This window comes from Phoenix dactylifera, chromosome 16 (assembly GCF_051530095.1).
Source record: "Phoenix dactylifera cultivar Ajwa chromosome 16, Ajwa_hap1_PhDact_Kaust_v1.1, whole genome shotgun sequence".
In the NCBI taxonomy this organism is placed as follows: Eukaryota; Viridiplantae; Streptophyta; class Magnoliopsida; order Arecales; family Arecaceae; genus Phoenix; species Phoenix dactylifera.
Window position 1 is genome coordinate 22,392,962 of NC_143205.1, and position 136,871 is coordinate 22,529,832.

The 136,871-nt window shown below is 39.4% G+C and overlaps 12 protein-coding genes and 1 long non-coding RNA gene across 22 annotated transcripts; 8 read left to right on the plus strand and 5 right to left on the minus strand.

Moving 5' to 3' along the window:
• The first annotated feature begins 7,310 nt into the window (after positions 1 to 7,310).
• LOC149751173 (uncharacterized) lies at positions 7,311 to 10,571 on the plus strand. The gene is made up of 2 exons (XR_016398805.1): positions 7,311 to 8,142; positions 8,399 to 10,571. It is a non-coding gene; the product is annotated as an uncharacterized LOC149751173 (long non-coding RNA).
• Positions 10,572 to 15,925: 5,354 nt separating this feature from the next.
• LOC103714877 (SNF1-related protein kinase regulatory subunit beta-3-like) lies at positions 15,926 to 23,915 on the plus strand. The gene is made up of 3 exons (XM_088712950.2): positions 15,926 to 16,065; positions 23,191 to 23,270; positions 23,353 to 23,915. Exons 2-3 carry the CDS (start codon positions 23,244 to 23,246, stop codon positions 23,662 to 23,664), a joined length of 339 nt encoding a protein of 112 aa, XP_088569076.1. The 5' UTR covers positions 15,926 to 16,065; positions 23,191 to 23,243; the 3' UTR covers positions 23,665 to 23,915.
• Positions 23,916 to 25,251: 1,336 nt separating this feature from the next.
• Positions 25,252 to 32,509, minus strand: LOC103714878 (cell division cycle protein 48 homolog). Its single transcript, XM_089927998.1, has 9 exons — positions 32,279 to 32,509; positions 32,007 to 32,172; positions 31,018 to 31,246; positions 27,689 to 28,455; positions 27,382 to 27,603; positions 27,199 to 27,270; positions 26,811 to 27,092; positions 26,352 to 26,711; positions 25,252 to 25,827 (listed from the first exon to the last, which is right to left on the minus strand). Exons 1-9 carry the CDS (start codon positions 32,419 to 32,421, stop codon positions 25,528 to 25,530), a joined length of 2,541 nt encoding a protein of 846 aa, XP_089784124.1. The 5' UTR covers positions 32,422 to 32,509; the 3' UTR covers positions 25,252 to 25,527.
• Positions 32,510 to 34,253: 1,744 nt separating this feature from the next.
• LOC103714879 (dolichol kinase EVAN-like) lies at positions 34,254 to 49,089 on the plus strand. 5 transcript variants are annotated; one of them, XM_088712766.2, is made up of 16 exons: positions 34,254 to 34,590; positions 35,166 to 35,278; positions 36,727 to 36,933; positions 37,069 to 37,173; positions 39,615 to 39,685; positions 39,797 to 39,874; positions 39,950 to 40,179; positions 41,473 to 41,662; positions 41,743 to 41,808; positions 45,057 to 45,145; positions 45,238 to 45,352; positions 46,516 to 46,567; positions 46,674 to 46,774; positions 47,359 to 48,088; positions 48,707 to 48,816; positions 48,914 to 49,089. In XM_088712766.2, exons 1-14 carry the CDS (start codon positions 34,403 to 34,405, stop codon positions 47,470 to 47,472), a joined length of 1,719 nt encoding a protein of 572 aa, XP_088568892.2. In that variant the 5' UTR covers positions 34,254 to 34,402; the 3' UTR covers positions 47,473 to 48,088; positions 48,707 to 48,816; positions 48,914 to 49,089. The 5 variants fall into 5 exon arrangements, with proteins under 5 accessions (XP_088568892.2, XP_088568893.2, XP_008800541.3 ...); XM_088712767.2 differs by lacking the exon at positions 47,359 to 48,088 and having other exon boundaries at positions 46,472 to 46,567; XM_008802319.6 differs by having other exon boundaries at positions 47,359 to 48,816.
• A 277-nt stretch (positions 49,090 to 49,366) lies between these two features.
• LOC103714880 (U-box domain-containing protein 12-like) lies at positions 49,367 to 55,694 on the plus strand. Its single transcript, XM_088712765.2, has 4 exons — positions 49,367 to 50,735; positions 52,620 to 52,736; positions 53,863 to 54,276; positions 54,360 to 55,694. The coding sequence occupies exons 1-4, from the start codon at positions 50,424 to 50,426 to the stop codon at positions 55,419 to 55,421; spliced, it is 1,905 nt and encodes a 634-aa protein (XP_088568891.1). The 5' UTR covers positions 49,367 to 50,423; the 3' UTR covers positions 55,422 to 55,694.
• Positions 55,695 to 59,520: 3,826 nt separating this feature from the next.
• On the minus strand, positions 59,521 to 66,027 carry LOC103714881 (ABC transporter F family member 1-like). 2 transcript variants are annotated; one of them, XM_008802323.5, is made up of 6 exons: positions 65,763 to 66,027; positions 65,440 to 65,662; positions 63,575 to 63,648; positions 63,270 to 63,480; positions 62,426 to 62,660; positions 59,521 to 60,842 (listed from the first exon to the last, which is right to left on the minus strand). In XM_008802323.5, the coding sequence occupies exons 2-6, from the start codon at positions 65,656 to 65,658 to the stop codon at positions 59,785 to 59,787; spliced, it is 1,797 nt and encodes a 598-aa protein (XP_008800545.1). In that variant the 5' UTR covers positions 65,659 to 65,662; positions 65,763 to 66,027; the 3' UTR covers positions 59,521 to 59,784. The 2 variants fall into 2 exon arrangements, with proteins under 2 accessions (XP_008800545.1, XP_008800546.1); XM_008802324.4 differs by having other exon boundaries at positions 65,440 to 65,665; positions 65,763 to 65,919.
• Positions 66,028 to 67,441: 1,414 nt separating this feature from the next.
• LOC103714882 (uncharacterized) lies at positions 67,442 to 68,618 on the plus strand. Its single transcript, XM_008802325.5, has one exon. It carries the CDS (start codon positions 67,619 to 67,621, stop codon positions 68,003 to 68,005), a length of 387 nt encoding a protein of 128 aa, XP_008800547.1. The 5' UTR covers positions 67,442 to 67,618; the 3' UTR covers positions 68,006 to 68,618.
• Positions 68,619 to 72,698: 4,080 nt separating this feature from the next.
• LOC103714883 (heavy metal-associated isoprenylated plant protein 3) lies at positions 72,699 to 74,102 on the minus strand. Its single transcript, XM_039114934.2, has 5 exons — positions 73,986 to 74,102; positions 73,778 to 73,913; positions 73,458 to 73,681; positions 73,259 to 73,346; positions 72,699 to 73,156 (listed from the first exon to the last, which is right to left on the minus strand). Exons 1-5 carry the CDS (start codon positions 73,992 to 73,994, stop codon positions 72,801 to 72,803), a joined length of 813 nt encoding a protein of 270 aa, XP_038970862.2. The 5' UTR covers positions 73,995 to 74,102; the 3' UTR covers positions 72,699 to 72,800.
• A 1,342-nt stretch (positions 74,103 to 75,444) lies between these two features.
• Positions 75,445 to 89,722, plus strand: LOC103714884 (histidine--tRNA ligase, chloroplastic/mitochondrial-like). 5 transcript variants are annotated; one of them, XM_088712208.2, is made up of 13 exons: positions 75,445 to 75,700; positions 75,790 to 75,935; positions 76,027 to 76,122; positions 76,417 to 76,710; positions 76,935 to 77,064; positions 79,574 to 79,666; positions 81,646 to 81,720; positions 83,397 to 83,514; positions 86,089 to 86,231; positions 86,776 to 86,904; positions 87,228 to 87,388; positions 87,472 to 87,542; positions 89,006 to 89,722. In XM_088712208.2, exons 2-13 carry the CDS (start codon positions 75,799 to 75,801, stop codon positions 89,011 to 89,013), a joined length of 1,455 nt encoding a protein of 484 aa, XP_088568334.1. In that variant the 5' UTR covers positions 75,445 to 75,700; positions 75,790 to 75,798; the 3' UTR covers positions 89,014 to 89,722. The 5 variants fall into 5 exon arrangements, with proteins under 5 accessions (XP_088568334.1, XP_089783871.1, XP_038970863.1 ...); XM_089927745.1 differs by lacking the exon at positions 89,006 to 89,722 and adding an exon at positions 87,895 to 88,992; XM_039114935.3 differs by lacking the exon at positions 89,006 to 89,722 and having other exon boundaries at positions 87,472 to 87,798.
• A 509-nt stretch (positions 89,723 to 90,231) lies between these two features.
• Positions 90,232 to 94,402, minus strand: LOC103714886 (glucomannan 4-beta-mannosyltransferase 1-like). Its single transcript, XM_008802330.5, has 9 exons — positions 93,977 to 94,402; positions 92,811 to 92,909; positions 92,454 to 92,706; positions 92,145 to 92,255; positions 91,916 to 92,052; positions 91,700 to 91,813; positions 91,359 to 91,558; positions 90,856 to 91,053; positions 90,232 to 90,708 (listed from the first exon to the last, which is right to left on the minus strand). Exons 1-9 carry the CDS (start codon positions 94,295 to 94,297, stop codon positions 90,549 to 90,551), a joined length of 1,593 nt encoding a protein of 530 aa, XP_008800552.1. The 5' UTR covers positions 94,298 to 94,402; the 3' UTR covers positions 90,232 to 90,548.
• Positions 94,403 to 95,993: 1,591 nt separating this feature from the next.
• Positions 95,994 to 102,125, plus strand: LOC103714887 (uncharacterized). The gene is made up of 4 exons (XM_008802331.6): positions 95,994 to 96,273; positions 96,443 to 96,557; positions 96,737 to 96,799; positions 101,520 to 102,125. Exons 1-4 carry the CDS (start codon positions 96,189 to 96,191, stop codon positions 101,620 to 101,622), a joined length of 366 nt encoding a protein of 121 aa, XP_008800553.2. The 5' UTR covers positions 95,994 to 96,188; the 3' UTR covers positions 101,623 to 102,125.
• A 7,958-nt stretch (positions 102,126 to 110,083) lies between these two features.
• Positions 110,084 to 116,346, minus strand: LOC103714888 (ABC transporter B family member 1-like). Its single transcript, XM_008802333.6, has 10 exons — positions 115,641 to 116,346; positions 115,486 to 115,540; positions 115,219 to 115,394; positions 114,907 to 115,107; positions 114,567 to 114,826; positions 114,158 to 114,474; positions 113,661 to 113,884; positions 112,617 to 112,990; positions 111,823 to 112,528; positions 110,084 to 111,711 (listed from the first exon to the last, which is right to left on the minus strand). Exons 1-10 carry the CDS (start codon positions 116,250 to 116,252, stop codon positions 110,428 to 110,430), a joined length of 4,209 nt encoding a protein of 1,402 aa, XP_008800555.4. The 5' UTR covers positions 116,253 to 116,346; the 3' UTR covers positions 110,084 to 110,427.
• A 17,709-nt stretch (positions 116,347 to 134,055) lies between these two features.
• On the plus strand, positions 134,056 to 135,974 carry LOC103714889 (uncharacterized). Its single transcript, XM_008802334.6, has 3 exons — positions 134,056 to 134,444; positions 134,572 to 134,701; positions 135,043 to 135,974. Exons 1-3 carry the CDS (start codon positions 134,156 to 134,158, stop codon positions 135,674 to 135,676), a joined length of 1,053 nt encoding a protein of 350 aa, XP_008800556.4. The 5' UTR covers positions 134,056 to 134,155; the 3' UTR covers positions 135,677 to 135,974.
• Positions 135,975 to 136,871: the final 897 nt, after the last annotated feature.

Sequence of the window (136,871 nt, forward strand, 5' to 3'; positions counted from 1 at the left end):
TTTTTTTATTAACTCCTTTAATTTTGCTGCTAACTCTACAATTATTGAAGTAACTTCATTGCCCGAGAAAGAATCCATTTGGCTCTTTTCATTGATAAGCGCAAATTCATTTTCAATATATGCCCACTAAAATGCTTTGTGAAAGTTCCATATGTAATTTTGTACCGAAAGAGTCCTATAGATAATTTTAACTTTGCACCCATAACCACATGCACATTAACATAATTTAACACACTTATAGTGGGAACGATGCAAATTTATCATCAAGAATAACCGTAATGATAATTAAATAAGACTTAGCTAGAAAGGTGTGGAAATCACTCGAATGGCTTCAAAATCAAAATGAGAAAAAATAGTTTCTTGAGTATGAGTGTGAATTATCTTTTGCCAATTAATGAAAAATAGGTGAAGGATGAAAGTTGCATGTTTATAATATCCTCAATAATTTATGAATAGTTAATTTGGACACCAAGCTACTCTATCCTTATATAAGATATGAGGGGTGGGATTGTTGCTTTCTAGTAGATGAGTTTATTAACTTTTATAGATGAAATGAAAGAGGAGATGAATGGGCAAGAAAACTGGCCAATTTTATGCAATCCTAATTTTTATGTGGATGAGAAAACCACCTTTTTCAATGGTTTCTAATTACAAAAACATTAGGATTGATGCGGCCTAAGTTTTATCGACCTTCTAGCTTCTCTTTTATTCATGTCTATAAGGCAACAACAACTAGCCACTATAATCTTGTAATCTATCATAAGTTTTTCATGGAATCAAGGCATTCAAACAAGTGTATGCTTTTGTGTTGTATCAATGGATATCCTTCTTACAAAAATCTCATGTGACAAATAATAGAATTATATCAATAGTATTATTATATTATTCATATATGCATCTTATACTACTGCTATGCCAAAAGAGAAATCAAATGGAATAGGAAAGAAAAGATATATGAAGAGTCTATGAATAAGTAACTTTTCAAGAACCTGAACTTCCAAGTGTAAGAAATAATATCCCAACCTTCTCTTCTCCCTTTAGTTAAATGAATGATTAGAACTATTTTCGCATAACACAGATTCCGTTGCGAAGCATGAGTTTGCCTCTTAGTGTCTTTTATGGCTAGTTGTTCAGTCATTATTATCGAATGATTAGACGAGAGAAAAAATGTGGGCTCCATTCACCCATAATATCACTATTCTTTTGTTTCATCTCTAGGACTATATCTTAGCAACTCCCCAACCAATCTCTATTTTATCTCTAAATCTATGATATTGTTGTTCCCTAGTATATATAGATTCTTCTTGGTTTTAATCTTTCCTCTCTATGGGAAAGAGAGAGAGAGAGAGAGAAAGCTTCAATACTAAAAAAAAGAGGCAATTTAATAGTCAAATTATATAAATTCTATTATGATAAAACTAAAATTATTTTTTAAAGTAAAAAAATAAATCAAAATGATCATTATTGGCATCCTTGCTTCCTTTAACCTGCATCCTATGCAGGCTCTAGTCTTAAGCTAAATGAGAAGGAAAAGCCACCCTTCTACTTTGAAGGCAACTAAATTTTAAAATGAATTAATAGCAACTAACTGATCATTCTATTGTTTTGTTAAACTAATAATCCGGCGCACACAATAGATTGTTTAAAGTTACATGGATCTGAGTGGCTAGTAACATTGAACATCACTCTAGATTCATCTCTTTAACACTTGTTTCTTGGAAGCAAGCACACAGAAAATGCACTTCACTAGGCTCCAAAATAATCAATGTGAGTACTTTGAGATCCAAACAAACAACCTATGGTTCTGTCAATCCCTACTTAGCATAACTTTATGCGCATAATCACATGCTAGGGCTCGAAGATAAGACATGTGCATGTGACCTTTTGTATCAAGAATTAAGAATATGTATCATGGCAGGCTCACTTCCATGTGTATGGACAAGTGTGCACATGCATACAATGCGTGCAAGGACATACATTGCGTGCAAGGACAAAATAGATTACTAAATCAACGATTACTTTGGAGCTCATCTTTTCACTATTACCACAGTTTTCACTCCTTAAATCTGCATTATATCAGAAAAATCCCTTATAAATCACTGCATACTCGAGTTTTCCAAAAAAAAGAGGAGGAACAGTGACTGCCTGCAAGATTTTAGAACTATAATATAATAATATTTATATTTTTATTTAAAAAAAACGTCAGCATAAATTTGTTAGAATAATTTAGGAATCATGTAATAATCTGCGTCACTTGTAATATTGGCGTGGTAATTGGGAGAGAGGTTAATGGTTTTCCGGGTGGGTTCACAAAAACAAGGGGCGGGCGGGCAGGGACAAAGGATCCGTACAAACTCTTGTATATAAATCTCGAATCTCTGGTCAATAATTAAAGCTATTCCGATTCTATTAGATTAAGGTTGGATCACACTAACAATAAAACTATTAAAAAAATATATATGAGCCGGCCGGGCACCACGGATCTCCAAAGTTTTTTTTTTTTTTTTGCCCCTTGAAAGCAGGGGAACCTAGATCTTGAGAACGGTGCCCATTATGGACGCCAGTGCATCGAAACTAATTAACGGTACTAGGTTGTTGGCCATGATAACGGCACGGTCTTGTACATGATAAAAAAAAGATCACGGCGTGGTCCTGATCGAAATAATGATGAGGCCACCCGGCGCCCCACTCGACCAAAAGATTCACGCGTAGCTTGTTTAAGCCGAGCAATTCGTCGAGTGGGTGGCGACATCCCACGATACACTCCTCACCGCCTGTACCATCCTGTCTCAGTACCAGCATTCGGCGCTGTTAGTGGAACAAACATTTGTTTAGCCCTACATATATATATATATATATATATATATTTATATCACTATGATGGGGATGACACCTAAAATCGTGTACTCTTTGTAGTTCGTTATATGTTTAGTGGTTGGTATTGCAGCGTACGCTCATCTGAGAATCTAATAGAGCAGCAATAATAACCTAGGAAGAATGAGTGGTGCATGTTGTTCTAAAAGATTAGATGACAATCTAATCCATTGATTAAGATAAAGTACGGAGGATGAAAGAAGGGTGGTTCTTTCACGTCGTCTATCTATCGCATGATAGCTTTTTTTCTTTTTTTTTTTTTTTTTTTAATCTCAAGATGATGATCGTGCAATCTGATGATAGATTCTTTTACTGTCTTTCTACACCTATTTTATTATAAATAAAAAATATGGTAAAAAATGAAAGAATCTCCAAATGCTAAACGACAAAAGAAACGGTTTGATTGTCAGCTCATATAAAGCAAATATGGATCGGATATTGATGATATTCAAATTTGCATCAATTCAGATATATTCAGCTGATCAGTATGGATACAGATGAGAAATTGAGTATTGTGAAAGAAAGAATAACCTATATTGTATAGATCTCAAGACGACGATTGCACAATCCAATGATAGATTCTCCTACTGTCCTTCTACACCTATTTTATTATAAATAAAAAATATTGTAAGAAATGAAAGAATCTTAAAATACTAAACGACAAAAGAAATGGTTTGATCGTTAGCTCATATGGAGCAAATATGGATCGGATATTGATGATATCCAAATTTGCATCAATTCAGATATATTCAGCTAACCAGTATGGATGCAGATGAGAAATTGAGTATTGTGCAAGAAAGAATCACCGATACTGCTTAGATCTCAAGGCAACGATTGTGCAATCCAATGATATATTCTCCTACCGTCTTTCTACACCTATTTTATTATAAATAAAAAATATTGCAAAAAATGAGAGAATCTCAAAATGCTAAACGACAAGAGAAATGGTTCGATCGTCAGCTCATATGGAACAAATATGGATCGGATATTAATGATATCCAGATTTGCATCAATTCAGATATATTCGGCTAACCAGTATGGATCCAGATGAGAAATTGAGTATTGTGCAAGAAAAAATCACCTATATAGGAATCGGTCTACGCATGTGTACACCTTTCTATTCTCAAAAATGCGTCGGTGCAACTGGAGTTCAATTAAACATCAATTTGGACTTCTGATATCCACCAGGCCAAGGCAGCCGAGATATGTGGTTGATGGTGGACTACGTCAACCAAGCCTTCTACAAGTTTGGGAACTTCTCTGGAATTTTTAAGTGTCCGACTCAAAATTATGCATCAGCATAATGAATTCTCCAATATTTTTAAGTTTCTAACTATAAAATATTGCCTAAGGTTGTGCTTACCCCAAGTTCGTTGCCTCATTGTGCTTCTGGGTAGCAGAAGAGCCTAGAACAGAGATCTTTAATTTTATTTCCCTTTGCCTACTTGTTAACCTCCATCCGATAAATTTTGTGAATTCACCTTCTCAACCTACTCAAAGCGTCCTCCATATTTGTCACACCCATGAAAATGAGCATGAAATTTACACGACTCTTACCATGATTTGATGGATTAACCGTCCTTCTGCCCATTATATAAAGCTTATGGTTGAAATGATGTTCATGGACTCAGCATTACAAACATTGATCAACAAAAAAATCCTCCTTGTTTGCCAATGAACAAAAGGTAACGACAATGCGTCGCATCTACTAGGAGGACAGGTTCTCTGCTAGAAGCTTTGACGTTCAAGAATTGGACCCGGTTAATTCCACCAAATGGATCTCTGTCCTTTTATTTTAGTGGACTCGCCAACACACACACACACACACACACACACACACAGAGAGAGAGAGAGAGAGAGAGAGAGAGAGAGAAATCTTCTACAGAAAATATGAGCAACTAAGTGAAGCTATAATATAGATTGATTGATAACAAAGCGACAAGCTTTTAGGATTGATCTGTCATAAGATTGAACGTCATCATAATGGACAATTAATGCAAAGAACTGCTAGGATTGGTTTGTTATAAGATTGAGCGTTATCATAATGGACCGCCACCATGTGGTTTTTCTAGTTAATTACTTTTTGGCATGGGAATTTGTGCCTTAGTGGAAAGCTATAAGTAGCATCTCATGATTTTTGAAATTTCTCACTTGTTTATCTACATCGGATGGACAGGCTCATGGTCCAAACCTAGACCTCTGTTTTTACTTTTTATGGATAGTATTAAGGTAAGCAAGACTTGAATGCCAACCTTGTACTATCATTGTTTGATTAAATTTCCTTGTACTATCTTTACATTGTTATCTCATTTCAAGGTAGGTGATTAGATCTTATTACTGCATCACCACCTTTTTTAGGTTTTCAGGTTATTGCTCATGTACTACAGATTTCGCTTCTGAATATTGTTTAGAGGAGAAATATTAACCCCAAGCAACTTAGCTATATGTAGGGTGCAAATGGGTTAGGTCGGATCATGAGTAACCCTGACTCAATTCGATTTTTTATTCGGGTCCTAATTCTCCAGACCTGATCCAATAGAAGATTTGGTCGGGTCGGATCCATGTGTAACCGGATCCAACCCCAAAAAATTAAATCTGAGTTGGGTCCGATTTAAGTCAACCCATCTATGGCTTCAGAACTTGTGTTTGCATTCCCGCAAAGCTGCAACCCGTAGGCCCAAATAATTTTACAGATTCAGATCGGACAGGTAGGGTCATAGAATTGAAAACTCAAAATTTTCCAAATTTCAAATTGGTCGGGTCGGGTCTAAATTCAGTAAACCCAGACCCGATCCGAAAAATGGAACAAGCTCAATTTTAGAACCCGACTGGCCCTACAAGTCCTCCAAAATGCGTCAGGTAGGGTCATGGGTCAACCCGACCCATTTGCAGCCTTAGCTACATGTCATATTGTATGTGTTTATTCGGGAGTTGTTAGCTGTGAGAGAAGGTGCAAGCATGCGAGAGAAATACTGGCTTTTCATGTGGACTGAAATCTTGCATTCTACTTGCTAATCATCCTGCAATGGATCTGCTATTTGGTATTTGATCAAGCAAAATTGTTGCTCTTCTGAGATACCCAAAACCATACATGAATCTGGTTGTTTTTAATTAGGACATCCAAATAACGTCTACTTTATAAATCACCAATCCCATGCATATTACATAGTCTTGCAGGTGCTGTGCAGTCACAGAGTGGAGTGTGGGTTTCAAGAGACCGATATCCTTTAAATCGAGTAATGGAGGCCAATCCAACTCAAGCTAGACTATGATAACAAATTACTAATGAGATAGAATAATTTGAATTGTAACTGAAGTGTTACAAATCATTGAGGAAAAGTGCACCAATCCAACTTAATAAAATAAATGTATTGAACCCCATTTGATCTATTAGGTGGCATATATGCTTTGGTTATGGATTCCATATATGAATGTACGAAGTACATCGACTCCTGTTGGTGTGGCTGGTGAGTCTCATAATGTTTGCCAACACATCAGCTGATAAAGCAATGTCCTATTTGAAGGATATAATCATTAGGTTCCTCCATTATAGTTGAGTTGTCTAACTTCGCAGTTAACAGAAAATAAAGACAGTAACATGATCTCACCCAATAAAACGAGAGCTTCATGCCCGACTGAATTTCCCTGTAGGAAATTTCTTATCTATCTATAGAAATCAAAAATTATAGCAAGAGGAGGCTACAAGTAAAGAACAAGTTCGAATTTCGAAGTATAGTTTGACAAATATTTGCTTGGCAGTTCATGGCGGTAGCTCAAGATTTGAGCAAACAATAACGAGTATATCTTTGGGACAAGCAGGCATATTACTTAATGTTCATGGTATTGTTAAGTGCCTGAATTGATTTTTTTTTTTTAATCCATCACAGATGTGTCAGATATGATGTCAAAGAATCAATTCTGCACTCTATGCTTGTTCAGCTTCATGTCAATAAGGACAACTTTCCCTATAATTAGTTTGGCTAGCAAATGTCATGGGTACTTTGTTATCCCAAGTCTCAAGCTAATCAAGCATTATCATCTTCCAAGGAGCTTAAAAAAATGGCAAGTTGGTCCTTTGGTCCTTGGAAGTACAAGATCACAACCGAAGCTGAGATAGTCGGGTTGGTCTCATTTTGATCGAGGCAAAAAAAAAAAACTATGGTTGGAGGATTTTCCTTCTTTTATTCCAAATTAATTGTTGAAAAATTATATATTCTTCCATTCTATGATTTAATAAAATTGTTGTAGAAGAGAATTAGTTGTTTTTTGAGGGGAAAGAAGAAGCTATAGCTATAATTTTCTTTCTAAGCAATATGGGTGTTGCTTATAAGGAAGCATAAAGCGTGGAACTGTCCATAGATATGGGTTGAAATATCACAAGCCATAACTCTAGATCAATTTATTTATATATACCCCTTCCGGGTTCCCCTCCTCTCGCTATCCTCCTCTCTCTATCAGTCTCTCTCTTTCTCTCCAGCCACTCGGGTTCCTTACTCCGCCCATCCTTGGAGAGCCATGACTCTCTAGGTGGAAACGCATCAGATCTTGGGGAGGAAGTTGGGTTTCAGCCGGTTCTCGGCCAGAATCCGGCAGCCTTCTTCTCATATTCCTTCTTATTCCTTTGCTATCCTTCTTCTCTTATTTCGTGTTGTTCCTTTGCGATCCTTCCTATTGTTATCAAAACGTACGTCATCTCAGTCCTTATTCTCTCTAAGAGGGGTGATCAGGAAAGGAAATAGTATCGGAGGATTTGGATCTCCTTTCATCTTTCGATTCCTTTGGTTGCTGAGAGGGGATTTGGGTGGCGGTATCACGCTAGAACTGGGGAGGCGTTGGATTCCTTTAGTGGAGCCCACCTACTGGCTCTTTATCACCCAGGACTTGTGTTCATGGGGCTGGGGAGCTGTGCATGGAATGGATCTCGTTGTTAGCCTTGTCGCTGCTGCTGCTTGTTCTTCTGGATCCAAATCTAGAGAAGCGTCCGTTTTTTTCTTTTTCCTTCCAACTTACCTCGCATCCTTATTCTCACATGGATTTCAATTTTCCTTTTTTACTGTCATTTTGGATCCACCGCTGCTGCATGGGATAAATCGGAACAGTCGGTGTTTGCGGGTGTAGCATCATCAAGATTCACATAGCCCTGGGCGATTGCGAGTTGGCAACATGGTCCCAAATGAGAATCTTGATGATGCTGCATCAGCAATAAGCGACTATACTCTGGAATATGCTACTGCCTTTGGGCTGCCATTTTTTACCCTCTCCATTGAGGTTAGATCTCTTTATATTCATCTCCTTATATATATATATTGAGAGACGTTCCTTATAATGGTTTTTCTCCTTTATCCTTCAAGTATGTTTGAGAATAACGTTATTCACGGAATAGTAATCCATTGAGGTTGGATTTCTCTATATTCATCTTCTTACATATGTTTTAAGAGTCGTTCCTAATTGTTAAACTCCTTTATCCTTCAAGAATATTTGAGGATGACCTTATTCACGGAATACTAATTATGTGTATTTGAAGCTTGATATGCTATGCTGCAAGCAAATCTGATGGTTGATCCCATGAGCTCATACTTGTCATATACTTCTCATTCTTCTGGTAGAGATTCAAAGGATCGACTTGCTTATGGAAACAACGATGATTTTATCATTTTGGTTCGCAGGTGAATTAATTAACGTGGATAGACGTTATGGCCCTTGCCTATAATCTTATATGTTGATGTTTCAATTTGTGCAAGTGTTTATTTGGTTGCAAGGTTTTCATTCTTGAGGTCAATGGCTTGCCCCTTGTTCTTGTTTCTGGGAGATCAAAGAGTATCATCAAGGGATTGTGGTTCCAGCAAGGTCAGGCTCCTGCAAGCATCCATTGAAGGTAATATTGCTCCATATCACCACAGGGAAGTTTCAACTTTTTGAAAGCTTGAATTTTTGAAGTTATACGAAAAGAAACAAGAAGGTGACACACCGCTTGTGCAATACTTGTTAATAATAGCATTCAGCTGCAGGGAAATTTTTGATTCTCTTTGACGAATGATCCTCTTTCACGATGATTGAATTGATTAATTTTATGAATAGATTATTGGGATCTTTGGCTTTCGTACAAGATCCCAATGAATCAAAGGAAGACAATAAGAGGAGAATTTTTTTTGGAAAAAAAAAGGCAATAAAAGGAGAAATAGGTTCCTCTCCTTTTTCCTACATGCATTTCTTTTGGATAAAAAGGGGACGAGGGGTAAGCGACTGGGGCCTTTTATTCAGAGAACAAGAACCTGCAGCATATTTCATTTAGCCCTATTTTCTTCTTCCTCTTCCTCCTCTCTCTCCCTCCCTCCTTCCCTCCCTCTTTCCCCCTCCCTATCCCTCTGGTGAATGTTTTAATTTTAGTGGCTAATCATGATTTTATGGCCATTCTTGCTTTGCTTGCTTTGTAGATCAAAGATACTACACTTTCCTGCTTGCTTTGTAGATCAAAGATGCTACACTTTCTTGCTTGCTTTGCAGATCAAAGATACTACACTTTCTTGCTTGCTTTGCAGATCAAAGATACTATATTTATTGTGATGAAAATACCACAAGATAAATCATTAGACAATCGTACTCCTGAGCATTCATTCTTCAATGGTTGAGCCTCCAGTTGTAAGTTTATCTGTTATCCACTTTATTTTCTTAATGAAGAGTGCTCCCATCCTTTGCATCAAAAGAGTAAGTTCGTTCATCCATGGGCTTTGGAGTCTGTCTATGAATCTACGGACTAGTAAAAGGTATTATGGGTTTTGTTGGATGAATTGTTTTGAGATCCCTTCTGAAACTTTTCTTGTAGCAATGCAAAGCTGGAAAAGATTTTTCTTGAGAAAAGCATAGCTAAAGAAAAGATTTGCTTTAAGATTATATCGCAGATTTTTATTAACTGAAATGAGAGATAACATAATCTGTAATCTGAAACACGAGCCTCGGAAAAATAGAAAAGGCTTTCAAGAATTTAGCGTGATCAAATAACAACAACAAAAAAGTACTTCTATCTGTTATATGTGTACCAATATAAACTATCTGTATGTTCAAGAATGCTGTAGAATGGAATGTCACAAATTAATGATGCTTCTATCTATTGTATGTGTGTGGATAATCACAGATAGGTTTTAAGTATATATATATATATCAATTGTTTCTGCTAATTCTTTTCTAGATGTACTATTTATCTACTGTAATTATTTTATTTTTTTTTGAAATAGAGTCAGATAACGTCTGGGTAAGTTCATTTGAGCATTCTGAAAGAACTTATCAATGGAAGAAAGGACTATGAGACATGGAAATGCCCTTAGATGAAAGGAACCCAGAAATTATCGAACAGAAAAGGAGGTTTAGCCATTAACACTCATGCCCATCACTCATGCAAGTGGACCTAGCACGAGGTACATTTTACTAGTAATTGTATGTAAGGTGGTCCGAGCCCTAAGGACATCTTGCAGAGAAGTGTCTGAAAAGTGAATTCCACCCTTCTCTCTCCCTATGTACTATGGCAAGAATGTATACATGGAAAGAGCATATACTCTATGTTATACTTCGCCCCTTCAGCATATTTTGTGTACAAAGTGCCATACTTTAAGATACCATATATACCATGTATTTAGAAACAGCAGTTACTCGAGCATCGTTAATTACTTTAGCATACACGTATACAAATAACTGTTCTTGTATGTATCCTCTCTCTCTCTCTCTCTTTCTCAGATGGGCACCAGACTGCACGTAGTTTGGTCTTCATGTAAGTCGACAGGTGCCTACTTTTTTCCATTACCGGTACAATGGTACATGAACTGAAGAATCTCAGAGGAAACTTTAGCACTTCATAAAATTAAGCCACTGCAAAGTGGCTTTCTTTAAGAACGACATCCGGTCCATATGATGCAAATTGACATTTGCTGTCGCTCTAGCATTTTGCTTTTCAGTCATTAAAAGATATCTTACCTGCCTGCAATTTCACTCCTTTGTTACCTTTGATATTCTTTCTATTTCACACTGAAGTTCTCAACCGGTTGGTCTCTATAGGTTCACAATATTGGCTTGATGTTGCTGACATGTTTATGTGATGAGCTCTCACTAGAATGCCTCCCTGCTTATTGTACTTGATGTTTAGACAAAATATTTGATGGATATAACTTGTATTTAGTCGATTTAATGCTTTTTCTTTTGTTGGGGTTGGGAGGGGATGGGGAGGGGGGAAATTTGGGGAGATCACATAGCACCAATATTAGCTGTTAGAACATATCCCACAGACTTCCACAGCCATAGAAGAGACCTTAAAGGATAATTAGAAGGTATCGTGTACCATTCTTCATGCCAGGCTGTTATTTGTTTTACTCAAACATAGGCTTGCATTTGGAAGGTCCATGGTGCCATACATGTTTACATCTCTTCAAATTTGTTCCTTCATCACCCTGGCATGAAGTCAGGCCTTGAATCTCTCAACAGCATGACAGTCTGCATTTTGTAGGATGCCATTGTCATACTCCACGATGGACATCTAAATCTCCAATTAGTTCATTCTATTAAGAAATCACCACTTGTCTCAAAAGCTTAAGCTGATAGAATGAGATAAATTTATTTATATATTTTATATTTTCTTACACTCTCTCTCACATGTAGGCCGGATTTTTTTTTTAATGGGTGAGCCCAACATTCAATACTCACAGAGAAACACCCCCGCCTCTCGAGCTTTAGGAGTCAAATAATATTATGGTCCTAAGAAAATGCAGAATATGACGATCTTTTACTGATCTCCTGCCAATCCTGTGCCTCTTTTGCTTGAGACCACCATCTTTAGTGTCTCTCCCTTGTTCTATTTCCCTGTATTGTTTTGCTGAGCTGATTAGTGCAAAGCAGCTATAGAGTTGACTTTTGTTTGCATGCCCTGCATGTGAAAGCGCAGGCTTGTGCGGGCTGCTGGACTGCCAAACCATGTGATATTTTACTAGACGCTGAATAAGAGCAGCTTATAAGGTTGTGCATGTAGCATGTAAGGGTCCCTGAAAGTTATTTTCCACAGACTTTTATCATTGTAACATCATTTCTTTTCAAATCATTGCCAAGTAACCTTGTTTCATTTGATAAAAAAAGGGAAAAAACTGCACATTTAAGTTCATCCAGAATTCATTGGATCAGATCCTAATATGCCTTGGCCAACCAGTCTGTTATTCTAACATCTGTTTGCTCATGGTGGCCAGCAAAAAATATGTTTAAATAAATGTCCATTAGTTTCTCTGAAAAAGTAAATGCTAATACGGCCATTTTTCTTAAGAAATCAGACACTGGATTGAAGCAAAAGGAGCAACAGATTATGTTATTCTGAAAGAAATATGAAGTTGCACCATAAGCTAGAAGTTCAGAGGAACTTGTAAAGAGGTTTGGATTTAGAAATGAGGAAAACCAAAATAAAACTTGATGGAGGACTGTCCATTAATAAAAAATCTAGATGTACTTATATTAGACCTAAATATAGAAACTAGAAAATTTTATTGTTATTTGGCTTCTAAGATTTTAATTGGACTCTGAAATTTTATTTTTATGCGATCGAGCTCTTATTAAAGTTTGGATTGTCTGTAGAAACTCATTGTTATATTATTGAGACAATAACTTGCTTTGTTGAGAATACGGAATATTGAGTTGTGTCCTCCTCCTCCTCCTTCTCTTCTTTCCCCTCCTCTTCTTCTTCTTCTTTTCTCTATCTCTTTCTTCTTCTATCTTGCATCAAAACTTTTAAAAAGTATTGCTTTGTTATTTTAGGATTAAAGTAAGCACGTTGGCTTCTAGTGTTTAAACAACTTCATTAGACTACACTGAAAATGATTATTTTATCTTATGCAGCATACACTGCAACATCTTATGCAAGTACATCAGCCTTGTTTCTTACAGCCTCCCAATCATATCTTTATGGTATATCCCAAGTCATTACATACATTGCTCAGTTTCATCTGCAGCCCTCTATCCGTGCAGGTACTGTCTCACATTACTTCTGCTGCTCCCCGTTCTTTGCTCCCTTCTCACCCACATGCATGACACATTTATTTAATAAAGAAGCTTAAAACACAAGATTTAAGAATAACGGAGTCATTAATATGCAACAATTCAATTGGCTAATACGCAAATATATCAACAAATACATAAAAATACCAAATAGTAGTATGTGCATACTTTTTTGTTATTATCAAGTATTATCATTACAAGGGAAAGAATGACTTATCATATTATTTCGTATAAACCCAGGTAATTAAACCGGCAATAGCAACCATTAGTTCTATTGCCAATGTTGATATTGTGGGTTCTGATCCTGCCGTCAACCTTTCCATGGCATTCGGAAAAGTCCTGCCGTTAGTGCTATTAGAATTTTATGACCTATTCCTTGAGAAATTATTAGGTAGAGTGAACCTAAGATGAAATCACTTTATTTTTCCTTTTTTTTTTAATATGCACAATGGTAACACAATCTAAAGGTTCATGGGGAACCTGTCCATCTAATAATTTTTCCTATTCCTTCCATCAGTATGTCTTTTTTCTTTTTCCTTTTTTTTTTTTTTTGCTTCTCATGAAATAGAAACCGACAATACATCGTATCAAATTACCCTCATACCCCGTGTCCTTTTAAACTGGTCTTCGATTCCCCTTTTATCATTCTAATCACCATCCAATTGGTTTAAACTTTAAAACAACGGCCATTATAACGGTGCTAAGAAAGGAAAAGAAAAGACTTTCTAGGAATTAAAAAAATCTAATCAAATCCAAAAAAATTATTTCTACATTCTGTTAAAAAAACCCATGTAACAGCTAGAAAACTTGATTTTTTTCTAAGTTTTTCAATTTTTAAAGATCTTTTCCAAGAAACCAAACGTATCCTAAGTCTTCTTGTTATATTATTATATATTTACAGAGAAAAATAACAGCTGTTATAAAAGTATTATTTTGTGTTAGAGTAGCCTATTCTAAACAGAAATAATATTTTGAACTTTTGTCCTCCTCCTAATTCTTTTTTTATTCTTATGAACCTTTCCTTCAAAAAGGATGGTATACTCTGAAAATTATTTTTTCCCAAATGCAAAGTGTTTTGGTAGAAAATGTTGTGATGAAATAGCACTTCTATTAAAATTTGAAACCCTCCATCCCATTCTTTTCTCATGACAGTCCAAAAAAATAGCAGATATTTATAATGGTTTTATTAATTTCCATCTTAGAGGCTTAAAGGCAATTATCATTTATCGGTCCAATCTAACTATCAACACTATCTTAGATAGTGGATAGTTTAGAATATATAAAATAAGATATAATATGGTGTCTTAGCCTTAAATGTTAACATTATTCTTTCATTGGTTATGTAAACTTTCAAACATTGGTGTCCCTAAATGGACATTATCACTGCATTGTTAAAAGGTTTTATGACTCACAATCTAGTGTTGAATGCCAAAAAAACGTCATGGTTACATGGAGATGGACCAAAATATCATCTTAGCTAGGCCGCAATGAAAGATTGGAAGGAGAAAAAAAGAAAAAATTGAAACTTTTTGAAGTCTCGGCCTCTATTGCATGAAGCAATATATTGAAATCCTAGCTAATAAAAAAAATACTATATTGATTTTTTATCAAAACAAAAAAATCAACTACCATATAATGCATCCATTTAATTGTTTATTTAAAAATGCTTTGAGCTGTCTGTCATGTGCATTCAAAATCATTATTGATTTGGTAACTCCATAATCAACCAACCCTATATATTCAACAACAAAATCTGTGAATTGCAAAAATCCCCTCTTGCTACGTGGCGAGCAGACTATTTATTACATATAACGAAAGTCTTGTAGCATTACTTTTATTTATTTAACGATGGTTTTGGTTAATTTGATGTATAAACATCTAATTGAAGATTAATTTTTTATGTAGGGGTCGAGCAATCTATACAAGTTATATTTTTCTTATATCACCCAACTTCAAATCTAAAATTCTTACTTTATTAAAAAAGAAAGAAGAAGAAAATCTAACCCCTATTGGTGAGGAAAAAGACAACAAATACAGTACATGGGTGAATTGGGGATTAAGATGGAGAGCTTTTGAAAAATTACAAGGAGCAAATTTAGTACAACAACAGATGACCAAATGGCATATTCGTCTACAATATTATTATCATTAAAAATATATATCATTAGCAAAAAAAATGAGAGCAAATACCTTAACAAATGCTAACATGCGTCTTCTATGAGCGTTTACTTTAAGGATAGAAGATTAACTCAATACTATAGAAGATTAATTTAAAATCTTAATTATTTTCTCATACAAAAGTACGAGGATAATAGTTTGCATAACAAAGGTTGTATTCCGCAAATACTCCTAATCCTCCAAATCATACAAGATTAAATCCAAACCATTTGATATAACCGTTAAAAACATTACCAGCTTGGTAAACAATATTTCAACTATGGCATTGGTTGAGATATCAAGATATATAAATTTATGCCAATCCAAATGACATGGGCCAAAATACCAATTCTGCGGCGTTGTAATATAAACTGATATATTGGTCTAATTCTTAATTGAAATGAAAACTTTAGTAAAGGCCGGTCACCCATCAAATTCGAAACATTAGGTTTGTAGTAATTAGACATTGTTTGACTATAAGAATATAACAGTAATCACAACATTGCTAGTAACAAGAACTAAAATTCCATATTGTTTGATTATGAGCAGTTTTTTTTTTTTTTAGGGGATCAAGCAGAGGTCAGCTTTTTAATTCCAAATTTGATTTATTTACTCTATTTATAATTATGATCCAAATCAGATCATGTCCAATGATTATTAGTGACATATGATGAGGGTATTTTCGTCATCTTACTTTGCGTGCAAAGACACAGCGGCGTGGCTCCCCTGCGTGCTGTCTTCGGCTCCCGAGTCATTCCGGCAGTTCGGACGCCCAAAGCGGAAACAAAACCCCTCGCCTCCAAATCGAATCCATCGCAAATCTCTCTTCTTTCTCTATCTCTCTCCGGCCCCTTCCCTTTTCAGATTCTTACTTCTATTATATGCCCCCTTTCCCTCTTTAGATTCTTATTTCTATTAAATTTAAGGGGAGAAAAGCGGGGCCTTGGGACTGATTTCTCCGCCGGAGTCTCTCAGAGAATTTAACCCAAGGTCATCTCTCCAGTTTCTCGTCTGGTATTTCTCTCATCTCCTCTAATGTTTATTTCTTTTTCCCCTTCTTCCCTTTTTCTCTGGTTTGATTAATTTTTTCTGATCTTTCCGTTTCTTTGTTGTTGTCGGTATTGTTCTTGATTGCATCTAATCGAACAATTTCGCTGATCATTTTTTTTTTTTTGGCTGTCATGTGTTTGCCCCCCTCTGAGAAGAGGTGTTATAGTGAGTTGTTTGTTTGTTTATGTATATATTATGTAAAAATTTTAAAAAAAGATCATACGGAAACGAGGATGAGTTGTCTGGTTGTTGATAGTGGAGGAATCTTCTCCAAAGAATCGGTTTCTTGCTGACAATGTAGGTGGCGATATTGCAAACCGGGCTTCTATTTAATTTTTTCCAATTTAGGGCATCTTTCTTTCTTCCATCCTTCATTGATTGCTACTGTTATTCTTTCCAGTTGAGACTTGAGTCTTGGTTATCCAAAATCTTGTATTTTGATTGTCCCTAGCCCCTCTTTCTACCTTGAAGTCTGTCTTGCTTCTTTTTTGTTTGCGAGTACATTCACGCATCTTTCTTCAGGTGGCTATAGTTTTCTTCACCTTTTTCAACCAATCGGTTCCTCTCCCTTTCTCTCCTTTGCTGCTCAAAATTCCTCTCTTTGTTCAGCGCTGGCCCCCTCTCCGACTGTTCCATTGTTGCTAGAGCTGACTAGCTAGCGCGCAGCACGTGGGAGGTGTGGCTGTAGGAAAGAGAGGCTAGCCGAGGCGAAAAGGCATAAAGTAGTAGGTGTAGATGAACAGTCGAGTGATGGTTAGATCCTTAGGTGCTAGTGGTTTTCTCAAATTGGAACTTTCAAGAAAACAATTTTGCTGTGGTTTCATATAACTGGATGGTTTATCCACATAGGGATTTTGAGTGGTATGACTAACATGACTTGATGAATAGTTTTGTAGTGTCTGGATATTAAGGATCAGAGGCTCTAAAAATTAGTATGCCTCTGTACACTTTTGTGAAAGTTATTTTAACTAACCGCCAATCATAATAGGTCAAACAGCTTGATCCAAAGTCATTCAAAGTCCTAGACCGCTTCATTTCATTGTTAAAAAATAAAAAATAATAATAAATATTAGCAAAAAATCAGTTACCAACTAGAAAGTAGAAACTTTTATAATTGTGAGACTTATTGTCATTAATTGATCTGGGTAATGCTACTTTACATATTTTATGTTTATTTCCATTTACTATCATACTTTGAGAAGATTACTTGTTGAAAGCAAACTTAAACTAAGGCATTTGTAACTTAAACCAAGGTTTTTGTTTTAAATCCCAAGGGATGGGGATTACTTGTTTAAAAAAGTGATCCCTCCCTCTTTCTCCACTTCTTCTTTCCTTCCTCCCTTTCCTTCTTTTACTTTTGTCTTTCCTTTCATCCTCATTTCCTTCCTTTCTTTTTTTTTCTTCCTTTGTTTCTTTCTTTCCTTTTTCTTCTTTTTCTTCTTTCTTTCCTTCCTTCTTTCCTTCCTTTTATTTGTTCTTTTTCTCTTCCATTCTTTTCTTCCTTTTTTTCTTGATCTTTCCTCCCTTTTCTTCTTCTTGCTTCATTTCTTTCTTTGCTATTTCTTCTTCTTTCCTGCATGGACCGGTTCCGGAGTCCCACCCTTCTCTCCCAGGAAAAGGATAGGATAGCCGGATTGCCCCCTATAATGCTGGGATTTAGAACCATGACCCGAATTGCAAATGATAGAATAAATTAATGATAGAGACAACATATCTTGGAAAAATTACCAGGAAGTTCTCTGATTTGGTGGGTGTAAGTTATCATCTTAGTCCTATTCGTTACTAACACATGAACATATCAGGAGGTGAGTAGCATCATAGTGTCCCAATCATTTTTTTAATGTTTAAATTTTCCTCCACCAGTGTTGAGTGCTCACTGCTCAGAGCCTCTTTTGTCTTTTCTTAAAACTGAGTGCATATTTGCTGTTTTTGCCTTTGAAATGTATAAATGCTATTATTGCTATAACTATCAAGCAAGATTTGTTGTACCGGTCTGTACCAGTGTGAACCAACCGTACTGTACCAATACTAAATTGGTATGTGGTATGAGGGGCATATTGATACTCGATACGCTGAGCTGGCCTTCGTATCGGACGTATCGACACTATAATAGGATGGAACCAGTACGGGATCTGGTACTGAGACGGCAAATCTTGCTATCAAGTATAATAGGACAAGTATTGGAATATTCCTTTATTAATTCTGCCTTTAACCTATTATATAAAATGCCATGCCAGACTGAACTACTCTTGAACTGTTTAGCAAAACCAGAAAATCTGGTCCAACAACATAGTTGGGTATTATCGACTGAGAACATTTTTAAACGCACCACAACCGATAGTTTTCCATCTATGTGTATGTATAATAATTCCGGCTGAGAGGTTTATTTGTAAGTTAGAAATGATTTCTTTCTGCCTAACCATTTTATTGCCTATTTTGCTTCTTTAACACTAAAAAAATGGTTCTGGTTTAGAAATGTTTATATGTTTTGAAAATTGGTAAAGTCAATTCAGGATTTTATGTCCTTTGTTGCCCTTGGAAACGGCTGGTTAGGGACCCAAAGCCCCCCTTCCAGCCTTTGTTGAAATGGCAATTTATGGTCGTAATTTAATGACTTAATCATGCTATGAGAAAAAATGATGTTGAGAAGTGTTTTGTCTGAGCATGGATAATTCTGATCATTAGTTCCTTCTGCTTATCTTCTTGAGAGTTGTATAGCGTGATTTCTCCTTGTCACGCTTCTTTATTGACACTTCATAGGATGCCTTTTTTGTTATTATGATCTTTGCTTTCTTATTCCACATTCTTAGAGGACTGGCATTGCTGCTGCATATAATTTGGTGGTAGCTTTTGGAAGAAAGAACTGAAAGAAATTTGCAAAATGAATTTCAAACATAAGTTGTCTTGAGGCTTATTTTGTCCTTTGTTTGGATGTTACCTAGAGACATTTGTTTTTCAGATGGTGAAATAATGGTGGAGCTATTTTAGTGAAGAATTTATGGTTGTTTTTTTTGCCATCATCTTTTCTTATCAATCCTTTGGGAAGGGAGCTTTACTTTAATATTTTACATTCTTCTTTTTGCTATTCTTCATAGAAGAAATTCAAATTTCCACACTACACTTGTAGCGAAGGAATGGAAGCTAGCAATCTTTTTGGATTTCAAGGTGGGATTATCACATTTTTAGACAATGATACTTACCTGGCAGTCAATGGAGGAACATGATATATTCTATTTTACTAAAGATAGAAACATGGAACCCATGCTTGTAAAACATGACAAGTGGTTTCTGTTCCATAATTAGTACCATGGGAATAATGTGTTTTCTTAAACTTGTTGAAGATAAAAGAGTCAACTCATAAACTTTTTTTTTTTAAAGAAAGTCAGGTCATAAACTTATAACAGCAAATCAACACATTAGTATCGAGAAACAAAAAGAAAATCACAGATTACTTTAAGTAAAAGAATGGAAGAAAATAAATTTTCATTTTCAAAATATGCATGGTAATTGGTATATGACCTTAAAGATTCAAATTGTAGGCTTAAATGAAATTTTGGTTACATAAAATAGAATATAACGAATTGTAGGAAAACATTCTTTTTTGCAAAACCCTTTTTAAAATTGGTTCATTAGACTAGGGACATGAGTTTGATGAAAACTTGTGACATCCTTTTTATTTATATGGTTGGCAATTTCAGCCTAAGTTTACTCTCTTGATGCAACCCATCTAGCCCGATTTCTTGGTGCTATGGGTTGGCTATGGGAAACCAAGATTGACTTGCTAGTGAGTCAAGTTGAGTTTAGGTTGATGAGTCATGACTTGGTAGCTGATTGGTCATGATACCAAAATTCTCCTTAAAAATAAATGCACTCCCTAGGTTTGAAAATAAAAATTCTATAGAGGAGTATTTATAACACATCATATAAAGAGCACTTTGTAAATTGCCATATTAGTATATTTGTCAATCTCAAAGCACCTTTTGAAAGGGCCAGAAGACACAAAGCTTCTGTTATTTTCAGAAGCTTATCATCTTTGTTAGAGCAAGATGTGGCCCGACCCCCTCATCTCCTGCTCAAAGCCGGCTTCCACCACCTCCAGCCCCTGAGCCTACTGCTGGTGTCACCATCTTGTTCCCCTTCCTTTCTCTCAACACCATCTCTCCTGTCGATGTCAAAGCGCCAGCTTCCATGGATGTCCATTGTAACAAAGGCAGCATTGATGGAGTTCTAAGCAATGATGTTGACGTTGTAGGCTGTTGCTTACAACATGTGTGAAGTTTTTATTCATAGGTTTGGTTGTTGCTTCAAGAAGAATATAGGTGCAAACTAGAATTATCATGTCTTAATCAACTCTCTCAAACAAACTTGTTACATGAGTTAGGAACCATCCCATCTTTAAATAATGAAAAATCCTTGAACAAATCCTCATCCTCCTATCCATTGCCTACTACCAACGTCCTCGCTGATATTCCCATATTTTATTTTCTTATCATCCTCTTTCCACTCCGCCATTTTTTCTCCTCTCCTCTCCTCTTCTTATCTCCCTCCTTTTGCCCTCTTCCATGTCTTTTCATTTATCACCATTCATCCTCCACCTCTCCCTCTTCTAATCTAAACTGGCTTGAAAACCACTTCAACCATCTTGCGTTCTGATCATCTTGTCCCCCATTTTCGTGCAGATTTTCTCCTATTACCTATGGGCTGCTAAAATAGGTAGTGTTTGGATACCCGTTGTTAAGAAGTGCATGTAGTTGGGATTATTACATGTGGTTTTAGTTGATGCATTTGCAACTACATTTCTCGTGTTTGGTTCAGTGGGTTTGTAGTTGCGAATAAAATCTCAGATTTGTTTGCATGTAAATGAGAACTGTAACGGTATTTGGTTGTACTATTAAAGCAGTATTAATTGTCTTCACCAAGCAGTGTCCTTGTTGAGATTTAAAACCCTTGTAAAGATGCCTCTAAAGCCTTTTCCGGTTGCAGTAGTTTGTCTTAAGGTCAATATAGCCGTAAGACAAAATACTGCAAAAGGGCCCTCAAATGCAGTTTGACTTGCAGATTTTGGTCAACTTACAGCTATTCAAACACTAGAAAAGGGCCACCTCCTGCAACTAGGGGTTCCTTACACCCAGCTGCTGGTACCAATGCACCCTTAGTGAGGAAGATGATAGCAATCGGAAGGGCCAAACCCCTAAAGGGCTAGACTTGATTTAGGAAACAGAACTGAGTTTTCTGGTGGATAGGGATTAACTTCGCATATTTCTTATTGAGGATCAACAAGAGAGAATACCAAAATGCTCCAGGGCCTATCCAAAATGTTGTATGAATTCTCAAGCCTAAAGAAGAAATGATGATTACAAGAGAGGAAAAGAAAGAAACAAAAGATAAAATTTGCATTCCTTATTATATAAAAACCATCAAAGCAGAACACAACCTTGATGGCTTAAAAGATTCATAATTCAAAATAAACTTAATGGAGGAACCATAGACAATAATCCTTCTTATGATAGAATCCAGAATCCATTATCAGAAAAATCTAATCAGTATGAAAACTACTAGAATACATAAAATTCATAAGCTGCAGCCAAAACAATTATATAAAAGGCCTCTAAAGACCTAAAAAATTAATATACCTGGATCTGAACCTATCTACATCATGCAATGTTGCGAAGGCAATTTTCTGATTCTACTTATTCTCTACCGTGCAAGTGAACTGTTGGATAGCATATTGTTGCAGACTTGCAGTACAGTGGATGAAAATTGTTCCTATTCAAATACATGTACGATATATATTTCCTGGAGTTTGTTCCAATGTGCTAGCAACATATTGCCTCTCTTTTTGATGTTTGGTTTTTGCGCATCATGGTCATGTGGCTTGTTGGTTTTTTGGAGAAAAAAAACTGCATGACATGAAATGAAAGTATTATGGAAATGTGGACCCCGTGCAAGGGTACAGATAGTCATTTCCTCATCAAAACTTATCAACCATTACTCCCTGCTTCTCCATCTGCTGATGGTTGCAAGTCTCAATCATTCAGCTAGTATGTTATTTAGGTGATATCTTTCTATTATTAGTGCAACATGGTGTAGATTTTCGTTGCGCCAAAACTTGCTAGAAATGCATGAGCTACTTTCTTGTGCTATAGAATAGCGAAACGTGAACTCTATTTTAAGCAAGGTCTAAAGTCTCAAGATCAGTACCATTACTACTCGTATGCTGGTACAGTACTGTACCTATACATACCAGACCTTACTGACACATAGTATGGTAGTTGATGCTGGAATAACAAAGGTGACATTAACTACCATGTATGGATGTGGTATCGAGGGTGTACAGAGTACTTAAACATCTAATATGGCACGGTAAGGCTGGTACAAACTGATGGTACTTAAAATCCTTGATTTTAAGCAGTAAAATAGTTGTGCCACTAGATTGGTAGGTTAGTTCTTTAACAGGATAATTGCCTTGCGGGGTTTTCACTGAAATCAAGAAGCTACTGATCCCTGTGATTGAATTTCCTTGCCAATATCAACCAAACGACTGCTTACAAATGACTCGGATTTTGGTATCTTGAATTAATTGCATTGTTGAGCATCATATCGCGCAATATAGGATAATGTTGGATGGCATGGCTATCTGCCTAGGGGTATGTAAAGCTTTTTGCTTGTCTATATAAGATTATGATCACTTAAAAGATCGGTCATCAACTAGTGGCTCCCTGGCCTTTGAAAATAAAATGCAATATAGTTGGACGTGAAGGCTTGTACTTGAATCTGCTTGAACACCAATTCTAATGCCTGTGAAATCTGCTCAAACGTTATCCTTGCACAATAGTAGAGGATGAGTTGAATGTTGTTCTACTGACTGCCATAACAAGCAGGGTGAGCAATGTACAGCTATTCTTTAGTAGTGCAGGCGCTAGAAAATAAGAAACCAATTCCTTTGCACCTGAACCACCAATAAAGTTTTCTAAATATAGATTATGAATGCCAAGTTCCTGCACTGCTTTTGCACTTTTTGCATTTGATTGTTTCTTGTGCCATATCATTGGACTGGATAAAAATAAGAGGCTACTTTCTTTTCTTCAGGCTTACTGCAATCCTGGTAGCTTGCTGATTGATAGCCTACTTGTCTTGATATCATGGATCGCACAAATCGAGAAGATCAAGTAAGCAAGTTGATACCAAGGGCCGTGCTTGCAGGTATTACTTAGGCTTATCCATTCTCTGAGAAGAACTTGGTTGATGCAGGATGGAGTTCGTGTCATGGGATTTGAAATTCCAGGTTCGCCTGATTCGAGCTACAACAATCCCATTCCATCAAATGATGATGAAGCTCGGGATCCGCCAATCCTCCCCCCTCACCTGCAGAATACCTTGCTGAGTTTCCCAGCCAGCCAGGATGATTCAATCAGTCTCCCGTTGCCTCAGCATGTGATTCTTAACCACCTCTATATTGAGAACAGAGAGGGTCCAAGATCAGTTGTCGCATTAGGTACCACCCAACGCTTCCGTTCAAAGTATGTGACGGTTGTGCTGTACACACCTGTCCGGAGAAGATGACTGCATACTTACCTATGTTCTGTGCTGGAACGAATATGATCCATGAATGCACTCTTTTGGTTCTGTTGGTCCCAATAGGAAGTCTTATTACCTGATGTCATTCATGCTTATTTGGTCTTAGTTGATTGTGGTGGTGGTTTTCTTGCGGTTGATGGTGCACATGGTAGTATTATTTAGTCATTTATGGGGTCTTCTATATATTTCAAGGCTAGACATATTTGTCTATCATAGTCAATGTTACATGAGTTGGGCAAGACGAATATTACAGCACCTTGTTGAAAGATGGATTTGGTCGAATCCAAAATACAGGTTGCCTGCATATTTCCAAGTCCAAAGGAATTCTAGATTACCGTTAGTATTGTATTAGGATTGCTTCTCAATGGCATAGGAATAACAGATTTTATTGCCTTCTGGCCTCCCGCATGATGGAACAGGATTTCCAGTTCTATTTCTTTCTTATGGAGTTCTGAGTACATTTTCATTAAAGGGTATGTTCCACTTGGTTGGAGATGGTTGTGTGGCTCATAATCAGACAATTTTTGGCGGTTATAAATCTCGATACTATAACCATTTGAAAAATAACTTAGTAACACTTAATTAGTCATAATCAGACTCTGATGCTGCTATTGTTCGCAACGTTATGAGGGCATGCCTTGCATACCATTTTATTCAATCATGGAGGCGAGAATGAGGCCCGCAGAGGTTGGTAGGGGCCACCAAATACTGTTTGGACCGAGCTTTCCTTGTTTGCGATGGTTCATGATGCCCTTTCAGGGTCATGACTCATGAATGAATAGCGATTGCAAGCTTGGAATCATGATCAAAAGAAAGTTCAGCAGCGAGAAACGAGCTGAGTCTTCAAGCGAGTCTTGACATGGGAGGTGGTTTAGTTTTGTGTTGATTACAACTTGAGCCATGTAGAGCAGATGCACCATGGAATTTCACCAATGTAAATAAATCCATGAGAGGGATATAAAAAGGTGTGCATGCTAGTTAAATCAAAATAGGCTGACCTTAACTTTCTGGAATAAACTTGTCCTCCTCCCTCCAACGAGTTCATGAAATGATGCCGTAAAAGCTCTCATCCCGTCCCCAACACACAAATTTTGGGTTGTCACTTCGTCTCTTCGTGGTTACACCTCTATTACATTATGCCATATAAGTGAACTTTAAAAGTTGATTCAGCATTCGATTAACCTGTCAGGCAAGCAGACAGCATGAAAAACCTCTCCGGAAAATACATGGTGGCAAATCCAACCCAGAAGATATTGGAGGAATTTAAAGGGGCAGATAAGCAGCACCCAACAGCCTTCGGTCTCGCATTATGCTGATCTTAGTTCAGACCAAGCAGATCATGCTAAAAGACCGCTTGTGTGTTTCCATTTGCTGTCTACGAGAGTATGGCCGAACAAAATAGCGGATATCTCATCTCGCTGTTTCAGAATTTACGGATTCGCCTCGGCAACAGCACCTGCCACTAACTTATGGGCTACAAGTTTGCCATATAACTTCTAATCTCAGACGGTTGACATCTGTGTGCATTTTACTGCGGGCATTTTAAAGCAGAGAAGTATCAATCAAGTCATAGAACTACAGAAGAATATATAGTGTCATAGATTTGACTTCATACATGCCAAACAACAAAAACAGCTTTGAGAGATCTGAAATTTTGGAGGCCCCAAAGGTTCGGCATCTTAGACCGTAGTATTTCTGAAAACTCTTAGTTCTAAATTGGGCCACGTAAGTCCCGCATACATTACCCTAAAAGCCATCCTAAAATATATTTCTAACAAGTAGCTTCACCATTTATCCAGATGGTAACAACATACATACTAGCACAGTACATGAAGACGTATTCCTGATTTAACCGTATAGGTCATCATCATCGGCTCCAGCACCTGACGAAGCAAACGGATCGGATCCAGTAGTCCCAGCTCCAGTGCCTGACTGAGTTGAGAAGCGGAATTCACTTCCAAAGCCCCTTGATTGCTGCAAAGTTTGTGCAAAAGCCTGGTATTTCCGGATATCGGCATCACTGACGCTCCTCCGGGCAAACTTCATTGACTCTTCAAAGTGAGCAGCTTTGATCTCTGCAACTTCATCAGCATCATCTTCCTCCATAGCCTCTGGATTTTCGCTCCTCCTCCTCTCCCTCTCGATATCCTACAACATTCAAAAAATAAATATGTGAACTCATCGTTGATAGCTTCCAAGTTTTGCACATCAGACAACGGTTCAAACACGATCGACAAACTACACACACACATGACGCCCTTGCATATATGACAAACAAGTCAGTAAACCAAGTTATTAGCCTGAAAATTGAGGAGGTCAGGTAGCGTTATCTTCCTTATGAGAGAAAATTGAATAGTTGGAACAAAAAACTAGGATCAAAACAGGACAATGAGATTGGCAGTGTGTAAACTAATTGCAGGATTATTCATGGGACTTGGCCTAGGAGGATACCAATACCATGTAGGTAGATAATTAACGGGACAAGGCATGCTTTCTAAGTCAATGTAACGTGCCACATCATCAGATCACTTAGTATCAGGTGCATCATGCACAATAACCTAAAAGGAAAAAAGAGAACACAAAAATGCAACTTTAATCAAGCTCAGTAATGTGAAGCAGTCCTCACAAAGCATATGAAAGGTGTTCTAATTACAACCAAGACTGAGACATACCTTCTCAATGTTTTCTCTGATTGCATACTTGCAAGCACGTTGGCAAATCTCTGTAATATCTGCTCCACTAAAGCCTTGTGTGTACTTAGCAAGAGCCCAAAGGTCCACATCTTTTGCAACAGGGGACTTCCTTAGGCAAGCTTTAAATATCTGGTAACGAGAGGCCTCATCCGGCAGGGGAATATAAATTAACTGGTCAAGACGGCCTGGCCTGAGCAATGCTGGATCTATGATGTCAGGCCTGTTGGTTGCCCCTATAATAAAAACAGTTTTCTTGGCTGACATGCCGTCCATCTCTGTCAAGAGCTGATTGAGTACCCTATCAGCAGCACCTCCTGCATCTCCAACACTGCTCCCTCTCTGCAATACCCAAAAAAAAAAAATTATAATTAAAAAGTCAAAAGAGAACAAAAAAGGTCAGACCCCAGTTAATTGATATATATGCATGCCAAAATGAACCTGAGTAGCAATGGAGTCGAGCTCATCAAAGAAGAGGACACATGGAGCAGATTGGCGAGCCTTGTCAAAGATTTCTCGAACATTTGCTTCACTCTCACCAAACCACATAGTCAAAAGTTCAGGACCCTTGACACTGATAAAGTTTGCCTGGCATTCATTAGCAATTGCCTTTGCTAACAAAGTTTTCCCACAACCAGGAGGCCCATAGAACAGGACTCCCTTCGAAGGTGACATTCCAAATTTTTCGAACTTCTCAGGATGCTCAACTGGGTATTGGACAGTCTGTTTAAAAAGGAAAAAAAAGGAAAAATGAAAAAAATGAAACAACATCAATGAGGAACTATAGCAGAATCGCTAGAACCACAAGACGACCATTTTTTCAACATACCTCTTGGAGTTCCCTCTTGACATTCTCAAGACCACCAATATCATCCCAGCTGACATTGGGCACTTCAACAACCTGCTCATAAAAAAAATTAGCTTAATTAGGCAACAGATTGTATTTCAAACATACAGGTAGTACTGACTTATTACAGATACCGCACAAAAAAAAAAAAGGCAAGTCACTTACTGTTTCACGGAGTGCAGAGGGATTACTGGTTCCAAGAGCAGTTTTGAAATGTTCATTTGTAACAGCCATAGAGTTCAGTATCTCAGCATCTATGGTTTCATCTTCTAAGTCAATGATGTCCATTTTCTCCCGTATGCACTGAAGAGCAGCTTCTGTGCAGAGAGCTGCTAGATCAGCCCCAACATACCCATGTGTGTCCTTGGCAATTCTTTCCAAATCAACCTGCATATACAAAATAACATCAAACTCTGCTATAGAAAATAAAGCATGGGGCTCTGAAACATCAAGGAATAATTAATGGTATTACATCTTCAGCAAGCTTCATGTTCTTTGTATGAATGCGAAGAACTTCCAGACGTCCAACTTCATCTGGCACACCAATGTCAATTTCCCTATCAAACCTCCCAAATCTTCTGAGAGCTGGGTCGACACTGTTGGGCCGATTTGTAGCACCTATGACGATTACATGGGAACGAGTTTTCAAGCCATCCATCAATGTCAGGAGTTGAGAAACAATACGTCTCTCAACTTCTCCATGAGTTTTCTCCCTCTTAGGAGCAATGGAGTCAAGTTCATCAATGAAAATAATTGATGGTGCATTTTTTTCAGCTTCTTCAAAAGCCTTCCTGAGATTGCTTTCACTTTCTCCAGCTAGTTTTGACATAATTTCAGGACCATTGATACAGAAGAAAAATGCACCAGTCTCGTTTGCAACTGCTCTGGCTATGAGTGTCTTCCCAGAACCAGGGGGTCCATACAACAAGATACCCTTTGGTGGTTTTACACCAATAGACTTGAACAGTTGAGGGTGTCGTAGTGGAAGCTCAACTAACTCTCGAATCTGAGCCATCTGCTTTCGCACACCACCCACATCATCATATCCTACCTCATTAAGTCTTTCTTCATCCTCTCTTTTCACAGGTTCCCCCTCACAAAAGATCTCTGTGTCCGGAGCAACAACACAGTATTCTGCTGGGTCAGTTTCTATAACCTTAAATTCAACGCTTCGCATTCCACCTCTGACAAGGAAAAGATCCCCTTTCCTTACAGGACGATATGCCTCCAGGAAATATGCTGCAAAATATATGGAAACAAAAGGTCACAATAAAACATCTAGCAAGTACAAAAGGCCCATGAATGCTACCAAAATAACTTCATTAAGAAGGAATATTAACTAGTGAATGCTCACTGCATCCAGCAGGACTGGGAACCCCCAAACAAACATCACATATTTTTATAGTGCTATGCATTACTTTCAGAAAAAAGGAAGATACAGAAGACTGGTTAAAGCCAAAAAAGAAAAGATATGGCAGCAACCAATGCTATGTCCAGATATAAAAAAAAAATGCTAAATGATGCTCATTTATATAAACAAATGCCTTGCAAATCAAAGCCAAACCACGTGCTTCACATTCCAGACAAGAAACTGTTTGGATTCTTAAGAAGTTTCCTTTTCTGATGTGCGTAAAGGAGGAAAACAAAGAAAAGAACTAATCTCGCAAAAGGTTCTATATTCTAGCTAAAACTGCAATTCACCTTTGATCAGACCAGAAAATGAACTCACTCTACTGGTTTCTCACAAGAACTCCCATACCCCTTGATCCCTACAAGTGTACCAATAATGAAAGAAACAAATTCAAAATTAAGCTGGAGAAAGTCATTCGTCGGACAGGCAATGAGCATAATGATTTGTTCCATGAAATATTACATATCGCTGAACCAATATCTGGCTCCTAAAAGACAAGGTGAAAATTTTTAATTCCATTGGAAAGAGTATAGAACAAAGTTAAGTAAAAAGTCATTTAAGAGTATAGAACATAAGGGAAGCCCTAGTCTAAGCTCCTCCAAAAGACATGGCTTTCCATGCACATGCAATCTCAAAAGCATGATCAAGTTTTCCCTTTGCCAAGTATTGCAAACAGCAAATGCAAAACAAAGAATACATCCTGCCACTTCTAATTGTATCTCAATTAGAAGGTCAAAAATTACAAACGCCAATTTAATAGTCATGATGCACCAGGCAATCTCAATGACGAGTTACACTTGATGGTATAGGATCTCAAGATTTCTAATAATAGCATATCCCTGATGGTTATTTATTCAACATCTGAACTCATCTCCTTAATCCTACCTCCGCCAACATATCTCCAAATTCAAGGTAGAATAAATTCTTTCTCCCCTGAACCATTTAATAACAGTTTTCCCTCACTATTTCAACTTCTGGTGCCATTCCTAAACTTGCATTAGCAAAGTCATTAATAACTCAAGTTTCTTTCTGGTTGTTACCCAATATACCTAAACATCTTTATTGCCATCAGTTTAAGCTCGAAGGTTGTCATCACCACTCACTCAGCATTTTGATATACCCAAAAATCTCGACCTCTTGACCTGTATTAAGTTATTAAATTAATAATCATCTTCAAAACTAGTTTCATATGGATATCAAAACTGAATATAACCAGTATGGCTTACATTTGCAAATTATTTAGGTAGCAAGGCGATTTCTCTGCGTGAAAATAAAAATCTAGTTTATTCACAAATTCTTTTAGGTAGCAAGATGATTTTTCCTTTGTGAAAACAAACAATATATGTCTAGCCTAGAAGTTGGTTCCACTAAAATGAAGGCTATCATAAACCGCCAAAGAAGTATCAGAAAATTTACTGGACATGCTAGCTCTCCCACCGACAAATATTACTATAGGCCATTATTCCTCCCTCCCATGTAATCAATGAGCTAGGATAAAGCTTGAGAAATTTAATACAACATGAACTCATATCCTGAGCACCATAATTACAATCAGCAAGTTATAATGGTATGCAGGAAATCATATTTGATGTTCAATGGCTTTCATGTGCTGTGCAGTGGAAAGACTTCTTCTTTTAATAGTATTTCAGCAAGCTTTTTATGCAAGACATCACAATCAACAATAGGGTGCAACATTCCCCTAAAATCACCTTTAACTTAGCTCCCTGTATTGGTGATCGCTAGTGAGGTTGTCCTTTTGGTTGCGATGATTTATTTTGTTCAAAGCGAGGCGAGCGGTGCTATTGTCCCCTTCCTTCTCCTAGCGCTCATTGACATCGTATGCAGGTCATCAGGATCGGGAACATCATATATGAAATGACTTGATCCGTGAAAGCAACCCTTGGCTTACCCAATATTGGCCAGGGAATGGACCAATTCCTTCATTCAATGCATATTGATTGAGAATCTGTGCAGCAGAGCCCTTGATCAAATTAACAGGATCCACCAAATATTTCACAGTAGGAGAGGATGTTCACTCTGAAAGGCATGCATGATAGCATAAAGGGCAACATCATTTGATACAAGCAATAACAAGTAACCAGAGTACCATACAGACTCCACTCTGCAGGAGTAAAAGTCACTGCACCTTCAACATGCTAAAGAATTACTAGATAGATAGCAGTGTTACAAACATTTACAGATCATCATATCACATATATAAGTCAAGAGAAAATTGCAGATCATACATTGATGCAGCAGCATCCTGAATATTAAATAAAAACAACCTCGAGACAAAATCATCAAGCAAGTATTTACCAAAAAAGGAAAAAGAAAAAGAAAAGAGGAAAGAATATGAAATAGATGAATGTGAAAGGGAAAATTAAACTTACGCTTCAAATATGCATCGAACAAGTTTCCTGTAACACCTTCAATGGTATCATCTATGGGAAGTATATGGACACGCTTCCCATACTTCACATCCTGGCACTGATGGACAGAAACAACATCACCGAGCCTCACCCTGAGGTTTGATCTAACAACCTTATTCATCCTTATCTTAGACTCTTCACAAGTATCATCAGCAAGTGCGATACAGATAGTATCTCTCCTTTTCTTGCCCTAAATTATTCAGTTAACAAGCAAAACTTAGACAGTTGCACCACAAAAGCAAAAATCAGATGCAAACACATCGAAAAAAGGAATCACAGCATCTCATACCACAGATACTGCAACTTTTGAATATTGGAAAATTAATCGGCCATAAAGATACAAGAACAAAATCCTAATCCCGGGAGATTATTATTCGATTAACAAGTAAAATTTAGACAGTTGTACCACAAAAGCAAGGATCAGCAACAAATACATCAAAGAAAAGAATCCCAATGTCCCATTCCATCTGTAAGTTTTGACTATAGGAAAATTAATGGACAATAAAGATACAAGAACAAAACTCTAATTCCCAGAAGAAATAAAAAAAAAACACGTGATCTTTCTAAAAAGGTTAAGGTATCTTATAACTCGAAACTCAAGATCCATAAGAAAACCCATCTTCCTTGAACTATCCCAAAAAATGGATTTGATATAACTTATTCATTAATGAAGAAGGCATTACATTTACAGATCAACAGATTCAACTACTGCAAAGGCATCAACAAGAAGGTTAATTTTCTTTTAAAAAAAAATCTCGAAAATCCTTCCAACAGATTCGAACTTCTACCCACAAAAATATTACTCCCGGTAATAATACGCTAAAGCTCAAGCCTTACGTAACTCCCATCACACCAATTCCCGTTACGAAACCCTATCTTTCCAATACCCCAAAAACCCTACCTTAAGGAATTTTAAAAACAATAGTAACCACAAAGGATAGCACCGTTACCTTCAGCAGGATCGTATCGCCACGGAAAAGCTGCAGCTTTTCCATCGTCTCCGGGTGCAACGAGACCACCGAATTGTCGTCATTGACCGCCTCGTCCACGACCAATCGATTCGGCGCCTTTTTCCTCTCGAGAATCGCAGTACTAAAATCCCTCTTCGTGCCCTTGCTGCAATTAATTCCAATAAAATATCCATTAGAACTTATGAATCAAACCCCTAACCTCATATCCATGCCGAAAGGGGAATAAAAATAAAGGAAAACAAAGATCTTACGAATCGGAAGAAGAGGCCTCGCCCAGATTCGCCATTTTTTTTTCCAATTGGAAAGTACAGAAGGTTAATGTGATAAAAGGAAGCGATAAGCCCTCTCGGGTATTTATCGGAGCAGAAGGCCTAAAGGGAATTCTGACTCCCATCCGTAGTCGGGGGGATACGTTTCTTCCAGGGCCGGACTGGAATTGGACTCCTTCTTGCTGCCGAAGAAAGAATCTGGGCCGTTGGATGAGTGCTGCTACTATGGCGGATCCACTCACAGACTATCACTGATGTGGTTTGACGTTGGCAGATCAGAGCCGTTTGTTATGCGATAATGGCCGCAGGATGTTAGCATTACCTCCTTCCAAATTAACAAGTTGATAGACCACCGTGAACTTGTGTTATAACTTGTAAATTATGTTGCTATTCTTCTAATAATTTTCAATGAGTTGATGCAAAAAAGCTTGACCAAGCCATGACTCATTAGCTAGTGTGCATGAGCATGACAACTTGATGATCAACTATTCAATAATATTTTGAAATGTTCGCCACCTCCAAAATCAACCAGTCGTGCTTCTTGGATCATATACATGGCATCGTAGATCCTCTCTGCCTGCTTGATCCATGTCTCTCACCATAAAAGGGTGCTAGATAATGAACCGGCGTTCGTTCTTAATGCTGATATATGGCCTATTATGTACGTGATATTGTCGATTTGTTTCTCTCGCAGTCCCCTTTTATGTATCAAGAAAGGAGAAAGGGTGCCAAATAAAACTTCTCCAATAAGGCATACCTCGACGGCAGTATGGATAATAAGAGAAGATGCAGTGGCGTGGGGTTTGTCATTCGAGATCATGATTTTACATTAATTACGGCGGAAGGCCGGCGAACTTTTAACTTGTTAGTGGTATGTGCCGAGCTCAGAGCAGCCTGAGAGGGCATCTACTATGCGAGGCAGACACTGGGTGCGGACCGTATTATTCTTGAGGACGACTTGGCTACAGTGATTGAGTAGATCCGAAGACGGGGACGCACTGCTGAGGATCAGCCGTTGATCCTTGAGATTTGCAGATTGATGGAGGAGTGCAACTTCCATCAGACTTCACATGTGTTTAGAAAGGCCAATGGGGCGGCCGACTAGGAGGCCTCCTATGCGGCCAACTACTTTGGTGGTTTTGTTTCGGTTTGGAGTGAATTTGTTACATGGCCATTATATAGTGTTCTATTTTTTAATTTTGTTGGCCGTATGTACACCCGCAGTGTGAGCCGCCGTTGCACTTAAAAAAAACACTTTTCCATACATGGCACGAGCCACGATGTGCGCCATGCAGCCCGACACTTGTTTGGTGCAAGGCCTATTGAAGTTCTCACAATCTATGACCGCACCAAACAATAGAATCATCATTCTACATCGATTTTGTTAATTTTGTAATTAATAAGGTTAGAGGGCCAAGTCGGTCAATAAAGTATTTTTATCTCTCCTCCCTTCTCCATACCAAATAGCATCGCTATAGATGCATGAGATGTCGCCAATTTTAATGCATGGGCATGATTAACGTCACGTTCACCCAAGGTAGAGCGCAAAAAAAAAAAAAAAAAAAAAAAAAATCTCAATCCAAAAAAATTCATCTAGAAAGATAGATAAATAGATAGGAAGTGACAAATAAAAAAAATGCTATTTCTAATTAATGCAAGTCTTAACGTTTTTTTGAGAAGCATGAAACTTTGGATAAATATGTACATGTTGCTCACATGACCAAGGATTGTAATTTTCTATGAGCAATGATGGTTTTAACTTTGTATTAATTTGATATTTTTTATGAGCATTTTTTTTTAATAAACGATATTTTGTCTGCTGATTTCTGAAGGTGCCCATAGTAAACCGGATTTTATTTTACCATACACCGACGGTCCGGTCCTGGACTTTGTCACGAACCACCCCAGGTTTGCCCTTAGCGGTTCATAAAAGCTGGGTTCACAACTGGTGGGGTACATTCTAAGGTAAACGTAGCATATTCCTTCTGCTACGTAACGCTAAGGCCGTCGCCAAGGTTCATGTACAGCCGATGACCGTTCCGTTTCTCGAACCTTTTTTTTTTTTTTTCTCCCAATCATCTTGTTTCCTTTCATATTTCTGGCGCCATGACGGGGGTGGCCGAGCTCTGCAATGGCGAGAGGGCCGTCGTCTTCCTCTTCGTCTCCCGCGTTATCTACTCCGCCCCACTCTCCCTCTCCTACGAGGCCGCTGCCCTCTGCCTCCTCGCCGTCGCTGGCCTCGTCATCGAGATATCCGCCGAGAGCTCCACCGTCCTAGACCGCTTCAAGACCAGGTACGCTTCTCTTCCCGATCCCCGCAATTATTTAAACAAATTCTCCCAAGAATTCATACGAGAATCATGAAACCTTTTCTTCTATAAGGATGGCTTCCAAGAAACAAGTCTTGGATCGGTTGCCGCCGATTAATAGGCGAATTCCCCCTCCAGGGTTTCTTTTCGGTTCGATCGTTTTTTTTTCTTAATACGGATAATTTGGTTGGGACATTGATGTTGCCATAAGCAAATTGTTTCTTTTTCCTTAAATCTCCTCCCAAAAACCTCATCCGTTTCCCGTTCCTTTTTTTTCTCCTTTGAATTCTATTGTTAATTAACGATTCTGTAGGGTTACATATCTTTCTCAATTTCCGCACGCAATGACTTATTTATTTTGTTCTAATTTGGGAGCTGCTTTCTTAATTTATTTTCCCGTAAACTATAGTGGATAAATTTCGTAGTTTTTGGCAAGACGGCAGATTTTGGGGCGTATCTTTTTCTTTTTAAGATTTGTGACATCTTGGAGCAATACGTTACTGGAGCGAATTCAAAAACTATATTCTGGAAGCATCTTGTGATTTTTCCCCGATTTTTAGGCCTGGCGCTTCATCTGGGATTCAACTTGGTGCTGTCACACTGCCTACTGTCATGCTATCACGGTTGATACAACTCTCGAGGGCCCTATTGAGGGAAGATGTTGAGCCTGAAGGTAAGAATGCTTGATCTTAATTTGGTAATTAATGGTAGTTGCTTGACTTGCATTACTATTGTCAGAACCTTTGGATTTCCCTTTCTAATTCTGGACCCAACAACATTGTTGCAACTGAGGCCACCTCCCTGTAGACCTGTAGATTTTGCATTTGCTTATCTTTCATGACATGATATTATACTATTGAGGTGTTCTGATATCTTTGTAGAATTGATTGATATCCATAGATCAAACAACTCTGGGTTTATCAATTTAGAAAAAATAAATTATATCAAAAAATATAGTAAGATTTTAAATTTATTCACTTGATTCAGGTAGCCCTTGATTTTGTTTGTGATTAAAGATGGTTTTAGATTTATATTGAAGTTCTCTACTTATATTATAGAATTACAAGAAATAAGAAAAATGTGTCCTGTCACTCAACTTAATTGAAAATTAAATATGATACATCTTTGTAAAACCATAACAAAGAGAATTGGGAATGCAAGCAGCATTTCTAGAAATGCACTCCCCAGGCTCCCCTACACCTTGAGATATTCTTTTAGGGAGTTGAATTTCACGCAACTATTTGTTTTCCATCCATACAAGCCAATTAAAAAGCTTACAGATCATGTCTGCAAGAGCCAATGGTTCTTTAAAAAATTGAGCAGAAAAGTTCCAAAACTTTGCTATCTTCAAGGGCATAGCACAACAACTATTGCAAAATCCTGAATCCTCAAAGCAGACAGTATTTCCTCTAAATCTGTGTTGCAACTGGATGATTTATACCTGTCTCAACAAAGAAGCTCAACTGAAGCTGTTTGATAAGTGCATTAGATCTCCATTTCTAATGTAGTTAGTCTCTGTCATCATGTCAAGTGCTCTCTATTGCTAAACCGGAGAGTTGTCCCAAGGTCAATTGGAGGATAGCTAGATAAGCCTGGACAGGCTTGTCTACACACGCACGAATATATATATAGACACACACATACATACTTACATACATATATGTATTAATGTATATGTATGCATGTATACACACACACACACATATACATACATACATATATGTATGTATGTATGTATGTATGTATATGTATATAAGAAACAATAAGTAAGCAATCTTCATTTGCAGTTTATTGTATGAGGCTAGAAAAGTGACTGGCTGCCTATTTTTGTATAGTCTGTTTTCAAGCCATATTAACTTTCTAGTGTTCTAGATTGATTGCAATCTTGCAGATTTTTGGCCACCATGTCATATGAACATGAAGGCTGTCTGATCTAGGGAATGCACCTCTTTTTCTGAGAAAGAATTAAATTGTTTATTATAGTGGAATGTTTTGTTTCTGTCTCGTACTTCTTTTATATTTCATATCAGATTTTATTATGGAAATTAAATTATTTGTTGCTTCAAATAATTTATCTTATTATTCTTATCTAAATCTAATAATATCTCTTTGCATGGGGAGAGCTTGCGTATATGAGCATGCAATATTGGACTGTGTCTGCTAGCTGCTTTGGTGTGCTAATCTTCTTCTGTTTATTACTGAGGCGTTCTTCCAATGGTGCAAGTTTTTTTCATCTGGGGAGTTCTCAAGCTTCAAAATATAGCTTACTCCACACAGTTCTGTATGTACTTACGTGCTATCTGTCTTTTGCAACAAAATCAGACAATGGTCAGTTCCATAGATTCCTTAGGATTTGCTCTGCTGTAATATGTAATATTAGTGATGTGTTATTGGCTTAACAGTCTAATGTTGGAATAGTCTATCTCATGATATGAAGCTGATTCAATTTTTGATATTTTACAGGCTGGTTTGTCACAAAGAATTTGTTGTGGTTACTCTGCCATGGACTGGTTACCGTGTTTCTTATCCAGCATATTCTTCAAACATTTCCAATGTGTGCTTCTATAGGTTTGTATCTGAAACCTACTTTTTGTTATATGTGTTTTATAACTTAAGCAGATTTGGGTTGGTTCTCTGACATAACATACTTTTGCAATTGCATGATTACCTTTTCTTTTAAATTAAATTTTAATAAACAAAATATGTAGATGCTCTCATTATAGATTCAAGAGAGCCATCGTACTTTCTGTGCAAAGTTTGCAACATCCTTATGGCACTGATTGCATGAACTAATCATAGTTGTCAGAGGCTCAAGTCACACTAAAATGCTCGGTTTTCTTGGAGTCTAGGCGCGATGCAAGGCGCAAAAATATCAATATGCATATAAATTATAATGGATTCGTGATTTTAAACATATTTAACAATGAATTATCAATTTGTAAACACAAATATAAAGAGAAAAAGCATTATACTTAAATTAAGATGATTTCTAATACAAGACATGTCAATCCAACAAAAAAGATTTAGAATCAAGAGGAAGAGGAGGAAGAAAAGAATGGAAACTTACCGCTCCCTTTCTTTCTTTTTCTCTCCACATGCTTTTTTCCCATTTCCTTCCTTTTCAATACATCAGCAAATGGGATGGACTGCTAAATGTTAATTGGGATGCCACATCTTGTATGATTTAATAAGTGTGCCCTAGCATGTGTCTGGCTACTTGCACCTAGGCAAAAAGCATATGTCTATAATGCTTTTTCAGCGCCCAGTTAAAGAGGCCTCACCTTGATAGAAGCAAGGTACTGGGGTCCTGCTTTGCCTGCGCCTTGCGCCTAGGCATACCTTATAAAAAATAAAGAGTAGCTTTATCATTTTACTTATGTTTATATGCATGCATAATTGTCGTATAATGATTAACTATACTCATCTCCATCAAGCCTTTTCCTGGCTATTTAGAATGCTTTTTGTATTTGCTTAATTGCAATCCTAAGAGCTATGTGGCTTATGACGTTCTGAGGTCAGTTGAACTAGTTGAATTCCCTCCATCATGGATTGTTGTACCATCCTATATCGCCTGGTATGGGACATACCATACTGTCCCAGATGGGAACTAGTATGAAACTCAAGTTCGGATCAGTACAGACTCCGTACCATCCTGTATCACCCCGTATCAAGGTGTATACTGATCCATACTGAGGTGTACCGAGATAAAAAGTGAGAAAAATAGTTGGAGAGAGTTATTTCGATACGGAGTGTGTGTCGTACTATACTGAACTGGTGAGGTACCGATACGGTACTTGGTATCAAGATTGCGGACCTTGCTTTCCATAGTGTCGAGAATGGTTAGAATGTATATATATGTGGGTGCATCCATGTGTAACAATATGCTAATGAACTTGATTGGAGTGTGTAAAAAAATGATGAGGATTAGGAATGGATTAGGAACATATCTTTAAAGAGTTTGAACTTCAGATCTTATTAATGCATGTTGAAAGATGTTAATGTTATTAAGATAATTATAAAGGATTCAAGTCCCTTTTTTGGTTGTGCTCATGTAAAGATGTTGAATTATTGTAGAATAACCTGAGAAGACTCTATTTCCTTCTCATATTATGCTTGCTTGCCTTCAAAGGGCATGACAGACAATACTCTTCAACTTTTGTAGCATTTTTTTCCCCTTTTAGACAGCTAAGAGACCACACTTTTAGCTGCCAAAAACTCCACCTTGGAGCAGGGGCACAAGTTAAATGTGTCTATCACAACCTTGTGAATAGGTTTAGTGATGGTACCCTCAGCCAACATATGACTTTTGTGTCTTACATTTTTCAATAAAACAAAATTATTTTTAGCTTCTTGAGAAAAGGACAGCTTGTTCCACCATTTCTGAGGACTTGTTGTAATTATTGTTGATATCATCAAATTCCATCTTCATCTAATTTTTGTTATCTTTCCTCAGAAGGAGGATACAGGTCCACACTGCATGATCTCTTCCATAACTGGGAGAAGTTCCTTTGGGGAATAGAGCATAGTGAAGATTGATTCATGCTTATACATTGAAAGCTGGAGTTAGATATGAAAGCATTGAAGAAACTTATGTGATGTTATCATATAAGATAAGATGACAAAGAATTAACTGAGATGGTACGATTACATGTGACTCGAAAAAATTCCTTCAAGGATTTATTCTTTGACAGGAATAAGAATCACTCCATGTTCTGATCCACAATATAGAGAATCCTGTGTTCATTTCCTTTCCTAGTAAATTTCTGCCAATAATGCATTAAAGATTCACCATGTTCTTTTTGAATAATGCTGGTCTAGTATAGTTTTTGCTTTTCAGTTCAGCACACCATCATTGTAACATTCTTATTTGAGAAATGTAATTCAGAGTCCTTGCTGCAGATCATGGTGTTATTGCTTACTGAAAACATCCTTATCCAGTTTTTCTGAATTGATAGAAGGAACTTCATTTTATTTTATTTTCCAAAGGTTAACCTTTTGTTTCATATCAGGAGAAGCACTTCTGGTGTCAAGTGGTCTGGTTCTTTACTTTGGTGATATATTGGGACATACTGTTTTGAAGGTTGACAGTTTGCTCCTTAAGTCGACTGTTGGTTTTCCCCTTTTCATATTTGGAGAAATTTGTGAAAAAAGTATTAACAAACTAACTCACTTATTATGAATAATTTAACAGATCGACTTTTTGTTATTGTCATCACAATTAAATTTCAAAGAATATGGAAGTCGAAGTGAAATAGCCACAGTTATTCAGGCAAGGCCCTCTAGAACATTTGAATGAGCTGTATCAGTTCTTTAAATGAAATGAAAGATTTTATCTTCCTTGCAGGGACTCTTGCTTGGTTTTCTCCTTTTGCCAGTATTTTACAAAAGTCTTCTTCAAATTTGGGTCTACTTTGCAAATTCAAGTAAGCTTGGAGAGCAAGCTGCTGAAGGATGGAAATATAGAAGTATGGGAAGTTCTGTTGTATTTTATGCTTCTTTGTTAGTTATGTTGACTATTTTAGCTCCAGCATGGATGTACTTCGTTCAGGATTTTCATGTTCATCCTTTGCTTTGGTAAGCATACCTGACATTTGATTTTGTGGTTCAAAATTGAGTGAAAACTTTTAATCTTGTTTTCAGTTGCAAGCACATTGAGTAAATAAAATATGTTATGTCTGTAATATAGCTATAAATGCTTTTTGCTTTGCAACTGAAGGAAGAATAGATGTACTGGATCATATGTGGTTCAAATGCACTTATTATGCCATTCCTTTACAGTTCAAGTCATGCTTAAAGCTGTGGCTTTTCTGCTGGAATTCAACTATACAACTATGAAGTCTTAGATTTAGATTTTTCTGTTGTGTTGATATTTTAAATTTTTTGGATAAATAACTAATATTCATATTTGAAACTTTTCATGAAAGAAAGAGAAAGATTATCTATGTCCAAAGGCTAGAGGGCTTGTGATAGAGCCACGGAAATTGTATTCTTTAAGCAATCAAACTTTTGATAGAAGTTAGTGGTGTTATGCAAAGTGTATGGCTTTATAAACACTTCTTGGGATTATGATCTCTTGTTAGTAGATCACTTCTCTGCCAGTCATATGGAATGTTTGGTGATCAACATCCCCTCATATTAGATATAGTGTTACGAATAAAACGTGGCTAGAATATTATATTCTTAAAATTGATGTCATCCATGAAATGTAACTTCTAAATTTCAAAACATACAAATTATCCTAACCTTTAATAACCTGCATAAAGAGTGGGGTTGCTTCGTCTGATCTGTAAACGTTTTTCCTGAATGCATGAGAGTTGCAGGTGATGTTAGTTCGAAGAAACAATTCTAATTTGGATAGAATAGAAAAAAGTTAATTAAAATTAAGTTAGGCTTTTCTTACTTTAGGTGATCAGTTAATGTGTCTTTCTTATTGCTTTCCAAGATGTGGACCTTATTATAAAATAAGTAGTGGAGAGCAGATCAATTGTAGCATGCAGACACTGAACACTCAAGACTGCATATAAACATCAAATATATAATTCATTTCTGGTTGATACCTGTCTTTCTCAGTATTGCTAGTTTCCAACTAGGCTTCACTACCTGTATGCCGATTTCCACCTCTTGTTTTTTGCATTCTTCAGGCTTTAGCCGATCTATGATGCGCTAGCATGTCTGAGATACCAGTTAAGGTAATTTATTTTTATAGGTATCGCTGACTATAATTTATGTTCTTTATAATAACTTCATTCTTTAATTGGTTGGATGGATAAATGCTTGACTTTTAGTTTAAGACTTATAATGCAATAAATTTTACTTATTCTATCCAAATGATTGGGATGTTTAAGTATATCACGTGACTTTTGGCAGGGTATTTCTTTTTGTGTTCACTGACCCACTGAAACGGCTGGCATTGTGTATATACTGGATATGTGTGATATGTGCATCTATTTTGCGGTTCTACAGTATATCAAAGCACAGCAAGATTGAGAGGATCCTTCTGCGAAAGTACTACCATCTAGTGGCAGTTCTAATGTTTTTGCCTGCTCTTCTGTTTCAGGTGACATACTAAATCTTTTAGCTGATGCCTAAAGTAATCCAAAGGTTCCTCTTAATGATTAATGTATCCATCCTTTGCAGCCATCTTTTCTGGACCTAGCATTCGGTGCAGCTTTGGCAGTTTTCTTGGTATTGGAAATGATTCGTGTAAGTTTACAGTGAGATACTGGAATTACTAATTACTTTTTGAAATATTAAATATGCTAACTTTTTTCCATAATTAGATGTTGAAAAATGAGCAATAAGTCTAGCAACATGTCTAGCCCTGTCCTAAGTGTTTAAACTTGATATTTGGCTCCTTTGCTGCTGATGTCTTATTCTGTTTTGATGACAAATGGCCCACTACCTACTCAAATTCTGTCAAAGGATTTTCAGATTTATAGTCTTCCTTCTTGTATTATAATAGAGTGTTGAAGTGAGTATAGTTTAGAAGTATGGAGTATTGAAGTAGTTGCATTAGTGTTCTGTCGACCAGTCATCTTGACAGATCTAGTACAAATACTTGTTTTGAAAAATCAGTTGCTTTGGATCTTTTTTTTTCCTAATTTTGTTCAACTGTACAGACTAGTAAAATAGTAAATAAAAAAATAATGTAGAAACTCCAACCTGTATATGAATTGAAAAATATAAGCACATGATTTAAGATGTCAATAACCAAAGAACGAAGCGCAAAACCAATCTGCTGGACCAGTTTTATCATTTATGACTACTATATTTTTGTCCCAAAATTGAACCAAATGAAATTCTGATTGAGTCCCACCTCCCAGCATGGTCCAGCTTGCAAACACCTAAAGTCATAATATCTTATTATCGTTTTTATGGTTGAATCATATCCATTTCTAAGCATGAAACTAATACATTTATGTTAGATCAAGTTACTGATGCTTAACTTGTACTCTTCTGACTGCCCATCCTTCCACACATAGTCTATACCAAATAAACACATTTTAGTATTTTTGAGGATAGTGATGGTGTATTCCTTGTTTGACACTGTATGGATATTGTCGAGTTAAACCAGATATTTTTCATGGACGCAAATGAGAGTCTATAGATATACATCATCTTCTAATGATGGATTACTGACAAACAAATACATTTTATTTCTTCGCCTCCTAAATTAACCCCAGACTCAGGTTGTTTATTGTGTTGTCCTTTAAGGGTTTTTTATAGTACCAAAGTACAGTATTAATGTCCTTAGCTACTGAAGATAAAACTAGGAAGTTTAGTTGGGAAACCTAAATGCAGACCGAATTTAATTTATTTTACATGTGTAGAACTTTTAAATCTCTATAAAGGATTGCAAGAAGTCCTAGCATGCATGTATTACACATCAAGTACAGAAATGTAAATTTATGTTGGGCCATTTATGACATCATTGTCCTGCCATATAGTAGGTATGATGAAAAAATGATGCACTCAACTGGAAAGGATGTTAAGAGGTTATGATTATCCTTGGTGGTGAAGGTGGTTTCGAAGCACTTATTGAGCTGACCCATATTTATGTCAAATGACAAATTTGGATACGTGTTATCTTTATTACGTCACTTGCCTTTTAAAAAATTTTATCTTTAGTTTGCCATATTGGAGTTGGTGAAAAAGGGATTGCAGTGGAGAACATGCATACTAGTGAGCAGGGTCTGCTGAACTTTTGAAAACGGTTCGCACCGGTAGGGAAGAAGAAGAGGAAGAAGAGGAAAGACGAGGAAGAAAGAGGAAGAAAGAAGAGGAAGAAGAAGAGAAATAGGAGAAGAAGAAGAGAAGAAGAGTACCGGTTTGCAGTTCGCACCTAGCCTCGGGCCGACCCCCTCCCGAGCACCCTGACAACGGCGACGATGATCACCCCCCTCCTGGTCAGTTCCTTCCTTCCTTGCTCGCAAGAGAAGAGGGGAAAGAGAGGAGAAGAGAGGAGGAGAGCGGAGAAGAAAGGAGAGGAGAGAAGGTTTGGGAAGGAGGAAGAGATGGAAAAGAAAAAGAAAAAAAAAAGGTCCGCGCGCGGTTCCCCCCGCCCGCGCGGGGCAGCCTGCGTGGGCCATTTAATGCCATAGAGTGGCATTTAACTCTGTGGCATTTAATGCGGACACGCGCGCGCGTCGCGCTTTTTTTTTTTTTTGGTCCATGGTTGGCTGGTTCGGTACCGGCTACCAGTACATTGATACAGTCGGTATGACGGACTTTGCTGGTGAGTCTGGTGTCAAGTTGAAAAACCAAGTCTTGAACCTTTGGATGCACTTATATAGAAACACCTCATGTTCAATCAAGAACATCGCCACAGGTGGGGTAATTGGAGGTTTTTAAATAGGGCTGGAAAAGGGACAGGCTAGGTCGGGCCCCTCCCCTACCCAAGTTCGGTCCGAAATTTTTTTGGGGGCTTCGAACTGGGCTTAGGTCCAAAAACTTTTGAAAAATTCTGACCCGAGCTTGACCTGAACTTGATTGGGCCAGCCCGAATTATCTGTTTGGGCTAAAAAAAGGCTGGCCCAAACCCAATTGAAGCTTAATCTTTCAATCTTTTATATTGTAGCTTCATACTGTAGCTTCACGTTAGCAATCATCTAATGATTAGAAATATGTTTACCAAAAAAATAAATTGATAAACACATTAAAAATGACATTCTTATTTTCTAAGCAGTTCATAAACAAGCACCTAAGTTCAGGCTTTGTTTTAGACCTGAGTTCGGGCTTGGGTCCAAGCTTGAGTTTGAGCTCCATTTTAGGTCTTGTTTGGGCTCGGACTTGGGTCGGGCCAATGATATACCCGAGCTTGGCCCGAAAAACATATGGGCTCTATATTTAAGCCCAAACCTGGTCCAAAATCATTCGTACCTAGCCCATAGCCGGACCTGATGTCGGGGCTTAGCGGTTGACATTCAGATGGACAAAAGTTCTTTTGCTTCACTTAATTGTGTTAATCCCTCATTTATTACTCCAGTGTATTTTTGCTACTCAAAGGAATCATCTTTAGTTTTTTGCAATAGTGCTTTAGATTGGAAAAATCATTTTGAAAATGGTAGAGGATCATTCCTTGAAGGAAGTTGAATCAGAAGTGGTTGTTAGAAAAAAGATTTGGTAATTGATTAGATGAGCCCTATGGGGTGGTATGCTCATGCAAGACACCATATTGATAAAACCTAAAGAGTTTTATCATCACAAGTAGTGGTTGTGAATTCATTGGAAAAAAATCTGTGATAAGGTCATATGCTGCAGCAAGATATTTAAAAGTCAATTTAGATGGTGAGCTCCCTTGTTTTTGCGTTCTTAAGTTTGGCAGTGTTAACATATGTATGCCTGTAAACACACTGATCTTTGTAAGCTTGTCTTTTTGAATGCATCACATGATCATTAACTGAACCCAAAATTCATTTGCAAGCCTCATTAAACCTAAACTGAATGGGCAGGTATGGAAAATATGGCCTCTGGGGCACATTGTACATCAGTTCATGAATGCATTTACTGATCATCGTGACTCCGAGATTCTTATCATCAGGCATGAATTTTGCTAGCACTTAATCAAGTTGTTTCTTTGCATTTTTGGTTCACTATTGATGTTTCCTTTGTTTATGTTTTGGTTTGTTTTAGTCATTTTTCCCTCTTACTGGGATGTGCTCTTCCAAAATGGATGTCTTCTGGGTTCAATGATCGACCACTTGCTCCTTTTGCTGGGATTTTGAGCTTAGGAATTGGCGACACCATGGTCAGTCTTATGCTCACCTTTCATTTTGTAGTTCTTTCTATAGTTACCTCTGTCTTTCATTCCTCTGAATTTGATGTTACCATCTGAGGACATGAGATGTTTAACAGTTTATGAAACAACAAAGTATGACAATGATGATTTGCTATTAGTTACTTTCTCTTTTAATTGTGCCTTTTTGTTATGTTTTAGATTGAATTGCTTTGCAGTCTTATTTGAATATGTCATCTTGAACCTTGCCAAAATCTAGAACTTTTTAGTTGATCTGGCTTTTTATTGTTCTATATCATGATGCATGAGAAATCATACTACTGTAACATGCATTACACTGTTAAGAGGGTGGACAATCTAATATAATAAATTCTATATTTATTCTTGGTGTTTATCAAGCAGATAGTGAGATAGGACTACTCAGGCTTCTGCATTTTCTTTTACAAATATATCTACTTTACAGTTTTGTCCTTCCCCATCTAGATCAGATAAAACATGCTATTCATATTGTTAACGTCATATCATGGAAGGAAAATTATTAGCATCTTGATGATTATCAAACCTGTTCAATTTGACCTGATGGATAACGTTGCTCAAAGAGGGAAAAAAAATCTAATTTTGACCTTCATCTTATTTTCCATCTCTTTCATTACTTTCTCCCTGGGATTAGTGAGTAATAATCCCAATCTTGTGTTTTTTATGAAATAGTAAATGGTAGAACTTCCTCTCTTCCTAGTGGTGAATTAACCTGTTGATAGAAAATTGTAGAGTAAAGAAATGAAAATGAATTTCTCTTTCATTTTTTTTTTGATTATCTTGTAACTTTTGAACAACTATGCTAGAAAGAAAAGGAGACACATTGTTAGGATATGGTTTCGAGACTAGTTACTTCTATGTTGCATCATTGTTGCTTTATCTTTGCAAAGGCTTGAGAACCTAACGAACTGCAGTTATGATCCAGCTACACATGATATATTAAAGCAAAAGGCAAAGGATTATTTTCTAATGAGAGTCATTAGAAAGAATTATGGATGTGACTTTGATTTTGCTAATGACTGGTGCTCTTGCATGTTTTTATGTGTGTGTGGGCATGTATGTATAAAGTGTCACCATGTCCTTTCTGCCGTGCAGATTCCTTTCTGACCATACTCATAATAGTGGCTCGTTTCCCACAGGCATCATTGGTTGGCCACAAGTATGGTGTTCTCAGGTGGAGCAAAACTGGGAGTGAGTTTTAATTTTCCTGAGTCTTTGGTTACATTGGCTCATTAAATTTTTGGTTTAAGCCTGTACTAGCTTCAGGCCACTAACATATGCATATGCCCATTCTTAGAGAAAACTATTGAAGGTACTGCAGCTGGCATAACATCAGTCTTAGCAGCTTGCTCGATACTCCTCCCTCTCCTAGCATCCACTGGCTATATACTATCCCAGGTTCGATCTCTTTCCTTGATCCATCAAACTCTATAGCTGAAAAATTATCACGTTGCCTGGTATATACCTTCTCCCATGTAAAAAGACTGTAGTTGTAGTTCTCCTGCTGTGTCATAAAAGACTGAACTCCAGGGTTTCCCTTTATGGAACTGCAGATATTTATTATAACAGTACCACCAGTCACCCATCCATTTACCACGTAGTTCATTGGTCCCGTATGGCACTCGGGAATTGGTATGGTACTGGGGGTATAGCTGGTGGCATTTTGGCTCTGCGTACTGCTGAGCCGCTCACCATTTCCACGTAGGACCAGTGAATTGAGAGGTGACATGGTGGGCGATCTCTATCATTTTTCTCATTAAATTAGTATTAGAAATTACATTTCTTTAAGGGCTGATAAACAGATAGCCCATTGTTGGAATTAAGCCAATCATACATAAAAGACATTCACTGAACCAGTTTTACTTATTCTGTTTGGGCGTTACATTTTTTTTTCTTTTTATTTTTATAATCGATGAATGCTTATACTTCCTGTCTACAAGTTTATAACTTAATGCTAAAGCTTGTCATATTTATTGGTGCAGCAATGGTTATCTTTGCTTCTTGCAGTCACTGTGAGTGGTTTATTAGAGGCCTACACAGCACAGCTTGACAATGCTTTCATTCCCCTTGTATTCTATAGCCTCCTTTGCCTATGACTATGAAGAATACCTTCGAGGTTGCTGCGTATACTACCATCTTATGGTCGCTTGTTTACCCTCCTATCCCAATTTTACAATTTGACGGCCTTGTGCTTTTCTCAAGCACTACTGCACATAGAAGAAGCCTGCGGGCACTTGATAAGCGACAGGATAGTTTACATCGGTCAGTTGTATCGTTACGTTTTTCTCATAGTTATTTATCCTTCACCTTTATTCATTCATTTCAAATGATCATGGTTTCTTGTATCCATAAATCCTCATGTTTTTTCCATGTATACAAAATTCCTCCCAATTAAGCATACAAGGCACCAGTATGTCACAGAATGACCTCCTTTCTTTTTCTTGGTTTTTGTTGAACTCCTATCACTCTGTTCACCTGTGTCAGAGGGATATATGCAAAAAAATGGACAAACCATGACATATTCATAGACCTGAGATATTCATGAAGAAAATGCTTTTCTGAAAGAATCTGCAAACAGAGCTGGATGCTTGGAGGGTTGACCGGTGTTTTGTTCACAAGGGGAGCAAGATGTGTCATGAAATTGATGGCGCTGCTTGAGATGATTCCTTCTTCACCTCCAATACATGACAGGAATTTTAACCTTTATATCTTGTGAGCACTCATTTAAGATTCTTTAATTTGGTGCTGCTTGTTCTTGAGCCGCAGCTACACCCAATATCTGGTAATCTTGTAGTTGGCAAGGACCTTAGCAATAAAAACGAACAAGACATAGAAAGAAACAAATTATGTACCTTCATCCAGTATGCTTAAATGCATACCTAGTTCTTAAATCTTGCATACTATTGATCATGGTAAGACTCGTTATTAGCTGAGCATTGCTTGATTTAAGAGTTTAACATCCTGATAGGGATTGCGAGGTTTCTTTCCCTTTAAGCAGTATGACAACTTCATGAGTCCATGGAAATTTTTGTTCGAACAGAAGGATTTGGGACAAAGATACACTTGTTTTGGGTTTTTCTTGATAAGAACCAAGAAATTCGGTCATATTGAGAAAGAAGCTCCTCCCTCCTATGCAATTGTCCAGTTGTAGAAAAATAATTAAAAATTTACGTAGGGTCTTTGAAGTAATTTAAATGCATAAAGACTGCCTTTTCCTTTGTTTTTTTCCTCCCTCCATGCTTACATAGAAACTTGTTAGTTCTTAAGTAACTATAGTTTGCCTAGGGAGTTGTAGGTAACTTTCTATTTTTTATTTTGACGGTCGAACAGAGACTATGGGCACCCTCTTCTCTCCCAACGTTCCTTTGCGCTCCTCCTCCGCTCTTGCCAAATCCGAAGCGATCTCTAATTGCTACCACTTGGCCTCTTCCTCGGAGTAGGTAATCAGTCAGAACCCTAAACCTTTTGAACTCCGTTCCGTGTTTCAGATGCCCTTCGTCTTATAAACCCTAACTCTAACATTCATATATCTTGCAGCATCTGGAAGCTCTCAAGATGCTCTTCGTATTGTCCTCAAGCTATTGGCTTTTAAATAATTTGGTTCATGTTCTGTTGTATTATTTATCTGGTCACATCATTTGGAAGAAAGTGATCCATTTCTAGTAGAAATTTCTTTCGATTAATTAATATTTCATCATTCTAATTCCATTGCATTGAATATATTTTTGCTACTTCTATAGTTCTGGATGATTAGAAGCGATTTGTGGAGATAATGTAGGTTTAACTAGAATCCTATCCTAAGTTTTGGTCAAGCATGTGAGGTAGAGCTGCTGATACAGCTTCCACAAAGAACCCACATATTTTTGACCTTTGCATACTATAGCAGCTTAGTCTCTTCTTGATAATAGGTCTGCTGAAGGGAAAAAAATCTTAGAAGTTTTTCGAAAAACCTAACTAATGATACATATGGAAAAAGAAAAATAATGACATGAAATTGCATAAATATATTAGTACAACATGGAATTAGGTAATTGGCTATGATTTTTCTAATAATACTTTAAATAATATTTTATTTTGAAAATGAAATAATTGGTAGAGTGATGCATGCAACTCATTCTTTGTTATCTAGATAAACATATCACAAACTTAGGATGCAAGCAAGTGGACAATTAATATATCTAAGGAAATCAAGTTTGAAAAATTAGTCTATTACGAAAAAATAAAAGTGAACATAATTAGCCATGTGGCTAGTCATTTGTTTTTTAATAAAAAGTTAGAAATAATGGTTAGTCATGTCATTCTGCCCGAGTAATGCCAGAGCTGAGATAGGGTTCTAGATGCTCTAAGCTATCGAAGATTCTCTTAAAAAAAAAAAAAAAGAGTGGATGATGTCAATTCTTAGCGTCTAACATCTGCGCCCTTTCAAAGTGCATTTCAACGGCTGACTATTTTTTTCAAAAATTCAGACATTCCCCGTCAACCAAATATAATGGGCAACACAGGCAACCGTAACGACTACGGATCTAAAGTGGGGCCTACTAGAGCTACACCTCGACAAAAAAAGAAAGAAAGAAAGAAAGAAAGAAAAAAAAAGTAGACAGAGGGATATTAATCAACCAAGGTTGCCGGCTGGGCTACCTAGCGAGAAAAGCCGGGCACCTCTCTCCGACAATTCAAAGCAAAGCCTGTTGCTCGGCAGGCGAGGTTTTTTTCCAGCTGCTTTGTTTGACAAGTTGGAAGAGGGAGCGGCAGTTGGGCGTGGTTTCCCCGCGGCAAAGCAGCCGCGTCTTCCCTCCGACTTGCAAACTTTCTAACCTCCCAGCTTCCCCGAAAACGACCTCGATTTCCCCATTCATCCTTCAATAATAATAATAATAATAATAATTTATTTTATCGATTTTTTTTTCTATAAATACGCGCTCAGATTCCTCTCTCCCATTTTCTTGTTCTCTTGCGCGCTGTGTTATTTTATTATTCTCCGCTGTTAGAATTAATCCGTTCGCTCCCGAAGGAATCGAATTCGATCGCTTGAGCTCCGATAGTCGCGATGGGGCCGACGACCGACGAGGAGAAGCCGGAAAACGGGGGCGGCCGCGGCGGGATCGCGGTCGTGGAAGCCGTGTCGACCGCGGTGGCGGAGATAGCGGGGCTGCCGGAGAGCCGGGGCCCGTTGAGGAGGCTCTGCTGCGACCTCGCTCGGCGGGTGAAGCTCCTTGGCCCGCTCTTCGACGAGCTCAGGGACGGCGGTGGCGGCTCCCTCGGAGAGTTCCAGGCCCGAACCATCGCCTCGCTCCACGGCGCTCTGGTGAGGGCCAAGGAGCTCCTTGTCTCCGTCGACGATGGGAGCAAGCTCTATCAGGTACCGCTATTTCTTGTAATTCCATCTCTACTGCGTCTTCGTTTCATGTTGGATATCGAAAAGAGCCACCTTTAGAATCTTTAACCATACACATAGAGAGGGTTGGTTGAATTATGTTTCCTAATTAGGGAGGGAAGGTAATTGAGTCCGGCTGTCTTGAATTATCCAAATTGGAAGCTACCGATGATGACTGCAGTAAAGAAGTATGCTTGATAAGTTTAGAGTGGTGATTTTCTTCACGAAACCCAGTGATTTTGGGGATGATGTTATCCTATCGCTCATGTTTCATCGCTCAGTACCTTTTCTTGTTCTTGTTGTAGCCTTAGGAAGGAACAGATGAAATGCGTTGTTTGTGTTTTTCTTTTTGGTTGTTGATATCATGAAATAATAAGGAATTATGGGACATTTTTATCTTCATCAGTACAATTTCAATGCTTGCAACGTTATACTCATGTCTAATTCAACACTAGTTCTAAAATCATTCATCTAGCATTTCTAATTATGCTATATGTATGTCGCTGCAGTCAATCCAAAGGAAAAGAAAAATAATAATAAAAAAAATCTTCAGTATCCAGCATAATCAATCTTTGTAGAATTCTCTTAAATTGCTGGTGTGCTAACATTCGTGCAAGTTGACGTAACCACATCACCAGTCATTCGCATACTCTTGTTTAGATTTGATTTTTTTTCATAAATTGTGTTATTCTGATATTGTACAACCAGTCAACCAGGATAATAAATGTTTTAAGTTCTGGTGGTAATCTTTTCACCAATAAATTTTGGAAGGCTCCAAAAATTGCTTGTTGACATTTTCAATCTGGGTATGAATCACATCCTAATAGGTTGCACGCAACTGTTGCCTATGCTGGAATGAGAATGATACATGGGCAGCAGTAATTGTTATAGCAAGAAAAAACAAGGGCAAATAATTGATTTCTTTCATCCGTGTGTGACCACTTGAGATGTAACAAGTATATGGTAGGTACGCCCTTCGATCCATCTTTGACTAAACTTATCACTGCGATATTATATCAGGACCAACCTTAGTTAGGTTCAATATACTTTTTTGACTCATTCATCTGCATTCTTTTTTAATTTCCTACAACCACTGTGCTTCTTGTAACAAGAAAGCTAACTTATTATCTTCCACGTGAATCAGAACCCTCCAGTTATAGAGATTTCAAATCACTTAATGCATGATCTATCGTTGGTTTCATATAGATTTCAAACTATATGATGCACAGCCCATTTTTCGTTCCTTCAGTTAGCATATTAATATACGATTGCTTAATGCAAATGCACTTTCTTAATATTCAAAGACAAACAATTGATAAAATAGATTAGAACCATTAAGCCTTGGCATTCTAATTAGGCATTTAATCATGTGGACTGAAGCATATAAACCACATGATTTTGGCATGTCATCCATCCATAAAGTGACAAGTTATCAATTTTGGATTACTGGAAGATGTGTTTTTCTTGGGAAAATTATGTCGCACTCATATGTAATTGTTCTTGAAACTTAAGATGCATCTCACATCCATACAATGTAAGCGTGACCATAATTCTCCTCTATTGTGCTATAATTCTAGGAATACACAGATGTTGTTTTGATTGAATGGACCCTTAGCCCATAGGGTACCTTTATTGGACTGGGTGGCGATAGCAAAACAGCGGCACCGTGTTTCTGTTAACTTGAACTTAGAACGACCATGTCATTATGATGAACAGCAGTCATAATATTACATGAGAGATAACAAAATGCAGCTCCCTGTTTTTGCTAGCCTGAAAGAATGACCATGTCATTAACAGTCATTAACTTTACTTTCATTTCTCTTGTTTGAGAATATCTAAACCAATCATTTTCTCTTTTTTTTGCACCAGGCTCTGCAAAGGGAAACATTTGTATATAGATTTCTAGAGGTGACCGAACATATGGAGAAGGCATTGAGTGAAGTATCCTATGACAAACTTGATATATCTGAAGAAGTTAAAGAACAGGTAAGAGGTAACATCAAAAAAAAAAAAGATCCTTTCAGTATTTCTATCAAAATCTATATTTCATTATTGCTCACCTATTGTTTAAGTTGATGCTTTGTCATGCAAGAATTTGGTCGTGCAACTAAATTTGATTTTAGTTAGTTTATATCGGTATTTATATGCTTGTTTTTAATATAAACAATTATTTGGAATGCTATTCGTCCATTTTTTCCATTGCATGTGCATCCATTGGAATAACTTGCACATTTACTGCTAGAGTTCATGGATCGAACCATATGTGCTACAAAGGAGCATTTTGGAGCACTAATATTCTTATAAAAATGCTTCTACTTTTATTAATCATGTGCATTTTGTATTGACGCTTCCTCTTTCCAAAAAGAAAAAAAAAATTGATTCCTCATTGCCATGTCATGTCCCTCCCCTCTTGTTTCCTGTGTTGCAGTTATGCAGGAAAAAAAATTGCATGGTTAAGTTGGATGAAAAATGAGAAAAAAAATTATATAGGTACTACATGCATCACATGAAATGTTTTGAAGTCAATTGCTTCATTCATGAAGCTGATGACATGAATAGTAGTTACTGTACTTGCACGAGAAGCAGATCATAGATACATAGCTGCACCAAATTTTGCGCTGTTGTACTTGGGGAAGGACACAGACTTCGCACATCCAATTACCGGGCGTCCCTTTTCTTGCCCTTTTGTGGTGGTACAATCTGGGCTTAGATTTAAGCAGCTAAATGCAAAATCCCTTCTCCTTTGATTGTTTTGATTCATTTTGGGTGAAGAGAGATGATGATACAGCCTGGTAGAGTGGCAAGCCATTGTGTCTAAAAGGAGCAGCTAGCAACAAGAGAATATTGGTAAGACACAATACAACATCCCCATCCATTCCCAACCCACCCAAGCAAGCCAGTGTGCACATACGACAGTTTTTGCACAGATATGTGGTTACCTTGAATAGTCTAAGCATCCAATGGGCCATATTCCTTGCTTTGACATACCTACATCCATGCTTGTCTCTCACATTTCTTTTGCTGGTGTACTTTGCAGATACATCCATATGGTATTAGTATGATAATTTGCTCAAGAAGTATGGCTGAATACTAATTTTTCAAAATTTTTCAGATTGAACTTGTGCATGCCCAATTTCAAAGAGCAAAAGGAAAAATTGACTCACCCGATCTTCAACTTCTCAAGGACTTGAATTGGGCACTTCGTGAGAAGTACTGTGACCCTATTGTCCTCAAAAGAATATCGGAGAAGTTACAATTGAGAACCATAAATGACATGAAAAAGGAATCAGTTGCTTTACATGAAATGGTAATTTCTAGTGGTGGAGAGCCTAAGGAATGCTTGAAAGATATGTCATCCCTGCTAAAGAAGCTTAAAGATTGTGTAGTTGTGGAAAATCCAACTTCTGATACTCTCGAAAATAAAACAAGCTCTATGAAGCACAGATCTCCTATAATCCCTGATGATTTTCGGTGCCCGATTTCCCTTGAGCTGATGACGGACCCTGTCATCGTCTCCACAGGGCAGGTAATACTTATTCTATTCTTTAACCAACTTGACCTTTTTTTAATAAGTCTTATATGTTATTTTCATTTTTCTGTTTTTTGTAGACCTATGAGAGGTCTTGCATCCAGAAATGGATTGATGGTGGACATAAAACTTGCCCCAAGATGCAACAAAACTTGTCTCATACTGCTCTTACCCCTAATTTTGTCTTGAAGAGCTTGATTTCACAATGGTGTGATACCAATGGCATTGAACTGCCAAAGAAGCAAGGCAATTGCCGAGACAAGAAGCCAGGAAGTCACTCTGACTGTGATTGTCCTGGTATCAACTCACTATTGCAGAAACTGAAGAATGGGAACCAAGATGAGCAGCGAGCAGCTGCTGGTGAACTGCGGTTGCTTGCAAAAAGAAATGCGGACAATAGAGTATGCATTGCTGAAGCAGGTGCAATTCCATTCCTTGTGGAACTCCTTTCATCTCCAGATCCTAGAACACAGGAGCATGCAGTTACGGCACTCCTGAACCTCTCAATCAATGAGAGCAACAAGGGCAATATCGTCAATGCCCGTGCGATACCAAGGATAGTAGGTGTGCTGCAAAATGGGAGCATGGAGGCAAGGGAAAATGCTGCTGCTACCCTTTTCAGCTTATCAGTTATAGATGAAAACAAGGTGACAATTGGGGCAGCTGGCGCCATACCTGCACTTATCGATCTGCTATGCCAAGGTAGCCTAAGAGGTAAGAAAGATGCAGCAACTGCATTATTTAATTTGTGCATCTACCAGGGAAACAAGGTGAAGGCTATAAAAGCTGGGATTGTGGAACACCTGATGAGGCTATTGGTGGATCCAAGTGGGGGTATGATGGACGAGGCACTTGCAATATTGGCAATACTTGTGGGCAATGCGGATGGCAAGCCAGCAATTGCACTGTCAAACCCAATTCCTGTCTTGGTGGGGGTGATGAGAACTGGATCGCCTCGAAATCGTGAGAATGCTGCTGCAGTGTTATGGTCGCTATGTACTGGTGATGTGCAGCAACTGAGTGCCGCTAGAGAATTAGGTGCAGAAGAGGCTCTAAAGGAGCTCATGGAGACAGGGACAGATCGGGCCAAAAGAAAAGCTGGAAGCCTTCTAGAGCTAATGCGCCAGGCTTCGGAGGCTTAAGGTGGTGGTTCAACCTACAAGCAAAAGCAATTTTTGATGCTTTCATGCAAGGATTTGACTTTCTTATCAGGATATCACCTTACCAAATAAGGCCTCACAGCCTTGGCCATTGTAGAAAAGCAACAAATGTGTGATGATCAACTTCTGATTTCTTATTCTCAGTTTTTTACTTGCATGCGAAGCTTTCATTTAGTTAATATGTGGTGTCAAATCTTGCTGTAGTTAATGCTTTAGAACTATGACACTTCTTGAATGAATGTACACTTCTGTAAATTATGTCAAACTGAGAGAAAACATCAAGTAGCAGATCTTTCATTTTGGCTAGCGTGCAATATTACTCGCTGCTATTACAGGGGTTAGTCCGAGCAGGAAATATGCTGATGCTAGTTCAAGTTTGGCATCCCATTGAATTGAATTTGGTTAACAATCGGTATCACATATTGCAAAGTTATAGTGGGATTAATGTTTGCACATGAAAGCCATAGATTCCAAAAGTGCAGAAAAAAATGATTTTCATCAACTCAATGACATCTTATATTTCGTCTTTGCACTATAAAATTCTTTTTTCCTATAAAAATTGATAGATTCACAAATATCCTTTTATTAAACTTGTGTTGTGAGATTAAATTATAAATACTGGCATAAAGTGTATGCATGTGTGTGTGTGTGTGTGTGTGGTGGTGGTGGTGATGGTGGTGGTGGTGGGGTCTACATTGGACAGTAAAGGTTTCACGTTATTGATCTAAGCTATTAGATGTGATCTACTATCTCTAAACTAATTGTATACCCAAAATCATGTAATTTAGAGATCTTAGTCTATATAATCATTGAATGTAATCTACTATTTCTAAAACATTTACATATCAAAAATCATGTAATTTAGACACTTGGTTTATGCATGAAATAGTCAAAAAAAATGTATATTGTTTCATATTGACCATATTGGCCACTTGATGAAAAGATAAGGAATCTCTAAATTCCATGATATTTGGCATATAAGCCTTTTAGAGGTAGAAGATCACATCCAATACCTAGATTATCGATGTGGGACTCTTATCATCCGATTTAGACCTAGAAATCCGCTCAAGCATCGCCAAGTCTAGCTATGCATACATACATACATAGATACATACATCTAAGATGCAACACCTAACTTGACATCTCCCTTAACTTACCATGTAAGAAAAACATTTCATTGAGTGGATGCTGCCCATTAAAAGATTAGTATAAGAGGAGGCAATGTATAACAAACATCCATTATCCATGAACTGATACAGCAGTTATAATTTAGGACTTTTCATCGCAACATTTGACATGTTTTAGTGATATGTATGCTTCTGGTTGTGTTGCTTTTCAACTAGCTATTTATCAGGTTGAATATAAAGTCTGCATGTCCTATACAGCTTCATAATTTGGGCTGATATATGTAATGTATGCATTTCTAGAATACATTTTGTGAGGGATGGAATAGTACTTCTACCATAAAAACAAAATAAATTTTACTTCTTTGGTCTAAACTAGTCCTGGCTGGAGACATGCCAATAGTAGTTCCACATTTTACTTGCACAATCTATATGTAAAATTTTCTAAGAAGGGGATTATATACAAACTATAAAGGCTTTATATTTAGTCTTAATCAGTTCCTGCAGCTGACGTGCCCCAAAATTTGCTTGCATTAGTACAATTTTCTCCGGGCAGGGGTTTTGTGTAAAAGGCTTCAGGTTTAGTCTAAACAACTCCCATTAGGAGACTAGTTCAAACTTCAACAACAAATATATAGGCATACAAACAACTCCAGCACAATGGAGGATCTTATGCCACCTCTTTTGCTATTATGTGGGAATTTCATATTTTATTAAGTTGATATAGGCCTACAAACATCCCAAAGTTGTGGTTTTGGTTAGTTTCAAAGAATTCCTCAAGATTTATTGGCTAGGGCCTGCCGCCACTATCAGTTCAATGTAGGGGGTTTCTTTGCAATCTAAAAGTTCAAACTTTGTTGATGATTTTGGACATAATATCAAAGTCTAGAAGCATGTATGTTGAATTCCTTTTTTTGTGTGTGGTTATAACTTCAAACCGATGCATGAAGAGATTTGACAATATCTAATCATGAGGGTTGCATAAAGCTTGCTTCTTGAGTGAGTAGAAATGCAAATTTATTTTAATTAGTCCCTATGGCATCTGGTTCGACAGGCTTTTTTGATCATTGGCAAGGTCATCGAGCGATTAAATTAAACCCATCATTATGTTCATTCTTCTTTAGCTTTTGTTTAGATGGTGATAACTGATGGACTTGGCAATTTGTATCTCTGAATAGGTCAAATGTGTTGTGAAGAACTGGTGAATCTATAGAGTGGGTTTATTTAATCGATGTAGAAAGACTTGTTTGGTCATCATGGTCCTTTATATTTTATTATATAGTATCAAGTATGTTTCCTCTCAGTTGTTGGAGTCCAGTAGCCTACGCTCAATCAGGCATGGTTGTTGTCGTGAGTTATCAAATTGTTATTTTTCAGAGGAAAATATATCAGCCAAAGCATTTACCTCTTCTCATTGATATTTTGTTCAAACACAAGATCGAGGAGTTTGAAATAATCAAAGAAGTGTACGTTAGAAAATTTACGACGCTTTTTTTTATATGACTCAAAAGCAAGTTGCAAGCTGCTGAGCAAATTGTTTCACACTAGACAGTGCGTTCTTTTTATCAGATTTTTTTTTTCCTTTGACAAGACACATTGGATTTCTTTTTGGAAACAAGTTATCTGATCGTGATTTATTATTTCGTAGAGGTATAATTTGGTTTAGCATTCACAATGTAGCCGACAAAGGACGACGGCTTCTGAGGAGATAAAATTATTTGTTTTTGCATCATCCAAAATTTTTAGAAGTTTTCGCACAAGTTCAAATAATACAATTTCTTTTTCCTTTTTTTATTGCAGGGAAGAACTGCAAACTGATCGACCACAACATGTTGAAATTCGTAAATATCATTCAGAAACAACTGAAGACAGTTTACGGTGACTTTTTGGATGCACCTGATTTCCATGGTTCTCTACGAGACTCGAGCAAGTTCAAAGAAAACCTAAACGTCGTGGAATTTCCTCAAAAGGCTGGCAAAAATAACAAAAAGGAAGAGCGAATTCGAAGAGAAGGGGGAAAACCTTCTGGTTTGTTTTCTTAACTCATGTTTTAAAGAGCAACCTGCGCTTCTCTCTAACCTAACGCACAAACTCCCACTCCCTCTCTCACTTTACCATGTCCTCATCAAACCAGCCCCAACTCAACAAATTTAGCCCCGGTCGTTTCCAATCTTCGTTTATACAATCAGATGGATAACCTCTACCCTGGCTGCTAACGAACAAGTATATGTTATGATTTTCTCATTCAACCCTCGGTAGTTTCATGTATGCCCCGCAGACCCCCTATATCCACCACAAGTTCTCGTTCTGTCCTTGATCACAGGCAGACAATGTCACGCCCCCGCCTCTGTGGAGCACATGAGGCACCCAGTGCCCACGTAGAGGCCAATTGAGGGAAAAAATACGAAGCTCCCCTACCAGATATTATCCGATTCCGGAGCTTCATACAAGCATCCTTCATTCATCTCAGGTTTTGTTTTCCTTCCAAAATGCGTCTGCAGGATTAGAAGACATCCCAAAACGCGTCTGCAGGATTAGAAGATACCTGCCTCATATACCCAAGCTCTGGAACGAGTCTTTCTGATATGGAACTATTGAGCCCCACATCCTTTCCACCATCGGATAAGAGCCGTTCTCGGCTCTGATGCTAAATATCAAGCCCCCGCCTTCGCAGGGCACGTGAGGCACCCAGTGCCCATGTGGGGGCCACATGAGAGAAGAAATACGAAGCTCCTCAGGCAAATATTGTCCGGTTCCTGAGCTTCAGCAAACGTCCTTCACCTAATTTTGTTTTTCTTCCAAAACACATCTGCAGAATTTGAAGACACTCGCCTCATATATCCAAGCTCTGGAACAAGTCTTTCTAATGTGGAACTATTGGATCTCACAGACAATCTTAGATTTCATGTAACTATCTATCCTGACGTACCCATAGAATGACATACCCATAGATCAAGTAAATATGCAAACATGCAGATTCCAGTGCTTTTATTTTGACTCTATTTTGGTGAATTTTGTAAGAAACTCCGTAAAACATAGATATTAACGCCAGAGAGGTAGACTCTCCTCTGTTAGGTAAAGGCAAATTACTCGTGCTGGATACATAGACTGCCTGTGAATGAATAAAGGCCATCAGTGCAACAAGTACTGCCGATACCACAACTATAATGATCAAGAATATAAGCCAACAAATTTGAGATATGTCCACTTCCTTCCACAACTCACTCAGACAACCCAGCCCTGCTCCTCAGATGCTCTTTGAAGTCCATGATGTCACCCTCCCATCGAGTCACTGTTTGATCCTGGCACACCCAGATCTCCTGAGCCACCTGATTGATCAGCCTAAAGTCATGACTCACCAAAACTAATCCACCATCCCACTCATTCAGCGCTTCTGCCAAGGAATCAATGGTTTCAATGTCTAGATGGTTTGTCGGCTCGTCTAGCAGCAGCAGGTGAGGCTGCCTCCAGGCCAACCAAGCAAAGATCACCCGGCTCCTCTGTCCATCTGACAAGTTCTTCATGGGCATCACCTGGGCTTTGCCAGACAATCCAAACTTACCTATCGCAGCCCTCATCCTCTCCTCCTCATTCCCTGGGTACTCCTTCATCATGAACTGGAGGGCTGACATCTCCAAATCAAGCTTCTCTGCAAGATGCTGATGGAACTGGGCAATCCTGAGATGATTGTGCCGCCTTACCATACCATCCAATGGGATAAGGTCACCGGTCATCAGCTTGAGCAATGTGCTCTTCCCAGCTCCATTAGGTCCCACTAACGCTATCCTCGAATCAAGGTCCACTCCCAAGTCGAGGTTCTTGTAGATTAGATTGTCAGGTGTATACCCAAAGGTTACTTCCACAAACTGCAATACTGGTGGAGGGAGTTTGCCAACATCCGTGAAGCGGAAGACTAATACCTTGTCCTTGACTACCTTTTCAGTAAGACCACCCCGCTCCATCTTAGCAAGGGTTTTCTCCTTGCTCTGGGCTTGGCGGGCCAGTTTAGCAGAACCATGACCAAAACGAGCAATATACTCTTTCATGGAAGCAATCTGCTCCTGCTCCCACTTGTACTGCTTCATCTGGTTTTCTTCCAGCTCTGATCGGGTCTGGACATATTGGTCGTAGTTGCCAGTGTAGAGCTTTAGTTTCTTATTCTGCATATGGATGATGTTGGTGCAGACACCATTAAGAAAATCCTGAGAGTGTGAGACGACAACAAGAATACGGTCGAACCTTTTTAGTGTCTCTTCAAGCCAGACACATGCGTCAAGATCTGCCACAAAGGCAAAATGAGAAACAAATCTGAGCTCAACAGATTTCAGTGTACCACCAAAAAACAAGTGATAAACTTTCCGACAGAAAGGTTAGAAAAAAGTAACAGCATGGAACAGTTTCGCGAGTTAGTCATCTTTTCATGCTATTAGGAAAAAAAATCTTGATGCTTTAATGCTATCATAAAAATGAACTACACAATTTGGATCATGAAACAATACCCTGAATAATTATACTCAAATTATAAATTCTGAAAAAATTCAATGCCAAAGACCTGACCAGACATAGAATTAGCTAAAGCATAGGTTGACAAGCAGTCAAAATTCTCGATACATCTTTTCGAGTAGAACTTTCATTAGGTTGTGCTCCATAAACAAATACATAATGGTGGGACAAAGCTTGGCTTTCACCATAATTCAGGTTTCTTGAGAATCATAATATGGTAAAAACATATAAAATTATAGCAATCAACATTTACAAAGCTAATCCTATCGAAAGATTGAATTCATATAAGCTTCCAGCAGGTTTCCATAATTTTTCCTCCATAAATAAAATAAAAGTTGTCCCCAAAGTAGTATTAGTCCTTATTAACTAGGCCACCCTAATTAACACCTTGAGAAACAAGATTAGTATTATTTGTTCAAAAAACATGGTTCCCTGATTAATTGAACTAGGAGAAAGTAAAAGGTTCGGCAATCAGCATGCACTATAGTATGAGCGAGGGTTCGCGTAAGAAGCCCATGACATGACACAGGTTATCTTGAGCATCACCAGCCTATTTACCCTTCTATCCAGCTAGAGGTACCCATACCAGCTGACTGACTAGCCCAATTACCCCTCTATCCAGCTAGAGGTACCCATACCAGCCGACTGACTTTATGTATGTATAATAGATTGGGTTTAGGTCAAGTAACATACTGACCTAAATCAACTTAATTAAGATCCTCAATGTAACCTTAGCTGATATGAACTAACTTGGAAAATGAATAGTATATAAAATTACGCAACACAATACAATTTATATGGTGACAATATTTTAAAGCAATATGGTACCAACCACCTGAGGTGAGGCTGGTAGGTATCCGTATCACACGAGTCATGACAACTACATAAGCTTTAAAAATCACACTTCTCGTTGTTATGTGTAATAGATGATTTTGATTGCTCATATCGTAGCAAAGCATTGTACAAAACATGGTTTCTAGTTCCACATTGCCGTTGAATGCTTCTCTCTTTTTTTTGAGGAGCCGTGATTGCTCAACATAGCTCCAAGTTATTCATTGGCCATAAGCCCATGACGCACACTAGCTACCAGCCTACCACCTAGTTTTGTTGTCTCAAGACCCCACCTAACCTTTAAGCACCCTAACCCAGTCCAACTGAGTTTGGATAGAGAGCTTGGTAACTTATTACTCAGATAAAAGCTTAACTTGGCACAGAACAATAACTTGTGCAGCCCAACTTTGCATTTTACAGCCAAAACACCACATAACACAGATAAATTATTAAAGCCAATGCAATTGATGACAAACAAGAGAAATATGTTATTTGCTGATATATAGACTCAAGGGCTAGAAACTTTACCAAGATGATTTGTGGGCTCATCAAGTAAAAGGATGGTTGGATTCATAAACAGTGCTCGTGATAATGCAATCCTCATACGCCACCCACCAGAGAAGTCCCGAGTTTTCTTTGCTTGCATTTGCTTATTGAAACCAAGACCATACAAAATTTCAGCTGCGCGCTTCTCAGCAGTTGATGCATCAAGTGCTTCTAAGCGCTCGTAGATGCGGTCCAAAGTTTCTCCACCACCACCATCCTGAAAATGTTACAATTCGGTATTTACATTAGAATATTTATTTCAAACAATTAAAAATGAAAATATTTCTAGCTCTACCTAGTGTTGAATGGACACGGATACGAGAATTGAATTTGGAGACACATCCAGGCGTCTGACTCGACAAAAGGAAAAAAGAGAGATCCAATAATATAATTAATTAAATTATATATTTATACCTTCAAACATTATCTATGTTTAAATAGATAATGTTAAAAAGATATCGTTTGTTAAGATCTTTCACTATCCATATTTCTCATTCAAACTTTCCAATTAACTTCAGGATATTTGCAAAATAATATTTTCAGAAGATATTTCAATAACTATATCCTTAACAAATCTCGAAAAAGAACAACTACTAGCTCCTAATATCAAATTAGAGAATCAAATTCATTGTTGAAGGAGTTCAAGTCCCTCATAGTTGGAAGAGATCAATTCTCTTCCAGTCTTCAAAAGAAGCTAAAGAATTTCATTAATGTCCAAGTATCTGATATACATCCGACTATGATACACATCACACAGAATTTTGGACCTGAATGCAAGTGTCCAGGTAACACTAGTTCTAATGCTTAAATTATCATATAACCATACCTCAGCTGCCAAGATTTCAGCTTCTTTCTCCAGTCTTAGCCTTTCTTCATCACAGTTAATGACAGCCTGAAGCGCAGACATGTCTGAAGCTTCAATCTCCCGGGTCAGGTGGTAAATATCCATGTGGTCAGGAATTGGAAGCTCTCTGCATCCTATTGCTGTAAGGAGAGTAGACTTCCCACAGCCATTCAATCCAAGCAGACCATAGCGTCTGAAGGTACAACATTCAGCACAAGCTTGACATCAGAACATGCAGCCCAATTGTATTAAAAAGTTGATACGTTGATACAGAGCTGTGGACATACCTTCCATAATTGAGCTCCAGTTCAGAATCTACTATGAGGTCATGACCATGAAAGGTTAAAGATAGAGACTCTATCTGAAATGTGCACAATTTGCAGAGCAACATTAGAACAAATCAAAACAGTTATGAAGATATAAGCCAGAACTTATTCATCATGAACCATGAACCTTACCAGCAAACAAGCATAACTATGAGAATGCACAGATAAAAAATACAGGGAACCATGGAACATGAAGATTAAAAAGTTGATTGTCTCAAACAGGATCAAAACAGTTAATGATTATCACAAAGATACCTGCTTATGATAAGCAACAAAAAGCACACATAAAAAATAGCAAATACAATGTGCCTACTTGATTAGAGGTAAGTTATGTTGACAGTCTTTCCAGACAGGTTGCTCCATATGGACACTTTCAAGTAAATTAAAGATCAACTCTTTTTAGTATCCATTAACAGGTGTGAATCTTGATGCAGGTCTTCATATATGTTTTATAAGTGTGACTCTGGTCTGCCTCAGATTTTTGCTAAGGAATTAGATTAGATCTTGTACAGATACTTCGAAAGCTCCAAACATTGGAGAGGTAGTTGATGAGTGGCAAAAAGAAAGTTATCCTGGTGAGCAGTTTTTTTTTTTGCTAAAGATAATTATCACATTCTAAGCGAAAACAAAAGAACGAAAAGGAAGAAGTCCCTCATGCTTAAACTTACATTTACAATTAATAGGCACCCCTGCCACCAGCTTTTCTATTGCATAAATTCCTGCATATCTTTTTCTTTTTACAATCAGATAATGAGCAAATCCAAAGCTACAGTTCATAAAAGCATAATAGACTGCACAACATACAGCCTAGCGTAGAATGAAAAGAAAATGAAAGGTAAAATATTTGCCACATTCACCTTAACATGTCTATGACTATATAAGAAATAAACATAGGAAGTATTTCACAGCATGCAAAACCAGTAACAAGGAAAATAACTATTTTCCACTGCTCATGCAAGTTTCAAAATCATTGTATAGCCCCAATAATGGTATGCCGTACCGTACCAAACCGGACACTACCGGTCATACCATACCGTACTCGATTCAGTATTGATACCGGTGGCGTACCAATATTTGGTATACCCAAAAAAAAATCGTGTACCATACCATACCAACACTATGTTAGTGTAACACCGATATGGAGTTCAGTACCGAGACAGCGAATCTTGGCCCCAATATAATTTGACCGACCAGAGAACAAAACAAGCTTCGGATTCAAGACATGATTAATACACAAAACAAATAGGAGGCCTGATTTGTAATAGCAAGGAGTTTCTGCATCAAATTACTTACTACAAAGAATTTCCGATCACTAAATCTGGGAATTTGTTTTTAAATATCTCATACATCATCACCATGGAACATCTAACATGATGTCCAAAAGTTAGCCTTTTTCTCTCATATACCTTATGTACCCAAAAAAAAAAAACTAAGCACTGCCCCTTACTTGAGTAAGGCTGTAAAACAAGAAAGATCGATTAGCATATTTTTTAGCGTTGTTTACCAACATCACATATAGAAACCTCATACTATCAGTATCAACGACAAAACAAACTCACCGTTCCAACAAAAGCGTAATAAATTTACAGCTACGAAGGAATAAAAATCGCATTTTGCATTTCAAACTTAGAACCCAAGTCGAGCTACAGATCCAGAACCTGGGATTCCCGATTCTCTGACAACACTAAAGCATTAAATCAGAAATCCTATCTGCAAAGTTCGCCTAAATTTTCATCCTTTGGTAGACAAAGATTCGAATTTCTTCCATCCAGATAACATTTTTTTTTATAAAACAAAAAAAGTCCAAGAAGGTAACCAAAACTTACATGGATATCTCTAGAGAGGGGATGAGAGGCGAGGACTCCGGTGCACGTCCGATCGGATATCCGGAGTGATCCAACCCCATCGGCAACCTTTCCCACTCCTCCGTTCTGTGCCTGTGCGGCACCCTTGGACGACGACGATGCCGGAGCTTTCCCTCCCCTCTTTGCCGCCGCCGCAGCCTTCTTCGCCGCCGCCTTCTTCTTGCTCGCCTCCGACACCATTCTCCTGCTTCAAAAAACCATCCGAAAAAAACCCTTAAACACTCTCCAGGAATTCCGGATCGATCAAAGCAAAAAAAAACTCCTATATCCAGGAAATCACTTACAAAAACGAGGAAAAAGGATGCGAGGAATCGAAACGACGGGATCAGAATACGAGGGCTAGGAATTTGGCCAGGAGGCGAGGGTTTCGGAATAGAGGAGGTAGGGTTTTTATCTAAGGTTTGCCTTTATTTCGATCCAATATACCAAAAAATACCTTCCTTTCTCCGGCGAAACGGAGAGAGAGAGGATTTGAGAGTTCCCGAAGGCGGTGCTCGGCCTTTTATAGCTCTCATAATTATTTTTTTAATAATATCTTTTTGGTTCTTCGCGTGCATAAATTTCTATGCGGGTGCATAAATTTCTATTCGGGGATGCATCTGATCCGTCCATAGCGTGTAAGGACAACGTGGACGGCGGATAAGGTCCGGCGTAATGGTCATGAAGGACACGTGGTTCGGGATTAAGTCGGTTCGTGTCGGGCTCGGCGGCCTTGGGTAGAAGTTGGATGGTACCGCCATGGATCGTGACTCCCTTTCGCTGGACAAAGGAAGGAGCAAATCTAGGAGAACCACGTATGTGTGTGACTTGGGCTCCTTTTGGGCTTGGTTGGTGACGGGTCTTCATTGATTTCCAAAAGAAAGTTTGTGATTGACTTGGACTTCTCGCGAATTATTGGGTGACATACGTGACTGACATTGGTAGGAGCCAAATGCTAAAATTGGCCCGGTAATCAACAAGAGAATGGTCGTGTGGTAACAACTGATTTGCTGCCAAATTGATAGGTGGTGGTGGTTTATGAAACAATAGGCTGGAGTTGTAAATATGTCATATTACGGTCTTTGCTGTTACTAACGTAACTATTTTGTCTAGGTCTATTGCATAGGTCCACATTTTTTCGGTTTATTTGTCATAAGCACAATTACAAGTTCATATGTATGAGAAATTATTCTGCATGCATCATATGATCGTACACATAGCCAATTATTGCCGATCGTTCCTAATGGCTCTATTCGTCAATCGGTCATCTTGGTGCACTAAGGCACGGCTACATAGCGCATGTAGAATAGAAAATACTTTTTTCACACCTATAGCACGCATGCCATCTTATTTGAGTGAAGGAACAGAAGTTCGGTGCCTGGAGTGGAGCTAGGAGTGGTCTGGAAGGGTTTTGTGCTACGTTCGGCATGCTTGACGTAGGGTAGAGATCTTACTGAAGGGCGACTATGCGGCAGTCATTGAATGGATCCAGCAGGTATTCAGAGGGGTTGGAGATTACGACCCGTTGCTGAGAGATATTCAAGCCATGGTTTTCTGATGGGTTGGTGCTTCAGGCGAAGCACATGTTTAAAGAGGCCAACGGGGCCACAGATGAGTGGTCTTTTTTGTTGCCAACCATTCGGAGGACCGCCTTTGGGTGGGGGAGGTAGAATTGCTCTGTGCACTCCGTGATGTATTACTTTTTTATTTCTTAGTTGTATCCGTACACGTTATGTATGATATTTTCGTTTTTAGCTAAAAAAAAAAAAAGAGAAAAGATTTGGTTGGACTTGGGGGGGGGGGGGGGGGGGGGGAGGGGGGATCCTGCCTTTAAGGATCATGTAATTCTTTATTCAAACCTAAGTAAGTTTACTTCTAAGAACTAAATTTCCACATTTGAATTTCATCCAGTCTCAGCATACTGAGTGAATTTCCACATTTGAATTTCATCCAGTCTCAGCAAACTGAGTGCCAAGATTAGTTCAAATTCGCCCACACTTAAATATAATTTTACTTCTTTCGAGCTAATCCTAGCAACGAGTGCTGGGACTAGTTAAAACGACCACATACACGCACACGTGCATAGTGCGTGCGTGTGTGTGTATATATATAGCTTTTTTTTTTTTGGAAGAAAGAGAGGATCTTGTAGAAGAGCTCACAGATGAGCCAGCTTCCTTTGCCAGTGGCAAAGAGGTACGTGCTGCGGCTTTTCATATCGCTCAAATACGTGACGGCCAATGTCGTGGATCGGCGGAGCGGGCGAGTGGTGGTGACGGCATCTTCAGTGGAGAAGGCGCTCAAAGAAGGACTGGAGTGCGGCCGCACCTGCAATGCCAAGGCGGCGGCGGCCGTCGGAGAAGTGCTCGCTATGCGCCTCAAGGTTGATGGCCTGGCTCAGGAACCGATATATGCCGATGCAGCCAAGGAGGTGGAGAAGAAGGGGTTCAAGAACCGCACCAAGGTCTGGGCCATTCTCAATGCCCTCCGCTCGCATGGTGTCAATCTCCACATTGACCAGGACGACCATGGCTCTCCTGCCTGCCCCTGATGGAGATTTTTGAGAAATTCTTGCTTTATCCAGCAACGGGGGGTGTTGGCAAGTTGATGGAGATCGTGTTCTCCAACGTATAATGCCGAGCCAGCTGCTTGTCATCGTAGAGGGTGAGAAGCGAAGAGCCCCGGCTTCTCATGTTCATGAACGGCACCCTTTTGATAAAATGCTTGTGAGATGTGGCAGGCATCCTTTTATGCATTTTGTCGTGTAATGAAACGATTAGACCAGTTGCTGCTTTGGTTAATGAATGGTGTCCTTTTGATGAAATGCTCGTGTGGTGTGGACCAATTACTCTTTGTTTCACGCTTAGCTAGCAAGTGCATCACCTCCTGCTTGGAGACTTTCCAACCCCGCTCTCCCAGGTTGACTCATGTCTATTTAGTGGGGAAATAGAAATTTTCTAAGTTACAGTGATTAAACTAGCTGGCCTCTTTTGCACCCCCAAAAGTTAGCCTCTTAAAGTATCTTTCTAGATTTTTCAACTTCTACTAGTTATATATAGCTCATCAAATTAAGCTATCGGGTGATGGTCTTGCCAAGATTATTTTTTGGAAGAATAATAAGAGGGTAAAAGGTGCTGGGTCTCAGGAACAGGGTTCATTTGCTTCTTCATAATGAAGCATGACATGGCTTGTGCCTTTTTTTTTCCTTCTTTTTTTTGATATTTGAGACAGCAAATGTAAAGTTATTATTCAAAAAAATACGTACGAAAAGAACAACTAAATCTCTCATCATGGACCTTGCTAACGCAATACAGAATTTTTGCATCCATCATTAACTATTCTGAGGAACTTTTCTGTGTTCACGGAGCATTATTTTACTTCCCTGCATATAGATTGATGTAAAATTCTTTCTATGCATTTGGAAGACTCGCATATAAATGAACATGTCACCATGTGAGAGTTCCCTAAAATTACACTTTCTCAATGTAAGTAGCGCACAATAAATATATGCTGCTTACCCCCCTTGGAATTTGCAACCGAATTAGATGTTATTGCAACTATTATATCAAGAATAAAAAAAATAATTAGATTAGTGAACTAAACCACCAAATGCTTTTTAAGGTTTCCTCGACTGTAAGAGCGGCACGATACATTTGGGGCCTAAGGTGAACTCAAAAGCTTCAATATAAATGCTTTTGGGAGCCTTAATGCATAAATAAGAAAATAAATATAAATTTCCTTAGATAAGAGAGACGTTCCAACATAAATACATTTATAGCTATAAAAATATGTAGCATTTGAGACTCCTAAATGAATTGAGAGCCTCAATGCATTTGGATGCTCACTATGAAACTCACTATAATAAATGCAATTGGGAGCCGGGGCCTTAAGCGACTACTTTAGTTGCCTAAAGATTGAGCCTGCGTCGGTGGTGCCGACAGCATAACTCCAGTAGAAAAGGTGAACTCGCCGGCAGCGACGATGGGAACGGAAACCTTCTGCATCATCCCAGTCCTGGCCTTGGGCCCTTGACGGATGGGCGGTGTCTGCACCTCACGTCAACAACCACGGTGGAGCGACCATGATCCGCGTCACGTGGATGACCTGGCGCAGGCCTTACCATGACCGTCCAGTCAAAGATTCCACCTTCCCTACATTCCCGATCCCCCATCCATCATCATGCATCACGGCATGGCATCCATCCATATATGCCATGAGCCCATGTCCATCTCACGGTGGGTTCCACGGAAACTCCCAATGTGCCACCCTACAAGCAGGACCGGGGTTCTATCTTTCGCGCGAATCACCGTTCGATCATATAATGGTCGCTTTGAAATCTGAAAATTTGGCGTGCTTTCAGATCTGTGCGAGAAGATCATTCATTCGCGCTAAAGACCCGAACCGCTTCAAGGCAACCGATTGGATATTTCCGTGGAGCCAATAGGGATTGCTGCTGACGTCATTCAAGCATGTGCTGGACCCATCTACTAAGTACCTACGTGCCTACGGTGGCCGCATCGACTCGTTTTCCGGATACCGTGGCTCGGGCCACGATTTGGTTCCAGGTTCCTTAGATGGATTTAGGCTGCGTGCCTCAATCCCTTAAAAATTATTTAGAACTCATTTAATCCATGAGAAGATTTTTTTTATTGAAATATATATTTTTTGATAGGCTAATATCTGGATATATAATATTTTAAAAATAATTTTTGCATATTTACCGATCGTAAAAAAATAATATATTATAGAATTATTTATATTTGATTGAGCATTTAATTTTCTATAAAAATTATGTAAAATATCTGTTATACTCTTAATAAAGAGAAAGATTCTACCTCAGTCTATTTAAAAAATCAAAAATATTTTTGGAAAATCAAATTACCTCAGAAGTTTTGCATGTTCTATGTGTATTTTTTTTTTTTGAAAACTCTAATAAAATATGAGGCAGTTCTTTCTTCTTTTTTTTTTATTGTTGACTACTCATTCTTCCTTCTTTTCCCACAAAACGAATGAGTTTTTAAGTTTGAATTCAAGATGGACAGATGTAGAATGAAGGTTATTAATTTTCTTTTCTACCGTTTGGTATGGAGAATAAAATACATGGCTAAAATAAGTAGACCTGCTGCATATCCTAACCCATGGTATGACACAAAGAACTTGCTCCACACCAGCTTGAACTTTACTTGAAGAAGATATATTTGCTTATCATTTTATATGTTTGAATTATGAATGTCTGATTGTGTTGTAAAGCATATGAGCGACCATATACGGACGGTGCTGTCTAGGACGTTCTAAGTATGTGGCTTAAGCAATAAGCAAGTAGGCACTTGAGAAACAAGGAGAAGATAAATGCTTGAAGCTTTTTTGCTCCCTCTTTCTTTCCCACATTTCCACCTTCTTTAACTTTGATGTGTGAGGACCAATAGGCATTACTCCTTTTGACATGGCGTTGCAATCTTCTTTATTTGTGATGATGGCATCTTGACAAGGTGTTCAAAGGTGCTTACTCCTATAAGCATAAACAAAAACATTATCCGCGTGTGGATTAATTTAGAGCACATCATGAGATGGTCCTCACTTGATCCCCCCCTCCCCTTGGGGCCCCTCTCTCTCTCTCTCTCTAGTTTTCCCTATTATCTTTTGTTAGAGAATAGAAGCCATGGGTCCTGATGTCGGCCATTTTTCTCAAATATATTCGATTGCATGCATGCATGGAAGACTTGAGTCTAAATAGTTTGGGTCTGCACACAGAGATGAGATTGGTGGCCACATGAATTAGACCGTTAATATGCTAGTTGTGGCTTGTGAGTGGCAGAGCATGCCTTTGAGGTCCCTCTGAAGCTGGTTACTCCCCTAGCTGCGATGATAGGGGTATCATCATTAAAGGAATATATGCGCGGTTCTCAGCTTTTCATCGCAACGTTCTTTTCATTTTTAATCCATGGTTGACTCAAAACGTGACAATTTTGTCGTCAACTTTTATTATGTTTTAACGAACGCCAGAGGACAATCTCCTACCACAACAGTTTCAAAATTAAATACAACGATCTAGGGAATGCACCCTTAGGGAGCTTTATTGATTCCAAAGATCCATGCTCTTTTGATTATAAAATTTATCATCTTCATCCACTTAATGTTACAAATTAGAGAAGGTTGTCTTGTACCATGAGAGGATGTGTAAGCATCTCCAACTGAGCTATATTCTGTCAAGATTATAGAGTGAAACCTCAGGTTGTAGTCAATACAGTAAGAATCCATATATTGTTATGTCTCGTTGAGTCATAGGTAGCAGCTTCATTAATTCCACGAATAAGAGTTATGGGTATGAAAGCTGACGAAGAGAGTATGAAACATCCGCTTAGTTTTTTCTAGAGAAATCCATCAGAATTATGCGCCGCAAAAGAGATTATTCAGTCAGCCGCGCTGTTCACTTTTTGATAAATATGGATGGCCCGGGAGGGACTACAACCTCTCACAAATCTCCGAAAGGAGCTAACCCTCTTAACTAGATAACATATAAACAAGCACCTAATAAGAGAACAACAAAATAACAGTGATATGATCATTCCTTTAACTTGTGCCATGGACAATCCTCGTCCAAGCTTCCATGGACTGGATCGAGATTTGCCAAAGCACCCAAGCTAGGGCTACTTGATTCTGCATGGCACATCCAGTTAAAATTAGCCAAGCCTCCACCTGACGCGCAACTACCCGTGTGTATCAGACCAGTACGTGACTGACACATAGAAGTCACATTAGAAATGTTGTCTCCAAGCCCAGAGACCCAACCACCCGGGCACCAGAAAGCAATCAATTGGATACCTTCCACGGTCCATTTGGGTCAATATCAGGTGGCGGGACGCAGGACCATTCCTAATCAGTGTATCCAGAATTCCAAGTCCCAACTAATAGTCGATAACTACTCTTCTGGATTGCAGAATTCTCACCAACCAGATCTTGAAATAATTAAGCGTGACATGGATATATGTCCACCATAACCCCGACATCAAGAATCCACCGAGATCTACCATCCGCTGGCCATCGGATGGTCTTCACGTCCCCCGTTTGCATCCCTTTCAATTTCGTAGGCCCCACTAGGTGGACTCCGCTGTCCATTTTCCCATTCATTTATAAATACCAAGGCCCGTAACTAGGTATCTAAACTTTGGTCAATTAGGTAATTACCGGCTGAACTACAAAACTAACAAAAGCACTATGTCACTAATCCAAGCTAACAAAAAGGATTGACACCAAATTCCTATTTTTCCCTTGCTTTTTTTTTTATTATTTCCTAGCGGTGGAAATATATAGAGTACCAAAACTGAAATATGAAACCGTTTCCGTTTTCACATAACGGAGCAGGCGTTGGGGTTCTCGTCGCTGAACAGTTGGGGTGCGTGCACCATCTCGAAGGAGTAAGGGTAGCCCGCGTAGTACTCCATCCGGTTGGCCGCCGCCTCTTTCCCGCCGTCGACCTTCCCTCCTCCGCCACCGCCCTCGCCCTTCTCCTTCTTGTCGCCGCCCTTGTCCTTCTTCTCGCCGCCGTTGTCCTTCTTCTCGCCGCCGTCGTCCTTCTTCGGTGGCACCACCTCCACCGCCCGCTTCAGCTTCTCTTTCAGCACCTCCGGCAGGGCCTTCGCGTCCATCGTGCCTTTCACGGTCACCAGATCCTTCTGCGCGTCCGCCGTCACCTGCTGCACTCCTGTCCATCCGTCGGAATAATAACCAGATCCCATCAGGGGCATTTCCGGGATAGAATAAAAGCGAATTCGGATGAAAAATATTCAAACAAAAAAAAAATCACCCTTAATTTTCCGGATCCTTTTTGTAATCCGTTCGATGCAGCCATCGCAGTGGAGGCGAATCTTCAGCACCACCGTCGTCACCACAGGCTATCAGAGAAATTTAAAACAAAATAATTCATCAATTAATTTAAAAAAAACAACAAAGAATTGGATCACTGGTTTTTTTTTAAAAAGAAAGAAAAAATAAATAAATCATACCTCCTTGGATTTTTTATCGTCGGACTTGTTGGAGTTCTTCTCGCCGGCGGGCTTTTTGGAGTCCTCTTTCTCTTTGGCGTCCTTCTTGGGGGGATTGGTGGGAGAAACGAGATCCACCTTCTTGTGGGTCTTGGCCGCGACCCGATCGCGGAGCTTCGTCGGATCCATCTTCCCCACCACCGTCAGCTTCCCCCCGCTGATGTCCGCCTTCATCCCCTCCACCCCTGTACAATGTACAATTCGACCGTCATTGCAAAAAAGAAAAAAAATCAATCCAATCAAGGTGCTTCGAAATCGATCCAATGGAAGAGGAGATTTGCCTTCGAAACCCTTGACGGATCTCTTGACCTTCTCTGCGCATCCCTCGCAATGCATGTTGACCTTTAAGACGACAGTGATCGTTCCGTCGTCTTTCTTCCCCTCTCCTCCTCCTCCTTCTCCTTCCTTCTTCCCCTTCTGAGATCAAAGTAAAGAAAAATCGGTGCGAAATTTAGTTATCGATCGCGGATTGGTGGGAGTCGAGCTCACCTTGCCCATGATCGCAGCTCCCTTCTCCTCCTCCTCCTCCTCCTCTCGTTCGTTTCGCTCCCCGTGCTACAAGAAGTGGAGTGGAGTGGAGTGGAGTGGGGAGCGAAATAGAAAGCGGGGGCCAGGTATAAATGGGAGGGACGGCGAGGGTTTCGATGGGATGGAACGGATGCATGGCATTATGGAGTCCATCGACATGGGATGTATGAGTTGGGTAAGGCGCCATCCAGGAGGCAGTGCCACGTGTCGCATCAGGGGCGGGAACCGGCCCTGCACGCTCCAGTATTGCGCTTTCTCTATTCGTGGAATGACTACAATACCCCGGTTGTATTCTATATTTGAATACCACGGGAGGGGTAATTGAGTAAACATGGGGTAGGGACTAGGGAGTCGGTGGGCTTCTACAATCTACATGGAGCGTGCGCCGAGAATTTTCGGTCCACCTTCTCAGTAAGTGGATCGTTGGGAAGGTGGATGGTCGTGCTGGTCGTAGCGCGTTTAATTCTTCCTTCTGGTCTTTAAACTACGACTATGAGAGCTACTCCTCCATCGTGTTTCTCTGACGTGCCAAGATTAGATTTGCGTTTATTCAAATTTTTTGGACCATATCATATAAACCATAATTTGATTGAGGTTGGAATCGATAATCTTGTCATCGAGTTAAAAATAATAATCCCCATCAAAGGTGCTACCTTGATCTTCATATGATTTTTGTTCATTGGGCTCTCTAATATGATGCTTTTCCACCAGTAGGAGCTTGATGAACCATCACCACTAAAGTATGACCTGGATCTTTGATGCGTACAAAGTCTGTTAATTCCTTGCAATTACAATCGTAATGGTCGATTGTCCTAAATGCGTTAATTCCTCGCAATTACACCCATATTAGAGTGCACGAGGTGCTTCCATTCAAACTAAGATTAGGTGGTAGTTGAAGTCTAATCTTAACCTAATCGAATTTTTGTATCTCCTAGCCCTTATCTCGAGTTGGGATCTCTCCAACCCAACTTCATATTAATCCAAATTTTTATTGGGATTGGTCAGCACGAGCTGGGACAGAGGGGGTCATGATGTAATTAAACGAAACATTTAAGTATTTCATGTCAGATTTATCAGGTGGTATCAGTTTGAGTTTAATTTTAGTGGGCTCAGTGTTGGGCTAGAACACGTTTGCTCTCAACCTTGATCCAGCCAACCTGGGTTGACACTTAATCCAATGAGGATGTTGGGATTTTAGCTGGGCTCATCCTCCCCAATAGAGCATGGGACGGGTCTTGGGTCTAACATCTCATTTAGTCAGGCTTCGAGCCGGTTCTGTTTGAACGGTGCCATTTTCTGTGCCCTAAGCCCGGCCCACTAGCAGCTTGACCAAGTCCAAGAGGAAACAAAATTCAAAGAACTACTCATCCAATGATCGTCTGCCACGTTATCTGTATTACCATAATTAACCTTCACCAGCGAGGAACCGAACCCCTTGACCGCCAGCTTCTTTAGTTTGAGGCCACGCCCGCCCTTCCAACCCTCAAGCTTTCTTCTTATCCCTCCTTCCCCCCCTAGTAAGATTTCAAGAAACCTAGACAAAACTATGTCCGCGTTCCCTCCCCTCCACCACCTTCTCCTCCGCCCACGCCTCCCCCTCTCCCTCCGCCCCTCCGCCGCCGTCCCCATCCGCCGGCTCCGCCTCCTCCCTCTCTCCTCCTCCACCGCCACCCAAGGTGAGCTCTCCACACTCTCATCTCCGCGTTCCCGTCACTCTTCCCTTCAATCTCCCTCAGTCCCCGACTCTTTCCGATCCTCTCTCCAGACAACGCCGATGAGGTCGCAGAGCCACCCCCGCCGGTCACGGGAACAAAAATGTCGGTTATCGACGTCAATCCCCCGAGGGGTACGAGGGATTTCCCTCCGGAGGACATGCGGCTCCGTAACTGGCTCTTCCAGAACTTTCGAGAGGTAATGAGGTTAAGTGCTAGCTGTTAATGGCTGTTCTTGGGGTTTTGCACATCAGTTGTTTGGTTGCTGGATGGTTCCACTTTCTTGTTAGGTGTCTCGGCTTCTCTCGTTCGAGGAGGTCGACTTCCCGGTTCTTGAGTCAGAGGCTCTATTTATCAGGAAGGCTGGTGAGGAAATCACGCAGCAAGTAAGTAGATGCTGCCTCTTTGATGTATATTCTTGCCTTTTAGGTATGAAGATTTGGTTTTTGATGTGGTTCTTGGCAAGAGATTGCAAGCTCATAAGAATTTTATAAAACCACAAAGTTATGGAGGAGTACAGAGAAGATACTAATACATTTTGCCCTCAATGAGAAGTAAAGAAATCAGCACAAGATGCGCTAATAGCAACACATACCAAAAAAAAATTATTCCTTTTACAAAAATAAATGTTGTATTGTTTGAAGATATTTTCTGAATCGATAAATCTAATTTCACTGCAGTGGAATTGACAAGAAAGCCTGGTTGAAAAATCATTGTTGGGGAGTATTCCGAACTTTGAAGAATTGTATTCTTGAGTTAGCGTATTTTTTTCTCGTTACTTTGTTCCATGTTTTCTGTCTTATGGTCATGGTTGTGCATGAAAAGGTTTGTTCGAAATCTTTCATAAGAATTAAGTGGGTTACTCATTACTCTTTTTATTGCCAGCTGTACAATTTTGAGGACAAAGGGGGTCGTCGTGTTGTTTTGAGGCCTGAGATCACTCCTTCTTTGGCACGTCTCGTGATAAAGCAGGGGTATCATTCTCAAAAATTCTCCTTTTCTTTTCTTTTTCCAAAAAATATCATTTTGAACTTAGAACATATGGACCTGTTTGTCTCTGTTTTATGCAATTACTCTTCCATTTCAACCTTAGATAAGCTTCGGAAGTGCAATTTATTATGTCAAGAAACTTGTATAGGTACATGATGGACTTCTAAAACTAGCTTGACTTTGATCTTTAATTTTTTTTCCTGTCTAGAAAATCTGTCTCCTTTCCATTGAGATGGTTTGCTATAGGGCAGTGTTGGCGATATGAACGGATGACAAGAGGAAGGCGCCGTGAACATTATCAATGGAATATGGATATAATTGGTGTTTCTAAAGTTCGGGTATGTTACACGTGATTTTCGTTTCACTAGATGAGGATCTTATGGTTCTATGGCATACACGCAAATAGAAACTTCATGCGGGTATTCATGCATTTTCTCGTATTTAGAAGAGTATACATTCAAAAAATTATTTAAAAAAAATAAAATTCAGCTGGAATTTGCTAAGTATTTTATGATTTAGTTGGATTGACAAGTCAAAAAAAGATTGAAGCCACATTGTCAATTTTCTTCTTTAAGATCATGACTCGGTTAAGTTGAAATATTAGGTGATCATTTTAGTAATTCTATTCTCCATTCTATTCTCTTTATTTATTGCTAAAGAGACAAACTGAGACGGATAATCAATTCATTCAAATGACACAAGCTTACTAATTTGCCAAGTCAAACTTCTTTAATACTCCCACACCAAAAGAATTTTAGAACAAACAGGAAAAAACTATAAAATCAGGAAAACTGATCATAGATTTCTTGTCTTGCAAATAAAGGGAACTATGCTGCAAAGATTAAAAGAGATGATGCCCAATCAGCTGCTGTTTTCTTCATGGCTTCCCCGAGGAGAAGCATGGAGTAAAGATATTCACTAAAGCGCTACTTTTTTGAATGCTTCTATTGGGTTCTCTGGCTCGAAACAAACCAGGGGTTCTTATAATATTGTTGCCATGCAAAAGATGGATTGTTAATTACGATCTGTAGTAGAGAGTTATGCTTGCAGTACTGCTGGTATGGATCCAGTTTTAGGCAATTGAGTGGCACTGTGGTGTTCTAGAAACAACTATCAGTTTTTGGGGTTCATGTCTGGGAGGCTTTTCTCCTTTTCTTCTTGCTTCAAACTCGTTCTCCTTGCCATATGTCGACTATGTATAGAATAAAAATCCTTTTGAGGTTCTGGTGGTGTGTACCGTGGCTTGGTTTTCTTTTTGTGTGATGTGGTTTTGTCTTGACTGTTAGGCAAAAAATTATATTGTAGAAATGCTCTCCTGATGCTATATTGTCTTAGGCAACAAGAAATTTTTACTTCCATTTCCTTTATATACCTAATATGTTATTCCTGTTCTTATTTCCAACTGCAAGTAGGCTACCACTATCTTGACTTAAAATGGCATTGTGAAACGTCAACTGAGAGGATTGATAATAAGTTTGATGGTACAGTAGTGGTCTAAATCAAGATTTTAAGTTTTGGCTAAGACCGAACTGCAACCGCCTCCAGTTTTGGGTTTTGGTCAGTTTTGGCGGTTTCCACCACTTTCAACCAAAACTGACTAAAACTCGTTATCAATGTTTTTTACTTTGAAGACTTTTTTGGTATTTACAATTATCCTAGGGTCACTTCTTTACTTATTTCAGTACATAGGTATTGTAATATTAATTTTCTATGGTTTTCCTTTATTTTTCTGGAGTTTTCAGAGGAGATAGATAGTGAATTTAAGTACATAACAGGACGTAGTCTTTGAAAAGGTCTTTATTGAAGCACATATTGAGAACTAATGCAAATAACTAAGTACAAACGTTTAAATAGATAACTTGTTTTTTTAATAAAACAAATGTAACATTATGTGACTACATGCATTTTATTAGTTAGCTGCTTAACCTTAAAAACATGAGAAATCAGTATACTTGCCAGTTGTACAAGAAAATGAAGAACTGAATGCACTCAGTCCTAAAAAGCTTTATAGTTGCTATATATAATGGATTTTCAAACACCTAAAGTTCAAGAATAAACAACATATATTTGTTCAAAGTAAAAAATACTTGTGTACTTCACTTACATGAGATATTAATTGCCAATTCCAAATTGTTGAAATTAAAGAACCTATGCAGCACAAAATACTTTAAAATGCTGAATTTTAAGTTTTCATAACTTTGTTTATTTTCTTCTCTTTTTGAATTTTTCTTGATTTTTTGACCGAAACTCCAAAACTTGGAGTGGAACTTCCAAGACCAATGAAACAGGAACTCCACATACCCAGCCGATATTGAAACCAAAGCCTAGTTTTCAGACCTTGGTCTAAATGTCTTTATTTTGTTTAGAAAGACTGCTGCAACAAAGTGCCCTATTTTGGTTAATGAACAAAAGATGGGTATCATGCAAAGTCGTCATGCATTTTTTTTCTCATTTTTTGGGGCAAGGGTTACAATGGATAATTTCATATTTGCTGCAATTATTTTATAATGTAACTTATTATCTAACATTTCAGTATTTGTACCACAGGCTGAGGCAGAACTTATTCATGCTATTGTCCTCTTATTTGAAAACTCCACATACCCAGCCGATATTGAAACCAAAGCCTAGTTTTCAGACCTTGGTCTAAATGTCTTTATTTTGTTTAGAAAGACTGCTGCAACAAAGTGCCCTATTTTGGTTAATGAACAAAAGATGGGTATCATGCAAAGTCGTCATGCATTTTTTTTCTCATTTTTTGGGGCAAGGGTTACAACGGATAATTTCATATTTGCTGCAATTATTTTATAATGTAACTTATTATCTAACATTTCAGTATTTGTACCACAGGCTGAGGCAGAACTTATTCATGCTATTGTCCTCTTATTTGAACGGCTTGGGGTCACATCGTTGGATGTGGGAATCAGAGTGTCTAGCCGAAAGGTTTACATTTGGATCCTCTCTCTCTCTCTCTCTCTCTCTCTCTCTCTCTCTCTTTCTTTCTCTCGCTCTCTCTTTGGGTAAGATTGGACAAGAAAAAACATTCTGAATAATTATTTTTCTACTATATATACTAAAATACCTTTACAATGTATGCTGCTTTATTTGGTTGGATAAAATCCAGACATGTTTCATGTCAAGGGTGGTAATTCCATTAAAAACAAAAGACAAGAAATTTGATGTAAGCAATCTTGATTTTAAGGTAACTGATTTTTTTGAGTTTCTCCTCTCGTCTCGGCACTTAGTTGGTACTTGGTAGCTTATATGTCCCATGTTCTGCTTCTGTCATATACTTTGATATTGTAATTGATAAAATTATGGGTGGTATGGTTCAACCTCTCTCCGAAAATAAGACATGAAGCATATGAGATCTGCTTATCACATCAATTATCTACATTTCATTGGAAGAACATAAATATGCATGCTGGCATATAGAACCACAACCCTTTTTTTGTGAGTTGGGGATTTTGTAATGTGTTTCTGTAATAAGTGTTACCATCTATATGAGCCTGTCTTTACTTAAATATATATACTAGTTATTTAGTTCAAACAATTTGAAGGATATGAATTTTTTAAATTCATAATGTGGCTCCATTAGCAAACCTAGACTTATATAAGATTTGGAATGATGGTATGAAAATAGATATAAACATATTAACTATAATTATGAGGAAATACTTTAGTTTATACTAAGTGCGGGCATAAATATCAAGGAGATCAAACTATAGAAACCATCATAGAAGCAAAGTCAAAGTTAGGGAGCTAATTAAAAAAATGTAAGCGTAGATTCTTAAATATAGAAACCATTATAGAAACCAGCAGGATCATAGGATTACAAGTTGGGCTAGGCCTATATTCATAATTATCCAGCAATAGCTTTGGAGTGGGCCGGCCTGAATACCATAGGGGCAAAAAAAAGACCTGTTGGGTATTTATGAATATAGGCCTAACCTAACCTATAATTTTATGTTGCATTGTTTATACTATCCCAATTTACGAATCCCATAGGATTTTCAGCCCAATTATCCAAACAGGCCCTAAGAACTGGATTGAGATATAATCTTTTCTCTATGAAATGTTGCATATGCTGATGCAATTACACAACAATATGTGTAACAGATCTTGAAAGATGCTTGAAAGGGAAAAAAAAATTGAAAAAAAATATGGACTCTCTGCATATCCAAAATGAACATGAATGTCAAAATTTGTAATAGTGATCCTGCACTAGATCAACATGATTTAATTAAGCTGGCGATCTGTCGGTCTACATATCGCTGGTATGCATGGGCACATATTTTAGATTTCTTTGTTAACTTTAGAACAGCAAAGCAATGGGAGGAAACAATCAGATAAAGTGCATTGCTTCAATCATTCAGCACAATGAATTTTCAAATGTTTCAAGAAAATGATAAATTCAATCAGCATTGATGCCCTATATGTTCCAAGAAACATTGGAACTAGTGAAAATTCTGAATCAGAACTCACCTTGCACATCTTAAAGACCTTCTTATAGTCAGAAATAACTTGGATGGGACGTGCTTCGTAAAGAAATTGTTTGATTCTTTGTTGTTATAATTGAGGAAAAAGGTAGGTTTGCCTTCATTGCTTGTTTTAATTCTATAGGAAATACTTTTTCAATGTAAAGTACGCAATGCTCCCCATGGCGTTTTGCCTTTGCTTTTTATTATTTGATTATGATGTGAACTATGAATGACTATAATAGTGGCATGTTACCATGTTAAAAGTTGTCTTTCACTCCTTTTACTCTGTTTCAATGTATTCATATGAATAATTAGTTTTGCACTCTTTTAATAATATTTGTAGTGAAGAATTTGTTGACTTCTAACTTGTGGGTGCAGTTATCTGTTCATGGTCTATTATGTTTTTGCTATTTCTGAGATGAAAATGCTTCTTCCTTACAGGTTCTGCAGGCAGTGCTGCAAATGTATTCTATACCAGAACATTTGTTCATGGAAGTTTGTGTCATTGTTGACAAGGTCAGTTCACATCCAACTTTAATTATTCGTACGCATTTGCCTTTACAGTCTGCAATGAGTTGGATTTGGAGTATTCAGTGCTCTATGTGATAGATGGTTTCGCCAATTATCACTATGACAGTGATGACAGGCTAAATGAATGATCAGTTTTTGTTAGTCGGCATCTTTTAGTTTTGGACAATAAACTTTTGCAGTCTTCTATGGCAGTTTATGTCATGTGTTAAGGCATTTTAGGAAAATTACTATATAAAGGAAAAGTAGGGGATTTTGCAGAAAAATGTTTACCTTATTTAATATTCACAAATCAGACCCATTTGTTGCTGCTGCTGTTCTAATTTGCAGAATCAGCCCATTGTGTCCTTTCTTGGACCATTGTGCTTATACTTTTAGATGAATGCACATGCTCATCTTAGTTGATGCACACAATTTAGTAATAAATGCACACATGCTGGTAATGGATGCATCGATAATACTGGTTTGTGCTTACAAGAAGTCATGAGATTGGGGGTATAATAATCCATTGAAGTTCAAAAAAAAAAAAAAAAAACTCGATCTGCAAATATGAAATACAGTGGTATTTTCTTGCAAAATCCCCAGAAAAAGAAGAGTTAGAGAAAGAGGAAAAACTTTGTGCTGCAGTCATAATTTAACCAGCAAGGTACACCTACCAATTACTATTAAAAGTAAATGAGAGGGGTTACAAGTGGTGAAAAATGATTATCCACTCAAGTTTTAAAATATGATTGACAAGGTCCAAAGGATTACCAGTCACAAGTTGTGAAAGAAATAGTAATTATGGCATACACCACAATCGTCTTCTTCATCAAGTATTCAAGGTAGAGCATCATACTCTTCATAAAGAATATTTTCCGGCAAATATGAAGTATCTGATCAAATAAAAGATGTACATATCTCATGGCCAACAAGATTTTCTACCTAGCCCTTAGAAAAACAGATCAAGAATCATATAAGGTCTCCTGTATTTGGTCTTGTAGCCCTTCCATGCTGCTTTTTAGGCTTTGCTGATTTATGTCAACAAAGGTGATATGGTTCAACAAGAGAGAACCTTTTCAGTTATTAGTGCTGTATCCTGAAATTAAAAGATACTTCATGTGCATCATGCAGATAATGATGTCCTTGAGCTTGTCTTAGATGTCTCAAATTCCTGGACGACCTCATGTTGTAAAGGGACTCTGGATGCACCATTTACATCATGAATAATGTTTGTAGGACAATTCTTCATTTTCTTAAATGCTCCCTTTGTTGCTATTGCATCTCTCCATCAATTGTGAAGTTCATCTTGATCAGCCTGCATTGGATCAAAGGGCTGTAACCAAGACGGCTTGTATTCTTTAACATAAACATATAACCTTTATGACCTTTAGTTTGTATTTTAAATATTCCGATAGAAATACTATCTTTCTCTTAAGCTTCAGCTGAAATTACTTCTAAACTATCAGTTTTTTTATAAATTTTCAATATGATAATCATATGAACTGCCTAATATTCTTGGCATCAACATATTTTTTATGCTCAAATCTGTAATGGAAATGTTTCTTGCATGCAGATTGTTGTCCAAACTTAGATATGCATGTCTCCTTGTTCCATGATCCATTTGATAACATTATTTTCATGTTTGTTTTAATGATGGTTAAATTTTGTTGTATGCAAGACAGTTGGGAAAAATTACTAGAGAAGAGGTTGAGAAAGAATTGATGATAGCTGGTGTATCGTTGGAAGCTGTCAAGGGAATAGTTGAAGTCCTATCCCTCAAGTCATTGTCCAAACTTGAAGGTTTGCTATTATAGAAGTTTCCAAGTCAATCGTACTTTCATAATTTACTTTTGCGAATAATTCCAGGTGTGGATGTCTGTTACCTTATCCCCAAACCTTTTCTTTTTTGATAAAGTGGTATGTACTTTCTTATGCAAACCATACTATGGATTCTACTCATCTTTGCCATTCTCCTTTATAGAGACAAATCTAGGTTTATCTTATATCTGTTTTTAAATCTACATAAACACAATTCTGTATCTTAAGTGATGTTTTAAAAAAAAACAACAAAGTTCTGCCGATAATCTTTATAATTGGTTTGTTTGTACAATGCATAATATTTTCTTGCTTAGGCAATTACTATGGAGAATAATCAAGCTAAACATGTTCCTCTTTCCCTTGGAGAAAAGTAGATCATGGAGTATCACACTAGGCAATTTGGTGGATGATTAGAGGAACAGATGCCATTACTGAGACATAACCAGCCTGAGAAGTAGTTGTGGTCAAATGGGTGAGGATTTACTAGCGGTAAGCATTCTAAAGTAGGGATTGATAACTTATGGTGTTGTATCTGTTCTTGTACTGCAAATTTCATACTGGTCCCCTGTTTAGTACCTTCTTTTTTGCTTCTACTCATAGTCCTATTCCCATTATATGCCTGGCTTTTAAGTTTGGGGATACACCAAGGATTAGTGGTACTTTTAATTGTCGAGATGATGTAATGCTAATTAATTTGGTAACGAAATCCGTTATGCTAAATTTGAACAATGAAGGTAGATACATGTTTATAAACTACTTGGTCATACAAAGAATCCTGAATGCTATTTTAGAGAGATTGTAAATGAAAAGGCATATGAGGCCAATAGCCAAGAGATATATCTGAGACATTTCTTCCTTAAAAGGAATACTAGAGAGACGGATGGAGAGTTATCCACTATTATAAGAGAAGGGTGAATATACCAATTTTGCGCTTTTGGATTTTTGCGTGATTGTTGCATGCTGGTGAAATATAAAGAAGAGTTACAAGAGACACAATATGACTGGTAATATTGGGTTACTTGGAAATTCCTGGTAGATGAGATGGATGTAGCATAATAAAAAGTTTGGTGGGCTTGTAGGAAATGTGAGAAATTTTACTTTAAGATGTCCAAATGTGTACAGAAAATGAGCTTAGGAGTCACTTATGATTAAGAATGTGATAAGTAACTGTTTCAGGTGTTAAGGTTATGTATAGCAAATAGTTGAAAGATCTCAATTGGATTTTGGGTTTCTTTCAGGTAAAGAGGTGGAAAGAGTTGAGGAAACCCAGCATTTAAAAGATTTAGGCAGCAGGCAGGTGGCCAGTGGGCCACCTAGCTTCTAGGTGCTACTGTGCTAAGTGGGAGCCTAGGTTTACTCAAGCACGAGTTCATAATGCAAAACATTAGGCAGGCACCTAGGTGGATAAGGGATTTGTTGTTTAAAATATCGGGAAGACCAGATGGAAGTTGTTGGAGAGGACTAAAAGGAAAAACTTTGTTTAACAGAGGATAAGCCTTAAAAAGTATATGATTGAAAAGGTGCAGAAACCTAGTTAGATATGATAAGGCATGAATAGTGGTGGTCCACAAGACATGATAAATTTTGTACGATTTTGTGTTTTTTTCTGAAAAAGGCCCAACCAGAATGAAAGATCCCTTTGAAGCAGCTAATCCCATGCATATTATATGCACATGGGGCGGCATAAATTGCATAGTATCATAAATGACTATTCTTGGTATAACTTATCTGCCGGAAGAGTTTATAAAATAAATAAAGACCCTTGGCATCATCTTCTATACTGAGATACACCATGAGACCAACAAGTTAATTTGAGATCTCGCTATCAATTTCTTGGTCTAGAAGTTATCCTTCTTGATGAAGTCGGTTAATTAGGACGAAGTTGGGTGCTGTTTTGTCCTCTTTATAGGCCACTAATGCTCTCTTCTTCCTTCTTTTCCCTTTTAAATCTCTAAATCTCTCCATCTTCTTCCTCTTTCCCCTCCTCTGTCTTATTGTTATCATTTCAATGATCTGCTGTTCTGATCTATGCATGATGTTAAGTCAGAATGTCCTATCATCGCCCAAGCTGCATCACCTTTACGAACCATCAATATGACCATGGAAATGGAGATTCGAACCAAAAGAATATCTTATTGACTTATTCTAGTGGGTTCCATCCCCAAGGATAGCCTGACAAGGTGCCCAATTATGTCAAGTCAAAATAATGATTTTGTGCCCCTGCAGTGTCCATCCTTGGTGTTAGTTATGATTGTGTCAGCTTTGCAACTTATTACATCCATTATTGTCCATCAAGGGATCCATTTGTCTACTAGTTTAATGGAGGGATATATGATTCAACGTTCTAAATTTTTTTACCATTTAATATTCATCATGTAAAGCTTCCTCCTATGAAACGAATAGGGTGGCAAGCATCAAAATCTTGCGTCTTCTATGATAAAAGCTAAAAATAATGATCTCTTTGTATGTATTTGCACTGAATCATATTTATACTAGTGAAGTATAAATTTGTAGAATTTCAATTTCCGATAATAATTTTAAATTGCGCTTATGTAGAGGTTCTGGGGTCTGATGGCGAAGCTGTGGCTGATTTAAAAAGGCTTTTTTCCCTTGCTGAACACTATGGTTATTCCAAATGGATTAATTTTGATGCATCAGTAGTCCGTGGACTTGCCTATTACACTGGGATAGTCTTTGAGGTTAGAATTGTCTTACTTTGTTAGCATCATATTGAACAAGTTTGATTACTATCATAACCAAATACTGACGGTAAGTTGAGACTTCATTGCAAAACCAGGAAACGGCATGACATTGTATGTTCTCCAAACTCGGAATACAAATGCAAGTTTTTGCAACAGCAGATGCATGAGGGCTTAACAACATCTTTAACTCTCTTTTTGGTGAACCTATGTTATAATGTCTGGCTATGACATCTTCGAACATGGATAAACTTGTAGATATTTTGAAACCAAGTTGATGAGAAGATATAGGTCTGACATTTGAGCATTAGAAATTTTTGATTGATTGATTGTCACCCCTAATTTGGCTAGATACCAAGGTTTCTCCTTTGACTTTCACAAATTTGCAAATAATCTTTGTTGTGTTTAATAGTTTTTAAACCTGGTGGCATCAATCTAGCTGAGGCATACAAAACAAATATAAGTAAAATGCATGACTATTCTTTCCTGTGCCATCTGTCTGCCGTCTCCTAATTGTTTGCACCCCCTCCTTTTTTTTTGCCAGGCATTTGATAGAGAAGGGAAGCTACGGGCAATTTGTGGTGGTGGAAGATATGACCGGTTACTCTCTACATTTGGAAGTGATGACATTCCAGCTTGTGGTTTTGGATTTGGAGATGCTGTTATAATGGAAGTATGAAAATCTCTAGTTTCTTTTGCTCCATTGATATTTCTGAGAAGTTGACAAGTAAAATGCTTGTCATGGGAGAAACGATCTTCTTTTGAGATGATTTGCCCTTTTTTTTTTTCAAAAGCAGTTTTGTTCATTAGAGTGGAGAATCCACTTCAATTAGTGCTATCTCCCACACTTGGGTTCTGTCAAGTTTTGAACTTTATCAATTTAGGGAATCTTGTTTTAGAAAAATCACTTAGCATTTTTTTTTTTTATTTTTACTTTTTATTTTTATTTTTCATGATTCTCCAATAATGACTTGTTGTGTACCTGAATTGTGGCAGCTGCTAAAGGAAAAAGGACTTGTGCCTGACCTAGCGCGCCAGGTAGAAGACATTGTATTCCCATTGGATGTGGAGCTTGAAGGACCAGCATCCAAGGTTGTGTCCTCTCTTAGAAGGAAAGGCCGCAGTGTTGACCTTATAGAAGATAAGCGACTTAAGTGGTGCTGCATTCTGCCAGAATCTAGTTATTTTTGTATCTTCTACATTCTATTCTTATTAATTTTGCTTGTGTTTTCATTCACAGGGTTTTTAAGCATGCTGAACGGATCAATGCTAGCAGGCTTGTCTTAGTTGGAAATTCTGAGTGGCAACGAGGTATGGTTCGTGTAAAGAACCTATCCACCAGAGAAGAATATGAAATCAAAATCGATGAATTATGCTGAGTGTCATGCTTTATTAATTTTGTTGTAATATCTCGCCGTCAGTTATTATTGAGGTTTTCCTGCTTATTCATTGTTGATCCAAATAACGAGATGCTGATAAGATAAGGTGGTTCATTTTTTCAATGGAAGAGATGTATGATTAATATTTTTCTATAATCGCATTATGAGTACTGATTATTTTTTCAAAAGATGGTCCCAGATTTTTCTAAGTCACACAGTGGCAATCAGAGTTCTGCATCTCATGGTGCTAACTGATCTTCTGTGTTACTATTTGTCTCCTATAGTAGTCCAATCAGGCTGCTTGATTTATTTTCAGTGGAGATTTGCTGGACCCATCACTGTAGCTTGAAACTTTCGTCAATAAATCTAGGTAAAATTATAGAGCAATTGTGCTAGTTTTCCTTGAAGACGGGGTCTCATATCCCTTCTTTTCTTCTGCTTCACTTGCATGGTTTCTGCATTACTTGAGCTCAAGACCTGGAGCTTGCTGGTGCTCTAGTACTGAGCTCTGGGTGCAAACTGGCATTTGCTTGTTCTAATTTCAAGTGATGCCATGTCTTTTGATTCTTCTAGCTCCCAATTTGCACAAAACCCCATCTATAAAGGGAAAAGTGGCCTGATCCTCAGCAAGCCAGCCGGAGAAAAATTTAAGATCAAGCCTGGTATCATGTGAGAAGAACAAGGAAAGATCATACTCAAGCTGAAGTTGCCAGAGATGGGCAACCAAAATCCTTCAGTTGCATACTTCCATGGAGATATGTGAGTTGCAATAAAGACTCAGTTTGAGCTAGTTTCAGATGAAAATTAGTATATCATGATGAGGACTCTGATTGGTAAGGCTTCTTGAGCTTGTTCCTGCATGAATTATATTTTGACTAGGATGTGGCACTTGCATTTCCTGGTTCAAATCATAATATTTTTACCCTGCTTCTCTGTATTTTTATAAAATATTTTATAAATAGACGGTGGTTAATAAGCATCTCTTATATGAGACAAAAAAATGCAAATTGAACTGCACCTTCCCACTATTCAAATCTGTACAGCCCTGGATTAGAGATTTGCTCAAAGTAGCTTATTACAAATTCTTGTGACACATTTTCTTAGGCTCATCTAGACTTCAACTGCTTAATTTTTGACAAAAAGAGATCTCTGCGAGAAATTCTGATGGAATTGAGAAGCAGACAAGCATTTTTAGATTTCTTGTTGGGTGCCAAGCCATGAAACCAGAACTAACAAGATGATACTTTAAGCCCTGTTTTGAAGAATAATCAGGAGCTGGTGATGAGTTTTTGTTTGTCTAGTGTGTTTGGACTTTGCACTCAGATATGATCTTATATGTCTATCCAGAGTAGAGTATGTAGCATCTTAATGACTGATTTCCTTGTTGAGTGCCAGGCTTTTGATTTTTGAAAGAGAGGAGGGATGGGGAACTGATGGTTCTGGCTCTTCAAAAAATGCTTGGCAGCAGTCGGCGAGCGGTCTTTTGATGCATTTCTTGTTGTTTGTCAAGGCAACTGAAATCCTTGGTACTCTGCATCTTTCTTATTACTTGGTAGTGAGGCCTCGTCCAGATTCTAGGATAGGTGTTTCATTTCATAACACCTTTGCCATGTAGAATGGATGAGACAGACAATGTAATTCAGTCAAAGGGCTAATATTATAACTAACTATATTAGTATGTGCGGTCTAAAAGAAACTCCGCAGAACTCAAGTCATTCGCCAGGCTAATTCGGACATACCTAACAATGAGGAGCACTCAATTATACTTTATCACTTGTCGGAATTGATCGGATCGCCATGGTCAAGCTATTTCTAGTGTATACTGCAGGGAACAACGATAAATGATAATGTGAGTGGGGATGCAAAGAAAGTGCCGATGTCAAAACATTAATTGAAGAGGAATAATGGATTAGGGATTAACTGGAAGTCAAGGAACAGCAACAACATTAGCAACTAGGAGTTCTCTCAAAAAACATTAACAATTAGGAGGCGGTTAGCAACCAATAACAACAATAACCAGGAGGAACCTAGGGATTAAGAAGGAAGCTTTTGGCTAGAAGAGATCCTGTATTAGTGAGGGATAATGGTTAGATGGGAGAAAAGATAAATATCAATACCACAGATTCTATAAAGTTGAAATAAATATTTATTGAGCCAATAGCTTGTAACATCCTTGAGGTTATTGATCATAAGGATACCTTTTCTTCGCATGAATTGTTTTTATATGTAAATGACGACATTAGTACATTAGATGGGAGAAGAGAAGATCAAATATCAACACCTCTGATTCTGTCAAGGTTAAGATAGATATTTATCGAGCCAATGACTCGTAACATCCTTGAGGTTATCGAGAAGGATACCTCTTCTTTGACATCAGTTGTTTTTTGATATGTAAATGACGATATTGGCACAGGCTTGCATGGCTTAATAAAATCTATCCAACATGACCAACATAGAATTGCTTATGAACCTCCTCCACTTGATCTTATAGGTATAATATTTATCTAAATAAACCTCATGCATTCTGGAACCGGGAAAGTACGCATGCGAGAGGCCAACTTTGTAACGTCATATCTTCAAGTGGGTCCAAACCAAAATGTTTCTGCATATAATACCACGAGTCATAAAAACTGACATTGTAGAGGAAATTTCGAGATACATGCATGTAGCTGGAATTGATTACAGATTATTATAGCAACATCACACCAGACAAGAAATTTATTGCCCTTGTACTTTACCGGTCCTACCAAGCATAGCTTTCCATTTAGGCATGGATCTTGTGCACGTTCCAGTATTATTGACCCACCACAACCCTACATTAACACAAGGAGAGGAGATCTACAACACTACAAAGTACATAGACATTCCTTCTCTGAGCCAGTAGGTCTCTCGCAAATAAAGCACTCTGAGGTCACATATTTTCCTTCTTTGCACCCCCTCAGCTGGGGACGAAGGTACCCACATAGCCAAATCCCGCAATGAAGAATGCTGAAGCTTGAAGGAACAAGTAGATGTAAAAGTGGTCATGACCAAATGTATAGTCATAGATTGCACAGTAGAGGAGGAATGAGCCCATGAATATCTCCAACAGATGGATCCTGGTATATTTAAAAAAAAATAAAAAAAAATCCAATAACTGCTCTGAGCTACTAAATCTGTATGTAGTTGCTAGATTAATTGTGTATAACCAGTGATAGCAATTGCAATGTTCAGGCAGTTTGTATGTCAATCACTCCATAGCGTACCTGTCACCAATTTGAGGGCGCTTCTTGGTCTTGCTCTTAGTAGTGTTAGCCTTCTGTTTCAGGGCACTTCCTAGCTTGTCCGTGACAACCCATTCGTTGACACGGTTCGCCTCCAAAAGCCCTATAATTGTAGCCTTAGCTCGGTGCATGGACATCACATTCTCAAAAAGGATCCAAAAGATAAGCAAGTGTATGGACCTGTAATGAACAAAAAAATAATCTCTGCGATGATAACCATGTAATAACTAGTTTAAGAAATGATAAATTAACCATATGTTTAGATAATTTTCTTGTTTGGTTAAGATGCAGCAACAAAATACTACCATTAATTAACACTTAATCATTCGTATACTGAATAAATTATACTACATCTTTTGTGACCTTTAAAAGTAACAATATATTGAATCAGTCCCTGAAGAGAATCCAGGCATGCATTTAGCTGTTTCAGCTAGTCTGTTCCCCCCCAAAAGAACATATTTATGATATGCAGTAATTTGACATGCCTTGGAGTGCTTATAGCATTGAGGATGGTGATGGTGGCTGGAATATAAACAGCAACAAACTTTGGAAGAGGGATATCTTGAACCAACACGCAGGCGGGGATAACAACACAGTAGAAGAAGAAGGTGACGAAGTGTGCCACTATTTTCCTCACGAAGAAGAAAGCATATAAGACATGAAACTTCTTCCATATGGATACCCTCTGCACAAGTGAGATATGGATCTAATAATGTATATTATCTGTAAAACGAGCAAGTAAAAATTGCATGATCTAGTAAAAATTAGATCAGCAGACCTAGCGCCATTGCTGCGTCAAGTCATAATTTCAGGTTCATCGACTTACCTCGCAATTCGCTATCTCCTTGAACATCTTCCGGAACAAATTGGCAGGACCACATGACCATCTATGTTGCTGATATCTGTATGCTTTGAACGTGCTCGGTAGCTCATTCTTCACCTACGAAATAGTTAATTTTTGGTATTCGCATTTTGTTCAGCTAGAAGATAAAAGAGTCAAGAATTCATTGTGATATCCATATGTTAATTATGGAGTGCTTACTGATAGGTCCCCAATAAAGACGAACTTCCATCCTCGAAGACTAGCTCTGACAGCCAGATCCATGTCTTCCACAGTTGTTCGATCTTTCCATCCGCCAGCATCATGAAGAGCCTGAATCCTCCAGACTCCAGCAGTCCCTGCATATGGAATTCCAAACATTAGATCTGCATGGGTTTGAAGAGCATCCATGCATGCATGATCCGATCGATGTCTACAAATTAAAGCTTACCGTTGAACCCGAAAAAGGAACACGTAGAACTGCCCACTTCTTGCTCCACGCCGAAATGGTAATCTAGCGACATTTCTTGGAGTCGGGTAAGGAGACACTCATCCGCATTCACTGCACCAAATTTTATCAATTTGAACGTCATGGAATTTGCTAGTCTTGGAATTAGCATGACAACGCTAGCTAGTCATCTCTTCTGTTCACAATACGTGTGATGGTAGGGAGGTCTTGCTTTTCAAGAAGTACAACTAAAGTTTGCACCACTGAAAATAAATGCTAGCTTCAAACGAACTTTTTATGTAAGAAACCCACCAAATCTCCATCGAGCTTGAACCAGTGCAAGATCATCATTGCTCAGGAGATACGGTATCGTCCTCATCAAGTAGTCTGGTTCGGGCTGGAAATCGGCATCAAATATCACCACGAATTGACAGTCTCTCACATAACTCTTGCTCAGGCCTTCCCGTAGAGCACCAGCCTTGTAGCCATTTCTGTTGTGTCTGTTCTCGTACTTGATATTCACTCCCTTGCTCGCCCATCGCTGGCACTCCAACTCCACGAGATCCTGCATGCAGTCACAAAAAAGATGAGGGAAACTTTCGCATGCAGCCACATCTTAGTCTACACCGATATATAGGAGGAACAATTCCCCAGTTAGATCTGGTATACCCTTGTGACAGGGTCCGTAGAATCGTCAAGCACTTGAACTACGAGTTTATCCGACGGCCAATGCATCCCACACACCGCACTGATCGATAGCTTGTATACCTGCAATAGAAAATGAGGCACCGAGATCATTTATTTGACCAGCACTAATTCTAATGGAAGCTTATGCCAAAATAACCTTGCGTGAATACTTTTTCCAAGGAGTTTTTTCTTCAGAAAGCTCTTTATTTATTTGTTTGTCCTGTATATATTTCTCTTATAATAAAAGCGACAACAAATGCTTTGACACCAACAAAAGAACTTTGCCACCGCCCCCGTAAAGGGGGTCATGCTGTGGGACAACTGTCCTCGAACATCCAAGTGTTTGATATTGCCAAGGTGTCATGTGCACTTAGATGGGCATGGCATGCAGCATGATGATGCCATGCATCGTGTTTGCATCATGGTTACATATAACCTACATGCATGTAGCACACTTCGGAGGAATTTGTTAATAGCATAAAAGCCATAACATTGATTTTTTTTTTTAATAAGTATTTGAGTACCCCACATCTTGCATTTCGGCATCAGAGAGTATAGCGAGCTTCAGAGATCAAAGAAATGAGGTATGCATGAACAATTGGTAGTTTTTTCACATGATTTTCACTATGGATACCTCTGGCGAAACATTTATTGCAATATATTTAAGCTCGACCAAAATCATTAGGCCCCTAATCAGATCTAAACCTTCCCCTGAGTAGATTGAGGAATATATGGTTGAGTGCACAAGAAAAAATGGCCAATTTAATGGAAATGAAATTAAAATTTTTATTTTTTTAAGAAAAAAAGATATGGGAAATGAATTGAAAATGGCCTATCCAAATTTTTCGTTCTTCATAAGAAAAACATGCATGTCAACATAATTACCCATGGATTTACCATGTCGAAATAGTAAAATGCTAAATGATTAAGAAAATGATTTCTTTATATATGGACATTAAGAAATTAATATCATCCAACACCAAAGCTCAAATTCCCGGAGAAACTATTACAAATATGAGTTAGAATATACTGACATCATTTTTTTTTATTTCTCCCTAAAAATGTCTTGTCTAATAATTATAGACATAATTAAATAGCAATAATGTCAATTTTTGTGCAAGCTGATTAGCAATTCGTCTAAGACATACCTCTTTCTCATTGTACATGGGGATCTGAACCAAAACCATCGGATAATTCTTGGTGGCCTCAAGTTCTCGCCGGACGGCGTCTAGTTTGTACTTGGTGTACCTCTTCTTCCTCAAGAGCTTCACGGACAGGATCACGATCGCCATGTAAACTCTTTCCAGGAACAGCATCACAGACATCGACCCGCACAGGATCAGAGCGATCTGCAGGAATGGCAGAACCAATGGCTTACGGATTTGCCTCCACGCCAGCATGATGTCGTCGGCGATCCCATTGGAAGCACCAATGTCAGGCTCGGGCTCTTTGAAGATAAGGTCTCTCATGGCGATCGACCTGCAATTACGTGCCTGAGAGAGGCTGTCAGTGGGTGAACGGTGAACCCCCACCGGAATTGAGAGGTGTTGGGTTCTCGAGAGGTACACACAAACCTAGGCTTGGCCGGGCGCATCCTTATATAAGCCGTGGTATGGACGGTGAAAAGAGATAGCGTGATGTGGAAGGGTGTGGTGGCGAAAGAGAGAGAAAAGTTGGTGGCACCCAGGGACACGGGTTGCATGCAGGTTTAAAGGAAGCACTAGGAAACAGGCTTCTCCAGAGGTTGGACGTACTCGTTTCAGAGAACCGACTCACTTATGTAAGACACTTGCTCTTTTCGAACTTGTTCTTAAAAGATACACCAGCTTTATTTACCAAAAAAAAGATGTACCACCTTTTCTACTAGAGAGATTCACTCTCGGAAGCAAGATAAGTCTCTTTATTGGTAACGACGAGGAATGCGTTGTACTATTTATGAGAATAAAAATAGATGGCAAGCTCTGGGTGCTGTGGTTAGGTTATGAAGACGGTAAACTTGTCCTTTGCATTGCTACTTCAAAGCAATACAACTCGCTATATGGATCTATCTGCAGTATGTTGAGTACAGCTCACAGGGCGTAAGATGTGAACAAAAGAAATCTGAGGTCACTTGCCTTTTGTTCTACAGATCGCAACAAAAGCTGGTTTCTTCTTTTGAAAGCTGGTGGATGATTTTTGACATGCAAACTCAAAAGTTTTTTTTTTAAAAAAAAAAATTAAATTGTACAATGTGATTTCAGTAGAGCACCTCATACGAGGCATACGAAGTCACCTGATAATTACGTATTGATATTGTAGTATGCATAATTATCATATGTTTCACCTATTTGGGATCGGTATTATAAATCCTTGCTAGTGTTTCTATTAAGGGTTACTTTTAAAAGTTATTGCGAGTTATTTACTGCTCTCTGTGATGTATTGCTTTTTGATTTTTTTGGCTGTATTCATACACATTATGTATGAGACTTCCGTTTTTGGCACAAAAAAAAAAAAATTATTGCGAGTTCTCTTAATATCTCTTTTTGCATAACTTGCATCTATGTTAACTTAGGTTCTCTTTAACTTTTTGGATTTATTGATGAAGACCTAAATACCTCTCTCATTGCAGGCCTCTTAATTAGATTTAATCCGTACCATCTAAATCTGTTCTCCATTGTTTTGCTCTTAATTGGTGCCACTACTGCACCTTCTTTAGCATGTGTTCTGATTTTATCCTTCTTAATTTCACCACATATCCGCTACAACATTCTCATATTTGCTGCATTTAATATCTCAGACACTCTCATTACTCAACATTTTGAAGCACGAAACATTACAACATTGATCATGCTTCTATAAAATTCTCCCTTAAGATGTTAAGGTATGCATTACTTGTTTACCACCCTAGAAGCACTTCACTGTTGTATTCATATATCAATTTTACTATATTTATTACATATGCCATCATCCATATATCTTATTTCTTATGTATGTATGTATGTATGTATGTATGTCATGTCATGTCATGTCATGGCTATGTGTTAGCGGCAGCCGTAGACTTCGTCTGGTCAAAGACGCAACTTTGGGCCGGACCGTTTCCATTTGGGCTTCCAAGTCTTTGACTCTTTGCTCCGTGAATTAAATCTAAGTTGAGTGTGACGTGAGTCACCATGGTCACACCTTGATTCCAACGCCCCTCTTCGATCCGCACTGGAATGGACGGTAGAGATCGTTTTATCAGGCGGATGAGCCGGATCGCAAAGGGTAGGGTTCCGGCGCTGCGAGCAACTACCCGAAAAGAAGGAGAAAATTCCTCTCATTGCATCCGGCGGCTCGATCGAACGAGAGAGACGGAGAGAGAGAGAGGAGAGGAGAAGAGAGATGGGAGGGAAGTGTCCGCATAGGAAGGTGAAGAAGCGGAGGTTCTCGCACAAGACGGCTCGCCGCTCCAATTTCCTCCTCAAAGATATCCTCCTCTCTTCCCTTTTCCTCTTCTTATGATCATTGTTTTCGTTCTTTCCTGCCGTCTCTTCTCTTTTATTTCGATTCTTTTGTTGCATTTTAATGTGATTCGATCCATCTTCGTTCGATTTCTTTAACCTAAAAAGATTGATTTCGATGATGATGATGATCACGTGACGACGTGGTGTATGGCGAGCTGTTGAAGCTAGCGGAGGGGGCAGAGGCGAAGCCCCAGCCCCTGGATGAGGACCTCCCCGGGATGGGCCAATTCCATTGTCTCCACTGCGAGTACTCATCAATCTCAATCTCAGCCCATATATATATATATATATATTATATATATATATATATATATATATATATATATATATATATATATATATATATATTCCTGCCTTTTTGTCATTATCATTATTATTATTATCGTGGATCGGATCTTTACGGGGTTTTCATTTTTATTGTTTTAGCCGGTATTTTGCTAATGAGGATGTGAGAGATGAGCAATTCCGCTCGAAGCGCCACAAGAAACGGTAATTTGTTCTCTCTCTCTCTCTCTCTCTTTCTAAAAGAAAACTATCATTTTTGCTGCGGGTGTCGCTATCGATTACGAATAAATTTATAATGATTGCAATATAGTGGGTCGGTCATGGGTCACCTAATAGATGGTTTGTGAATTATTAAACTCTTTAGTGCTTCATTCTCAGGGGCGGAGCCGTGAATTTTATGTAGAGGGGGCACAAGTATAACTGTTTATTTAAAGTCTAAACAACTAGCAGGCCAAAGAGAAAAACCTATTCTTGTACATTTTTTAAAATTCACGAGGACGAACTTTAATCAAGTTTTTTTTTAAAAGAAGAAAACAGGCCTTTTTAAATAGTGCTATAATTATACTCATAATCCCATTTGTAGCATTTTCCGCTATATAACAATGATGAATAGTGCTATAATAATACATATTAGAGGGAAGAGGGCCTTTTCGTTCCTTGATCAGCCGATCATGCAATCAGTTGGAAGGGCATTGATCAATGGGCCAATAGGAAAATCTTAGAAGATTTTCACTCACCCTCTCGCTCAGGCATCACCTTGTAATGATAATAAGAATAATTAATGCTTAAATCTTAAAAAAATGTATAAACACACACAATATAGCAAGATTTACCGTATCAGTACCGAACTCTATACTGTTGTCACATTAGCACTATGTCGGTACGGTACGGTATGGAATATTTTCGGCGTACCGAGTGTCGGTATGCCACCTGTATCGGGTACTGATACCGAAACGGTACGATATTATATATCTTATACCATCCGGTTCAGGCCGGTACGATGAACCATGGAATAGGAGTGATAATATTAAATACTTCTAAAAAGCAAATGAGTTCCAAAGGTCCTACCATGTCTTTCCACAATACCATTTGTCCAAGGCTTAATTTGCAATTCTTCTGTAATACTTGCATAAAAATATTATGCTCAAATCAATTAATTTGGTGCCAAAAATAAGAATAGGATGATAAGCTTTTAAGAAAAATAGAATAATATGTTGCCGAAGAAAAGGTAATAAAAATGCTTAAGAAAGCCTTCGCCAGAGCCAGTGTTGAGATGTAGGTATATAAATGCTTCTCTACCTCTGTGTAGTGAGAGAGAGGGGGGTGACCTAGGTGGTGTATGTGGTGGTGTCTTGCTGTGGGTCATCTCTCAACCACCACGAGGCTGCTTGTGAGTTACAAGAGGAAGTAGTTGGAAATTTTGAGTTTTTATTGAGGTTTAGTGAGATAGAGAGGATAGGAGAGGAGATTGGACACTAAAAGGATTGCAAAAATCGAATTGAAGCCCCCTCCCCCAAACTAAAATAATAATAATTATAATAATAAACTAATTCAAGTGGTTCACTAGATTTGAGATTAGGAAAGTAAGTGGCTCACTAAGTTTTAAAATGTGAAGTTACGCTGCCCATCACAGTGGGCCTAAGAGGGGCATGGTATAGTATGGAGATTTGGACCTAGAAGAGGCACCCTCGTATAACAGTGGCTTTCTCTAGAGTAGGGGGCATAGCACACCCCCCTTCCCTCCACCCTCGTATAATCAGCACAACATGCATGCCTTATTTATGAATGTAATTTATGTTGCAAGGTGTGCATTTCTCATAAGCCTCATTGTGATGTATATGCCTCACCTTGTACAGCCTCCTTGTGAGCCTCAGGGTCTTCTAGGAGAACTTTGTCTAGATGTATCAAGCAATATATGCCTATAATGAAACTCTATAAACAATGGTATTATAGCCACCTATTACTGGCTTTTAAAGTTTTTCTGTGTGTCCTTTTTTAGAGAACCAAAACTTATAAGAAGGGTTAATAATGGATCAGCCCAGGCTCATTTATTTTAGAAACATAATGCTTGTGCGTGGCCCAAGCTCCGGAACACAAGGCTTAGACCTGACCAATGGCCAAAATCAACCGAGGGTTTGAGCCCCACCCGCCCATCGTGGTTGACTTCTTGTTGTAGTGATCAATCCTCCTATTTGCTTTTCATGACTCCACTCCTCCAATGGTTTCTTCACCTCTACCTTTGCCAACCCTCCGTCTCCGCTCCAATCTCCTTCTCTACAATGCGTCCACTCCTTCCATCGCAATCATTGCCGCCTTCACTTCCCTTCCTTCGACCTTCTAGCAGTTGACGGACCTTGTTCTCTTAAGATGGGCATGACAACAAAAGGAGCCAATAGAGGTGGACGGCGATGATGGTAGCACGATGGCGACTGGAGGTGACAAAGTTGTCCTAGGTCTAGCAGTGATCAAAGAAGGATAGATGAGAGCAGAGTAGAAGGATTGAATCTAGATTAGGGCTCGAGAAGATGAGAAGATAGGAGGATGGGAGGTAATTGGGATGAGTTGATATATTTTGGGATGGATGGGCTTGGGCTGGCCCATTGCAAGTCCAAACACAATACACACCTAAAATTTGAGGCCCACTACCTACTTTAATATGCCCAACCTGGCCCTAAGTTGGCCTAGCCCAAAGAGCTTGGGTTGGCCTTGGCCCATTACCAGCCTAAAGTGAGAAGCCAAAGTTACCATGCTCTTTACGAACTCTAGTAGCCTAGTTGCCACCTTATCCTTGAATAGCATGGAGAAGTCCTGTATAAATAAAGGGATACACTCTTGTGAGTATAGCTAGCAGAAATATTGAAGTTAATTCTATGATATATATATATATAAAGAGCATTTTAGTGCATGAGGCTTGCGCCACTATAGGATCTGGAGAGGGTCAGATGTAAGCAACCTTAGCTCTGCGTGCGGAGAGGTGGTTTTTGTGTTTCGAATCTGTGATACCTTGGTCAGAATAGAGTTACATCTATGATCTAACTTTTATTCCCCCTTTGTGTTTCATTCTTACTCTAACCAAGCTGTGTCACCTTGTATACTTGGTTCATTGGTCACTGCTGCTGTCTTATTTATTCCAAACCAGGTTTGTGGGATCCAGTGGCAACATGTTGTAAGTCAATATTGGAGGCAGTTAATTGTTTTGGTTATTTTTTGTGGGTTCATCTAAGTTAGCTTCTGCATCACTTTTTCAATTGGGACAAATTATGTTTTTGTTGTTAGTTCCTCTATCCAATTAAGGCGCTTTCCTTGATTGAAAGGGTGAAGGCATTCTGGAGTTTATTGGGTATAGAAGATAGAAAACGATGCAAAGGTTTGTGTATGGTCAGTGAGGCAACTCAAGCATGTTCCTGCTCACGAGGTCAATCGACATGATGCTCAATTAGATTATTCTTTTCACTGCACTAGTAATAAGCTTTATCTAATATGGTATGTCTATGTTAAACTGGTGTGGGACTTGCATTGTGATTAGCTTTCCATATACCATGTATATTTACTCTCCAGAAAAACTAGATCTTGCAATCTCATGCTTGTTGATTTCCAATAGTAATCTAGGTGTTGATTATGGATAATTTTTATGACGCAAATCAAACATAGCAAGAAGATCAATCTCAAATGTGAAGACAATAGAATGTTTCACAGTTATTTTAGTGTTTAAAAGTTATAAACTACAACTTTTGACATAGTAGTGCAAGCAAGGTCTGTGTGTGTTTAGCTAGACATGTAGAGTGATTTGTTCATCTGTTAGGTTTAATGAGATCGAGCATGAAACTGGGCTTAATAATGCTGTTTAGGTCGATTCAAGCCTCTGACTTGTGAAGCATGACCATCCATGCAGGCCACTGATTACCTGTGGTACTCAGAGAAGAATGTGATGGAGGCAAGCATCGTGTCTTGTCAACTATTACTTGATGAAGGAATTGCATGGTTTCTTACTAATCAAGACATGGGAATGGGTTTGGCACTAACATACAAGCAAATTATATGCAGTATTTGATTTAATTAACTGTTTAGGAGATCTCTTATTGAGCTGATAAAAAATTAAGCTGCCATTTTTTGTTTACATTCTACTTCCAGTGATGACCTAAAGTTCTGAATTTACACATCCTATATTGTGCACTTAATATCCCTGAGGAAAAACCCACTGAAGATAAATATTTGATAGGGTAATTTGCATAAAATTATTTCCAGTTGTCTCGCTAAAAGGTTGGCCATCATTGGAAGATGTTAAAACATATTGCCAAGTCTTGAATATTTAGGACTCACTGCAAGCTAGCCTGGCTGATTGAGATAGACTTCAGCTTTGGACCCTCTCTCACACACACACTCTCTCTCTCTTAAGAGAGCGGCCCATAGGAAATGTGCTACAACAAGGGGTAGCTCTTCCAAGTGCCCCTAAACATCTCCCAACCTTGAAGAGGGCAGGAGTCAGATCCAGGTCTGCAAAGCAACCACCAGGAGACTCTATCAGCAGGCTAATCTGGGATATGATGAAAGAAATTGGGGTAGGTTGGACTGTGAGTTTTTGTTTGTTTATATGGCCGTCTTCATGTTTCTCAACACTGCCCTTGCTACACTGGGAATGCTTGTAGACCGAAAGCGATTGGAATGTCTGCTATAATGTTTGTATATTCATTTGATCTTCGTTGTCTGTGGTTGCTTCAATTGTTTGTTGCTCTGATTGACTACGTGCATACGAAGAAAAGGTATATATTTTATTAATCAACAGAATTTTGTTGTTAAAACGCATGTTTCTTAGATGAAGGATTCTCTTTGCATTCAACTGAGTCTTTCATGTTTCCAACAACCTGAAGTTTCAGCTATTTGGGCATTAAAAACTACATTTTAATCCTATCTTATGATGTCGTAGGGTGAAGCAAATGACGGGACCTGCTCCTCACACTCAACTAGATGCTGAGCTAGCTGCTGGAATGGGAATGCCTGATAATGGTCCGAAGCTCATGTCAGCATGAGCCCTTCAGTTTTACAGTTATTGTAGCTGTTAACAATTCACAGTACCGGCAATATAAGTGGAAGGCTTTCTGATAAAGAAGATGTCGGCAGATTCTCTATGTCCAATTCCAGCAGAATCTTTTCACCTTTGTGCAACACCACTTATTCCTGAAGGAGTTGGCATGTAGAATTTGCTAGTATAATTTATGTCCAATTCCTCCACATGCTTTGTTGGTGATGGAGTTTTCTGTCTGATTATATCATGGAGGCGGAATGCTGTTCTTGAAGGTTATAATAATTCATGCCAAACATCTGCAAGGGTGTCACAAAGAAAAGCCATCTTAGTATTATAGACCTCAAGCCATCTGAGGTTCTAGCTTGGTAGGTCTGGACATGCGGTCCATGCATTGTTGGGTCGAAACAGAGAACGACAATTAAGATCCTGTTTGAGGCTATCATTTGATATCTTACTATTTTCAGATCAATTTTCTCTTTTCTGAAATAGTAAATAGATTGAATCTCATATTATTTGTTCTGCTTGTGGGATGTGATATTATGTGCTTTTATATTGTAACAAAGTGTGTTTTTTTCTTGAACTTTTAATAAGTAGGGCGCAGGGGGGATTACATCTGTCATGACACAAACAGTTTGGCTTATAAAGCGTTGGCTTTATTAGGCTTTTTCAAGTTCTGTTGTAGTGAGCTATATCTAACCTTGTTCGCTTGCTTAGTAGCTAAACCATCTAATTAGCGGAATCATTTAAGCAGCATCTCCTTCGGCTAGATGCATGAAGAACTACCTCCATGGCAAGATGTATTAGTGTGCGCAGATTTGGTTGGGTCCCGCACTGACGATTTAAGGACCATTTTGCCCTCAAATTTAATTTGCTAATCATAATTTTGTTGGGAAATTAAAGATGTAATTGGAGTGGGGGAGAACTCGTGCGGGCGTGTGTTTAGTTCTAAATCAGTTATTCGCTGGATAAATCTTGGATATTTATATAGAATTAAGAAACCCAAGTAATACCTTCTGGCTAGCCATTTTGGGTGAGGTCTTGAGTTGTGATAGAGTGGATGGGTCATGATGGTTTTTCTTTTATATACTATTCATCAGAAAACTTTCTTTTATCATGCCATAATCCCTTCTTATCGTCTGATAGGCACATGCCTGGATCAGGGGTGCTATTGGATTGGGTTTGGGTTTTACCAAACCCACATTTGTGTCCATTTGAGGTTTCAGATCTAAGTTTTACTCCATCACAGTGGTCCGGTTTGTTTACAAGTTTGAGTAATAAATATTATATTTTGGAGGGTGTGTATATTAGGTTCAGATCTGGCTATCCATCAGGTATCGAATATTGTACTTTGAAGAGTTGATCAAGTTACCAAAAAAAAAGGGTTGATCAAGTTAAATGGCCGAAGTTTGTAAACATCCAATATAGGCTAAACAAATTAAATTATGAATAAAAAGCACTAGATGGTGAATTATAGAGCAATAAATGACTAAAAATTTTAAAAAAACACTTGACGTTAAGCATAAATGCCCATATTCTAATATATCACTATTTTCATTTTTCAATTGGAAGAGATATGAATAAAACGAATATTATATAACATGTACATGCATGTGTCTACGTATGCATGCAATAAACTAGAAAACTTATCTGGTATCGAGTCATGTATAAAAATCTCCAACTATATCCAATCCAAAATTTTCAACAAGTTCAGCTTTGATTCCATTTTGAACTTGTCATTGACTAGTTCGGGTCAGATGTAGGTCAAGGTCAGATTAGGTCAGGCCATATCCAAGGGCTGCAGCATGAACGCATGCCCATTGTCGATGAGCTGCTTATAGTCAAATTGAATTAGGTTTTTTAAATCCGAGCTTCGCCCACCTTTTTGACTAGCGTGCAATGCGTGGGCACAACACTGACACACAGCAGGTATTGTCGACCAGTTTTTTTTTTTTGAAGTCAAATTATCCAACCAACAAAGTCATTGATCATTTTCACATCATGTCCTTGTTCATCAGAATACGCATGCAGTGAAGGTTTTTTTTAAGTAGCATATTCTCCTCTGTTGGTTAAGACACCCATCTTTAGCCATGTCCAGTCCAAAGGCATTTTTGACTTCATTAATTGTTTAATCACCTCATTCTTAATCTATCCACAACAAAGTTGAAATCTTCTCATCATTCTTAATCGAGCCAGAACAATGCCGAAAGCTTCTCTTATACAAAGCGAATCAAATTTTATTATCCCTTTCACGCTTCCCCCTGTTATTCTGAATTTTGTACCTTACTCGGCCTCCTTGCCTTGCAACATAGAGCGGCTTCGAGCAATTTTCTAGGCCCATGCTGATGACAAACAAAATGGATCGTCTTATCTCTCTCCATCTCGACCAGCAGCTCTCCTCGACTCCTCCGCTGTGGCCACCCTCAGGCCAAATTTGAACGACAACACATGCCATAAAGAAAAAGTTTTGAGAATTTTCACAACTATGAAGGCATATCCATTCTAATTCTAAACCATAGTGGATGATAGCATTATTTGAGGGAGTCCACAATCCACACTCTTGTCCTCCTTGTCTTCCCACTGTCCTTTGGGTGGTCCTACCTCTCCAATATAGAGATGGTAGTCTCGCACAACCCACTACCTTCATCATGGGCAAGTTCGCTCGAGCTGCCATCCACTTCTCACCAGTTATGATGCCAAATAACTCCATGTTTTGGAGTTGCCACTAGCAAAGCGTTGGGTCTCTCTCACAAGTCTATACTCATGCCTGAGAAAAGGAAAAGGAGTTGGGGTTGGGTTGAAGGGTTGAAGGGTGTGACCGGCAGTCCTTCTTCCACTCTCCATGTCTCTCTTGTTGCTTCAGAGCTTGGTTATAACTGGGGTCGGAGTCCGGAGTCTGGGGTTCGGGCATGTGCGTGGAGGGGTCGAGCATCACATGAATCGAGACTGATGCTGTCCCCCAACTAATTCACAAGACTTGTGCATAGATGCTTCCTCCTTTTGTCATGCTATTTTTATTACCATTTGACAGCTTTGCTGAAAAGATTTGAGAGAGAGAGGGAGAGAGAGAGCAGGCTTTTGTAAGGTTTAGCCTTGTTCTATTTCAGACTTGCCAGAGCAGGCTAACGATTGAATAACTTTGGGGCCTTGGCTTTTGTTTAAGTAGACATGGAATTTGAAAAATATTGCCTTTCTTTCTCGCTCTTGATCATCATCATGATTGAGCCTGCATTGGTTTTGTCTTCACTACAGACGTTGATACGAAAGAGGTATCCTGGCAACCTCCTTACACAAGCTTTCACTATCTAATTAGACTATTCACCATCTGATGTCATGATATGAAGATGTGTTTATCCAAAGGCCATAATTCAGGGATTGAACTCCTCTTCCCTTGCAAGGAGGTTCAAAGTCTAAAACTCGATCGACATGTGTTTTGTCACGCCCCGAACCCGAACCTAGGCCCGGGACGCGCCAGACGCCGCACACCCGCACGGCGGACCGCACGGGCGTGCAAGGCTGAATAATCAGACACTCAAGTCACAACATCAGATCACAATATCAATACTAAAAATCTATCATTTATGATAATCAAATCAATAATTCAATTTCAAATGTCTCAAATAAAGTTGATAACATTTATTTACAAGATCAATTACTTATGACAAAATGAATCTAAATCTATCTATGTCCATTGTCATAAGTCCTCTCCTCCCGAATCCCCCATCAATCATCTCCTGCAATTATGTCAAAAACAGGTATGAGCTACAACAGCTCAGTAGGTAACAACATGCATAAAGTCACGATAACATGTATCAAAGCATATGCAATGTAACTACAGGTCATGTGCACAAAATAAATATGATGATCCGCAAACCAATCCGATACTCAAGTAATATATATATACCATCTCCGTCTATCATATCACGCATAACATAATCCACAGATCAAACCGCATGACTACGGCCACATCACCCAGTGGCATGGTCACACCGAAGTGTCAACACTCTGCTCCTAATGGAGCCCTGCACCGCAGTGCTGCACCCCAGGGTGCCCAATCTCTGCTCCTCAGAGCATGCTCCGCAGAGCCAAAACACCCCATAGTGCCGGAACTAGTTCCTCATACAAGTCGACAGGGCCAACGTTTCCACCCCATTGGCGGGAATCCTAGACAATAGTCACGCGGTCTCCAAAATCACATCCACAATTTCCAACAATCAAACTTAATATAAACAAAAGTTTTCAAAACCAATATCTACATAATAGATTTTCAGATGATCGATTTCCAGTCAAAAACATGCTTCTAAATAATAATGATGCCAAGAATATAAAATATATCAATATGCTGGAAATAATCATACACATATGCATAATACATGTAAATCATACTTTGAGTAAGGTTACCTACCTGGGTTCGCTTAAGAATCCCTGTCACAGATATCACGAACCCCTATTTAAAACATAAACATTAATTATTTAATTAACTAAGAAACATAATTTTTAAACTATTTCCAATTCCTTAAACTCCTAAGTTCATAGATCCAAGAATGGGCCCCTAAGATCAAACATAGACCCTAAAATCAGAACCCTTTAAACCCAAGTCAATTGTGGCCCAACACAGATTAGGCCCAATTGAACCAAACCAGATAACAGGTTCAGATCAGATTTCGGGCCCAACCCAAACCAGCCCACAGATCCAATCAGGCCCAACTCAGCCCACAAACAGGTCCCTAGCCCAACCCAAACCAGGTCTGATCAGACCAGATGAGACTCAAGTCAGACTAACCTAAATTTCTGACTCAGATCCAAACCATAACCCAAACCCATTCACTCAAATCCAGATCAAACCAAATACAAGGATTAGGTGGAACCGGTTCATAATCTAAACCGGTTCATGGTCTGATCCCCACTTGAGGCACGGATCTCAAAGCCAGGAAAAACCCAGGCCGAATGAAGAAGAAGAAGAAGAAAGAGAAGAAGAAGAAGGAAGAGAAGAAGAAGAAGAAGAAGAAGAGGGAAAGGAAGAAAAAGGGGGGGGGGGGGGGGTGGCGGCCGGTGGTTCCGGTCGGCCCTCGGCGGTCGACCGTGGCCCTCGGCGGCGGCGCTCGGCCAGCCGTTGTCGGCCATCCCCCTTCACAGGCGGCGCCGGACGGGAAGAAGAAGAGAAGAAGAAGGAGAAGAAGAAAGGGAGGAAATAGAGGGAGGAAAGAGAGGGACCGGGGCTGGGAAGCCCGGCCCCCGTTCGCCCACCTCCGGCCGAACCCGTTTCGGCCGGATTGACCCCGGCCGGCCACCGTCGGCCGGCTGCATCTCACAAATCTTCCCCGAAACAGGGGAAGTGCAACCGGTAACATCACTCAATCCTCCCCCCCTTAAATCCAAAAAAAGAAACAAATAGGTGATTGTCTTCCTCACCTCCGGTCGTCGACGATGAACCCCGGCGGCGTTGGCGGCTCCGGCGACGACTACGGCTCCGGCGATAGTCTCAAGAAGAGGGAAAAATGAAGGGAAAGCTTCAAAATTTCAGAGGAATGGGGGAGGGATCGGGCTGCTCTGAGGGTTTCCTAACCCTCTTCACGAAGAGAGAGAGAGGAAGAGAGGGGGCTTGCGGGGGATTCGCTGGCCGTTCGGCCGGCGTGGTCATCGTGGGGAGACCACGATGACCCAACTGAAGTCGGCACTCCTTGCCGACTTCAGTTCGTTGGGCCCTAGGATGGGCCCAATTCGGGTCTTCACATGTTTATCCAAATAATTGACTTGTCAATGATTAATTCTTCCAATACTTCCATGAATGGCTGGTGGTGTTTCAAGTTCTTTTCCCAGAGAGAAAAACAAAACTTTTTTACTGGTGACTGTAAAAGCAAAGAGCATTATTTATGTTAATTTTCCTGATATATTCTGCAGATATAAGAAAGTCGTTAGTTGAGGAGTCGTAATCAGAACTCTGGAGTCTTTTCTAAATATCTAGGAACTGTTCGGCAATGGTGATATTTCTTGCTTGAGCGAAGCAAAACTTTTTCTAGGATTGACAACTGGAAAGTTTCTCGCATGAAACCATCTAAACCATTACCACTTCCTCATCATGCAGAAACGATAGAAAAAAAGGCATCCCTTTAATACTTTTATCATTTCAACTCAAGAATAACAATTGGTACTCGATATCCTTGGAAGAATATTATGGTCTTCAGTTTCCTCTCAACTAATGTCCTTTTCTTCCTTATCAAAAAGATCTGTCGTTTTCTTTTTGATAATGGAATCTAGAAGTAAGTAACTCGAAAAGGTTGAAAGAAAGCTCGAAAGAGAAGGAACGAGATAGAAAGTTATTTTCATCTCAAGACTCCAAAGCTAACCCAGCCATTCAAGTAGAGAATAAGATAAAATGTGTAACGACGAACTGCATGGCCTATTACTCGGCAGTGAAAGAATCAAACAAAAATCATGTAGGTGCTTAAAAAAGACCGGCCTTCAACACTTACACTTAATAAGTCAAATTAACCAAGTTTTCAAGTCAGATCATTTATTAGAAACTACCGATCCAAATGTCAATCCAACCAAGCAAATAATTTATGATGAAGCATGCAACTTCCAACTAGAAACAAGTCCACCTACTCTGAAAAAAAATTTGACTAGGACGTTCCATGCAAACTTGTGTGCTAGTTCCTATGGTTTCTTCCAAGCTGACGTAGAAAGAAGGCCGCCCCAACATTCTTTTTTCTTTCTTGCTTTTTTTTTTTTTTAAAAAAAAAACTAATCCCAGAGTCCATTTGGCAATCAGATCATCATAACTTGTTTCAAAATTCCACACTCTGACCCACCTAGTTATGACATTCTCGACTTAGTACTTCCAAGCTAAAGCCAAGGGGTATCCAAGCGAGGCATCTATGCCTCTGTATTCCATGAAGCAATCCTAGTGAAAGAAAACAAACAAGCCAGTCGCCTTTTGGAGGCCAACCACAAGATAGAGGCAGCACAGAAGACATCTATGCCTCTGTATTCCACCTCGAAGACATGGCCTCCGGGAACCAGTGATGAGAGGAATCTTCCTCTGCTCTTGCCCACCCGTACCTAATTTGCACAATTAATGCAGCACACATATAAGGCTGGTTATGATTATGTAAAACTCTGTACCAACTCAAATCCCCACTAGGATATATGGAGTCCCACTCGGAAGGGCATGCCGACTCTAGGACATCTGTTGTTCCACTAAGCATAGTCTAATTGCCGAATTAGGTGATCATGTATGTTAAAAGTTGTTATATCTTGTTGGACGTAGCCACACTTTTTGAGCTCATGACGTGGGTGTCACTCCCATATTATTATCTTCTCTTCCTCCCTCTTGGCAAGTTTCCATCTGTGGCATCTCTCTCCTTCCAATTCTCTGGTAGAAACTATAAACTTACTGCGCTTGCCAAGGTTCGAAGCAACAAAATTGAACCCATTGTAAGTAGATCTTATTTACAGATTCTATGATTTCATCATCCGGTATCATGCAAGTTTGTTTTCAAACTAGGACGTAATCTGTGCACGCATTTACTACCATTCGCCATTTTTCTTTTGAAACGAAGTACCTTTTACAAAATTGAATCTCAATTCCTTGAACGTTGGATTCGGCATCCAGATAAAGGGGGAAGAAAAAAAAAAGCCACTGTTGTGCCAACCCACTGCCTCACAACTTCTCGGTTGGTAGGGTTCTGTTTATCAATGCGAACAGAGCATATTAAATCTAGCATGAAAACAAGTAATCCTTTGTATGCGAATTTCCTGCAAACCTTAGAATTTTAGCAGTTAGCAGCTTGACAAGCAACCACCACCAAATTAATTTGAAGATACTCTCCCTAGCAAATAGGAAATTGAAGTACTGGTACGATCTAGATTGAATTGGCAATCATGCAATTAATTATGACAGGGTGCAGGGCTTGGCTTCGTCTTAGCAGCTCTAAATCTAAGATGCCGCTGGAAAACGAAACCAAGCTTCTATCTCAACCAAATTCTTGCATGTTCAGCGTGCAAACAGGTGGGTCACTGCATCACCAGCGGACAAGTGGTCCGGGAGACAGCAATAGATGACTGATAGACATACGAGACATGAAGCTCATGCTTCCCTAGTGATGTTAGATGCTGTTGTTACGATGCATAATTGCGGAAACAACACTGGAAATTGGATCGTTCCACCATTATTTCCGTTCACAAGGTGGTCCACCATCCAGGCTCGTGGTCCACATTTAATTGCTCAGTGTCCTGCACAAGAATATTAACTCAGGAGAGATTATGTACCATAAAATATATATATATATCGCTAAAAAGAGCATTTCATACAACAGATACATTCAATAAAATCAAAAAACATCATGTCTCAGTATTTTGGACAACTCTTTCTCCTCAGCATATAGAATATCTTCATAGTAACAGATCACATAAAAAGCCACTCAATTCGTAGCTTCACCAGTTTTTCTGAACACATTTCTCATCTAAAAAGCCACAATCATAAAAAATAAAAATATTTAAATGCAGCAAACCAGTTTTGGCCTGTTTGCACCACAAGTCACAATGATACCGCCTAACAAATATCATGCAACAGAGTGGAACAAAATCTACTTCCCAGCATTTATAAGAAGGACTAGCAGTGGACTGGATACTTAGGTCATAATAACTTAATTACATGACAAATACGATATTGCCCGAGATAAAAACAATAATAATAATAATAAAAACAAAACCACAGCAGAGGCAAGGTGGGTGCGGTGGCGACGGAGCGTGCTGCATTTTTTGTGTGTGTTTTTGATCTTCTTTCATCTCCTCTCGTGCAAAATTCCTCTCAATCATCCGCTTCCCTCCCACCGTTGGATGGTCCCGGCGCCCCCGCGCCGGGAGCGTGCGGGAAGCGCTGAAGCTGAAGCATCCTCGCATAGCAGCCGTCCGGGTGGTGGTTGAGCAAGTGGGAATGCGACCCCTGCTCCACCACCTTCCCCTCGTCGATCACCGCGATCGTGTGCGCATTCCGCACCGTCGCCAGGCGGTGTGCCACCACGATGGTCGTCCTCCCCGCCGCCGCCGCCGCCGCCCCCGTCCTGTCCAGAGCCTCCTGCACGCTCCTCTCCGCCTCCGCGTCCAATGCGCTCGTCGCCTCGTCCAGCAGCAGCACCTGCGCCTTCTTTAGCAGAGCTCGAGCAATTGCTATACGCTGCCGCTGCCCGCCGGAGAGCTGCACCCCCCGCTCCCCGACCCATGTCCGGTATCCATCCGGCAATGCGGCTACAAATTTGTGCGCGTTCGCCTGCGTCGCCGCCTCCACCACCTCTGCCTCCGTCGCCGACTCCCGCCCGTATGCGATGTTGTCGAAGATGGTGGTCGCGAACAAGCATGGCTCCTGCGGCACCAACGCCATTGCCCGCCTCAGCGACTTGAGATTATATTTCCTGATGTCCTTCCCATCTATCAGCACCCTGCCTGAATTCGGCTCGTAGAAGCGCAGAATTAAGGAGATGACCGAGCTCTTGCCGCAGCCGCTGGGGCCCACGAGGGCGAGCGTCTTGCCGGCGCGGGCGCGAAGAGTGAGGTCGCGGAAAACCGACACGTCCGGGCGGCTGGGGTAGGCGAAGTCGACGTGCCTCAGCTCGACGTCGCCGCGGAGGCGGTCGGGGACGGGGGCGGCGTCGTGATCGTCAGGCTCGACCTCGGTCTTCCGGTCGAGCACCTCGAAGACGGAGCGCATGGCGCGGCCGCCTTTGATGAAGTCGGGGGCGAGGGTCAGGGTCTCGGCGGCGCCGTTGGCGGAGACCATGAGGACCATGAAGACGCGGATGGTCTTCGAGAAGTCGGAGATCCCGTGCTTCACAAGCCAGGCGGCATACCACAGGCCGAGGGCGTAGGAGGCGTAGAGGAGGAACTGGGCTACGCCGAAGCCGCTTCCGGCGATCTGGCCCTTCCAGAAGCAGCGGCGTAGGGGGCTCTGGAGGTTAGCGGCGAAAAGCTGGGTGATCTTGGCCTCCGAGTTGAATGCTGCCACCGTCCGGACGTTCGCCGCGGCCTCCCCGGCAATCTGTGTCGCCTTGGCATGCGCCCTCTCCAGGTCGCCGGAGAAGCCCTTCAAGAACATTTTCTGCGACCACAAGATGCTCGATTAAATTTCAAAGAAAGCATCCGAGCGAAGGCCGGCTCACAAACATTTCCAGCCATCTATGGATACGTCCTGATGGCCTGCATGCAGTACCTGCAAAACGGTGGCGGCAACGACGACAGGGAACACCGCAATGAGGACGAGGGCAAGGCGCCACTGGAGGACAAACCCAGCAGTGCAGGCGACAAGCATGAGCGCCGAATTCTGCACGATTACCGATATCCGGTCTCCGATTGCAGACCTCACATTGTGAGCATCCAACGAGAGCCTTGCAGCAATCCTGGCACTGGCATTCTCCTCCTGGTCGAACCATGCAATCTCATTTCGAAGGACAGCGGAGAGCATCTTCTCTCGGACTCGCTTAGTTAAATTCTCCCCGACGACATCCCAGAAGAGATGCTGCAGGGTGTTGAAGAGCAGCGCGGCCGAGGAAACCCCGATCAGGAGGTAGCAGTACCTGCCAATCTCCCGTCTCATGTACCCGTGGTCCTGGGCATAGTAGACGCTGAGAACAGCACTCAGGACGTAGGCAAACAGGGCGCTGATGGAACCGCACGCCATCGACCCAATGGAGCCAATGAGAGCATAGGTCCATTCAGGCGAGTTCATTTTCGCAAGGCGCCAGAAGGAGCTGGCCTGGTCACGGAATGCGAGCTTCTCCATCCTGTGGTTGGGGTCAGTTGCGAAGCTGAAGTCGGACGTGGAGAAGTCGGAGAGACGGCGGGAGTACGGCGATCGGCCATATGACGAGTTCCTCGTGATAATTGGGGAGCTCACCGAGTTCCGAGCACTGGAAGGCCTGGTGGCATCGACTCGAACACTGAGTCACTAAACTCGGTGAAGCTGAGAATTGCAGTACAATAACTTGGGAGTTTGTTTCTGCTTACCTAGCACTGCTCTTCCTGGCATTGGCAATGGCAGCCTCATGGGCCTGCTCCTGCATGCGGATCAGCTTTGCATAGAGTCCATTGTCACCTTTGGTCATAAGCTCATCATGGGTGCCCATCTCGGAGACGCTCCCCTGCTGGAGGACTGCGACGACATCGGCCTTGCGGGTGGTCGAGAGACGGTGGGCGATGACGACTGTGGTGCGGCCGATCATGAACCGGTCGAGCGCCTCCTGGACAAGCTTCTCCGACTCGGAGTCGAGCGCACTCGTCGCCTCGTCCAGGAGGAGGATTGCCGGGTTCCTCAGCATGGCTCTCGCAATGGCGATCCTCTGTTTCTGGCCGCCGGAGAGCTGCAGCCCCCTCTCCCCCACCTGCAGCACGCATCATGATGGGTTCAAACATGCGGAGGACACGCACCGGAACTGATACGTTCGGAGACTAGTCCGGACTGAAGCCACCATGCCAAGGCATGGCATCATAACTGGCTCAGGGTTATGTGCCCCAAAAGGGAGCTCAGAGGCCGGCACTCCGAAAAGATCATTTGGTGAGACATACCTTTTTTTTTTTTTTGATTTGGCAGACGCTTCACAAAAAAAAAAAAAAAAAAAAAAGAAAGAGATAGAGAAAGTCATGCACGCTTGCCCCTGTGATTTCCAATGACATACAGTCAAAAAATGGGAGTAATTAAGGACAAAATGGAGCTTCAATTCCAACTAATATTTCTTGTCAGGCAGGAGCATTGATTTTTAAACCAGCCCACCAAGAGGCTCCTATTGCCAGCTTAAATTTAGAACAGGACCTCAGAAAAGAATCTTTCGAATGTCGATTCATTTGGACTGCAGAGAGGACCCAAGAGATGGACAGTTTTGTCCGGACTAAACAGAGGGTCACTGTGTATAAGCTCCACACAGAGGGACAAACAGCTGAACTCATTGCATGGGGAGAGGCTAAGAGCAGTCAAAAAGGGGAAGAGGAAAGCATACGAAAGATAGAGATTTTTTTCCAAATGTGAGATCGACAAAGGGTGGATGGATGGCGTACCTGGGAATCATAGCCATCTGGTAGCTTTATGATGAAGGAATGGGCGTTGGCAACCCTGGCAGCCTCTTCTATCTCTACTTGGCTGGCATCTTCTCGGCCCAAAAGCAGGTTCTCCTTTATGGTCGTTGCAAAGAGAGTAGGCTCCTGGCTCACCAGCCCTATCTGTCGTCTCAGCCACCTTAGCTTCAGGGTCTTTATGTCATGCCCATCAAGCAATACTTGTCCTTGAGAAGAAAACGAAAGAAAAAGAACAATTAACTGAATGTTTTAGTATAATTTCTAAGCATCTAGAGTCACAGAAGAGAACAAAAGACCACATCCAAAACCCAAAAGCAACAGCACGGTAGAATATTTGTAAATATATATAAAAGGGAAAGCTAGCTGAGGTGTTTTGCCTTCATCATAACTCTTACTTCTGCTATGTTAGAAGCTAACGGAGGAAATTAAGATCATCATCATCTCTCTCTAGGTTCAGAACATTGTTTTAGCCTGACTACCTGAAGTGGGATCGTAGAATCTCTCGATGAGGGAGACGACGGTGCTCTTGCCAGAGCCGCTGCTCCCCACTAGTGCGAGCGTCTTCCCCGCCGGAACGCTCAACGAGAAATTGCGAAGTATCGAGACCTCCGGCCTGGAAGGATAGGCGAAGTCCACGTTCTTCAACTCCACATGCCCTGTGACCGCGTTCAGCTCGGTCCCCGACTCGCTGTTGCGGGGAATGCTTGGCTTGTGATCGATGGTCCGGTATATCTTTGCCGCTGCCACTCTAGCCTTGGCAAAAGCCGCCATGCTCGGAGCCGATTGCCCGAGAGCCCTGCCAACCAAATCCAATATCATGAACAGTTTTAGCACGCACCGTCACGAGCGAATGGGCAGAGTGGATTCGGGTGGGCAAAATATTCTTACAGTCCTCCAATCATGACGGAGAACATGGTGGCGATGGCGAGGCCGCCATTGGTGTGGCGATGGCGGACCAGGTGTCCGCCGTACCACAGCAGGAGAGCATAGCAGCAGAAAACGGTGAAGTAGGTGGCTCCCAATCCAATACCCTTGGCGAAACCAGTCCGGTAACCGATCCTCTGAGTCACCTTCAGCGCCGATGAGTAGGCCTGGAGAACTCTGCACTCGCCAACGAAGGACTGCACCGTCCTAATTTGAGCCAACGCCTGGAGCCCATGAACCGAACTGAGAATCCGACGCAGTGCCGAGGAGGAGAAGAGTATAAGCAGAAGGTTTTGTATCTCACCTGCTCCGCTATGTTGCTGGCTTGGGACAGAGCACCTTGGCTCTTGGAGGAGAGCTTGGCCAATGTGGCGGTGTGAATGCCTCCGATGACCGCGATGAGGGGGGCGACGGCGAGCGTGACGAGGGCCAGCTGCCACACGGCGGTGAAACCCACCACGAAGCCGGAGACGAAGGTTGCCATGTAATGGAGAAAGTTTCCCAGCTGCCCAACACCATAGCCACATTAGAAACTAAAGCACAACAACCCTTTCTTTCTTTCTTTTTTAAACGATTTGGATGGAGATTCGATGATGCGACGGAAATGGAGCACCACCTTCTCGCTGATGGCGTCTTGGACGATGACTGCGTCGGCGTTGATGGCGTAGACGACGTCGGAGGTGCGGACTTGGGTATCGAAGTAGCAGATGTCTTGGTTCAGCGCCGCCTCCAGATACTTGATCCTCATCCTGGTCGTCTGCCGCTCTCCGGTCCACATCCAGCAAGATATCTCTATTGCATTCAGAGGATCAAAAACTCCGCCTTCTCCTCTTTCATACACAAAGCAAATCGAGAAAGGAGAATTCAAGAACTCGAAGCTCACCAGCCCAAGAAGACGCCCAGATTGCCGCTCCGACGACCAAGAAGTAGAAAGCATACTGCAAATTCCAAATATAAAAAAAATATTTTTTTGTTCATATAATGTAATTCCGTTTTCTTTCTTGAACAAAAAAAAAATATTGTGAAGGGAGCGAGCACCTTGACGACTTGGCGGACCATGGCGTCGGGGTCGTCGGAGTTGGAGCCGAAGGAGTTGACAAGATCCGCAAAGAAGCGAAGAAAGACAGGAAGGGAGCAGCCATGAACGACAGCCCCTGCAGTCCCGATAGCCATCAAAACGCAATCAAGGCCATCGGCGAAGCGAAAGAGCTCCCCGAATCCCACGGCCGGAGCCGGCGGTGCCGGCTTCTCGTCCTCCCTACCACCACCCACCGGCGCCGCCGTCTCTCCTTCCGGCTTGCCATTAGATGCCTCCATTTCTAAACCAGGAGTGGCGACAGAATTATTACTACTAGCAGGAGGAGGAGGAGGAGGAGGTGGAAGGGGTGACTCTTTAACTCCGTTGCCGCCGGTTGGAAGACCTCCTCCTTTTTCGACGGCTTGGGTGACGAGGGAGTCTTCTTTAGGGGAGTGGAGGTGGAAGGCTTGCATCTCCGGGCGGTTCCACTCCTCCACGCGCCCCCTCTTTATCATCTCAGCACGGTCCTCTGAAGCCAGCGACATGTTGCAGAGCAAGCAAGACTCTCGTCCTCTTCCCTTGTTCTCTCTTTCTTGTAACTTTTCTTGCCTTGCCTTTTTAACTACTTTCATATAATTTCCGTTCCAAGCCTTTCTTTATTTTTATTTTTAACCGCGCCATTAACGCGATAAATGAGTAAAAGGGGACTGGAAGCTGGTTGTCCCGACAGCAGGACGTGTGAAAACTGAAAGGTCGGAAGCGTGGGGGTTTTTGACCAAACTTGCAGCTGCGTGTTGAATTTAAAAATTGACTGCTTCTCCTCCAAGCCAAGCCTACGAGCCTACAACCTATAAGTTGTTTGAAAAATAAAATGCACACTCCTAAGCTCACACTCTTCTCTTTTGTCACTAGATACAAGGAAAGTTACACGCAAAAAAAAAGAAGAGCATTCACCTTTACTCCTGGCTAAGTGTGCAATGAAAGTACCAACTTTATATAGATTCATCAAGATTGCAATTCAAGATGTGAATAAAAATAATTTAAGAAAATTAAATAATTTATCGGTCCACCTCGATCTCAATTTATCGAGGTAGAAGATTCAATCCCGATGGTTATTTGTAATACTTTCGGAACATCGAATTTAGCAAATTCATCTGATTGATGTAATTTTTAGCTTTTTTTTTTCTCTTCCTAATGTAAACAGAAAAATTAAAACTTCCTCTATTTGTTTTGTCTAACCATGATAGTAATTTTTTCTTGCAAACAAATTATCAAGAATTGACTTGGTTTGAAATGTGAAATTATAATCTTCTATCTGTAAATAGGCGGAAGATTGTGAAGCCAAGGGTAGTCCATCAGTCCACGCTATCGCTTGTGTTTTTCTCAACCACATAGCCCTTGCCCTCTGCTGCATCAATTTTCTCTCTTTCATTTCTCTCCTTTTAACAATGCAAGTTCCACTCCCTCCTTTTGAGATTCAAATATGTTGAGCCGGACCGGAGCATGCTTGATCCTCCTGATTTGATCTGGTTTCATGTTCGGGTCGAGGGACCAAGCCATCAACGAGGTTGACATCACCGGCGGCCGGATTCTAGATCGAGGCAAACAATGACAAATTTTAAAGACACTAGTGATCCAAGGTTTTGAATTAGAAACGAGAGAGACAAGTGCGGTCAAGGGGCATTGAGACTCAGGGTTTGGGGCGGATAGTACGAGCAAACCTAGCTGGCCTCCTTTTTATTTCCCCAATTAATGGATCTTTAGATTTGAATTAAGTCAAGTCAAATCGGCTAACAAATAGAAATTAGATTGGGCCAGATTAAGGCAAAGTTCATAAAAGTCAGGCTCAAAGAACCTGATCCAGTCCTACGGGTTCTTAAAAACAGATCGGATTGGGTAAAATGGGGTTGGGTCGGGTTGTTCGACACAGAGTCCCGGTCCACCATCTTTCTGCACTCTAATCAAAATAATTTAATTTGATAAATCAGTGGATTATACAACAAAGAACGCAACGCCAATGGATTTCTGAAACCGTGCAGTGGAGATTTGTTAGCAAATAGAACATCGTTTTTGGGCCGTGACAGTTTGGAGCTGGCGAATTTAGTATGCCAATGGATACCCTGGTCTTTCCCATTCACAGAGTAGGACACGGTTTCGAACTTACTCACGAGAAGTCACGGATTTGATGGTAACATGGATGAGCAATTCTGTACATCCGATTGGGGATTCACGTCTGGATGTATAGAAGTTGGGCTGGGGGTCATCATCGTTTGGTATTGTTTGTTTGCATGGCTCGACGTGGACCTTTGCATGTATGCATTGTACTGGTCAAGGTGGTCTTGACTTGGATCGCTGACGATTGAATAAATCCAGGCCACTGAGTTTTGGCAACCGTCGTTCTTCTATCAAGGTGCATTTTTTTTTTTTTTTGCTAAAATATCAAGGTGCATTCAGATACAAAATATCATCTTCTATTTAGTTAAGGCCTCGGACAAGAGCTAGAAATAAAATGAGAGTAAAATCTATGATATGCATCCAACATCATCAATGGCTTTATTAATTCTATAACAATCCAAGACTTCATCTAAAATGACTAGCCGGAAGGTATTATTTTGGTTCCTTGATCCTGTATAAATATCCAAAATCTACCCAGCGAATAACCGATGTTGAACTAAACACATGCCCGCATGGATTCTTACATATTTCTCCCGTTCAAGCCCTGACATCCTTGTCAGGCTAAGGGTTCAATTCATTCAAATCTAATTACAAACACCACGATCGGCTCATCTTCATCTCTAATGGATCCGTGTTGCAGTGTCCCCCGGTCCATATAGGTTATGGGCGGAGTCCACTCTGACACCATTTGTCACAACTTAGGACCTCACCCAAAATGGCTAGTCGGAAGATATTATTTTGATTTCTTGATCATGTATAAGTACCAAAAATCTACCCAACGATTAACCGATGTGGGACTAAACAAACATCCGTACGGATCCTCAAAAATTCAACCAGATAAAAATATTTTCAACTTCTTTGCAACTTGAGAAACTTTGGTGTTGTTTGCTCACATAGAGTATTAAGCTTGCTACCTCACCTGAATATCCTAGTATTGCCCCCTATAGATTTGCTGATTAATGCTGAACTTTTTATCCACGATGCTGTTTAAATTTATCATCTTGGCCTATGTAAAAAGCCTAATGTCGGCGATTTGTTTCATATTCTGGAGACACCTGAGGCAATGTTAGAAGACAAATCCAAACTTGCATGGATGTCATTCATATGAGTACGTTAGAAGACAACATTGGTAATGTTGTCACGAAGATGATGACATGAGGTGCTCATATATATTTGGTCAAATTCGAAAGGACATGATAGAAAACAAGGTTTGCAATTTGGGCCAGCTGGCCCTTGCTTAAGTCATTTTCTTGATTCCATTGGATCATGTTACATGTTTAAAGGAAAATTCAAAAGTAGATGCAGCATGAAACCTTTAACCCATAGATTAGAATGACTAGCTTGGGTTTGTGAGAGATATGGTATATAGTTATCTAAACCTGTTTCATTAGAGAGAACACAAGGACAGCAGGAAATTGTTCAAGATATTTTTTGTATATGGTGACAAAACAATTAAATGAAACTAGTTGGAGTTGCTTCGAAGATGCATTCCATTGTCATGACTTGAATTTATTTTTTTGTCATAAAGTGCACATGCAAGGATGGAGGAGATATTTATATATTAGATGTAAATTTGTAATAGAACTTGGGAAAATGGAGAAACAGACGAAGAAAGAACGAGGGGCAAGATGGATAAAAATTGGTGTCAATCAAAATTTATATAAATTTTCACTTTTTTCTAGTAATTACATCATTTATGTATTATCTTGTGAATTTCTTTCTATATATCATCCTAAATTATTATGAATTCCAAATTATGACTATAAGTCTATAATCAGAATAAGGCCTTTAACCCTGGAAACAATGCGAACGTAAGTCCTTTAGAAACTAAATTTTGAGATGTAAGCGTTTCTGAAGTAATCACCTAAATGAAACAAGCATGCACTACTGGTGTTATAAGTGGGTCCCATTCGGGTTGGATCCATGTCTCCATATTTGGACTTGATTAAAAAAAAAAAAATTTGGATTCAGATTCAAAGTCATCAAGATCATTAAGCTCCAAACTCAAATTCAAAATTGATTAATAAAGGGATTCATGTTTTTTAATGTTTGATTTAGGCCATAATTTTAGTGAGAAAACAAACCAAGTGGGTTCACAGTTTCAGAACTAAAAGAATTCTTATCATAATAGTGTAAGGGAGATTGCAATATGAAAGAAGCATGATATGGGAAGTACAAGATTGTTTTGAAGAAAATCTGATCATTTTTGAAAAAAAAATTATTCAACGCAAATCATATAGCCAATTTTCTTTATATTTCTATATTTTCATATATATATATATATATATATAATCTATTTCTTAATATTCAGGTTATCAAATTTCAGGATCCAAACACGGCTGAATCCATGTTTGATCCTACAATAAACCAGATCTTATATATAGAATTCAAATTCGATCCAATAAAGTTTCAAAGATTTTATTTGAATTTATATCCGATAATTTTAAAAATAATTGGATCGAGTTAGTGAGATTTTGATTATGATCTGCACCTCGAGAGCAGCATGGACTATTCAATGCCACAAAGAGAATTGTGCTTATGTCAATACAACTACTAATCATACAGAATAAAAGTTCAAGGAAGCCTCTGCGGTGGGACTTTGCTAGGTGTAAAGCAAAGTGGTCGGCAAATCCCATTCTTTAAATTACAATGGTAAATTAACCATTCAAAGTTTTGATTACAATATAATTATCATTTTTTGGCAGCTCTTGTGCTGCTATACGCAAAAGCCAACCTAGAACAAGTCAAAAAGAAGGAGAGCAAAGAGGCTTCGGAAGCCACATCTCTTTTATTTTTTATTTTTTTTGCTGAGATAGCAAATGTGGTAGAGATAGCAGGGAAGATGGCATCCACCACCCTTCCAATATTTTGGTTGCAGAGTCTTTTTTTTTTCCTTCTCTCTTCTTCTTCTTCTTCTTCTTCTTTCTCTTTATTAAATAACCAGAATCATCAGACTCGGACAGCACTCAAAGCCCACTCAGAGCTTCTGTAAAAGTCGAAGCCATGTGAGCCTCGCTCATTCTTTGGTGGCCCTGCCCCTCTCGTGTGATCGTTGAAGCTTTTCCAACCTTTCCTTCTTTCTTGCATGCTGTAAATAATGGCAGGAGGGACGGGGATTCGATGTACGCCCACGCGTGTGTACGGGCTTTGTGGGAGTGCGGGCTACGCAGGCTGAAGAGCACTCCGGACCCCACCGGCCCCTGAAATAGCCATGGTGCATGGATAGGGCCACGGGGGGAGTGCTGGTACACCGCAGATGGATGTGCTATCTTTAAGATGAAGGCATGGGATCCCATGTCGTTCGCTATCCATAAAACCCCTTAAACTGGGCACGTGCCTCGAGGGAAGAGACTTCCTATCAGATTATATATTCTTTCTCCTCCGAGATCATTAGATGGAATCTAACTTCAAGTCGGATTTTTGTTACGGTGAAGCCTATTTGTGGCCCTCTTGGTCTCTCTTCCACCCCCATCGGAGTTGCATCTCTGATCAGAGCTTATCGCCGGAGTATTTTTTTCGATTTTCTCTTCGAAGCTCGATCGCTATCGTATCGTTGCCGCATCCAAATACCACTAGAAACTAGGTAAAGACCTGGTCTCCATCGAGCCACCCTCTTTCTATTTTTTCTGGATTCTTTGTAGCCTCGATGTCGGCCGGTGATTGACGAATTTTGGCCGAGAAGGGAAAGCCTGTTTTCCCCTATTTTTAGAAGCTTCGGCCTTCTTCTCTTTCTCCAATCATTATCTGCCGTTGACACTTATCACTGGAGCCCTCCTCCAATTTCTCACAGCGGCTAGAAACCATGGTCGGAACTTCAGCTGCCAAGATGTCGTAGATTCCATCGTTTAAAGGGTTGGAACCTCTATTTTTGTTGGTTTTGGCGTTGCTAGCCACTAGTCACCATCGGCTGCCTGTTTGCTGGTCGTGGGTCTCTTGATTTTGGGTACCATCCGCACTTATCCTCTTTTTTCTTCTTCTTTGGTTAGAGAGAGAGAAGCTTGTTCTCTTTGTATATATCATTGGGAATATGGGCTCGGACAAATCCGCATAGAACTTCTCTTTGTATATATCAATAGTCCTCTAGCTAATTAGGATCCAGTTCTTTTTCATAGTTTTATTTAATTTGAGCAGCCTTTAATAGGTACGACTGATCTTTTATTTAGGATATTTTTCTCATTTTAGAGGTTTTTTTTTTTCTTGCACATCCATTTTGCTTCTACCCATCTTAATTATTCTATAAATGGTATATAATTTTTTTTTCAAAAAAATCTGAATCATGTACTTGTGAAAATGAAGTACTAAATGAAATAATCGTTCATCATTCTACAATGGTTGGTAAGTCCTAAACATGTCTATCAGCTGTATTTGCATTCAATACTCTTTCTTCGCTCTCTCCTCCTCGAAATCAGGTGAAAGAAAACTTCTTCTCCCAATTTATTATCTATCATCATAACATTGTCTTCAGTGCTTAACCCTTGATGCATTGTCTTTTTTCAGTATCATTGTTGTATTACTGAATGCTAAAGCATATCCAAGCATGACCCTTTCATTCCAACCTCCAAGAAGAGGAAAACCTCAGCAAACTCTTTCCATTTTTTTTGGGTAATAACTGCTCAAGAAATTCAATACCCTAGTTTTTTTTTTCCCAGTGGGCTTTCATGGAATGTACCAGCCTACGTGGGCATGCAGAATCTTCCATTGCACTTCAAGTTGGAATAACTAATGCATTATCTCTAAAATTAAAAAAGTATAATTATCGATTTCAATTAGTGCCTTTAAAGTTGGCTTTTAGTCGCTAAAAAGCAACCCTTTAGCGAAGTTTTTTAAAGGCGTATGCAAAATTTTTTTCCACTCTCACATAATCGACGCTTTTGTGACGTTTTATAAAGCGTCGGTGATAAAACTAACGATGCTTATAAGCGTCGGCAATGCCTGATTTTTTTTGTAGAATTTGTCTATGGTGGTGCATTGATAAGATGAGCTGGCTTCAGATAACTGCACCTCAGCTTCATCTGTTTCCATTCCTGGCCTCCAGAGAGTTGAATATGCCCATATACCATCTTCCTTAAATTTGCCGAATATTTTTTAATTACAATGCTTCCAGGTGCCGGCTTCAACCCTTGTGGTTTCTCAAGATTTCGTTAATAAAACCAATCCACTTGTTGGGTGAGAATCCCAGTCCAAGAATTCTTTTAGCATCCCCAACGGTTTCTTGTACTGCTCCATGCTAAATTAATTTTGTTAACTTGATGGAGAATTCAGGAGATCAGAGATGATGATTCGACTCCATGATGCACATGGCTTAACTAGTGGGTACTTCATAAAATAAAATACCGATCCCAATCCAATTAACTTTGGAGTTTCTTTTGCCATCACCAAGGTCTAATCTCAATTCGGGGGACCGCCTTGGCCTTCTACCTCATAGCATCATTACTCCTAGCTCCAATGACTTTATCTAATAGCCTCTAAGACCCTGCATGAAATGTCGTGAAAAATGCATGCATAAGATGGCAGGATAACATTATTCAATGCTGATTAATTGCATGGTATCCAAACACAAAGTAGTGGGGAACATCTGATCAGCTGTGAAGGAAATAGAGATGGATCTCGAGACACTGTACGCATATAGGCAGTCTTCTATAGCATGGCACGTCACACAGTGTTAGCATCTTGGAACAAGGGTTCATAGATAATCTATGGCTAGGCCAAATCTAAATAGCTATGCAAGTAAGCTTCCATGCCATATCCTTGGTCTCTAGCCACCCTGAATAACATGGACAGACATTATAATTAGTTGAAAAATCTTCCACGGCTCGACAAGATTAAACCTATAACCTTGTCGAAATAGAGGAAGGTACCAAGATAAGTTGAGACAAACTTGCCGGTTAAGTCTAACTGATAACTAAAAGCAAAGGAACTCTGATTTGTTTAATACGTTAATCATGATAGCTGAAGGGATTTAAGGGGTTGTCTATGGTGAGACATCAATTAAGACATGAGTTCATGGGGGTTAAGACTGTCAGGAGGTGATTAGGGTTTGACCTCAGCTGTTTAATGACAAAAAGAGTGCTGAGTTCATGATGGCTGATTATTGTTGCCCTAGTGGAGTTGGTCTATCTCCATGTGGCTGTGTGCTGGATTAGAGGCCACCGAGTGAACACCTTTAAAGGGCCTTGGGTGGCTTTTTGTCCTCTGCATGTGAGGTGTTCTTTTTATTCTTCCTATCATTATCTTTCTCATCTCCCCTCCCTTTAATCCTCTGATCTGTAGGATCCCATTCCTTGGGATAGGCCTTGTACATGGATCTAGGCGACAGGGTAAAAGCATTCTAGTCCCACCACTCAAATCCCTCACTGCCCCTCCTATTATTCCAACTTCATGTAAGCTTCTTGGTTTGGAGGGGATGAAAGGACGTAATTGCTATCCTGAAATCTTTTCTTCATAAAAAAAATCGAACCAACCAAAATAAAAGAGAGAGAGAGAGAGAGAGAAAATGGTTCAAGTTAAAGAAGAGTAAAAGAAGAAAATGTGGAAGCTTCCTCTTGGGTGAAAGGACCTAGGACTACCAAATAAAAGGTGATAAAGGTTCAATGTACTAAAGTGGTAAAATATGTAGATAGAGGTCCACGGATTCACGTGAAGGAGGGGCTCACAAGTTACCTCTTTGAGTCGTGAGCGGGAGAAATTATTAGGCAGACCGGATCCATCGCGAACCTTGCTGTTATACATAAGAATGAATAAAGAGGAAAAAAAATGAACTGATTTCATTCTAAGTTCATAATGAATCTAGTCCGCCTGATAATTTTTCCACCTTACTCATATTTTCTTCATAGATTGTGATAGTGCACCCAACTTACTGAAGGACGTTTTTCTCAAGGAAACCTACCAAAGGCACAAATCAGGTCTGTGCCTAGCACTGTAGGGACTACACTGTTATCAATCTCTCTTCAACAGCAGGTAGAATCGATTATGTAGTCACGTACTATATGTTTCATAAGGTGAGTGGAACCACTCCTCTACTAGTTAACATGGGGTCCTAAGTTTTTTTCGTAGGATGCATGGTTCATGTCTCATGAACTTGATGCTAGTTTCACGAATGAGCTCCTTTCATCAAAAACAAAAAAAATCTCCAATGAGCCTGATTCTATTAGAAGCAAATAGAATAATAATAAAAAAGAATGCAAATGAAAAATTCAAGTGGGGAGGGCGCATTGACAATCTAAAATGTATCATCTCAGTACTTCAACCTATGAAGTCCCTGCAAGGGTCCACGCTATCACAATCTCTCTTCAACGGCAGGTAGAATCGATTATGTAGTCGCGCACTATATGTTTCATAAGGTGAGTGGCTTCATCATGATCCGAGGAACCACTCCTCTACTAGTTAACATAGTGTCCTAAGTTTTTTTCATAGGATGCATGGTTCATGTCTCATGAACTTGATGCTAGTTTCACGAATGAGCTCCTTTCATCAAAAAAAAAAAAAAAAACTCCAAAACTCTCCAATGGGCCTGATTCTATTGGAAGCAAATAGAATAAAAATAAAAAAAATGCAAATGAAAACTTTGTGAGGATCCGTGTGAGCGTGTGTTTAGTTTCACATCGGTTATTCGCTGGGTAGATCTTGAATACCTATACAGGATCAAAGAACCCAAATAATACCTTCTGACTAGCCATTTTGGGTGAGATTCTGGGTTATTACAAATAGTATTAGAGCAGATCCAGCTCATAACCTATGTGGACTAGAAAACACTGCAGCATGGATTCATTGGGGCTGACCACGAGCCGATCGTGATGTTTGTGATTAGATTCGAATATATTTGAACTCCTAGCCTGACGAGGATGTCGGGACTTGAACGAGGGAGTATGTGAGGATCCATGCGAGCGTATATTTAGTCCCACATCGGTTATTCGCTGAGTAAATCTTGGGTACTTATACAGGATTAAGTAACCCAAATAATACTTTCCGGCTAGCTATTTTGGGTGAGGTCCTGGGTTGTTACAAACTTCAAGTGGGGAGGGTGCATTGACAATCTTAAATGTATCATCTCAGTACTTCAACCTATGAAGTCCCTGCAGGGGTCCACGCTGTCTCACCACACTTGGTTTGAGTCTCCCTCCAGTGCAGCAAACATAACCGGAGGTCCACAATTTCATATTTGGACCACGGTGTATGGTGTGCTGCGCCTACATGTACACCTTCTACAGTTCTCGTGCCTCCAATGCCATCCCGTCATGGGTGGAAGTGAGTAACTGATTCATAGACCACATTACAAATGGACCCAGGATGGGCCACTGCGGTTTGGCCTGGGATTTTGTTTGTGAGGAAGCCTATATTGATCCTGGACTAAGCCCAAGGCCTGCATACCTCATCAATCATAACATAGGAGTATCAATTGATATTTTTAGGCTTTTTAGCTCTTCTTTGCGGCTCATTAAGGAAAATGAGGGTCAAATTTTTATCTCTGGAAGGATGGAGTTGAAACAAGGGTACGAATAGGACGAGCGTCCCCTCTCGCTGGGCTTGGTTAAAACTAATGTCGCCCTGCTACTTGAGTATAGGGTTAGGCGGACTGACTAGTTTACTTCCACATGGCCTAAACAAAAGAATTCCCTGCAATATATTAAAAAGTGAGAAATAAAAAAATAATACCTTATGCAGGTAGAGGAATGGATCAAATTTCTTCGTATCAGCATCCTCTGCTCCTTTAATTTTTTTTTCCCGCGGATGATTTTTGTTTCTGAGCTCGAAACTATTTTGGGATTCTATCTTGCTCTCCACTTGGTAATCTTTGCCACAAAGTGAACCCTAGTATGACCAATTGAAACACTAAATTTTTTTTTTTATTGTGGCTCTTTTTTGTTTTAATTTTAATTTGCTTTTCATTTTCCTTAAATAATATAGATCTTATTTTAAAGATTAAGGTTTGTTATGAATGTTCTTTTTGATGTATTTATCGAGGCTTCATAATGCTTTCTAATTTTATCGGATGTCTCCAAAGAGGTGGATTATAATGCTTTTTTTTTCTCTCCTCTAGGTGAAAAACTGTTTTTTTTTATTTTATTTTTTGGTCCCCTGATTTCTCTGCTGACTAACAGCAATTTTTTTTTAAAAAATAGATGAAAATATTTATTAGACATGCTATTGGTTATACAAGGCCCAATGCAAGGGTTCTCCCCAAATGATCCAGACCAGGCCTTACATGCTATTGGGCTACTGAATATCAGGCTTGGGCGAAGCCAATCCCTCGAAATTGTCCTGGATGTTTGCTATATCTAATAGTTCCCAAGGATGCCCAACTCCAAAATAATGTTGTCTTCCCTCTATTATCTATGTTGTGCTATAGGTGTTAAATTGACACTCATCTTTTGGATGGCCTAGAGAGCAAACATGTTGCTCTCAAACGGTATCTTTTGTTATTGACCAGATTGCTGCTGAAACAGTTTTATAAGATCCAGAGATATAAATGAGTCAAACAGTTCGCAAGCTGCTCGAGCTCGGCTCAGGTCCAAGCTTAACTCAACTCAATTCTGTAGCTTGTATAGCTCGAACAATTTTTCAAATCGAGCTCTAATAACAAAATACTTAGCTCGAAAATTTGAGAGCCTAATTAAGTGTGTGTATATATATATATATATATATATATATATATTTTATATTTTATCTATAATATATTTTTCCATTTAATATTTTAAAAGATAATTTTAGATTATATTTTATTTTAACTATATTTTTCATTATGAATAATGTTCAAATTCGAAAATTTGAGAGCCTAATTCAGTTGATATACGAGTCTAGTATTTGGGTATTTTAAGCTCGAACAGCAAATCGGTATTTTATGATATTACTATTGCTTGGTATTTGAGTTTTATTTTTCTCTTTAGTTGAGATTTTTTTAAAAAAAATATTGCGCTCATACGTGAAAGATAGATTAAAAAATACATATATTGGTGAGCTATATAATTTAATATACATGAGTTGTGATATTCGGAAGACAAAGGCCTCTCCCTCTCCTTCCCGAAGCAAACGCAGGTACTGACGTCGCCTCACAAAAGGCAATCTCTCTTAACCAGCTTCATATCTCACCGACGCTGATGCTGCCTTCGACGTCCCATTATTGCATTTGGTGACGTCCCATTGCATTGGTTGTTCCGTCGGCCTACGACTCCGAGCAACACGTTCTTAGGGAACGGGATTTCAGCCATCCATCTTTTCCTTGGGTTGGACTTCTGGTACGCTATTTTGGGCTCATGGAAAAGCATCCAGCGAAATGTAAAAGAAAAAAGTATTTTACTGGGTGGATGAGGTAGAAGGAGAAAGAGCTGTGGAAATATGAAGATACCCAAGAGTGTCTGCTATATATTTAGAATAGATTAGCTGTCTTGCTGGTGGCGATTTGATTCTTAAAAATAAAAAATAAAAACTACGGCAAGGAAAACAGTCATCAATCTTTAATCCAGTAAGAAGACTTATATGCGTGCTTGCCACCTAATCACAAGGTTCTTTATTCAAAAAATGAAGCAGTTATATGTTGGTTCCGTCAAATTATGTACATGGTTTAGTATTGTTGGTTCTGTCAAATTATGTACGGACATATCATTTGTATAAAAGTTAGGAATTGTTTAATGCATTTACGAGTCATCATCACAAATAAAATAATTATTTTTTATTTTTTATATACAAACATATATTATTTTATTATTCAATTGCGAGGAAAATTTTTAGGTTTCTGAACGGATATAGAAATCGAAATCTAACTCAACACCTTGAACTGTTAAATTTTGGCTTCAATCATTTGCATCAATCTATCTAGCTCTTGTTAATCATTCCACGACGGAATAAACCTCATATATGATCCTTAGCATCCTCTCCGTTCCTATGTGAGCCAGTTTTAACTTTCCCTCGACTCCGATCTACCAAGAATCCACTCTCCAAGAGCAGCACGTTCTCATAGTGCATTACTGCTCAGATTTAAGAGTCACGAAAGAAGTGGGAGAGGAACAGAACAGAACTGAACGGATCGATGCTGTGTAGATGCTGTCCAAATTGTCGATGCAAGTGATGATACTAATATTTTAATGAGGTTATGTGACTATGTCCTTGCTTAATGGACACGAGTCTTATTATATGTTACTAGTGACGTTGGTTTTGTTTAAAGATTTCATGACAGTGGTTAGGTAGCAAGTGGGAATATCTATCCTATCGACATTTCTCTTTTCCTTTCGTTTCTTTTTGTGCGTGTCTGAGAGAGAGAGAGAGAGGTGGCAGCATTCTACCCTCCTGGTTCCAAGTCAAGACCTCTCCCCAGTAGGAAAGGGTGCGAACAACTGATTTGAATGTGGTCGGATTGGTAGTTTATCTTCCAATGTTCTTCTCTGTGAAATATGTTGCTATTTAGTCCCTTCTCATGTTTAGAATAGCTGGTCAGAAGCAAAGGGTTGCAGTCCTCTGCAACTCAACTGGTAATCTTAGTACTGCAATAAAAGTTGGTGGTTCTCAACCTCTCTTTACCGTCTTGATCTTTTTTCAAAAAAACAAACATCTTGAGATGTTCTCGACGGAAAGGGTTGACTGGAATCAATCATCGGGTATATATCAACAGATGCATGAAGCTGAAATGTGTTCTTTATTAGGAGATAGATGACTAATATACAATTAAAGTTCATCTACTTGACTTTTGAGGTGCCTTCCTCTCATACTTCTTTACTGCACGAAGACCAGCAAACGTTAGGGTTTCATTTTTCTTTTTTCCAGAAATACAGTGGGGATTCCACATTCCAGTTTTAAACCTGGAACTTTACTGAGGGACACAGGTGGCAACCAGCAGGCGACAAAGTACCAGCTTCAAGCCGTAGTTGAATGGATTTTTCTCTTTCTAATGCAGTGCCATAGTTTTCATACAAACTGCCACCTTGAGTTGGTTTCCTTTAGAAGGTTTTATGGAATGATGAGTTCAGGGGATGAATTGGCATGGCTCGGTGTATGTTCCACATAAGAGTTGTTATTTTTAAGTGCCTGCTTAGATATTCTTTTTCAGGAAACAAGTGTTTAAGCAGATAAATCAAGAGTAATTCATAAAAGTTTATCTGACCAACCAGGACTACTGTAATCAGGGATGTTATTAGCTAGCACTTAAAAGTAAACAACTAAACAATGCCACGATGCATAAAATTCCAATAGGGTAGTTATTGTTTATAGTTAAGGACAGAGAAGTAAACAGGGAAGTTAGCATCTAATTAAAGTCAAATATCTACAACTCTCTTCTTCCTCCTGGCTGTCTTTGTTTAATCTGACAAGGGTCTGTACCGCTGTGTCCTCAATAATAGACGGACTCTAAAATTCTTAGAACAAGTCGTGCATGCCCATGCATATTTAATCCGTCGATATCTTATCTAATTTTCGCTTAGACTTTGACACTTTCGGCGATATCTGCCGTTAAATAATCAATCTTTTCAATCATTATCAAATTTACTTTATGATATCAGGTGATATCTGAAGATCTTCACCAATATATCACAATTCACAGGAGTATCTTCATCCACTTTAAGCTGCATCCTCATCGTTCGTATATTAAACTCCTTAATTAGCTAGCGGTTAGTTACAGTTCCGTTCTCTTTGTTCCCAAGTCTGGGATGTTAGAAAGCAGCATAAGCTTCACTCATCTCTGTTTACTTGGGTAAAGAAGAGATGAAGGAATCCAGTTAGTTTTCGTACATAGCATGTTAAAAGAGAGAAAGATTCAACTAATCTTTTGCACAAGTATCCATCCTATCTTAACATATCTCATGAATGGCTTTTGTCGCAGGCAGGCGAGGATTTCCCACCTTGCTCGGAATTTTGACAGTGGATTGGCATGGGGGAAGAATGGCTGCACTCGATAGGGACTCCCATGTGTGGAATTAATTAATGGCCTTGTAAGAGTGGAATTAATCAATGGAGCCGCTCATTTATTGCACTTGCTTAATCATTGGAACAAGAACTTTGATGCTTATAAAGGTAGAGAGAAGGCCTCTAGCTGTGATGGACTTAATACCATACGTTCTCTAGCAAGTCAACAGTGTGTCGCACTTATCTTTGTTAACAAGGCAGCAATCTCTGTCAAGCAGTCAATTGGGGTGAAAAGCCAGGCCTGTTTGGTTAGCAATGATGATTGCCTTTCCATTAGTCTTACAGGTTATAAAACACATGGTATTAGTGTCAAAGAAGGAGGTACGAACTGATCGATAAAGAGAGCGAGAATTTCTTGCCTCCAACTACTAGAGTTATGCTCCATTTGCTTTGCATGATCTTGGATGGTCAATGCAAAAGAATCTAACATCGGTTGTTGAGTTAATAGCCGAATATTTTGACATCTAAGGCAACGGGCACATAGAAGAAAGCTGATTGGAATTTTCAAAGCTCGTACTCATTGTTCTTGGAGAGTCTTGTTTTCTTTAGGTTATGCAAAAAATTCGGACAATGCCAAGTTGCTAACAGTCATTTTTCCAAGGTACTACTCGTGTCTTTCATGCGTGAGGATTGTTTGGAAGCGTGGCTCAAAAACTTGCTAGGCTGCTCGAAACTCGGCTGAGTCGACTCGATTCAATGGGCTTTTGAGGCTTCTTCGCAGAAAACTCGATTGTGTAAGACATGATTTCTGGATCAATGAGTAACTCATGACTCGGATCAACTCATACGACTCGACTGAGTCATGGATGATCGACATGCCCACAATCTAGCCAGTTGCTTTTAAGCTTGTAATATATGTTATATGGGGTTATTAATTACATCGTTGAAAACTAAAAAGACGTGAGTCCTCAAGGTTTGAGATCTGGTTGGAGGTTAGGTCTCGGTGTTTCGAAACTCCGATGACACATGCACGTCATAGTAGATGGTGTCCAAGAGAAGAGCTCCCCTGTTTTTTTAGTGTTGTATGATACGGGGTAGGAAAGGTTGGTGGTGTTTTGATATGGCTCTATAACGGTATTCGGGAAGGTGGGAACCAATCTAAGATGAGGCGAGTCATGTAGGCATCTTTGTATTTTGCCTTCAGATTTTAGGTTCACCTAAGCCTCATTCGGTCAATTGGCCCTTGTTCCGATTCGATCCGTCAATGAAACAAGAGGTGAATTTTCTACCCTTTTTTACTTAATAAAAACTCATATAGATGGTTCATGATTTTGCTTCCATGTGGGTTTTGCTCTACTATTTAATCTTAGTGCATTTCCTTTCCTAACTATTTATATATATATATATATATGTGTGTGTGTGTGTGTCATAGTCATAGTCATAGTCATGCTAGTGACATTTAGTAGTTTATATATCTACTCTATACCATTCATTAATTGATAATTTATAACTGAATTTTCATGTGTAAGACTCCCAGAGTACTTGATCGAGATTTTAAGTTAAATCAATCAATTTTCGAGTCAAGTAGAGTTTTTGAGTTGTTTGAATGCTGTTTGGAAGTTAGGATGTCCCATCTTGCTGCTATGAATTGATATTGGGACCAATAAGTTAGAGAAATGGTATGATGACAGATATCGGCACTGATTTTGCAAGAGCTTGTATTCTTAACTAACACCTAGGAGATAGGACTTGGCTTTGCCAACTAATCCATCTTAGACCTGATGGACATGTTATGTGGGGTCCTTGGGCTATGCCCAAAGGTCATAGCAAGACTGCAGTGTAGGAAACAGGGGCATATTCTAGTTGATTGCTTTTAGGTGATGCCTTTATTTTTCTTCTAATGAGGAGATAGGCGATGCTTCAGTTTAGCTGATGATTTCTCACTTACTAGATAATAGCATTGTACCGTTACGATACGAGTCATCTCTACTAAAAGTGTACGATTTTATAGCAAGATTGAAGTGGATGAAACAGAGGGGCATAGTCTAGAGGATACAAGTCCATGCCTACTAAGAGTAGATAAATGTTATTCAGGATTGTGCTACGCCATGATGCATGTTCTAATAAACTCCTCCAGGTGTTCATTGTGAATCTAAAAGGTCATCTTTACTGTATCTAATCAAGCAAAAACTTTCATTTTATGTTTTGCCCCATTCACCACCATACCGTTTTCTCACTATATCTTTCTTGTGCAGAACATATGCAGCTCTTTATTTATTTTTTTTTTTAAGTCTGTCATCTTGGGCCTTAGTGCAGGTTTTCTTTTCCTTTCATTTGTATTTCGTAAAAAAAATAAGGGTAAAGCCACCATTTTTGTTCTTTAAATGAATAAATAAACTAATTGATTAATTTAAGAAAAAAACATCCGCATTAAAGGCTTGATAGAAGGAACTTGTAGCCTATTTTAGCAAAAAGAGCATACAAATTCAATGCAAATAATTTTATTGGCAGTATTTTCATCTCAGCCTCATATCAAGGACCAATAATTTAAAAGATTTTGAATTTTGAATAGTATAAATTTAAAATTTAATCATAAAATTTATTTGTTATTTTTTTTATTTTTTATTATTTTAGCTGTAATCTCTTGTATGTACATGATGACCGGGTAGAAAAAATTTCTCACAATATTTTTTTTTCTATACATTTTTCTTTTCACAATTTTGATGAACCTCCACAGTCTGCTCACATGGTATCACAAATATCTCCTGCAAAACTAAAACCTGCAGTAACTTGTAAATTTTAAATCACTTCAACATGATTCAACTTGCACGAGGCTTTAATTTCTTGTTTGTTTTTTTTTAATGAGTTGGTATCACTTTGATTGTAGTATGACCCCCTCAGTCTAGTCTAGCTATGGACAATGTAATTAGGTTGGTCTCGGAGCTACTTCCTAGTTCGCACATAGGCTGGGGATATTAAAGATGTCGCAACGTCCTGATGCGCCACTACCATCCCTTTTTTTTCACTAGTTATATTACTCACGCCTTTTGATTACGCAGAGATGAAAGAAAAGAAGAGCAACAGAGAAAGCAAGGCTGCATTTAGATGGGGAAAAATTCGGGATAACTCTCCTATTCCTCGTTTATCCTTACACTCATAGGGTCATCCCGTCCTTTATGTCATGAACCAATTCTATAGAAAGGGTTGAAATTAGGATCATCATCTTCCACAATATCGTCCAATTTATTCTCCCATAAATACAACACAAAGTGAAAAGATAATTTTCTCCTTATGATAGGAAAATAAACCCTTATCTCATTTCCTATAAATTTACTCTCCAACCAAGGTTTAGGTAGATGTAGGCCCTCCAACTAAAAGTGGATGGCCCACTTTATTCATAGATAATGGCTAGCCCTAGAAGGCTATGCGACTGAGAGAGCCACAGAGGGAGCAAAGAGGTTGGAACTGATTGAAACCAGACAAGCTATCGTTTGACTTCTTTTCACCTTTTCATCGTCTCTCTTTTCATCATATGTACCTCGGTGCTCTCTCTCCCTCTCTCTCTCTCTCCAGCTTTCTATATTGTCCTAAAATCCGTAGGCAGTGTCTCCTGCCGAGAGCTTATCACGAGCCAGAAGGCAGAAGGGAGGAGGGGAGGAGCCACAGGGCTTCGCATCTGAGAGAGATGGGAAGGGCTCCGTGCTGTGACAAAGCCAATGTGAAGAAAGGGCCTTGGTCTCCAGAGGAAGACAGACAGCTCAAGGAGTACATGGAGAAGTATGGCACTGGTGGAAATTGGATTGCTCTCCCTCACAAAGCCGGTTAAGACCTCGGGCTTCTCTCTTTGATTTATTCCTTTCCGTTGTTAAGTAGGTGTGGGGGGTTGAGGAGTATCTTTTGCTAAATTTTTTCGTCATAGGCGTGTTGTTTGGTTGGTTTTTTGCGCAGGCCTGAAGAGATGTGGCAAGAGCTGCAGGTTGAGATGGCTAAACTATCTGAGACCAAATATTAAGCATGGGGACTTCACTGATGATGAGGACAGGACAATCTGCAACCTTTATGCTAGCATTGGAAGCAGGTGAAATAACATTTAATGTATTCTATAAATCTCTTTTTGTCTCTCCTTGTTCTTCTATCTTTTTCTTGTTGTTGTTGGCCTGGCTCTATCTCATCCTCCTTTGGGTATGAATCAAGACTAAATAACGCGAGACAAGAACGAAAGAAACCCCGAGCCTTGTGTATTTTGAGCAAAGTTTGCGAGAAAGGAAAGGATTTTCTATATTTAGGCATGCTGCATGCATGCCAAATGTATCATTCTCATCGCTACTCATCAATATCTGCTACAAAAGGAAAGGTTTTTCCAAAAGACTAGTTATAGTTCTTATGAACCAAGTTTCCCTCCTCCTCTCTCAAGTGCAGGTGGTCCGTCATAGCTTCCCACTTGCCAGGAAGGACTGACAATGATATAAAGAACTACTGGAACACCAAACTGAAGAAGAAACTCTTGGGGTTCCCACCATCCCAAAGAAAGCCCTATCAGCAGCAGCAGCAGCAGCATCTCTTCCCGTCTAATCTTGATATCGGGAGTGTTTCATTCTCATCACCACCAAGCCTTGAAGACATGCAGATCTCCCAGTATCTCCTGAACCCTATAGCCACACCCACTTTCTCCTCCTCCCTGCCACAAGCCTCAAAGCATCAATTTCGTGTCAAGGACAATCGCAGCCTCCTCATGTTTGGTACCGAGCAGAGCTGCAGCTCCTCCGATGGGAGTTGCAATCAGATCAGCTATGGGAGTAATGTAGATTACGAGCTTTATAATGGTGGGCAACAGCTGGGCTCTCTTGACAGCTTTCTCCATTGCGGGACACAAGGAACCGAGAAGCTGTTGCTCGGTGGTGGTGGGGGCTCATCGGAGTGCAATATCGAGGAGATTAAGCCTTTGGTTAGCCCAATCAATTGGTACAACAGCCCCTTTGGGGATGATTTAAACGGTGCGGCAACTAAGGACGTCAGCTTAAAGACCCAGGGACGCGCCACGTACTACTACTGACTGCTGTAATAATTATAAGAATTTTTTCTATTTGGAGGTAAGTCTGTGTGAGATCTGATGGAAGACTTTGACGGTACATAGGTTAAAAGTGAGTGTTGGCTTTTCTTGTACGTACTTCCCGCTTGTGACATGATGTTTGTGTGCGAGGGGGTGTGGTGAAATCCCCTTAAACTCAGCATCAAGAATATCGTATGCCTTTAGTGTTTCAGTGTTCTCCTGGTAGCAGCGTTAGTCTCTTGAGATCATCATTGTGAGATTAGAAGCAAACGAACACCGATCTCTTTCTTTTTTGCCTTTCTGTTATCTCTCTTCCTATCTTGTCATTTCTGTCCTTTTGAATTTGAACCCAGTCAGAGACTGGATTTGTGGGGAGGCTTTGCAAATGGTGAAAGTTTAGCGGTTTGGGATTGCATCGGAGGCATCACAAGGTCGTTTTCAGAATTCAAGCAAAAGCCTGAATAAAATACAAAGTTTTAGAACTCATATGGACTGTGGTAATGCAACTGATTTTGACGCTTGGTTTTGAACTAAGATTCGCACTGCAGCTCTCTCAACATACGAGGTGATATTTAGTTATCAATTGTAATCCCAATATGTCAGGTTCTTCCTTCGAGGAGAACAAATTCCTGCATAAAAACAAAGGGTAAATCTGTCTGTATTGGTTTGGCCAAGCCATGCGTCATTAACCTTGCCACTTTAAATTGGCTTTGGTGCGGATTCGTCTAGCGGGAGTGCAACTGCTGCTCATGGGTCATCCTAACTTTGTACCAGAGAAATCACATCAGAAAGAAAAGAAAAAAAAAGAAGCAAAGAATATATTTTATTGTGAATGACGCATTGGAGTCTCACACCGCTCTTAACAGGGTATATGACCAAAGGTTTAAAGCAGAAAGAGTACGTATGCTAGCTTTACCCAAGTATACGGCCAAAGGTTTTTTCTTGGAGCCTTTAAGGCTATGTCAAGCTATATGAATGTATTCTATTCTATTTTTTTAAAGTTTAATTTTGTTATATATCTGTCGATAGCTGTTAGCTCGGCTGATCGGTGGCTTTTCTGCTGATGCTATGACTTCAAGGTCTGGAAGAACAACTCGACAAAAATTCCAGTGCAAACACATGAAGAAGCCTTGGCAAAGTAAACACAATCGGATCCAAATGCCAGCTGAACTGCTGATCTCTCTCTCTCTCTCTCTCT

What these genes read in the sequence shown, in the direction of transcription:
- LOC103714877 (XM_088712950.2), top strand. Translation starts at nt 23,244, where the DNA reads ATGGATCGCACAAATCGAGAAGATCAA. An exon ending in GCACAAATCGAGAAGATCAA is followed by an intron (nt 23,271 to 23,352) that starts GTAAGCAAGTTG and finishes TGGTTGATGCAG; the next exon opens with GATGGAGTTCGTGTCATGGG.
- LOC103714878 (XM_089927998.1), bottom strand. Translation starts at nt 32,421, where the DNA reads ATGGGAGTCAGAATTCCCTTTAGGCCTTCTGCTCCGATAAATACCCGA. An exon ending in GCGATACGATCCTGCTGAAG is followed by an intron (nt 31,247 to 32,006) that starts GTAACGGTGCTA and finishes TGAATAATTTAG; the next exon opens with GGCAAGAAAAGGAGAGATAC. An exon ending in GTTCGATGCATATTTGAAGC is followed by an intron (nt 28,456 to 31,017) that starts GTAAGTTTAATT and finishes TATATTTTGCAG; the next exon opens with CATATTTCCTGGAGGCATAT.
- LOC103714879 (XM_008802318.6), top strand. Translation starts at nt 34,403, where the DNA reads ATGACGGGGGTGGCCGAGCTCTGCAATGGCGAGAGGGCCGTCGTCTTC. An exon ending in TAGGAATTGGCGACACCATG is followed by an intron (nt 45,353 to 46,515) that starts GTCAGTCTTATG and finishes CGTTTCCCACAG; the next exon opens with GCATCATTGGTTGGCCACAA. An exon ending in CAGGTGGAGCAAAACTGGGA is followed by an intron (nt 46,568 to 46,673) that starts GTGAGTTTTAAT and finishes GCCCATTCTTAG; the next exon opens with AGAAAACTATTGAAGGTACT.
- LOC103714880 (XM_088712765.2), top strand. Translation starts at nt 50,424, where the DNA reads ATGGGGCCGACGACCGACGAGGAGAAGCCGGAAAACGGGGGCGGCCGC. An exon ending in ATGGGAGCAAGCTCTATCAG is followed by an intron (nt 50,736 to 52,619) that starts GTACCGCTATTT and finishes TTTTTGCACCAG; the next exon opens with GCTCTGCAAAGGGAAACATT. An exon ending in CTGAAGAAGTTAAAGAACAG is followed by an intron (nt 52,737 to 53,862) that starts GTAAGAGGTAAC and finishes AAAATTTTTCAG; the next exon opens with ATTGAACTTGTGCATGCCCA.
- LOC103714881 (XM_008802323.5), bottom strand. Translation starts at nt 65,658, where the DNA reads ATGGTGTCGGAGGCGAGCAAGAAGAAGGCGGCGGCGAAGAAGGCTGCG. An exon ending in CCCTCTCTAGAGATATCCAT is followed by an intron (nt 63,649 to 65,439) that starts GTAAGTTTTGGT and finishes TGCACATTTCAG; the next exon opens with ATAGAGTCTCTATCTTTAAC. An exon ending in CTGAAATCTTGGCAGCTGAG is followed by an intron (nt 62,661 to 63,269) that starts GTATGGTTATAT and finishes TAACATTTTCAG; the next exon opens with GATGGTGGTGGTGGAGAAAC.
- LOC103714882 (XM_008802325.5), top strand. Translation starts at nt 67,619, where the DNA reads ATGAGCCAGCTTCCTTTGCCAGTGGCAAAGAGGTACGTGCTGCGGCTT.
- LOC103714883 (XM_039114934.2), bottom strand. An exon ending in ATCCGTCAAGGGTTTCGAAG is followed by an intron (nt 73,682 to 73,777) that starts GCAAATCTCCTC and finishes TACATTGTACAG; the next exon opens with GGGTGGAGGGGATGAAGGCG. An exon ending in AAGGATCCGGAAAATTAAGG is followed by an intron (nt 73,157 to 73,258) that starts GTGATTTTTTTT and finishes ACGGATGGACAG; the next exon opens with GAGTGCAGCAGGTGACGGCG.
- LOC103714884 (XM_039114935.3), top strand. Translation starts at nt 75,799, where the DNA reads ATGAGGTCGCAGAGCCACCCCCGCCGGTCACGGGAACAAAAATGTCGG. An exon ending in TTGGTGTTTCTAAAGTTCGG is followed by an intron (nt 77,065 to 79,573) that starts GTATGTTACACG and finishes TTTGTACCACAG; the next exon opens with GCTGAGGCAGAACTTATTCA. An exon ending in ACACTGGGATAGTCTTTGAG is followed by an intron (nt 86,232 to 86,775) that starts GTTAGAATTGTC and finishes TTTTTTTGCCAG; the next exon opens with GCATTTGATAGAGAAGGGAA.
- LOC103714886 (XM_008802330.5), bottom strand. Translation starts at nt 94,297, where the DNA reads ATGAGAGACCTTATCTTCAAAGAGCCCGAGCCTGACATTGGTGCTTCC. An exon ending in AGGAGATAGCGAATTGCGAG is followed by an intron (nt 91,559 to 91,699) that starts GTAAGTCGATGA and finishes TCACTTGTGCAG; the next exon opens with AGGGTATCCATATGGAAGAA. An exon ending in CGCCCTCAAATTGGTGACAG is followed by an intron (nt 90,709 to 90,855) that starts GTACGCTATGGA and finishes TAAATATACCAG; the next exon opens with GATCCATCTGTTGGAGATAT.
- LOC103714887 (XM_008802331.6), top strand. Translation starts at nt 96,189, where the DNA reads ATGGGAGGGAAGTGTCCGCATAGGAAGGTGAAGAAGCGGAGGTTCTCG. An exon ending in CTCCAATTTCCTCCTCAAAG is followed by an intron (nt 96,274 to 96,442) that starts ATATCCTCCTCT and finishes GATGATGATCAC; the next exon opens with GTGACGACGTGGTGTATGGC. An exon ending in TCGAAGCGCCACAAGAAACG is followed by an intron (nt 96,800 to 101,519) that starts GTAATTTGTTCT and finishes ATGATGTCGTAG; the next exon opens with GGTGAAGCAAATGACGGGAC.
- LOC103714888 (XM_008802333.6), bottom strand. Translation starts at nt 116,252, where the DNA reads ATGAAAGTAGTTAAAAAGGCAAGGCAAGAAAAGTTACAAGAAAGAGAG. An exon ending in CCAGCAACATAGCGGAGCAG is followed by an intron (nt 114,827 to 114,906) that starts GTGAGATACAAA and finishes CATGGGCTCCAG; the next exon opens with GCGTTGGCTCAAATTAGGAC. An exon ending in ATTCTACGATCCCACTTCAG is followed by an intron (nt 113,885 to 114,157) that starts GTAGTCAGGCTA and finishes TTTCTTCTCAAG; the next exon opens with GACAAGTATTGCTTGATGGG.
- LOC103714889 (XM_008802334.6), top strand. Translation starts at nt 134,156, where the DNA reads ATGTACCTCGGTGCTCTCTCTCCCTCTCTCTCTCTCTCCAGCTTTCTA. An exon ending in TGCTCTCCCTCACAAAGCCG is followed by an intron (nt 134,445 to 134,571) that starts GTTAAGACCTCG and finishes TTTTTTGCGCAG; the next exon opens with GCCTGAAGAGATGTGGCAAG. An exon ending in TATGCTAGCATTGGAAGCAG is followed by an intron (nt 134,702 to 135,042) that starts GTGAAATAACAT and finishes TCTCAAGTGCAG; the next exon opens with GTGGTCCGTCATAGCTTCCC.